Raw genomic sequence first — 144,179 nt, forward strand, 5'->3', positions numbered from 1 at the left:
CTGGTCCTGGTTGCTCTCATCCATCGGTTACCTAAACACTGCTGCAGTCCTGCTGTCTAAGTCCGTTGCCACTCGTGGAAGCGCTCACGGGGTCCCAGGTCGTAGAGGAGCTCCAGGTGCTAATAAAAGGTGATTAGGGAGAAGCAATTATTTTAAATTTTTGGATGTTTACTTCCTGCAAATCTGTGGCACAGCCATGGGCACGATTTTCGCGCCCAGTTTCGCGAATCTCTTTATGGGGCATTGGGAAAAGGAGTATATTTTTAAAGACCACCCGTTCCAGCAAAACATAGTTTTTTATAAACGTTACATAGACAATATTTTAATTGTGTGGGATGGCGACAAAATGAGTTTTAATGAATTTTTTACTTATTTATCTGACAACTCGATGAATCTTCGTTTTACCGCCAATGAAAACACTGAAAAGATTGAATTTCTGGATCTGATACTGACACATGAGGGCAATGAAGTGATCTCCAAGAATTACATCAAGAAAGTTGATATGAATAGTTACGTACACTATAAAAGTAATCACAGTCAACAATGGAAGAACAATATCCCATTTTCTCAGTTTACCAGAATTGCCCGGAACTGCAAGAACCCTGATGATCGTGACCAACGATTACAGGTGTACACTGAACGATTCAGGGAAAAAGGCTATCCTAATCACCTTTTGGGAGAAGCAAATTATAAAGCTAAGAATCTGGAGAGACAACAACTTTTGAGGTACAAAACCAAAGAAAAGGGTGAGGATACAGTTAGATTCATCACCACTTATAGCAGACATGATAACCTCATCAAAATAACTCTGAAAAAGCATTGGAACATCCTCCTAATGGATCCCGTTCTTAAGGACTATCTCCCAAAATCACAAAATCTTAAAGACCTGGTGGCACCGAGCATGCTGAGAAAGCCAGACATAATGTCGGGGATGCCCAAATGCGTCGGATGCTACAAGTGTGGTCGCTGCAATGTGTGTCGGTATCTGCACCCCAACAGGAAGACTTTCAAGAATACTGACGGGTCCAGAGATTACAAGATCAAGGGATTCATCAACTGCAACACGGTCTCAGTAATTTACATGCTGGAATGCTCATGTGGAATGAAAAATATAGGAAAAACCAAGAGACCTCTTAAGATCCGCATCCAGGAACATGTGAGGAATATTAAAAATAAAGTACTAACACACGCGGTATCAAAGCATTTCCACATGTGCCATAACTCGGACCCTGAGGAACTAACATTTAAAGGCATCGAACTGGTCTCACTGGGTGAGAGAGGTGGAGACCTTGGTAACCTCCTATCCAAGAGGGAAATGTACTGGATTTTTGAATTGAACACCCTGCATCCTGATGGCTTCAACGAGGGCTATGAAATAGCCCCGTTTTTATGACGTAAGCACATTGCACTTTCTTCCATTTCACCAGGGTGACCTGCTTTATCTTGTCCGCCGTCTCATCTTGCAGACCCCTATATTACACCATTATTACAGCCATACCACACTGGAAATGCCCAATTCCGCCCGATCTTGGAAGCCAAGTAGTGTTGGGCCCTGCCAGTACATGGATGGGGAACCATCATGGAAGACTGGGTGCTGTATGCTGGGAAATGGGATGTGAGAGTGTCACATTACTCTGGGAATTCTGGTGGTTTGGAGGCGATGCAAATGAGCTTTAAATATATGCAATCCTTCCTACAGCCTTAATGATGTCCACTATCCATAAATCTTATAAATTTTCACATACCCCTATTGCTGTTCATTCTCACCCCTGTTTTTTTCCCCTTCCTCCCCCCTTTCTTTAAGGGGTATATGCAGTGGCGTAAGTTTGACCCAGTTGCCCGGAGGCAAGGAAAATATTGGTGCCCCTATATATATATATGTATATATAGAAACTGATGCCGTTCTTATAGCGAGGGGTATACTCCATCCACTCCTACTATAAAAAAGAACAGGCGGCACTCCAAGGTCTTGGTGAAGGAAAATAGTGTATTGAAAAATCAATGATATAAGTGGCACATGACGCCAAAGTTTCAGCGCCGCGCAGGGCGCTTTTGTCAAGGCTGTGTGCAAAGACTGCAAACTGTTTTGCATTGATTTTTCAATACACTATTTTCCTTCACCAAGACCTTGGAGTGCCGCCTGTTCTTTTTTATAGTAGGAGTGGATGGAGTATACCCCTCGCTATAAGAACGGCATCAGTTTCTATTGGACTTTAGGATGGCACCAAGGCAGCTGTCAATTTAAGCGAGTACCGACCTCACCAGTTTTGTATATGTATATATATATATATGTATGTATACACACACATTTGCTCCAGCATAGCAAGCCTGAAGATTCTAACTATATGAAGCTACTACAAAACCGTTGCAACTAGGCAGATCTATGTAGGGGTCCAGCCCACCCTACATAGATCTGCTCAGTCACTCCCAATGCTGATTATTTCTCTGACAATTAATTTGCAAGTGTCATATCTAGGATTAGAACCCACAACCTATTACACTCGAAGCAGGTGCCTTACTGATAGAGCTATGTGCTCTTACACAGGAAGTGTGAGAATTCTAACTATATGAAGTTACTTGTAATTGTCAGAGAAATAACTTTATATAGTTAGAATTCTCATGCTTCCTTTATAGGAGCAAATAGCTTCATCAGTAAGGTGTCTGCTTCCAGTGTATCTATAATAAAAAGGGCGTGATTTGTAAGGTGTAGTGACTAGTTTGGAAATCGGCTACGGAAGAGATACCGGTTGCTCTCATTTAACTTAATTGATTAATGTTGCTGAACACATGGAACAGGAGGAGAGGTGCCCCCCTTCAAAGCAGGAGCCCGGCGGCAGCTGACTCCGTTGCCTCCCAGAGTTCTGCCTCTGGGTATATGTCTTTGCGCATATGTATGCATAAAAAGATTTTTCTATATTTTATATATTTTTATATCTATATGCACTTATTTTGTTCTGCACGTGACAATTATGGGTCTAATGTAAAGGATATATGAAGACACCTTTTTTTTCTGGGGGTTTGATCCTAAATATAAATAATTACTAATACTGCAAGCAGTTTTTAATTGCTACTTCTAATTACAAGTGTATGACCCTGTTCTTATCTCTTTTTTCTGTATGCGATTTCTACTGAGGAATATCATATCAAAGATGGCCACCGGGACCATATATAATAAATGTCTGCCAGCAGTGGCGGATCTTGCCACGGGCAAGCAGGACTTTTGCCTGGAGCGCCGCCTTCCGGAGGGCGCCGGCGCCATCCGGAGGGTGCCGCACCATAGCAAGATCCGGCACTGTGCAGAGTGCCCCCCAGCAGTGCCCCCGCGCTGTGAGAAGGGAACCAGACGCTACGCGTCTAGTTTCCCTTCGTGGCGCTGGTCCCCCCCGCTGTGAAGAGAATCAGACGCTAAGCGTTTAGTTTCCCTTCATGGAGAGGACCTTTGCTGTGCGGTGCGTGATGACGTCATCGCGCACCGCACAGCATTGTAGCACAGAACCGGCCCTGTCTGCCAGTAACATCCTCCAGGAACATGGCTGCTGGTTCCGTAAGCCATCCAGTATTAGTGAGAAGTGGGCACTGGCAATAACAAAGACTGCACCCAGAATTGTCCTTTGATCTACCAGTACGAACGGTCCGGCGCTGGAAGTGGTGCGCATGCGCAATGGACAAAATCGAAGGACTTTAAACCGAGCATGCGCAGTATGAAGTATCGGATGCCATTTGCGGGCGCATGCGCTGTGGGTCCAGGGCGCCCGTACCCGGCGCATGCGCGATAACAGGGACCCGATGCCGGAAGTGGGGCGGACGTGATGTCACTCACTCTCCGGACAGGAAGTCCGGTAACATTTACTTTTGGGAAGCTTTTTAAAGCTTCCTAGCATATAAAATTGAGTAATCAAAATAGCGGTTTTGCACAGTATATTTTAAGTGTTAGAGGGAACCCTCTGAAACTTTATTTTAAGACATATATCATTGTATTGATTTCTGGTTCTGTTAATTGACAGGAGGTGATGTAGTAATCACTTCCTTATTAGTATGTGTATATATACCTGAGCTGTCCCACCAATCCACTACCCCTTGAGGAAGTCCAGTTAGGACGAAACGCGTTGGAGATACCTACCTTCTCTAAGTTAAGATATCTATTTTTTTACCTACGTTGGTCATATAGTAATTTTTATCATTTTATAATTAGGTCCTCCTATGTTATACTATATACATTTTAATAGTATTATATATAAACTTGAGCAATTTTTTTTTTTTATCGCTGATGACACTTTTGAATTTTGAAGAAAAAATTTTTTATGTGTTGTTTTGTGTTATACTTTTTACTGGTGCAAATTTTATTTGATTAAAAAATCTATTTTTTTTAATAAGAGCCTCCTTTTTTAAAATAGATTGACACCATTGGTCGCTTTAAATCATCTTATCTACTGCATTTTTTAGAGAGACAACAAAATAGTGTCAAGTAGTGAAATCCAGTAGTCTACTGGATTTCACTCCTTTACACTATTTTGCTGTCTCTGAGTGGCTTTAATTTCGTAAATGTTTGTATACAGTACCTACAGTAACTAGTTGGCTGGTTGGAACGATATCCCCCTGATGTATGGCTACCATTACTCTCATACTGCTTTTATGGCATCTCTCAGTGCCGTAACTAGGCATTTTAGCGCTGTGTGCAAGAAACGACAGTGGCGCGCCCCCCCCATGTAAGTGCGCGCCGTAGGTGCGTGAAAAATTTAGAGGGGCGTGGCTTCATGGGGAAGGGGCGTGGCCACAAAATAATAGCAATTCATACTACGGTGCACAGTAGTCTACATTATTCAAATTACGCTGCACAGTAGTGCCACTACACCAGGTAGAGCCCCTTTTATACATTACAGCAGACAGCGTCCCCCTTTTGACACATTACAGCAGACAGTCCCCCTTTTTACACATTACAGCAGACAGCGTCCCCGTTTATACACATTACGGCAGACGGTGTCCCCCTTTATACACATTGCGGCAGCCAGGCCCCCTTTTTACACATTACGGGAGCCAGTCCCCCTTTTTACACATTGCGGCAGCCAGGCCCCCTTTTTACACATTACGGCAGACAGTCCCCCTTTTTACACATTGCAGCAGCCAGTCCCCCTTTTTACACATTGCGGCAGACAGTCCCCCTTTTTACACAATGCGGCAGCCAGTCCCCCTTTTTACACATTGCGGCAGCCAGTCCCCCTTTTTACACAATGCGGCAGCCAGGACCCCTTTTTACACAATGCGGCAGCCAGGACCCCTTTTTACACAATGCGGCAGCCAGGACCCCTTTTTACACATTGCGGCAGCCAGTCCCCCTTTTTTCACAATGCGGCAGCCAGGACCCCTTTTTACACAATGCGGCAGCCAGGACCCCTTTTTACACATTATGGCAGACGGTGTCCCCCTAAAAGAGAGAGAGAGAGAGAGAGAGAGAGAGAGAGATACTTACCTGACAGGCTCCTCGTGCTGGCATCTCCCTCTCGGTGCAGGCAGTGAGATGAGAAGGAAGAGGAGGGAGGGGGAGCAGGGAGTCGCAGCAGCGCTATTTGATTGGTAGTAAGCGCCGCTGCAGCATCCCCCTCTTCTTCTGTATTGGCTGCCTGGCGCTGCTGTGGATGCTGGGATGAAGGAACCGCATCCCAGCATCCATAGCAGCGCCGGGCAGCCAATACAGAAGGAGAGGGGGATGCTGCAGCGGCGCTTACTACCAATCAAATAGCGCTGCTGCGGCTCCCTGCTCCCCCTCCCTCCTCCTCCTTCTCTCCGCTGCTCGGCGCTTCTGTCTTCCCCTCCACAGCGCGGCGGCGGCGCACACAGCAGAGGCGGCATGTAATGAGTCAATTTGACTCATTACATGCCGCTGGCCGTTGCGCCCTCAGGGCAACTGCGCTGTGTGCCAAGCCCCCTTGGCACACACGTAGTTACGGCCCTGGCATCTCTTATCTACTGCACATAAACTACAGCTGCAGTTATTTAGTTTCCTATAACCTGTGTTATCCTTCTCACTTCTGCCACATTTTCCTATTTTATTCTTTTTACCTTTATTTATCTTACCTCTAACCAGGCAAAGGTGAATATCGGAGGCATGGATAAGAAAATCTGCCATTTCCCACCAAGGATGGTAAGGATCAATTTAATATTTACTCATCGTAAACGGAATATCCATAAGGAGGGGAGGGTGTAGTAGAGAGGAATCTGGAGGGGGATAATATACTCTTGAACATTTTACCAATGCATCTGCAGACTTAAGGCCTATACACATTAGACAATGTCGCTCTGTGAGCAACATCGTCTAATGTTTCCCCCTCCCGGGCCGGCCGGCCGGCAGCCGACTATACACACTGAGCGATATGACCGCTCATATCACTCAGTGACGTCACGCCCCCGCCAGCCCTGCATGAAGGTCGTGGACGACAGTCCATATCCTTCATGCATGCCCTACCAACAGCGACGATCGTTGCCGACCCGCGGGGCCGCGCATCGGTCGTCGCTGGCGGCATACACACGTGACGATAAAATGAGCGACGTCGCTCAAGGAGGGGGAAAATGAGCGACGTCGTTCATTTTATCGTTAAGTGTGTACGGACCTTTACTCTGTGGCAGGACAGTACCTACATAGTAATATATACTTTCAGCAGATGTAGAAGCTGCAAATTGCTGCTCTATGGAAAGTTGTGAGAGACTGAAATCCATGCTGTGCCATTAGTAGGACACATTACAGAAAGTAAACATGGCAATGACCAAATGAGCTTACCATCTAGTAGGTGTGGGGAACACTGTATACATAAGGGAGCGCAATAACAATTCTAGCTTTTGGTGGGGAAAATGTGCGCAGCTACAGTAAGGCAGAAGCATTGCCAAGCCAACCACAAATAACAAAGTAGAACTCTGTGCAGCTGCTGGGGGTGCGGCATGGTTGGGATGAGGAGATACAGTGGAGCCATCGGGTTGTGAAACTGAAGGGTCATAAAGACCATAAACAAGAGGATTTATCTACCTAGATATCTGTCCTAGTTCTGCTTTTTGCTCAAATACCAAATTGTAAAATGTAATTACATGTAACCCCAATACTGTACATTATCCAGGGAGCTGTAGATGGCAGGTAGCTGCATCTCTAGCTGTTTGCACCAATTCCATACCTCCTAACTGTTCCGATTTTCACAGGACAGTTTGGGGGGACTGTCCCGCAGTTCCACCTGCGGGTTGCAGTGTCCCGCGGTGGGGGGCCTTTTACTGAAGCCACACCCCTTTTTCAAGTGGGCTCAGCTTCACCACGCAGAGGAGTCCCACTCCTTGTGAACTAAAAGTTGAGCGGTATGCAATTCAGTTACCCATCTCATCATGGGCACATGTATATATGAGGGGGTGACATTTTTAGATAACAGGGTGCTAACATATGAGAGGCACACAATGGGGTATATTTACTAACATTCGTAATTCTCCCGATTTGGTGGGAGAATAATCACGAATGACATCGAAAGTGTAAAACTGCAACTTTTTGAATTTATTACGACCAATTTACTAAGCTGTCGTATTCTGCATTTTCTTTTGTTCCGATGTCGATGTCATTCGTGTTTTTTTTTAGTTTTTTACGGCAGTGATTAGCAAAACACTGCCGACTTTTTCTAAATGAATCTCGGCCGGATCTGTGTGATCCGTGCTGGGGTTCATTTTTTTTTTTTTTTTTTTTAAATAAGCACTGTAAAACTGTAAAAAAAATGGCGTGGGGTCCCCCCTCCTAAGCATAACCAGCCTCGGGCTCTTTGAGCCGATCCTGGTTGCAGAAATATGGGGGGAAAAATGACAGGGGTTCCCCCATATTTAAGCAACCAGCATCGGGCCTGGTCCTGGTTCCAAAAATACGGGGGACAAAAAGCGTAGGGGTCCCCCGTATTTTTAAAACCAGCACCGGGCTCCACTAGCTGGACAGATAATGCCACAGCCGGGGGTCACTTTTATATAGTGCCCTGCTGCCGTGGCATCAAATATCCAACTAGTCACCCCTGGCCGGGGTACCCTGGGGGAGTGGGGACCCCTTCAATCAAGGGGTCCCCCCCCCCAGCCACCCAAGGGCCAGGGGTGAAGCCCGAGGCTGTCCCCCCCATCCAATGGGCTGCGGATGGGGGGCTGATAGCCTTTTTGTAAAAGTGTAAGATATTGTTTTTAGTAGCAGTACTGCAAGGCCCAGCAAGCCTCCCCCGCATGCTGGTACTTGGAGAACCACAAGTACCAGCATGCGGCGGAAAAACGGGCCCACTGGTACCTGTAGTACTACTACTAAAAAAATACCCAAAAAAAGACAATACACACACACCTTGAAAGTAAAGTTTTATTACATCCATCCACACAAACATACATACATACTTACCTTATGTTTACACGCAGGTCGGTCCTCTTGTCCAGTAGAATCCATGGGGTACCTGTTGAATAAATTATACTCACCAGATCCAGGGTACCAGGCTCCTCGGATAATCCTTTTGTAATCCACGTACTTGATTAAAAAAATAAAACGGAGACCCGAGCCACGTACTGAAAGGGGCCCCATGTTTTCACATGGGTCCCCTTTCCCCGAATGCCAGAAACCCACTCTGACTTCTGTCTAAGTGGGTTTCTTCAGCCAATCAGGGAGCGCCACGTTGTGGCACCCTCCTGATCGGCTGTGTGCTCCTGTACTGACTGACAGGCGGCACACGGCAGTGTTACAATGTAGCGCCTATGCGCTGCATTGTAACCAATGGTGGGAACTTTCAGGTCAGCGGTGAGGTCACTTTCGGTCAACCGCTGACCTGAAAGTTCCCACCATTGGTTACAATGGAGCGCATAGGCGCTACATTGTAACACTGCCGTGTGCCGCCTGTCAGACAGTACAGGAGCACACAGCCGATCAGGAGGGTGCTACAACGTGGCGCTCCCTGATTGGCTGAAGAAACCCACTTAGACATCAGTCAGAGTGGGTTTCTGGCATTCGGGGAAAGGGGTCCCATGTGAAAACATGGGTCCCCTTTCAGTTCGTGGTCGGGTATCCGTTTTTTTATTTTTTCAAGTACGTGGATTACAAAAGGAGTTACCGAGGAGCCGAAAACACTGGATTATGTGAGTAGGATTTTTTCTACAGGTACACCATGGATTCTACTGGAGAAGAGGACCGACCTGCGTGGGAACATAAGGTAAGTATGTGTATATGGAGGTGTGGATGGATGTATTAAAGTTATACATTCAAGGTGTGTGTGTGTGTTGTCTTTATTGGGGTATTTTTTTAGTAGTAGTACTACAGGTACCAGCGGGCCCGTTTTTCCGCCGCATGCTGGTACTTGTGGTTCTTTAAGTACCAGCTTGTGGGGGAGGCTTGCTGGGCCTTGTAGTACTGCTACTAAAAAAAATATCAATCACTTTTACCAAAGGCTATCAGCCCCCCATCCGCAGCCCATTGGATGGGGGGGACAGCCTCGGGCTTCACCCCTGGCCCTTGGGTGGCTGGGGGGGGGACCCCTTGATTGAAGGGGTCCCCACTCCCCCAGGGTACCCCGGCCAGGGGTGACTAGTTGGATATTTGATGCCACGGCCGCAGGGCACTATATAAAAGTGACCCCCGGCTGTGGCATTATCTGTCCAGTTAGTGGAGCCCGGTGCTGGTTTTAAAAATACGGGGGACCCCTACGCTTTTTGTCCCCCGTATTTTTGGAACCAGGACCAGGCGCAGAGCCCGATGCTGGTTGCTTAAATATGGGGGAACCCCTGTCATTTTCTTTCCCATATTTCTGCAACCAGGATCGGCTCAAAGAGCCCGAGGCTGGTTATGCTTAGGAGGGGGGACCCCACGCATTTTTTTTTCAAAAAATTAACACTTTCCCACCCCTTCCCACTGATATACATGCACGGATCTCATGGATCCGTGCATGCCTATCCAATCACGGCTCAAAAAAGCAGGTCTGTTTTTTTTTAGCACTTTTTTACGAGTTGTATTTTTTCACGGCAGTGTTTTGTTTTTTTTGGCTTTGCACTTCTTAGTAAATGACCGAGATTCATACTTAAACAGCCGCGTTTTGACCGATGGTGTATTCATTCGTATTTTTTTTGTTGGACTTCAAAAAAAATACGAATGCCCTCATCACTGCCGAGATTTGAGTTTAGTAAATGACCGAGATGACACTTTGAAGAAAAAACGGCATCTCGGTCAAAATCGGGACCTTAGTAAATATACCCCAATGTGTATATTACAGACAAAGGCCCCTATTTACTAGCTGTCTCTACTGATATGCGATCACATTTCCCCGCTCAGTCCTGCAGTGTGCACGTGCAGGACCTGTACTGCGTGTGCGCAGAACGGGGAAATGCGATCGCATCTCATTATGTGAATGTCTCTGATTGACAGAGGCATTCGCAGGGCGAAATGGTACGGCTATGCGGCGTTGTGGGGGCATAAGACTCAGTGTTGGGCAGGTGGGTTGACAGAAATGGACATGTTATATATGCCTCCCCTGCAGTGCACATGGTTTTGCCCAATTGCTAAAAAATCCTGCTGCGATCAACTTGGAATTACCCCCTATGTTTCTATCAATAGATTAGTTGGTTATCTCAAGTGATTGGAAGGCTATTTACAAGCATGTAATCCTTTTCTCATTGTCATCATCTCAGGTTCACATTAGGAAATAGTGAAAATGTACTTTGTTTATCTAAACAAAGTATTTTTTAATTTTAGATATTTAAAAAATTTTTTTATTATTTTGAATATTTTTTATTTTGAACAGAAAAAGGGTCTTCCAGTCCTGCTGCATTTGTGTGAACTGGGAATACTGGGTCACGCATGCACAGATGTAATACGTCTGGCCAGTGAAACAGTACAACTATTCTTTAGGCTAGCTTACTGCCTCATTATGACTAGCCCTCTTTAACTAGACCACTATCTCTCCTTCCCTTCCTCCTTGCCCCTTATGCCAAAGATCCCAATCTATCGCCACCCTTTCCCTCCCTCTCTAACTACCCTCACACTCAACACTCCTCCAATTCTTCTAACTTTATTTACATCTCTCTTCTACTGATCTTACCCTTCTCATGTGTCCTCTAATAGGGTGGTCTTCTGTATGCCGGCGGTCGGGCTCCCGGCGCTCAGTATACCGGCGCCGGGAGCCCGACAGCCGGCATACCGACACTTATTTTCCCTCGTGGGGGTCCACGACCCCCATAGAGGGAGAATAAAATAGTGTGGCGCGCGTAGCGCGCCACCGTGCCCGTAGCGTGGCGAGCGCAGCGAGCCCGCAAGGGGCTCATTTGCACTCGCCACGCTGTCGGTAAGCCGGCGGTCGGGCTCCCGGCGCCGGGATGCTGGTCGCCGGGAGCCCGACCGCCGGCCAGCCGTAGTGAACCCCTCTAATATGCCAAATCAGTTTGCAACAAGCAAACATGATGTATTCAACTCTAACTACCTTTACCTCCTCGCTGTTATGGAAACCTGCTTATCTCCTACTGACACCACATCTCCTACTGCCTTGATTCCATGGTGGCCTCTCCCCCCACAACCCTAAATCCAATGTCATCATGACAGAGGTGTTGGGACCCTCCTATTCACCAGCTACACCTTTTGTATCATCTTTCTTATTCACCTCCTTTGAGGTTTATGTCTCATTCACCTCCTTTGAGGTCCATTTGATCCATTTCTGCCATCATATACACCTTCATCTTCTTCCTGGTTTGGTCTCCCAATTTTTTCATAACTTCTCTGTTTAGCTCCCATACCTTCTCTCCTCTGGTCTCCCCCCCAACCCCCTCCCCCCCCCCCCCCCCGATCCTCGGGGACTTTAATATCCTATTCAACAATCCCTCCAACACTGCTACCTCCAAACGTCTCCTTCTTCCTTCTTGTTTGGCATTTCCCAATGAACCTACTCCCACTCTCACATCAATAATCACTCTCTTGACCTTGTCTTTTTCATCTCTGTACTGTTTCTGACTTCAATACTCTCCCTCTCTCTCACCACCACCTACTTACTATCTTTCTTCTCCACTTTGCCTCCAAGTTCCTCAGCCAAGTAGTATACAACCACCTCACCATCTTCCTCTCTTCGTATAGCCTCCTAGACCCCCTCCAATTTGACTCTTCTTTCTACTAAATTTTCCCTCACCAAGATCACTGAAGATCTTTTCATGACCCAGTCCAGAGACCAATTTTCTATTCCTATACTCCTCACAGCAGCATATGGCACTATTGCCACCCCTTTCACCTCCACACCCTTCACGCTATTGAGCTCTAAGAATCTACATTTTTGTTCCCTACTTGTCCAACCACTCCTTCTCAGTATTTACAATATTAAATATAATAATATTTAGCTCCGTAATACACAGACTTTAGACCAGTTATAGCCAATCTATATTCCTCCAAAGTCCTGCACAATACATATAAGCCTGTATCTCTGGCACTGCTGGAGCTAATCACATTCTGCTGTCACTCACCCCACACCATGTAAAGCTGAAGTCTTAGGGGAATTGCACTCCATGGGCATCAGATGGGCATGCATCAATGTCTAATTCTGTCTGTTGACACATATACTGTAAGAAGTGTTTCCTCTGCTTTAATAACTATTAGCATTGTTTGTGTTATTCTGTATTTTAGGTCTAGTGCAGTAAATGGTGTGATGTAGTAGATACCTATATTACAATACTTTGCCACCTTTATGTATGTTAATGTTCTACCCTTGTTTTCTTTTAATACCTCAGCTCGGGAGTATCAGCATTTGTCCTCTACATGGAGAAGGTTCTAGGCTTGGCAGTAGTTGGAACATCTAGCACTCATCACAGTATGGAGAAGCTCCTACTGTCAAAATAGGATTTTAATACCTACCAGTAAATATTTTTCTCTTAGTCCGTAGAGGAAGCTGGGGATGCTTCAAGAACCATGGGGTATAGACGGGATCCGCAGGAGACATGGGCACACTATAAGACTTTGAATGGGTGTGAACTGGCTCCTCCCTCTATGCCCCTCCTCCAGACTCCAGTTATAGGAACTGTGCCCAGGGAGACGGACATTTCGAGGAAAAGGATTTATTTAATTATTTTAAACTAAGGTGAGATACATACCAGCTCACACCTCCAACACGCCGTACAACATGGCATTCAACAAACAGCGCATGCAACGGCATGACCAACAACAGTCACAGATTGACTGAAATCAACGCAACATGAGCGTAACTTATAACCAAACTGCAGATACAGCCCGGGCGCCCAGCATCCCCTACGGACTAAGAGAAAAGGATTTACCGGTAGGTATTAAAATCCTATTTTCTCATACGTCCTAGAGGATGCTGGGGATGCTTCAAGAACCATGGGGTTTATACCAAAGCTCTAGAACGGGCGGGAGAGTGCGGATGACTCTGAAGCACCGATTGACCAAACAAGAGGTCCTCCTCAGCCAAGGTATCAAACTTGTAAAACCTCGCAAAGGTGTTTGATCCCGACCAAGTAGCAGCTCGGAAAGTTGTAACGCCGAGACTCCCCGGGCAGCCGCCCAGGATGAGCCCACCTTCCTGGTAGAATGGGCTTTTACCGATTTCGGTAACGGTAATCCTGCCGTAGAATGAAAAGACTGTACAAAAACTTTTTTTGAGAGACTCTATGGCGCTCCTGTTCAAAAGCTCTGCCGCCTCCCCAGGGGCGGATCCAGAACAAAATGACAGGGGGGGCACCACGATAGGGAAAGGCAGGCGGGCGGGCATGGGGGGAGGGGGGAGGGGTTTGGTCTTTGGATGTGTAGCTGCAGGATTTACAATGTACGGTGACTTCCGCAAGGCACCCTCTGCTACATAAACCCCAAAGCAACACCCTATATTTTTTGCATGAAGCATACAGAAATTATCAGACAAGGCCATCCCCCCGTCTTATAGGCCCTACACACTGGGCGATATCAAAGATATGAACAATCTCGTTCATTAATGAACGAGATACCATTCATATCTTTGAGTGTGGAGGCACCAGTGATGAATGATGTGCGGCTCCGCGCTCGTTCATCGCTGGTGCCCCGTTGGCTGTGTATGCAGGCCAATATGGACGATCTCGTCCATATTTGCTTGCACTTCTATGGAGCCGTGTGACGGGGGAAGTGAAGAAACTTCACTCCCCCCGTCACTGCCCCCCCGCCGTTGGGTCGCCCATCGGCCGTATCTGCTGTCGGGCAGCTCGGCGGCGGATCGATAAATGTGTAGGGCCCTTTATTGTAGAGGGGCCGACACCACGCCTAGGGTGAGCGCAATCATATGTCCCAACCTGTTGTGGAACTACAAATCACAGCCAGAAGTTTGCATTGTCCATGCTGGGATAAGTAGTTCCACAGACTGGGATAACCCTCAAACAAAATTGTGACTGTCTCTCACCTTAAACTCGCGGCTGTGCTGGGGAGTATACTCCAGGGTCCATAGGGAATGCAGGATCGTGGCCCAGTGCTCTGTCACCACCTTGCGGTCCTGGCCGTGATGTTAGTGAAGCAGGTGTTGCCGTGGCCGGACCTGCCGAGCACCCTGGGGCTAGGAGGGGGGAGCTGCAGAGAGACCGACTGGCTGTGGGCCGGGGAGCACTTGGGTGAAGGCAGCCCGAACAGCTTCTTCCCCGCTGCTTCTCGTCGGGGCAGCGATGGAGACACCAGCTACGCTAAGCTCCACCTTCTGCTCCGGAGGCACCGCACAGAGATACAGCTGGGCGGTGAAAGGTATTAACCTGGGCAGGCGGCTTTATTGGGCTGGCGGCTTTATTGGGCAGGTGGGCGGTGAGCGCCAGCGGCGGGTGGTAGTGAGCGGCTGCCAGCAGGCATCAGAGTGACGCTGATTTCAGCAGCGCCCTCACAGGTCCGGCGCTCAATGCGGCTGCGTAGTCGGCGTATGCGTCGGGCCGGGCCTGGTAACGCGCTGCTAGTGTAGCCCTGCTGAGCCTCCTGCCGGCATGTACACCATAGCGTTCCTTGCAGCTAGTGATCCTAAATGACAGGGGGGGCACGTGCCTGGGTCCCCCCCCCCCCCCTGGATCCGCCACTGCGCCTCCCTCTTTTAACCCGGATCTATCCCAAAAAGATCCAATATAAAGTAGAAGAAAAGTGGTGGATATGGAAAAGAGGGTTGGAGCTGAGAGTATGTATGAAATAAATACTTATCTAAACCAAAGGGTTCATTGTTCTTGTGAATTTTCTTCCTTCCCCCTTAGTTTTCTTATAAGCATTCTTCCAATATGTTTTATCGGTGCATGGAACAAGAATAGAATGACTAAAGTTACACACAGGTCTCGTGTTGTTCCCCAAAAAATATACAGGTTGGAGATAGATTTCTTCCTGTGTGGTTTTCTTAAGTGTTCGTATTCACTATGTACCTGGCTTACATAGTAAATGCTTTAATTACACACATCTAGATTTCTTTACAAGATGTCCAGCATCTCATAGTGACGTAAGTTTTCTTAAAACAGGTGCATACCTTAACTTACACAGTAAAGGGTGAATGGTAAATATATCAAGGTATCTTTGGCAAAAAAAGCTCTCCTTATTTCAACCAAGGAAACAAATAGTAAGAAAATATACACCAGATGCTCCTTATAGTGCGTACCTAACTTACACTAAATTAGTGCAGCATCCTCACATAAAGGTATCTTTGGCATAAAAGCGAAAAAAAATCCTTATTTCAACCACAAAATCAATGATCAGAGGATATACATCAGATACTCCTCTCTGTGCGTACCTAACTTACACTAAAATTAGTGCAGCATCCTCGTATAAAGGTATCTTTTTTGAGTATAATGGTTCGTACCGATACTCACAGACGTTCTCATGTACTGCAATCGCATCAAGGTATCTTTATCTTCTCTTTTCCATATCCACCACTTTTCTTCTGCCGTAGAATGAGCCTGCTGAATCGTATTACAAATCCAGTGCGCAATAGTCTGCTTAGAAGCAGGAGCCCCAATCTTGTTGGGAGCCCACAGGACAAACAGAGCCTCTGTTTTCCTTATCTGAGCCGTTCTGGCGACATAGATCTTCAAAGCTCTGACCACATCGAGAGACTTTGAATCCGCCAAGGCATCAGTAGCCACTGGCACCACAATAGGCTGGTTCACATGAAATGATGAAACCACTTTCGGTAGAAATTGCTGACGAGTTCTCAACTCCGCTCTATCAGCATGGAAAATTAAATAGGGGCCTTTGTGAGACAAAGTCCCCAACTCAGACACTCGCCTTGCGTACGCCAAGGCCAACAACATGACTACTTTCCAAGTAAGGAATTTTAACTCAACCTTGCGCAAAGGTTCAAACCAATGCGATTGCAGGAACTGCAACACCACATTAAGATCCCACGGTGCCACAGGAGGCACAAATGGAGGTTGGATGTGTAGCACGCCTTTGACGAAGGTCAGAACTTCTGGAAGGGAGGCCAATTCTTTCTGAATAAAGATCGACAAGGCTGAAATCTGTACTTTAATAGAGCCTAACTTTAGGCCCGCATCCACACCTGCTTGTAGAAAATGGAGCAAACACCCCAGCTGAAATTCTTCCGTAGGAGCCTTCTTGGATTCACACCAAGACACACATTTTCTCCAAATACGGTGGTAATGCTTTGCCGTTACTTCTTTTCTAGCCTGAAGAAGTGTGGGGATGACTTCACTGGGAATACCCTTTCGGGCTAGGATTTGGCGTTCAACCGCCACGCCGTCAAACGCAGCCGCTGTAAGTCCTGATACACACACGGCCCCTGTTGCAACAGGTCCTCCCGAAGAGGAAGAGGCCAGGGATCTTCTATGAGCAACTCCTGAAGATCTGGATACCAGGCCCTTCTTGGCCAATCCGGAACAATGAGTATCGCCTGAACCCTTGTTCTTCTTATAATTTTTATCACCTTTGGAATGAGTGGAAGTGGAGAGAACACATATACCAACGGAAACACCCACGGTGTCACTAGAGCGTCCACCGCTATCGCTTGAGGGTCCCTTGACCTGGAACAATATCTCTGAAGTTTCTTGTTGAGGCGGGACGCCATCATGTCTACTTGAGGAACTCCCCAATGACTTGTCACTTCTGCATAGACCTCTCGATGAAGACCCCACTCTCCTGGATGGAGATCGTGTCTGCTGAGGAAGTCTGCTTCCCATTTGTCCACTCCTGGAATAAAGACTGCTGTCTTTCCGCCCAGTGAAGAATCTTCGTGGCCTCGGCCATCGCCGCTCTGCTCCTTGTTCCGCCCTGGCGATTTATGTACGCCACTGCTGTCACGTTGTCTGACTGAATCAAGACAGGCAGACCTCGAAGAAGATGTTCTGCTTGCAGGATGCCGTTGAAAATGGCCCTTAATTCCAGAATGTTTATTTGTAGACAAGCTTCCTGGCTTGACCACTTTCCCTGAAAGTTTCTTCCCTGTGTGACTGCTCCCCAGCCTCGGAGGCTTGCATCTGTGGTCACCAGGATCCAATCCTGAATCCCGAACCAGCGTCCCTCCAGAAGGTGAGAACTGTGCAGCCAGCACAGAAGGGAGATTCTGGTCCTGTGAGATAGAATTATTTCCGGTGCATGTCCAGGTGAGACCCGGACCACTGGTCCAACAGGTCCCACTGAAACACCCTGGCATGGAACCTGCCATACGGAATGGCCTCGTAGGCCGCCACCATCTTCCCCAGCAACCGAGTGCATTGAAGAACTGACACCCTTGCTGGTTTCAGAATCTGTTTTACCATGTTCTGTATTTCCAGAGCTTTTTCCACTGGAAGAAAAACTCTCTGCAATTCTGTATCCAGAATCATACCCAGGAACGACAGCTGTGTCGTCGGATCCAACTGTGATTTTGGCAAATTTAGGAGCCAACCATGTTGTTACAGAATCGCCAGTGAAAGGGCAACATTTTTCAGCAATTGCTCCTTCGATCTCGCCTTTATGAGGAGATCGTCCAAGTACGGGATAATTGTGATTCCCTGCTTGCGCAGGAGAACCATCATTTCCGTCATAACCTTGGTGAAATTCCTCGGAGCCGTGGACAGACCAAACGGCAACGTCTGAAATTGGTAATGACAATCCTGAACAGCAAATCTCAGGTAAGCCTGATGTGGAGGATATATGGGGACATGTAAGTAGGCATCCTTTATGTCGACTGACACCATAAAATCCCGCTCCTCCAGACTGGAGATCACTGCTCGGAGAGATTCCATCTTGAATTTGAGATTTTTTAGAAATAATTTGAGGGATTTTAGGTTCAGAATCGGTTTGACTGAGCCATCCGGCTTCGGGACCACGAACAGGCTCGAATAAAAGCCTTCACCCTGTTGTGACGGGGGCACTGTGACAATTACTTGATTTTGACACAACTTTAGTCTCGCAGCGCTTACTATCTCCCTTTCTAGAAGAGAAGCTGGCAAGGCCAATTTGAAAAATCGGTGAGGGGCATGTCTTGAAACTTCAACCTGTATCCTTGGGTTACTGTTTCTACTATCCAAGGATCCAGGTCCGAGTGCACCCAGACCTGACTGAAGAGTTGGAGACGTGCCCCCACCGGTGCAGACTCCCGCAGAGGAGCCCCAGCGTCATGCGGTGGATTTGGTAGAAGCCGGAGAGGACTTCTGCTCTTGGGAACTTGCCACAGCCTGTGACCTTTTTCCCCTTCCTCTTCCCCTCGCAGCAAGGAAGGAGGACCCTCGTCCTATTTTGAATTTATTGGGCCGATTGACCCAGAGTCAAAAGCACGCTATCCCTGTCTAGGGTATCTACCTCAGATGACAAGTTATCTGCCCACTTTTCAATAGCGCTACTCACCCATGCCGAAGCCACGGCAGGCCTGAGTAGCGACCCTGTAGTGACATAAATGGATTTTACTGTATTTTCCTGCTTACGATCCGCAGGATCCTTTAGGGCTGCCGTGTCAGGAGACGGAAGCGCCACCTTTTTGGATAGACGCGATAAAGCTTTGTCTACCGTGGAGGTTGACTCCCACCTTTCCCTGTCTCCAAATGGAAACGGATATGTCACTGGAATTCTTTTGGGAACCTGTATCTTCTTGTCAGGATTTTCCCAATCCTTTTCAAAAAGCGCGTTCAGTTCATGAGAGGGAGGAAACGTTACCGCAGGTTTCTTTCCTTTAAACATACAGACCCTAGTATCAGGAACAGCAGGGCCCTCTGTTATATGCAACACTTCTATTATCGCCACAATCATGTACTGAATACTCTTAGCCAGTTTTGGATTTAATCTGGCATCACTATAGTCGACACTGGAATCAGAGTCCGTGTCGGTATCTGTATCAGCTATCTGGGTAAATGCACGTTTCTGTGACCCCGAAGGGGTCTGGGCTTGTGACAAAGCATCCTCCATGGATTTCCTCCATGTCTGGTTTTTAGACTCAGATTTATCAAATCTCTTAGTCAACCGAGTCGCATTTGCATTTAAAACACTCAACATATTTACCCAATCATCTGTCGGCGGTGCCGACACGGTCAATCTCACAGTATTTTCTGTCCCCACTCCAGCCTCCTCTTGGGAAGAGCACTCAGCCTCAGACATGTCGACACACACGTACCGACATCCACAACCACACTGGGGCTATAGGAGACAGACCCACAACAAGGCCTGTAAGAGAGACACAGAGGGAGTTCTGCCAGCTCACAACCCAGCGCCTACCCCGGTACTGAAGCGAGTAAAAAGACTGCCCAGACCTGTTAGCGCTTTTTATATATATAAATTTGCACCAAATCACTTGTGCCCCCTCACCGTTTTGCACCCTGTTACTTGTACAGCAGTGTGGAGGTCAGGGCCAGCGTCTCTGCAGCTTCTGTGAAGAGAAAATGGCGCTGGTCAGAGCTGTGTGGGCTAAGCCCCGCCCACTACATGGCGCGCTTCAGTCCCGCTTAAATTTATATTTATACTGGCGGGGGACCATTAACTAGTGCCTAGGCACTGTTTTTTACTTATGCCAGGGCTGTTTGAGGTTTTCATGCTGCCCAGGGCGCCCCCCCTGCGCCCTGCACCCTGCAGTGCCGTTATGTGTGGGAGCATGGCGCGCAGCGTGGCCGCTGCGCGGTACCTCAAACGTCGTCTTCTGCCGTCACTGAAGTCTTCAGATCTTCTCATACTCACCCGGCTTCTGTCTTCTGGCTCTGTGAGGGGGGTGACGGCGCGGCTCCGGGAACAAGCAGCTAGGCGCACCAAGTGATCGAACCCTCTGTTGCTAATGGTGTCCAGTAGCCTAAGAAGCAGAGCCCTTGAACTCAGAAGAAGTAGGTCTGCTTCTCTCCCCTCACTCCCACGATGCAGGGAGCCTGTTGCCAGCAGGTCTCCCTGAAAATAATAAACCTAACAAAAGTATTTTTCTGAGAAACTCTGGAGAGCTCCTCAGTGTGCATCCAGTCTCACTGGGCACAGAATCTAACTGGAGTCTGGAGGAGGGGCATAGAGGGAGGAGCCAGTTCACACCCATTCAAAGTCTTATAGTGTGCCCATGTCTCCTGTGGATCCCGTCTATACCTCATGGTTCTTGAAGCATCCCCAGCATCTTCTAGGACGTATGAGAAATAAACTTTATTTATACACAATAAAATGTCTAAGGGGGTCATTCCGAGTTGTTCGCTCGTTGCCGATTTTCGCTATGCTGCGATTTGTTGCAAATTGCGCATGTGCTTAGTAATTTAACACAAAACTTAGCAGTTTTGCTGTGGCTTCTGCAGCGCTTTTCAGTCGCACTGCTGTTCGGTAAATGATTGACAGGAAAGGGGTGTTTCTGGGCGGCAACTCAGCGTTTTCCCGGCGTTTGCAAAAAAACGCAGGCGTGTCAGGGAAAAACGCGGGAGTGTCTGGAGAAACGGGGGAGTGGCTGGCCAAACGCAGGGCATGTTTGTGACGTCAAACCAGGAACTAAACGGACTGAGCTGATCGCTAAGATACACTCCCAGAGGGCGGCGGCCTAGCGTGTGCAATGCTGCTAAAAGCAGCTAGCGAGCGAACAACTCAGAATGAGGGCCCAAGTTCAGATTTCATTGTAACGTATACATGAAAAAAGATTGCATTGGGATGTTGGGTGGCGGTGGCACAAGAAAGTAACTGCTGTAGACTTTGGAGGTGATGTATCAAACAGTTAAAATAGTGGAGAAGTTACCCACAAATGCTAAATGTTCGTCACTGGCAACTCTGCCACTTGCTCATTTCTCCACTCTTTTCACTGCTAGATACATCACCCCCTTTATCACCCCCTTAGAAGGGGATGCTGCTACATTCTGCATGGCTATGGCACCTTTCAGCATAACCCATTTTACTCTTTTTAACTGAATAGATAATTGTGTAAATCATTGTAAGAACCTCATAGGTGAGTGAGATGGATTATATAGGGTGGTATGCATAAGGACTGCACTTGTTGGCACTTTGGTCAGGATTACTATCTCAATAGTCCCCAAGAGCTACTTCTTATTATCAGTTACAGCATCTGTTCACATATGAAATATGCAATATTTTCACCTTTTTTTCCCACTATTACACACCAAAGGCTTACATATCCAATAAGTGGGTTATGTGAACATGGCAACTCAAGACCTGTTTTGTCCAGTGCATTATTTTATAAAGAAACTGTAGAAACCCATGTAATATTTGCCTGTTATCTTTATCACTGCATTTGTAGTTCTGTTAATTACTGCTTGGAATAGTATTTTGTCCATAATAATTACATTAAAAAAAATTATACGTTTTATCACACCTGTGCATTCACAGAGATTGTATAACGTTGCTCACTATGTGAGAAGGTATGTCTTCTGTCTGTCCCACCCATGACACAAGTTTGAAAATCAGTAATGCCATACCTATCGATGCAAATAATAAGAATTTACTCACCGGTAATTCTATTTCTCGTAGTCCGTAGTGGATGCTGGGAACTCCGTAAGGACCATGGGGAATAGCGGGCTCCGAAGGAGGCTGGGCACTCTAGAAAGATCTTAGACTACCTGGTGTGCACTGGCTCCTCCCACTATGACCCTCCTCCAAGCCTCAGTTAGGTACTGTGCCCGGACGAGCGTACACAATAAGGAAGGATTTTGAATCCCGGGTAAGACTCATACCAGCCACACCAATCACACCGTACAACTCGTGATATGAAACACAGTTAACAGTATGAAACAATAGAGCCTCTCAACAGATGGCTCAACAATAACCCGATTTAGTTAACCATAACTATGTACAAGTATTGCAGATAAACCGCACTTGGGATGGGCGCCCAGCATCCACTACGGACTACGAGAAATAGAATTACCGGTGAGTAAATTCTTATTTTCTCTAACGTCCTAGTGGATGCTGGGAACTCCGTAAGGACCATGGGGATTATACCAAAGCTCCCAAACGGGCGGGAGAGTGCGGATGACTCTGCAGCACTGAATGAGAGAACTCCAGGTCCTCCTCAGCCAGGATATCAAATTTGTAGAATTTTTGCAAACGTGTTTGCCCCTGACCAAGTAGCTGCTCAGCAAAATTGTAAAGCCGAGACCTCTCGGGCAGCCGCCCAAGATGAGCCCACCTTCCTTGTGGAATGGGCATTGACAGATTTTTGGCTGTGGCAGGCCTGCCACAGTATGTGCAAGCTGAATTGTACTACAAATCCAACGAGCAATAGTCTGCTTAGAAGCAGGAGCACCCAGCTTGTTAGGTGCATATAGGATAAACAGCGAGTCAGATTTTCTGACTCTAGCCGTTCTGGAAACATATATTTTCAGTGCCCTGACAACGTCTAGCAACTTGGAGTCCTCCAAGTCCCTAGTAGCCTAGGCACCACAATAGGCTGGTTCAGGTGAAACGCTGACACCACCTTTGGGAGAAACTGGGGACGAGTCCTCAATTCTGCCCTATCCATATGGAAAATCTCAAATAAGGGCTTTTACAAGACAAAGCCGCCAACTTTGATACTCGCCTGGCAGAAGCCAAGGCCAATAACATAACCACCTTCCACGTGAGATATTTCAGATCCACGGTTTTTAGTGGTTCAAACCAATGTGATTTTAAGAAACTCAACACCACGTTGAGATCCCAAGGTGCCACAGGAGGCACAAACGGGGGCTGACTCTGCAGCACTCCTTTTATAAATGTCTGAACTTCAGGTACTGAAGCTAGTTCTTTTTGAAAGAAAATCGACAGAGCCGAGATCTGTACCTTAATGGAACCCAATTTAAGGCCCATAGTCACTCCTGCTTGCAGGAAATGCAGAAATCGACCTAGTTGAAATTCCTCTGTTGGGGCCCTTTCGGCCTCACACCATGCAACATATTTTCGCCATATGCGGTGATAATGAGTTGCTGTAACCTCTTTCCTGGCTTTAGTAAGCGTAGGAATGACTTCCTCCGGAATGCCCTTTTCCTTCAGGATCCGGCGTTCAACCGCCATGCCGACAAACGCAGCCGCGGTAAGTCTTGGAACAGACAGGGCCCCTGCTGCCGCAGGTCCTGTCTGAGTGGCAGAGGCCATGGGTCCTCTGATATAAATTCTTGAAGTTCTGGGTACCAAGCTCTTCTTGGCCATCCACGAGTATCGTTATTACTCCTCGCCTTCTTATTATTCTCAGTACCTTTGGTATGAGAGGCAGAGGGGAGAACACATAAACCGACTGGTACACCCACGGTGTTACCAGAGCGTCCATAGCTATCGCCTGAGGGTCCCTTGACCCGATGCAATATCTTTTATAGCTTTTTGTTGAGGCGGGACGCCATCATGTCCCCCTGTGGCCTTTCCCAATGGTGTACAATCCTATTGGAAGACTTCTGGAGGAAGTCCCCATTCTCCCGGGTGGAAGTCGTGTCTGTTGAGAAGATCTGCTTCCCAGTTGTCCACTCCGGGAATGAACACTGCTGACAGTGCTAACACATGATTTTCCGCCTATCGGAGAATCCTTGTGGCTTCTGCCATCGCCATCCTGCTTCTTGTGCCGCCCTGTTGGTTTACATGGGCGACTGCCGTGATGTTGTCTGATTGGATCAGTACCGGCTGGTTTTGAAGCAGAGGCCTTGCCGGCCTCAGGGCATTGTAAATGGCCCTCAGGTCCAGAATATTTATGTGTAGGGAAATAACCTGACTTGACCAAAGTCCCTGGAAATTTCTTCCCTGTGTGACTGCCTCCCAGCCTCAAAGGCTGGAATCCATGGTCACTAGGACCTAGTCCTGTATGCCGAACCTGCGGCCCTCTTGAAGATGGGCACTCTGCAGCCACCACCGTAGAGATACCCTGGTCCTTGGAGACAGGGTTATCAGCCTATGCATCGGAAGATGCGATCCGGACCACTTGTCCAACAGGTCCCTCTGAAAAGTTCTTGTATGGAACCTGCCTAATGGGATTGCTTCGTAGGAAGCTACCATTTTTCCCAGGACTCGCGTGCAATGATGCACCGCTACCTATTTTGGCTTCAGGAGGTCTCTGACTAGAGATGACAACTCCTTGGCTTTCTTCTCCGGGAGAAACACTATTTCTGGTTTATGTCCAGAACCATCCCCAGGAACAGTAGACGTGTCATAGGAACCAGCTGTGACTTTGGACTGTTTAGAATCCAACCATGCTGTTGTAGCACTTTCCAAAATAGTGCTACCCCGACTACCAACTGCTCCTTGGACCTCGCCCTTATAACGAGATTGTCCAAGTACGGGATAATTACAACTCCCTTTTTTTTGAAGGAGTATCAACATTTCGGCCATTACCTTGATAAAACACCCTCGGTGCCATGTACAGTCCAAACGGCAGTGTCTGGACTTGGTAATGGTAATCCTGTACCACAAATCTGAGGTACTCCTGGCGAGGATGGTAAATGGGGACATGCAGGTAAGCATCCTTGATGTCCCAGGATACCATGTAATCCCCCTCGTCCAGGCTTGGAATAACCGCCCTGAGCGATTCCATCTTGAACTCGATTTTTGTGTTCAAGGATTTTAAATATAAAATGGGTCACACCGAACCATGCGGTTTCGGTACCCCAACCCGTGTGGAATAGTAACCCCGTCCTTGTTGAAGTAGGGGCACCTTGAGTATTACCTGCTGGGAATACCGCTTATTAATTGCCTCTAGCACAGCCTCCCTGCCTGAGGGAGTTGTCAGCAAGGCATATTTTAGGAAACGGCTGGGGGGAGACATCTCGAATTCCAGCTTGTACCCCTGAAATACTACTTGAAAGAAACAGGGATCCACCTGTGAGCGAGCCCACTAATTGCTGAAATTTTTGAGACGGCCCCCCACCGTACCTGGTTACACCTGTGGAGCACCCGCGTCATGGTGTGGCCTCACAGGAGGCGGGGGAAGAATCTTGATTCTGGGAACAGGCTGACTGGTGCAGCTTTTTTCCCTCTACCCTTGTCTCTGTACAGAAAGGAAGCGCCATTTGACCAGCTTGCTTTTCTGAAGCCGAAAGGACTGTACCTTTGTCTGTGAGGAAACCTGAGGTAAAATTATTTCTTCCCAGCAGTTGCTGTGGATACGAGGTCCCAGAGACCATCCCCAAATAATTCCTCACCCTTATAAGGCTCTCTATGCGCTTTTTAAGTCAGCATCACCTGTCCAGTGACAGGTCTCTAATACCCTCCTGACAGAATGGACATTACATTTATTTTGGATGCCAGCCGGCAAAATATCCCTCTGTGCATCCCCCATATATAAGACGACGTCTTTAATATGTTTTTATGTTTTCCAACTAGTATCCCTGTTTGACAGGGTCACCGACCACGCTGCAGCAGCACTATCTGCAGGTCTCAGTCTAGTACCTGAGTGTGTAAATACAGACTTCAGGATAGCCTCCTGTTTTTTATCAACAGGTACCTATTAAAGTGGCCGTATTCTAAGACGGCAGTGCCACCTTTTTTGACAAACGTGTGGGCGCCTTATCCACCCTAGGGGATATCTCCCAGCGTAACTTATCCACCTGGCGGGAAAGGGTACGCCATCAGTAACTTTTTATAAATTACCAGTTTCTTAACGGGGGAACCCACGCTTTCACACACTTCATTTATTCATCTGATGGGGGAACAAAACACTGCCTGTTTTTTCTCCCCAAACCTAAAACCCATTTTTAGTGGTGCTTGGGTTAAAGTCAGAAATGTATAACACATTTTTTATTGCCAGGATCACGTCACGGATGTTCCTAGTGGATTGTGTATATGTCTCCACCTTGTCGACACTGGAGTCAGACTCCGTGTCGACATCTGTGTCTGCCATCTGAGAGAGCGGGCGTTTTTGAGCCCCTGATGGCCTTTGAGACGCCTGGGCAAGCGCGGGCTGCGAAGCCGGCTGTCCCACAGCTGTTATGTCATCCACCCTTTTATGTAAGGAGTTGACACTGTCGGTTACTACCTTTCACCTATCCATCCACTCTGGTGTCGGCCCCACAGGGGGCGACATCACATATATCGGCCTCTGTTCTGTCACCATATAAGCCTCCTCATTCAACATGTCGACACAGCCGTACCGACACACCGCAGACACACAGGGAATGCTCTAAACGAGGACAGGACCCACAAAAGCCCTTTGGGGGGACAGAGTAAGAGTATGCCAGCACACACCAGAGCGCTATATATATACAGGGACTAACTGAGTTATGTCCCTAATAGCTTTTATATAATATACTGTATACAGTGCCAATTTTAATGCCCCCCCTCTCTTTTCCCTCTTACTGTACTGTAGAATTGCAGGGAAGAGCCAGGGAGCTTCCCTCCAGCCGAGCTGTGAGGGAAAAATGGCGCCAGTGTGCTGAGGAGATAGGCTCTGCCCCTTTTTCGCGGCCTATTCTCCCGTTTTTTATGGAATTCTGGCAGGGGTATTTACCTCATATATAGCCCCTGGGGCCATATATTGAGGTATTTTAGCCAGCCAAGGTGTTTTTATTGCTGCCTCAGGGCGCCCCCCCCCAGCGCCCTGCACCCTCAGTGACCGGAGTGTGAAGTGTGTGAGAGGAGCAATGGCGCACAGCTGCAGTGCTGTGCGCTACCTTGGTGAAGACAGAGTCTTCATGCCGCCGATTTTCCGGACCATCTTCTTGCTTCTGGCTCTGTAAGGGGGACGGCGGCGCGGCTCCGGGACCGAACATCAAGGCTGGGCCTGCGGTCGATCCCTCTGGAGCTAATGGTGTCCAGTAGCCTAAGAAGCCCAATCCGGCTGCAAGCAGGCGAGTTCGCTTCTTCTCCCCTTAGTCCCTCGCTGCAGTGAGCCTGTTGCCAGTGACAATGCTAAATTCCCTTGTCGTATAAACAACCCTTTATGAAGCTAAGAACACTGTACGCTGTTTACTTAAGAAGTACCGTAATGGTACGCTAGTTGCGTAACGATCGCTCAGCCGTAGGCGAGACGCTCAAGCGTCACGTTCGCTCACGGCCCAGCGATCACAGGACACGTTATTGGCTATGACTAGAGTAATGATTCGCTATGGCGTAGCGGACGCTCGAGACCACGAGGAGATCACCAGCGGCGCAGACGCTCACAACGCTATACCTTTATGTCTAAACCTTATACCAAAGAAATACACAGAATACCTTAATGTGAATACAGGGTGTAAGTGCAACCTTGTGTAACCTGACTAACTACAAAGCTGCTTGAGCGTCACCGACGCTCAAGTGAACACTTAACACTATAGAAAATACACAGATACTGGTTTAGGTTCCAAAGCCTATTAACTGTATTATATCTAGTATACTTGTAAAAAGGGGATAACAGTACAAATGATACACTACAATATAACAGAGACTTCCTAACCACAGAACTAAACAATACTATCTAATACAATACAATACTAGTCTAGGGGAGATACGAGAGAGAGAGAGAAGGGAAAGAGAGAGAGAGAGAGATGGAGAGAGATGAGAGAAATTGGCTCACAGAAAGACAATGATAACGGAGAGAAACTTACGCACAAGGGTAAACGATCGCATGCGCCTGGACATCCAGCACCCGATTTTCAGCAATGAGAACCGTTGAAGAGTGAGAGCTGGATGTGGTCGGCCTGCCTATTTATGCCCCACACACAATGCAATCCTACAGTCCCTATAATCCCATTGTCCATTGGACGTCGGAATTCGGCCCTGCATCATAACAAAAGGTCATAGGTTGATTCATACAGGTGGGCTGTGACGATTTCAAACAGCTCAGGTGGGTGGGGAACTAGGTTTCCCGCCGCATACCTGAGTATGAGTAAATAGTAGAAATGGACATAAACTTCTTATGTCCATAACTATTCGCACGAGCGATTAATACGCTCCAAACCAACACCGGAATATTGCTAATTAAATACTCTTCCGATGGGTACCAAACACTGCTGTATGATTCCTGTTAGACCCTTCGTACGATACAAAGAGGGATTCCTTAGCTCAGGGACCTTCTATATTAACCAAACTTTCAGAAACTATCAAAGGGACCATGATCTATAAACTACATTAATTGTGAAAATATGTAACGAATGAGTCGCACGCTACGACTACATAAACTCTACCGTAAATACGCATACCGCGCCTGCGAGTGCACGCTATTGCGGGTATGCGCCTTCACGGGAGAGCGTACGCATGCGCAGCACGGACCAGTGTGCGGTGCAAATATGGCAACGTGCATAGAGACATTTTTCTGACTTTGACAGTCCACCCTTTGGCAGTCAATAATAACTGCCACAAAACATTTAAGGAGAAAAATGCAAGTCAGGGGTTAATTGATTTCCATGGTTGGGTAAGGGAGGAGAGAGGAGAAGGTGTGAAGAGGGTATGACCTAGTGAGATAGCAGAAGCATGTGTGTATGAATCCATGTTTGGGGGGTCATGTATCATCGTGCCGTACGTGTTGTACATCAAGCTTCGAGGTATTGCGAAGTATACATTTGAATTCCTTCTTATCCTGTGGTACAGGTCTGTGGATGGGCTGTCAAACTTTACCGAGCTCTTTTCGGATTTTGAACAAAATGGGGAGCACATTTTAGTTGATGATACATGAAAGGGGGAGGTATGTGGTTGCTGATATCTGTGCCTGTATTCCCTATCGTCTATGTGTGTCATTACCTGAGGGTTGTAGAGATGAAGATAAAGAACACTTATGGAAAATGCAATGATATTCTATGTCAGGGAAATGTACATCTGTCGTCGAAGTTATGTTCGGTATCTGTTGAGAGTCGTCTTCTTTGCGCTGTATTGCTCCTTGGGCATGAGCAAATAGCTTTGTCTGAGCCATCAGATTTACAAAAAAAATGTTGGGCTAGCGTGAGTTTAAAAGTACTAGGGAAACTGGGGATCCATGGCAAAGTTCATCAAGTGTCCATATTTAAAGTTGTCAAATCTTCTTCTTTGGTCAATCCGTTGTCTGTATACATCTCGTCTCGTCAGCTTCCTCGTCCAAGGGGGTCTTTGTATCTTGGAGAAAAAGCAGAAAAACAGGTGAAAGAAACGGACCGTATAATCGCATTTTCATCACATCCTGGTTTCTATCATTGGGTCATAAATCAAATCCAGGTTAATTACAGTTTCCTCGCTCCTCAAGCTCATCACTCTTGTACTTTGTTTGCACCTCATTAAAGCCTGCCCGCATCTAAATATCAATCCAATCGATATAACGACACCCAAGATACATAGTAGAAACTTTCCAACATCCATTATGACTCCTTGAGCCCAGTCCCCCAAACCGGAGAACCAATTTCGCGGGTTCAACCATGACACCCAACCAGTCAGCTCATTACCTACAGCAGCAAGGGTGAGATTGTGTTTTCGACGAAATTCCCACTTCAATTGGAGAATATCATCCATCTTTTGGTCTATGACCTCTACCGGATCCTCGGTGCTATTTGTGATATACTTGCAACACTTTATGCCGTACTGTGTTGCTAATGTAACACAATATCCGCCTGTTACTGCTGTAAGATAATTAAGAACCATCCTATGCTGAACTAGTTCTGTTTTATAAGCTTGAAGTTCTCTTCCAGTGTATCTAAACGTGTCATCATACATTTCAGTGATATTATCTAACAAATTGGCGAGTGCGGAAATGTATCTATAATTCATCACACCTCGAGCGGTACGAGTGAAATCTAACGCTACCAGAACCTGAATCCCGGTGGATTCATGGATAAGATCAGAGGCCGGATGCTCTAACCTTTCTGACAGTTGTCTTTTAACTCGGTGCTCGTAATGAGTGTGAGTATAAGGAGCTTGGGCACCACGGTGTATGTCCTTCATTTTGTCATGTGTAACAGTCATCACTTCAGGCAATACTTTTCCAATATAACACAATCCTTCAGAGTTTGGGGCAAGCCACTTGTACGCCTTTCTCCCGCATATGAAATATGCGTAATCGGGGAGAACATAAGGGACGGAGAAGGACATGACCATGTTACAAACCTTCCAGGTGAAATCTCCTGACCCTAATTCTTCCATCTGCTTAATGCACGTATCAGTTTGTACGATATGTGCACAGTATCCTGGTGATACCTCTCCAACTCCAGTAATCCTATTTCCTAAGGTATATCGATACCGAAAAGATTTTCCTCTACTGGCTATATGGCGTACCAGCTCTGTATCTGTAGGCATTCTATCTGCTCTGTGTGAAAAGGTCATGGTAAGGTTGCTCCATGACACTTCCCAATTTCCCGGTTTTCTGGGATTGGAGATATTGAAACATAAGAGGGACCTATCCACATGGTATTGGTGGAGCTTCAAACTAGGAGGGCTGGAGATATTAAACCTCCGGTCCACCGGTCTCCCACCACTTAGCTCAAGTACCTCCCCTAACGTTAAAGGAAATGGTACTAGCCCTGATTTGCTATGACCCTGAGGTACTTGAGAGCATACCCAACAATCTGTTTGGTTTAACACGTTACCCACTAAGGAGTGATAGTCACTCAATGGATGCCGGTCTATATGGATATTAAAACTAGATTGGCATTTCTTTATGCATCCATCTTCAACCAGATTATCACAGAGCCTACAGATACAATTTTTCTTTTTGAACTAACAATCCTTCAAAGAAAATGTTTACAGATAACATGGTTGTTAGATCGTGCCCGGTACTCGCCTTTGCTTGGTGATTGGGTTGCTATTGGAAATTTACACCTCCGTCTCAGTCATCAGGACCTTTCTGGATCCTTTCTCGACCTCACTGGTACTCTCACCGAAACAGACTGCTCTGGTCAACATCATGGTTAACGGGAAAATCCATATCACAGTCTCTTGGGGCAAGTCCATCTTACAGGAGGAGAAAAGAAGAAATTTGTAAAGGGGGTATAAGAAAACAGTTTGAGGGGGAGAGAACTTGTTACGATAATAAGTTCTCTCGTCTTGTTGTTCTTCTTGTTCTGCTGTCCTCTCAAAGGTGCTGTCTCTCAGTCTTCCAAACGAACATTCTGGTGATGCAATATTCCTTCCTAACCGGCGATCTTTCTGTAAGGAGCAAAAAAATCTGGCATTACCATTGGTCCAACTGAGGGGTGACATACCATCTTTAAACCATGGAAACATGAGTGAGAAGAGAGAGAAAGCACAAAAAGAAAAAAAAATAGAGAACAATTCATGTACATATATACATTACCTAACTCGACAATAACCATCAATAAGAAAAGAGAAACAAAACATTTTTAAACATTGTCAACATTGAGAAAACCTTGTTAGCATTAGAAAAACATTGTCAGACTTATTAGGCTGTCATATCTATGTGTCTACTGGTCTCCTTGAGCAGTCCCTCCCCACCAGCACCTGCATTACTCCACTGTCTGTATCTGGCCAGAAATACATTGTGGCGGAGGTCATGCTGGGGTTTGGTAGACTTCTGCAAGGACCAAGTGGATATGTAATGTGTGAATTCTTACCAATACTAGTCAGAGATGGGGATAGAGAGAGAGAGAAAAAAAAACATTTTTCACAAATACATTTACAACTTTTCACCTGGTCATTCCTGTGTCTTCAGTGAATGACCTCCCACTTCATTAACCGTTACCTCAGGCTTACCATCAGTCCTAATGATCACCTTTCCTGACTATGTGATCCCTGATTATAATGGTGTGTATTGTAATTTTGCTCATTTCTTGGTCTAGGGGGTCTAACTTTATGTAGGCTGTTACAGTTGCTAGCATAATGCCCTTCTCTCCTACAATGATAACAAATCCTGGGCTTCCTCCACGTGTCAATGACCTGAGGTTTTGGTTGATTTGATGCCTCCTCAAACGCTCGGATGCTCATCATCATCAATCGTTTCCCCTGTACTTCCCTGATTTCTTGGATTTTATGATTATGGTGTTGTCTTTCTCTTGATCTACAATCTCTTGCAATGTGTCCCTTTTTATGACAATTGTAACAGATTTCCATATCTGGATTTCTCGCAGGGGTGTGTGGCTTTTGTTGGGGTGGTCTTGTGGTTTGGGCCTGTATATTTGCTGCCATTAACTTATCTCTTAGTGACTCTCTGTACCTGGTGATATTCTGATCATGATTAATGACGGCCTCTCTTAGTGCGGCCACCGAGATCTCTCTCCAGTTTGGGTTGGTGGTCTGTACCTTTGTTTTTAATTCATCCTTTAAACCATTCATTAATACCTTAACCGCTATTCCTTTATGTTGTGCATTTGTCTTGATGTCTGCGATCCCAGTGTTTCTAGCCATTATTTGCAGTGCTCGATTGAAATAATTAGAAACATTTTCCTTTTCGTTTTGCCTTATGGAGAAAATTTCATTCCACTTGACAGCAGCTGGGAAATATATTCCTAACTGTCGGTTAATCTGCCTAATACATTCCTGATTGTGTTCTTCCATACAAGGTACCTCCGTGTTTAATTTACAATCAGCAATGAACTTTTCAGGGTCAACACTGGAGGGCAAACATGCCCTCAGCACTGTCCGCCATTCTTTGTTGGTGGGTTCTGTGGCGTTTCCTAGTTCTTTAATAAACCTTTGACATTTGGCTAGATTTTTCCTAGGATCAGGAAATTCAGACATAATTGATCTCAATTCGGTCCGGGACAAGAGACAGCGCATTGCACTGTCCTTGACGGGAATGATTCCCTGATCGTCAGTCTTCCCATTGGGGACTGAGATCACCCTGGCCAGATCGAGCTCAGTTACATCATCTTGTGTTGGTCTTACAATATGGGGTACATCTGTTTGTGCGTGATATGAAACATTGTACGTACCTGTGGACACGACCTCACCTGACCCTCCGTTAGGGGGTTCGATTATTGCCTTTACCAATTTGGTCGCGTCCACCTGGATGGCTTTTGTGATGGTTGCTGGAAGAGGTGCTGACATCGTTCTGGGCTCACTTTCTTGTTTGTATTCCTGAGGGAGGTTTGACATGGGGTGCAACTTGCACAGGTTAATAGTTGTACATTCAACAGTATTACAATAATCATTGTTACAGTTATTACACTTATTCTTATAATCTATACTACAGTTGCTAAGAGCGTTTTTATTGTTCAACCTTGTGCTTTTCTCCGCAACCATAATCCTCCCTGATGCCATGTCTCTCTTCTCAAGATAAGATTCAGAAAAGTCAATTGAATCTCTTTGTAATTCACCTTCCTGTTGCCATAACTGCAAATAATCATAATGTTTACTTCGTCTCTTTGTTGGTTCAATGAGACATATCCTCCTCCTTAAATTTTGTAACACGTCTGGACTGAAGCTACCTATTCTTGGGAATTTGTCCCTGTCTTGTACAGTCATTCTCTCCCATTCATCACATAAAGATTCTGTGTGACTTCCGTATTTTTTACCCATGATGTACCTTGCCGACCCAACGGGTCGGTTCTCTGAATCAACCCGAACCGAGGTTGATCGCCCCCTACCTGAACAACTGGCCCCCATAATTCTGCAGGTGTTGCCTATTCCTCCTTGGATCTTTATCTCAAGGTTTTCAGCGAACCCTTACAAACAAACCAAGATGTCCTGGGCAGGCCGGCGGTGGCGGTTTGCCAAGTACCCCACTTACTTCTCGCCCACGTTGGCCAGTACTGCAATCACTGTAACCAGAGCTGCTGTACCCAACCCAGGGCCCCTGTGAACCTTTATTTACTGGGGCGCGTTCCCCAGCAAGTATCGGTTGTTGGATAGTTCCTGAGTGACCAGCGAACTTCCCTTCCAAAAATAAAAAATTACACAAATCACGTCAGAATGTACAGGTAGCGTTTGTGACCACTTTACTCTAATGGTATTAGGTCAGATTACTAACTACTGCACACAATTACGTGCGGTCCAATCGTTCAGTACATAAGCACTACTTGTCATGTACTGAAAGATCAATGGAATCGATGTTTCCGGCCGCGATTCCTTCAGCAAGAGCTTATGGCCTATATGGGTTCTGCACCAACACCCCAGGCGTTGTGCCACTGGACTTTTATAGCGGACCTCTTTGTCTATTTTACCTGTTACCTTATGACCTCCTGGTCTGTTACCGTCTGTTAATGACCTCCTGGTCTGTTACCTTATGACCTCCTGGTCTGTTACCTTATGGTCCGCTATACTCTAATGCTCAAATATTATTTAACCAGGGATGCCTCCCTAGCCACCGTATATGTCACTTACACGTGTGTCCCTTGACGAGTACCCGACTTTCCTTTTGGTTCCACCTTAAAGTTATATAAACTTTTGTATACAAAACCACACTCACTCAACACATGTACACTTTTGTTTCTATATTCTATTTCTGCGCAGAAATTGTCTTCAGTCCAACAGTGTTACCAATTAGGAGCAGGATCTGTTAAACTAAATTTCAGATTTTTCAAAAATAGATTTGCGTTATTTACCGCGTCGCGTTATTTACCGCTGTGCGTTAATTCAACTTTTCGTGACTTGAGCTACGTTGCGTAACCAGACGCTACGTTGCGTAATGTACGCTGCGTGCGTCTGCCGTTTGGATTGCGTACGCAAGTCTTTTGTTAGGGACACGTGTACGCAAAACAAAGATCCACCGTAACACAATTTCTACCTTTATCACTGTAGATGATCCCTGATCATCTACCGCACACCACACTGACTGTCTTATCTCCCAGACAAGCCGTGTGTTGGTCTATACTTTAACTATTACCTCTACTATGGAATAACAGCAAATCTCTTTTTGCACTTTCTATCAACTATAAAACTTGGCAAACAGGAATAGTGATATACGAAATTTGAAAAAGAAATGCAGATAAATGTATGCGTGCGTGTATACGCAAGACAGAAGAAAAATAAAACAGTTTTAAAAGACACAAGCGTTTTGTTCTTACTTCCGGTTCCCGGATTCCTTCAGCACTCTTTATCTAAGCGAAGCAGACGCTTATCCAATCAGCACTGCAAGGAATATGATCCCGCCCTTTGCTGATGGATAATGTCTGCTGATCTACCTAGTGCAGATATGAGAAGGATAGGACGAGTCCCCAATTGACAATGCTAAATTCCCTTGTCGTATAAACAACCCTTTATGAAGCTAAGAACACTGTACGCTGTTTACTTAAGAAGTACCGTAATGGTACGCTAGTTGCGTAACGATCGCTCAGCCGTAGGCGAGACGCTCAAGCGTCACGTTCGCTCACGGCCCAGCGATCACAGGACACGTTATTGGCTATGACTAGAGTAATGATTCGCTATGGCGTAGCGGACGCTCGAGACCACGAGGAGATCACCAGCGGCGCAGACGCTCACAACGCTATACCTTTATGTCTAAACCTTATACCAAAGAAATACACAGAATACCTTAATGTGAATACAGGGTGTAAGTGCAACCTTGTGTAACCTGACTAACTACAAAGCTGCTTGAGCGTCACCGACGCTCAAGTGAACACTTAACACTATAGAAAATACACAGATACTGGTTTAGGTTCCAAAGCCTATTAACTGTATTATATCTAGTATACTTGTAAAAAGGGGATAACAGTACAAATGATACACTACAATATAACAGAGACTTCCTAACCACAGAACTAAACAATACTATCTAATACAATACAATACTAGTCTAGGGGAGATACGAGAGAGAGAGAGAAGGGAAAGAGAGAGAGAGAGAGACGGAGAGAGATGAGAGAAATTGGCTCACAGAAAGACAATGATAACGGAGAGAAACTTACGCACAAGGGTAAACGATCGCATGCGCCTGGACATCCAGCACCCGATTTTCAGCAATGAGAACCGTTGAAGAGTGAGAGCTGGATGTGGTCGGCCTGCCTATTTATGCCCCACACACAATGCAATCCTACAGTCCCTATAATCCCATTGTCCATTGGACGTCGGAATTCGGCCCTGCATCATAACAAAAGGTCATAGGTTGATTCATACAGGTGGGCTGTGACGATTTCAAACAGCTCAGGTGGGTGGGGAACTAGGTTTCCCGCCGCATACCTGAGTATGAGTAAATAGTAGAAATGGACATAAACTTCTTATGTCCATAACTATTCGCACGAGCGATTAATACGCTCCAAACCAACACCGGAATATTGCTAATTAAATACTCTTCCGATGGGTACCAAACACTGCTGTATGATTCCTGTTAGACCCTTCGTACGATACAAAGAGGGATTCCTTAGCTCAGGGACCTTCTATATTAACCAAACTTTCAGAAACTATCAAAGGGACCATGATCTATAAACTACATTAATTGTGAAAATATGTAACGAATGAGTCGCACGCTACGACTACATAAACTCTACCGTAAATACGCATACCGCGCCTGCGAGTGCACGCTATTGCGGGTATGCGCCTTCACGGGAGAGCGTACGCATGCGCAGCACGGACCAGTGTGCGGTGCAAATATGGCAACGTGCATAGAGACATTTTTCTGACTTTGACACCAGCAGGTCTCACTGAAAATAACAAATTCTAAGACTATAACTTTCTTAGAGCTCAGGAGAGCCCCTAGTGTGCATCCAACCTCGGCCGGGCACGAAATCTAACTGAGGCTTGGAGGAGGGTCATGGTGGGAGGAGCCAGTGCACACCAGGTAGTCATAAATCTTTCTAGAGTGCCCAGCCTCCTTCGGAGCCCGCTATTCCCCATGGTCCTTACGGAGTTCCCAGCATCCACTAGGACGTTAGAGAAAAAGAGTTACCATACACATCTTATAATACCATGCACACTGTATGTATGCTACCATAATAAATGAAATATACTTCATAATATGAGCGAGAGAGCCTCTTTTGATAAGAAATCCTTAGTGCAAATGTCCCACCCGTGACAACAGAATGACCCTCATATAGAAGTGATCATTTACATTTACTGTTTGTTTACCCTGCAAAGCCATGTGTAATTAATTCCAAATGTGAACATTGCCTGCTGCCAGATGTTCCTATAGTGACATTCTAATGGTCTCTTTTCTCCTGTCCTCTCATCCTCTCAGACAACACTGATTGGAGGAGACAGAAAAAATGCTGCTAAAAGCATAGGTAGCATGCCACAGGGATCAATGCCTCAGTATGTGTTTCCCTTTGGAATGCAACACAAGAATACCGTTGTATGGATGGCCCTACCAGCTGCTCTGTGTAATATATGGAGTCAAAGTAGAAATTGTTTTTTGTTCTATGTGAATCGTTTGCAAGCACTTGCTTGTGTATCATTCCCTATCACTCCTACTGGGAGCTTACTCCTTTTATCTGACATTGATTCCGAGAAGTTCAGAGAAAATACTGTGCCTTATATAGGAGTGTGACTGATGGATGGATCCAGACACGGACACCTATGTGGCCATCAGGAGGTGTATCACTTGCGGATGCTGGACCCATAGTGCAAAATATCTATGCATTGGCAGCTGCTTCTAATTGGCATACCCCCCTCCCCCCCCCCAACTGTACATTTTTGGCCGGTACAGTACAATACAGTACAGTTTTTTTATGGTCTGTACCGGCCAAAAAGGGCTTTGTACCGATTTATGACTCCCAAATTTCCATTGAAAGTATAGGAAAGGGGGCGTGACCACCCCCCTTTACCTGTGGCCATGCCCCCTTTCCTAATTTGTACCGTTTTTTAAGTGTAAAATGCTGGAGGGTATGAATTTGCTGATTGCTTCTAGATCAGACTCACTATGCAAACTATTAGTATAGCTGCTGTACAGTATTATATGAAGTTGTAGCCATCTATTCACATTACTTAATAGTTATTTGTATTTGTACTGCAGCAATATTCCTATCTGATATTTTAGAGTGGAAGCAACTGATGTTTGTATTTTATTTACTGTGCATTTGTTTCTGTATTTGTTTGTATTTTATATGGTAAATATGATTTTCATTTCTATGACTAAAGGAGACCATATGTCAGTGATGTATTGCTGCAGTTCCCCACAGCCTAGCATCAGGGGATTGGGGGAATCCAACATGTTGCTATACAGCGATTTGCCTAGCTCAACCAAAAAATGATTGGGATCAGCTAAACAGGAGCTGATGTCATGAAGAAATATTCTGATTCCCCCAAAACTGATCAGCCATCATCGATGTCCGCTGATCTGCATTTTTGATCGTTGGATTAGCGAATCGGTCACCTGATTTTAGGCCCGCATAACACTGTCCAGCTACCTCATTATACTATTATATTGGGTCCAAGTTGGCTACTGTGACTTTAGCATTTACTGCTTACAGTGTCAAGCAACATCTGGCCTAAAGCCAGCGGATCTACTACCTGTCATAAAGCTGGCTTATATGGTACAGTACTACTGTTGCAGAGCAGAATGCATCTGAAGTCCTGCTCCATGAAATAGTTTTTTTACAGTAACGCATACAGCCTGCACACCATAATAATAACACTACCGCACTGTAACCTTCTCTGATTCTTGGCACAGGGACGTTTTGCACAAAACTGGGAGTATGTTTTTTTTCCACAGAAACATTATTGGATTCCCAACTGATGGTGACAAGAGACTGGTATTTGTCATGGCATGTACAGCTACAGCATGCTCAAGTAATGCACGCCTGGCATGTAGCTCACTTCCCCAGTGACCTGTGTAATGCCCACACACAGGTTGAGATGTGTTTGGCAGCCACACTGCAGTATCAGTCCTGTTTACATGGCAGGATCCTGGAATCCTCAGTATTCCTGCATCTTTCAACTCTCAGATGCTTGCAAGTTCTGTAAACAAGATGCCTTGCCCGGCACCATGTTTTTTTTATCTACTTAGCCACCTGTCTTTCTCCACCCTGGCATATAGGGCTCTTGACCCTTTAACCCTAACAGCAGGAATGCGTACGTTTATGCTATGACAACATTTTAATAAGTGCTGGTACAAGTAATTGGCTTCCTTTGCATTTATATCTATTAGACATAGAACATGGGTTTTGGAAGCTTGTTTCTTGAATCATTTTGGTCATTTCTTTGTTTAATGTTTTCCAATATAGAGCAAATCCTTGTGGTTTACTAGCAATATGCATAATACCTGCTTGACAAGGTGCGAAACAGCTAGGGGTTAAAAACTGCCACCTGACAGAACGATTTGAGGCATATTTATGAAAAACAGAACACTGTGAAAGCCATAGAAACCCCATTGTTGTAACTGATATTGTTCCAGTAGTGAGGAGCAGATGAAAGCACTTTCTGGTTGTTACCATTTATCACAGGGGCATGGACTGCTAGATCTTTCTGGAAGAAATGTGAGAACATGTATACAGAGACAAAGAGTGCCTGGAGGATGACACTGGGTATTTAGCACCCACTAGCAAGGAGTGTGTTCCTCTCTGTACTTACTCTTTTGGTACTGCCCTGGAATGAAATTTGCTGGTCTGACTGCCTGCACTTAGATTGTAACATGGCTGGTCACGTTTGCAGCTGCTTCTATTTCTAATCTGTTGCCTGGTGAAAGGGACTGTGGGGATCATCTGATACTTATTCTTCTCTGGATCTTCTAGCTCTTCTCGTAAATCCGGGGGCTCCAGCCTTGTCAGAGGGAGGGGGCTTGCTTTAAGAGTGGGGGATAGCAAGTGGTGGAAATTCCCTTTAACTATTTACAGGGAGAAGAGTACCATGTGTTCATACTTGTCACTGACCCCTCCCTTTTTACCTGGTCTTTTATTTTTGTGTTGGCCCCCCTCCCCAAGACACAGGCTAAATTTGGTAAAATGCCTGCCCTTCCAATCAGGGTTTAGCTGGCAAAGGATTGGGAGAGGGGGGCTGTAATAGTTAGTGGCATCCAATCAGGGACCAAGAGGGAGCAGGTGTGTGAATGGGCACAGTACAAATTAGAGTGAACTCTTTAAAGAGATAGCTTTGGGTGTCTGTACTGAGGAACTAACAGATACCGCCTGACTGACCATTCTCTCTGCAGGCATTGGGGTGACCTACCAACATGGTAAGTGAACCAAGACCTATGGATTATACATTATGTGAAATGAGTGCTGGAAAAATAGGGGGGCAACTTACATTTCCTGTTGTCAAACAGGACACTGGTACCCACTGTAACATGTGAGTACACTTTCCCTACTATGAATGTCCATCATTGCTGAAATAATTCTCGTCACTGTATTGTCCCCAAAAATGACAGATGGAAACCACTAAGAGCTATGTAACCTATTACCCTGTGTTATAAGGAACTGAAAACAACATTCCACATTTTGCTGTAATTCATTATATTTAGAAATGGGGGAAATTGGTTTCCTGTATTATGTATATTAACAGAGGGTGATTGCTCATCTAATGTGGACCCTACCTTCATGAACCAGGAACTGAAACCCAGGTGGAAATTATTACCTGACTGACATTAGGGGTGACTTTGCAGTGTTACTGAATAAAGCGCAAGTTCAGACTGTGATCTGTTCTTTGTCATGGGATTTTCTGACCTACTCACGCTATTAAAAAAATGTGGAACCTGTCAGCCTATTTGTCATGCCGTGATAGTGGTAGGATTCTATCTATTCTGCTATACTGCAGCTGCAGATTATAGGACAGCATCGCAGCTTTGATTTTCTATATATTATACAATGATTTTAGCTAATTAGGATTATACTTTATATAACAGAAACATGTTCCCCTATGCAATACAAGTTCCCCCAGGTCGGCATTTTAGAAAAGGAGTGTATCATTGGGACGGTTTTGATGATACTGACTGTGAGGGCCACATAGTGAGTAAGGGAACAGTAGACGTGATTGATGGCCTGTGTAGAGTTTATTGGGAGTGAGTCTGTCATTATATTAATATCCAGGAATGAGGGAGGTGTTAGTATTTTATTGCTCAGTGTCTGAGAGCAGAACTGTATGACATAGTGTGTGTGGACTGAGCTAGTTACTGTCAGGAGGACCATGTTACAGCAGATGGCTAGTGATACAGATGACTATATTAATAATGTATGCATGTGCATGTATTTACAGCAGTAACATCAGGCTCGTGGGATGACTCAGATACAGTATATAGGCAGTTTATTTTTGGTATCAGAAACTTTATTGAGCAATAAGTGACACTTGTGGTTAACTGGTTGTCGGATACCAGGCTACTATATGCCTGAATTCAGCTTATTGGTGTGATGGGAATGAATGCTATATTGTGATAGAAATGCATTAGGACATGTTCTTAACACTCCTGTGCATTTGGTATGGTTGTTTCATTAGGTGCTTTGGGGTACATTTATAAGCAGTGATAAGAGCGGAGAAGTGAGCCAGTGGAGAAGTGCCCATGGCAACCAATCAGCACTGAAGTAACATCTACAATTTGCATACTATAAAATGACACAGAGCTGCTGATTGGTTGATGGGGAAATTTCTCCACTGGCTCACTTCTCCGCTATTATCACTGTGAGGGTGTATGAATTGTTGGGGGTTAAAGCAAAGCAGCATCTGTGTTTGTATAACTGAGTAGAGCACTGTGGGAACACAGAGGTAGACAGTCTGAGAGAGAGATAACCTACTAACCAATCAGCTTCTGTCATGTTTCAAACACAGCCTGTAACATGGCAGTTGGGAGCTGACTGGCTGGTACTTTATCTCTCCCCATTTTATCGCTCCCCAAGGCTCCCACATATGTATGTGTATATATAATATCGGTTAGACGATGTATGCCGAAAATAACTATTCAGGATTTGGGAACATTTAGTACAGTAGGGGAGTTCTGCTGCTATATGAAATGTTACAGTTTGTGGATATATATAAGTCAGCAGTATTGGAACTACAAGTCTCAGGATGCCTTGTTAGACTCTGACCATGTGATTTCACAAGAGCTGGGGAGACATACGTGTTCAATCCTACTCTAACCCGAGCATAGTGGATAAGGAACACAACCAATAATCAGCTAATAATAAAATGGTATATAATAGACAAAACTACTTTCTGATGGTGCTTAGGTATACACTATGTGGGTACCATGTTAATGTTCTCCAATAAAGTAATGGTAAAATATGAACAAAAATACAGGTTCTAAATGATTGAAGTTTTCTATTTATTTAGCATCAGTTGTATGAAGAATGGTATTGTACACAGGTGAAGGATAATTGATTTGTGTGTGGGTGATGGTTCACTGAGATGCTGAGAAATACACGTGAATGCGTTGTGAGAAGCTGATGGTTCCGTGTTAAGGTTCTGGGAGGTATCATATTCCATTCAGCTATGTTCACGCTTTCAAGGAGCACAGCTGCACTTTACAGTCATCCACCACTTACCTGGACCTTTGCCATCACAGTGACACATCGCTTCCAAGCACAAAGACGAATGCAGAGCCAAATACAGCCATCAACACTCTTAAAACTGAGGCACTTAAGAAAGATCTATATTCACCACAGCAAGAGATCCCATTAACCACTAGCACGACAGAAGTGCATAATGGATCAGTAATCCGTCTAGAATATATAAAGCAAAAGTAAGGATTTGTTATACAAACCACGTAATATTTTTACACCAGTCCTATGTGCATCGATGCAGTTAAAGTGCTAGGCTCTAACTATCTCTAGATTATACCATTCTATTGTGGAGATATATTTTTTCCCATACAGAATCTAATAGTTCCCTTTTTGCAGATGTAAATTCTATAAAATACGTAGATTAATCATTTACTAGTAGGTTCTAACTAATTTATTACCACATATATTAAAATATTTTATAAAGTATCTCAAATGCAGACATAGAACTTCTAGAATTATCAGGAGCATCCTTTTCCAACAAATGACTATGGGCGGTATTCAAATGATATATCACGCCCGATCTCCTTTCTAATGTGATCCCAGTTATCGGGCATATCGCGCCCATGGTAATCAGGTTTAGCTGTGTAAAGGATTGGGCACCCTCGCTACCCTGGGGGTAGCCAGCTGAAATTATTATACCACGCCCATCAGCAGAAACCGAAGGGGTGTGAAAGGGGGTGAAAAGAATTGAATACCGCCCATGTAATCTATATATTAATTCTATAAGGTGTTTTTACTGTGAGACCTATTTTGAGACAACGGCTGAATATAAAAATATGGTTGAGGTATATAAAAAAAAAATCTTACCATGTAGATGTGCCAGTCGATAAAAAAATGGGATTAGGACAACGGTTCGGGCGTTGCGGAGTGGTAAAGTTTCCATGTAAAGTCTATGGGAGAAGCATCCGCTAGCAAGTTTACATTTGCTGCTTGATATGAGTTTGTTCTTTAAAAACAAAAGAGTAACCGTCAATTTTAACGGTATAGTACATATAATGTAAACAGCAGACACATATAATACATATAACATATAAAGCAGACAAACACTAACTGGGTCTATCTAGCTTGCTCAATAATGGTTAATAATGTAATAGTCTTAGAACAGACCTGAGATTATTCTAGACATGTTTACATTTATTTACTGCTGATTTTCCCTCTATGCATACTGGAAATTTGTTCTAGGCATTTACTAATTTTTCATTCAAATAAAGGGGGAGATGTATCAAACCTTGGCAAGAGATAAAGTATCAACCAATCAGCTTCTGTCATTTTTCAAACACAAAGGGAGATGTACTTAATGTGCCGCTACAGGCCTACAGCTCCTCCCGCTTTGCCTCTTATCGCGGCAAACTCTCCCCGCCGCCGTTCCCTGCAAGACCCAAAGCCAAGTGCTGATTCGCTGTGTCTTACCTCGCGGCCGGCCCCACTGCACATGTGAGAGTTCTTGCAAACAACACAAGATCTCCCATGTGAAGCTCGACCACCATCAGCTGCCGCAGGTTTGTCGCTATGCGAAAAAAAATCAAGCCACAAAAGTGTGCTTATTAATAACAGGTGAGGAACTTTCAGATTGTTAAAGGTTTGCAGATAACGTAGAAACAAGTGATTTTTCTATATGTTATCTGCTTTCATGCATACCGAGGTTTGCTGGATATAGTGCATTTGTCACGTACCACCTCATCTTACATCTTCCCCACAGCCTGTTAAATGGCAGTTAAGGTGGGTACACACTAGTAGATATATCTGCAGATCAATTGATCTGCAGATATATCTATGGACGGATCGGGCAGTGTGTTCAGCATACACACTGCCCGATCCGTCGGGGACTGACGTCATGAACTCACGCCCGCCCAGTTCAGCTGTTAATCACCGCCGGCTGCCGCAGCATGTGTACACACACAGCAACGCGCCAATATATCGGTAGATATATTGGCCGTCGGCTGTGCTGCGCGGCCGACGCGATACGTCTGTGAACGACGGAGTTCACAGACGTATCGGCCGTACACTGGCCGACGCTCCCGCGATATATCGGCCGTTCAAGAGAACGGCCAATATATCGACCAGTGTGTACGGGCCTTAAGAAGCAGATTGGTTGGTACTTTGGGGCAGATGTACGAAGCTTTGGAGAGACATAAAATGGCGAGAGAACAACTACCAACCAATTAGCTCTTAACTGTAATTTTTCAAACTCAGCCTGTAACATGGCAGTTAGGAGGGGTATCGGTCGTTGGATAGACACAACTTAGGTCGTCAGTCATTAGGTTGACCATGGAAGGTCGACATGCATTAGGTCGACAGGGACAATATGTCGACATGGTCATTAGGTCGACATGTACTAGGTTGACAGGTCAAAATGTCGACATGTTTTTGTTTTGTTTTTACTTTTTTTGGTGTCGTTTTCTTCGTAAAGTGACGGGGAACCACAATTAGTGCACCGTGTCCCCTCGCATGGCTTGTTTCGCTCGCCATGCTTCGGGCACAGGTTACTGTTACAATCGTAGTCCACGTGGATCGTTAAGTATGAAAAAATCAAAAAAATTGACAAAAAATGGAAAAACTCATGTCGACCTTTTGACCTGCCGACCTAGTACATGTCGACATATTGACCATGTCGACCTTCAGTGGTTGACCTAATGACTGTCGACCTAACGACCGTATCCCGTTAGGAGCTTTAGGGCTTTATCACTCTCTAAGGCTTAGTACATCTGCCCTTATTATATTTCCACTTTATCTCTCCAAAGTTTGATACATCTTCCCTAATATGTTATAGCATTACTTCTCAACTTCCTTCCATCATTTTCAGAATGTCTCGTTGTTCAAGAGCTTCACATATTTGACATAATGTTATACTTTTATTGAAACCCTTATATCCCTGTAATCACTGTTATCTATAAATAAATCCTCTTAATGGTCCTTTAAAGATGCGACTTGTTTACAAGGTATAGTAATATCAGGGGCTCGCTGCTTACAGACTCTGTATCATGGCCTTTCCAGCCACTGATGCTGCTCGGGAACTTCACCCTTAGTTACTATGAAAGTAGCCAGGCTGAATTATTTATTGTTAATAAACTCCCTTCTCAGAAATTAATTCAGCTCATTTAACTGCATAAGGAAAATAAGTGAAGTGTGTGGAAGCAGATAGTTGTGTACAGGCTGTAAGGGCCATGTTGGGAGTCTGAACCTCGGGATAATTTCAGCTCTTTCATTAGGTACAAATGCCAAACTTTCTGCTTTAGTAGACCACAGCAACAAACTAAAGGGTAGTTTGTGACTAAGGGGGAAATGTATCAAGTCTTGGAAAAAGATAAGCACAAACCAATCAGCTTCTGTCATTTTACAGGCTGTGCTAGAAAAATTACATCAGCTGACTGATTGGTAGGTACTTTCTCTCTCTCCAAGGCTTGATAGATCTCCTTGTAAATATTGTTCCATGAAGAGGGAATCCAATTATCCATGGTGTCTAATGGGCCCTACACATTGGCCGATCCGCCGCCGAGCTGCCCGACGGCGGACATGGCCGATGGGCGACCTGGCGGCGGGGGGGCAGTGACTGGGGAGGTGAAGTTTCTTCACTCCCCCCGTCACACGGCTCCGTAGCAGTGCAGGCAAATATGGACGAGATCGTCCATATTGGCCTGCATGCACAGCCGACGGGGCACCAGCGATGAATGAGCGCGGGGCCGCGCATCGTTCATCGCTGGTGCCTCCACACTCAAAGATATGAACGGTATCTCGTTTATTAATGAACGAGATCGTTTATATCTTTGAGTGATGTCGGCCAGTGTGTAGGGCCTATAACATGTGGGAAAAAGCATGGCGTTTCACGCCTGGAGCTACTCAATTAAACAACCTTTTTCCCTGTGTGGTAAACCCTTGGTTAAATGTGGAATCAAATGGATTTCCAGAAGCATTCAATTCCAGAGGGTGCCTATTATCACCACTCGCAGCTCCTGAAGCTGCAAGGAAAACTGCACCTCTATGGTTTAACGCGCAGGGTAAACTCCACTAATTGAATTGGTCAGCGTGGGCATTCCCCACTGGGTTGCATTCTCGTTTGCAGCAGGAAATGGTTAAGAATACCTGTATTCTAAAAAGATAGGCCGGCAAAGTAGTACATGTTATACGTATTAAAAAGAGATAAACCTAGATCAGTGAAGAAAAACAGTCACCATAAACCACATAAAGGCAAGGTGCACAAACGTGCAGATATTTCCATAAAATGTCCCTTATACTCCTTTCACATCATTAACCCTTTCATTTGCACTGAAGCAATTAACTAAATGCAGAAATGAATACCAGGGCACAGAGTGTACATCACGCGGACAGCAAATGTTCCACAGGGCTCCAAGTACATTCTGACAATAATTTGATATCCTCTCTATGAAAATGTGGGCTCTGCTTTGTACTTTGATCTGGAGATGTTTGTGCAGGGTGGGAGGGGAAGAGCGGATTGGGGAGATTTGGGGGGGGGGGGGGGGGGTGTCATGCATCCTATGTCTGTCGCCTCTATTCCTAGTGAAGGACAGCTGCTTTTTACACAAGGCTGGGAGGAACAGGTGTCTGCTACTGCTACTATTTATAGCAGGGAATAAGGGGCTGAGGCTCTTCTTGAGGGTCTTACACTATTAACCTCTGCATTGTCTTGGGGAGTCCATAGCAAGGACTTTAAATAGGATAGGAGCTGCCTCCCTGGCCCTACGTGTCTGTTTCCACATGTCCAATTTCCTAATGCTTCTAGGGTGCTTAACGTTTATTACTGAAAAGAAGATGGAAGCCAGACAGACACCACAATGGCTGATGATACAGTGGCTGAGCCCTTGAACTGACTGGTATTTATTTACTCAATTGTGCAGAAAATCATTGCCTAGAATCAGGGGAATAGCTGGGTAAGAGAAGGCCAAAAGCTTAACATGGAACCAGACTGCACAGAATAGGCGCCTGCATCTGAGTATGACATCAGCCTGTGTAGCGTACAAACCCTCTGTGCATGACCTGCAGGGCCGGATTAGTGTTTGTGAGGGCCCCTACTAATGAAATTATCTGTATCATATACTGGAGATGTTATTAGGACGTATAATGGGGGTAATTCCAAGTTGATCGCACTAGGAACTTTGTTAGCAGTTGGGCAAAACCATGTGCACTGCAGGGGGGGCAGATATAACATGTGCAGAGAGAGTTAGATTTGGGTGTGGTGAGTTCAATCTGCAATCTAAATTGCAGTGTAAAAATAAAGCAGCCAGTATTTACCCTGCACAGAAACAAAATAACCCACCCAAATCTAACTCTCTCTGCACATGTTATATCTGCCTCCCCTGCAGTGCACATGGTTTTGCCCAACTGCTAAAAAATTTCCTGCTGCGATCAACTTGGAATTACCCCCATTGTGCACATAATCCCAGCATCACAAATGTGTTAAACACACTGTAGTGCCCCTAGATCACAGAAATCCCAGGTCATATATGCCACAAGATAGTTGCCTTTTTCATATGTTTATATTTGTGGATTTTTTTTAAATTTTTTTTTAAAGAACTGATTTTTATTGAGGTTTTTCATAACAGAAGAAATATACGTTTGACAACATGACACCAGTAATGAGACATTGCGACCCTCAGAACATAGGGAACGTACCGTAAGATGAATTAGAGTTGGTATACATAAGTCAAATAACAATGTACAACGAGAAAAATACAGTCAAACGCGGGGGGGGGGGGGGGGGATAGGATGGAGAAAAGGAGGGGAGGGGGGGGGTGAGAAGAGGGAGGTTAGAGCGCTGTCAACCCAATAAAGGATGAATCATCACATAAATATAAATGTGGGGTCATGAACATAAAACCATATATCATTAAACATAGTCATTGAGCAAAGTACTGCAGTTGAGGTAAAATAATAGCATTTTTATAATGGAGAGACAGGCTAGGCATGGGGAAAATATGTATAGAGAATAAAGAAGATGGTATCCAGGAGGGAGATAAGGAGAAAAAGGGAGAGAGAAAAAAAAAAGAGCAGGAAACCACGTTATTTGGACAATTTCCATTGAGGATTTTCAAAGGCTTCAATTATCGTGGATTGAGTGGCCTGGTCTAGGGTAGCCATATAGGGACCCCATTTTTTGTAAAACCCCGCGAAGCCAGAGGCTCCCGTAAGGAGAGTGGACCTCAGATCAAAATACAAGTATTGTAACATCGTTTTTAGAACTTCAGCTAAGGAGGGGGTCGATCTGACGACCCAATGTTTCAGAATTGCTTTTTTGGAGATGGTAAACAGCATGGTCAGCATGGGGAAAAGTAGGTTAATCCCTCTCATTGAGCTCCAAACGGAAAAATTAATGCAAAGACAGGCCAGCGGGTCAGGTCTTAGAGACGTATGAAAATGGGTATTTATGAACACAAACAATTTGTTCCAGAAGCGTTGAATCCTGGTACAACTCCAGAAGCAGTGGTAGAAAGAGGCTCTAGCCCCTTTACATTTAGGGCACTTATTAGGGATCCCAGGATCTGTGGAAATCTGTTCATAGGGGGGCAAGTATGCTCTGTGGATGGATTTAATGTGTACCGCCTGTAAATATGCAGAGTTTAGGATTGACATGGTGCGATGGTGATGGTCTAAGAGAAGGTCATGAGAGGTCACACTCAGAATGTCTGCTTGCCAAGAGGCAACCAGTCTGGGGATGAATGGCTTGGAGGGGATATTCACGATGAGGGAGTAAATTTGTTTTAATTTGTAGGGATGGGATTCCCAGCGCTTTAGAACTTTGGCTAGAGGGGAGGAGGGGGTCGGGAGAAAAGAGTCAAGGCGCAATAATAGTAGATAATGTCTCACTTGGAGATACATAAAGAAGTGGGAGGACGGAATGGAGTACCTGTCTCTTAGTGTTGCAAATTGAGCAATATGGCCGCCCGGGTCAAATACTTGGGAAGCAGCGCACAGCCCCCTCTCCCGCCATCGAGCAAAGAGAGCATTGTGAAGGGAAGGAGAAAAAAATGGGTTACCCCAAAGAGATACATAAGAGGAAGCAGTATGGTCAGATTTAAGCTTTTTGTGTAGTTTCACCCAGCTAAAGTAAGTATCCCGAAATAAGGGGTGTTCCAGGATTGAAGAGGGTATATCAGCTTTTTTGGCGTGGAGAAGGGCACAAGGGTAGTAGGGTCGAAAAGCGTCAGTGTCGAGAGCTAAATAAGTATAGGTGCTTTTACCTAAGAGCCAGTCAGCAGCATATCGGAGAAAGATTGTGAGGGAATAGGAAAGAAAGTCCGGAACTCCAAACCCACCCATTGACTTGTCCATTACAAGCTTAGCAAAGGCCACCTTTGGTTTTTTCCCATGCCATATAAATCGAGTCATAGCCTTGCGTAGTGCGACGCCATCCGCATCTCTGAGGCTGATTGGAAGAGATTGCATGATATAAAAAATTTTGGGGAAAATCACAGATTTGATAACTGCAATCCTTCCTAGCAAGGAGAGCGGTAGGGTAGCCCAACCATCCAATTTAGAAAGCACAGCCTTAATGGCCGAGGAGAAATTTAGCTCATAGATTCGTGAAATATCTCGTGGGATGTTTACCCCTAGGTATTTAAAGTGTGACTGAGTGATCGTGAAGGGTGATGACTGTGTAAGTGAGGACAGTGAGGAAGGGGGAATGTGTATAGGAAGCAGTTCTGATTTTGTGACATTGATCTTATAACCAGCCGTCTCACCAAAGTCCGAAATCAAACGCAGGATTTCCGGGACTGACGTGTGAGGATTCAAGACAAATAATAGCATGTCATCTGCGAATAGGGCGACTTTAAGCTCAATGTTACCGATATTAATGCCAGTGAAGGAAGAGGAAAGTCTGAGGGCTAAAGCTAGAGGTTCTAGGGCGATCGCAAAAAGGAGGGGGGAGAGTGGGCAGCCCTGTCTAGTGCCTTTTTCTATGTAAAAGGGGTCGGAAAGAAAACCATTGCAAGAAATTTGAGTGGCCGGGGACAAATATAGTGCGCAGATAGCCTGAATGAACGCATCAGGAAAGTTAAAACGTTTCAAGGTTGTGTATAGGTGTGGCCATTCGACTAGGTCGAAGGCCTTTTCCGCGTCCAAGGAAATGATGGCATATTCCGAAGAGGGCAAGCTACCATGGCAGGAGTGTAAAGCCGCTATCACCTTCCTTACATTGACCGCCGAGTGTCTACCTGCTATAAAGCCCGTCTGGTCAGGGTGGATGATGTGTGGAAGTATGAGTTTCAGGCGATCGGCCAATATCTTGGCGAACAACTTATAATCCAAGTTTAACTAAGATATTGGTCGGTAGGAGCCTGGGAGGGATAAATCTCTGCCCGGTTTAGGGAGCAGTTTGAGGAGTGCCGAGTTGTAGTGGAGCGGTGGGGTCTTGGCTAGCATTAAGGAGTTGAAAATGTCTACCAGGATGAAGTCAAATTTGTGAGAGAGGAGTCTATAAAACTCTCCATTATAGCCATCAGGGCCTGGGGCCTTGTTGGGTTTCAATTGTTTGATCGCTAAGCGGACTTCAGCGAGAGTGATCGGAGATAAAAGTTGAGAAGCCATATTATCAGAGAGAGCAGGGTAAGGCAGAGCTTCCCAGGAGAGAGGAGTGGTGGGAGATTGCGGTGGATGAGGGCAAGATGTCGGGGAATGCGTAGCTGGCGAGGATGGGTGCAAGCTGCTTGGGAGAGTGGATGAGTATAATTGGGAAAAGTAAGACTGCATGATGTGAGCAATCTGCTTGTTTGTGGAAGTCAGTGTGCCGTGTTGTGTGCGAAGGGGGTGAACCACTGCAGGTGAAAATGTGCCTCGAAGCAAGTTGGAGAGTAACCGGCCAGACTTGTTCCCGAATTTATGAAATTTGTAGTGGACAGAAAAAAGGTATCTATCCCCCATTTCGGAAATGTGTTCGTCAAAGTGGGTTTTAGTGAGCAGATATGCTTGCTTAGTGGCCGGTGAAGGTGCCTGTTTGTACGCCTGGAAGGCCTTAGTGAGAGCGTCCTGGAGCCCCAGGTACTGCTTGGAGAATTTCTTGTTGGAAGCTGCAGTGAAAGACATAATCGCTCCTCTGAGAACGGCTTTTGCCGACATCCAGAACAGAAAAGGATCCGTCTGGAGATGTTCAGAGTTGGTAGAGCAATAATCATCCCAAGTAGCTTCCAAGAAGGATTTGAAAGTAGAAGAGCGACAAAACCTGGAGGGGAATTTCCATAACCTAGTCGAGTCTCTGTCGTCAGGAAAATGGATATCCATAGATATCAAAGCATGGTCTGACAGGGAGATGGGGGTAATAGAACAGTCCGTTACCTGGGGAAAAAGAGCATGCGAGATGAAGAAATAATCAATGCGGGAGAGAGAGCCGTGCGCCGCCGAGAGACAGGTGTATTCTCGCTCCGTTGGATACACAGGGCTCGCCACAGGTCAATAACCTGTAGAGTAGAAGTGAGGAGGGGGATGCCTACTTTAGGAAGAGGTGGGGGGGTCCCTCGCGTATTCGATCTATCAAGTAGGGAGGAAGAGATCAGGTTAAAATCTCCGCCAATAATCAAATTGTCTCCCATGAAGGGGGTCAGAAGGGTAATCAAGCGCTGGAAGTATGACTTAGAATAGGGAGGGGGAATATATATATTAGCCAGTGTGAGCCTCTTGCCCAGCATATCCACTGAGACCACCACATATCCACTCGTATCGTCAGTAGTGACGCTGTGAATTTCATAGGCTAATGAGCGTTTTACCAGGATAGCTACTCCACGTGCCTTGGAGCTGTAGGAGGAAGATGCCAATACAGACCAGCCCGTCATTCCCAGTTTCGCAGACTCAGAAGGAGTCAAATGCGTTTCCTGGAGGAATGCCACATCCACGCCAGATTTTTGTAAGAAAATCAGAATTTTCCTGCGTTTCACCGGAGAGTTAATCCCTCCAACGTTCCAGGTTGCGTAGCGTAGACTAGGCATCCCCCGAGGAAACAGGGAAAAAAAGAAACATTGGTTTAAAACATAAAAGTACAACAAGGGGAACTTTCAGTACAAGGATGTCAAAGGACATCAGCAAAACTGACCCATTTAGACAGTACAGGACAGCGCTCAAAGGAGTAGGAGGAGGACACCACATAGGAAGGGAGGGAGGGAGTATACGGGAGGGGGAAAAGGGAGTACAGATGAAAAGTGGCAAACAAACGCTAGCATTTGAAGCCAAACTTCCGAGCAAATGTACACATAATAACTGAACAAAAAGGATATACATCCAGCAAGGAGGGGCGTATCCGTCCCCGATCCTCAAAATGCAGCAAAGTATAACTGTATAACTGGACCCCGGAGGACCCTGCAGCGCATTGCGCAAAAGGATCATAAAATAACATGTAGTATACAGAGAATGAGCCATACAATATGAAAAGGAAGAGGAAAAAAGGCAGTGTTATAAATGTAGAAAACACTATTCAAATAGGAAAACATGCAAATAGGAAAACATGCATGGCAGGAATAACGTAATAAGGCAATTTAGAACATGGAGCACAGTCCCTCATTCTGTGGAATCAGAGATGTCTGCATCCTTGGCCTGGGACAGCTCCTGGAGGTAAGCCAAAGCGTCAGGTGGGGTGGAGAAGTCCTTAAATGAAGTCCCATCATAAATGCGAAGCCTGGCTGGGTACAGAAGGCCAAATTTGCGCCCTTCAGCGACTAATCGAGAACAAACAGGGGAAAAGGATTTCCTGGCCCGTGATAACTCAGCGGAGTAGTCTTGAAATATATGGAGCTTATGTCCTTCCCACGACAAAGATTTAGCTTTACGAGAGGCCGACCATATCTCCATCTTGTGTAGATAATTTAAGCAGCGGAACAGGGTAACGCGGGGTCTCGGCCTGTTAGGGGTCGGTATGGACCCTTTCTATAACCATGTCCTGGCAAACCGCCTCTATGCCTAAGAGCGAGGGTAGAGTGTTGCGGACAAAATGGGCCAATGCGGGCCCCTTTATAGACTCAGGGAGGCCGACCAGCCTAATATTATTTCGACGCGATCTATTCTCAATGTCGTCGATCTTATTCCACAGCTGATAGGAATCATTAGTGAGGCGCTTCACAGTATGCTGTATATCTCCTATATCATGGGAGGCTACACTGAGCTGTTGTTCTGCTGTAGAAACCCTATGTGTCAAATGTTGCAGCTGACTGGTGATATCAGCCACTGCTTTAGATAGTAGGGGAGTCATAGTGGCTGTAAGGGCCGCCACCACCTCAGCATAAGTCACAGGGGCATCGCAGCCCACACTCACGTGTCCCCCAGATGCGAGTCCCTCGGCCGCGGCTTTCTTGTGCAGGGGGGGGAGCGCTCTCCACGGCAGAGTCTGCCTGCATGGTCCCCGCAGCCCGCCGCTTCTCCTGATGTGGAGGCTGTTGCTGCTGCTGGTCCGGCTGGGGCTGCGGCGCCAGCGGCGCTAGAAAGCGGTCCATGTGAGCGGCGGGAGGAGTAGTGGCACTGCGGGCTGGCTCCCGGGGTCAAACGAGGCTTTAAAAGCCTAGTAAATGGTGTCTGTAGAGGAGTGGGGGACGGAGCTCAGAACGGAGCTCAGGTCTCCATGAAGCCGGAACCGGAAGTCTTTGTGGATTTTTTAATGAATGCAATTTGTGCCTGAGATTTGGGGTCCAACTGCAAACAACTGCATCAGACCCTATGGGGGAATTCAAATGTTATCCATCTAAAGTGATGGGAGATTGCCGGGGGCGATATACAATTGAGGTCCCCTACCGCGTTGATCGCGCACATTAGTGTCGGGATTAGCCACATAAAGCGGTTAAATGGGCACGATCAGTAAAAGTGCTGTTTGGGTGTCCAAACGGATCAGTTTTCAAACATTTCAGCTCGCCACCCCCGGCAGGTGCGAGCTGAATTGTAGACGCCGGCAGCCAATCGTGCCCGAACGGAGCTACATTAGAATAGCTCAGTTTCTAGTGGCTGCCAGTGGAAATAAGATTTGAATTCCGCCCTATGAGTTGCAATCCACTGACTGAATACACAAAGGCATCCTTAGCTGACTATATTTTCTTAGACAGTCAGGTGTACATTGTTGTGGCCACAATCAGAGCAAACTCATTGTCTAGCACAGCAAGATAACTTGACCCATTTTGGTGTGGTATGACTAGTCAACATTCAGAAGGTCGACATAGGGCACATCGCCTAGTGTGTACCCACCCTTAGGCTAAAACGTTGACCTGCTCAGAAAGTCGGTATTTAACCAGAATGTTGACATATGATTTTTTGCTTATTTTAGCCCAACCTTAACTCTAAAATTGAAAATAAAAAATAAATTTAAAAAATTGTATTCAATAAAGTTGTAAAGGTTGTGTCTGTACATAGAATTTATTTTTTTGAGAACTGTACTCCTTGGGACTGTGTATTAACTATGGAGACAATTTTCCCCCCCGGAATTTTGGTTTGTCTGTCTGCCTGTTCGTTCCGGCATCACACAAAAACTACGTGATGAATATGGATTGCGTTTTCACTATTGTATAACTTATTGACCTAGAAATAAACTGAGGTACAGATGAAGCCATGCTCGTCTTACTGCTATGCGGCATGCTATATCACAGCATGCTGCATGGTGTGCCAGGCTGCGATCGCTCAATTAATTCCTTTAGGGTACACTGCAGTATACATGTCCATCCAGTTACAGTCTACATGTCCATCCAGTAGATGGCGAACCAAGACAAATACTACATATCATTGAGTCACTGGTCATGTTACTTGCAACCTTTCAGTATTACAGTAGGTTAAGCAGCAACGAATTTGGGATCTACAAGATAATATTTGTTTGACTAAAGTGAACTGAGATTGGACTGTGGGATTTGATTGCCCCTTGAATTGTATTTTGAATTTTACTTAAAAAAAAAAATAGAAATCTGTGGACTATTGCTTATCGGTGTACTGTCGCAGGGACAAATGCTTAGGGCTGCAGGCGTAGATCTCAGGACCAGCTGCTTCTCCCATGGACAGCTTTACATGCTTGCTCACGAGTTAATAGCCACAAGCATCTTTTTGTGTTAATTCTTGAAGGAAAAACTGCAAATATTGTTTACAAAGAAACCTACAATATAAAATATACATCACAATATTAGATGCCACTGCTGTCTTTTTATAAAATTTGTTCCGCTGTGCAGGTTTTAGTGATATCCAGGCTTCAGCACAGATGGTTGAGTCAATATAACTGAGGTACTAATTAAGCCACCTGTGCTCAAGCCATGGATATCATAGTAAAACCTGGACTGATAGTGTGCCTTGAGGATCGAGGTTGGGAATGCCTACCTTAGAACCACAAATTGAGAAGCAACAATGCACTAAATTGTAAATCCATCGGCTAATGGACAGTACTACTTCAGAACTGGTTGAGTCCTATGCAACATGTTAAATATGATGCAAATTTATTGCGACTGGGGGAGGGCCACTCCCAGGGCGGATTTAAAATGTTATCGCAGGTCCCCGCACCTGCGTGTGCTTGCCAGCAGCTATTAAAATATTGCTGCCAATGGTCTCGAGACCTTCATTTCAGCTCGCTACCGCTGAAATAGCAAAAGTGATTTTTTTTTGAGTCGCGCCCTTTCGTTTAGTTTAGGTTTTCCCACTTTACGCGGCTGAACACAACTGAAATGGCTACGATCATTGTGATAGCAGGGGACAATTGAATATCACCCCGCGATCTCCTGTCACTTTATATGGGAGATCGGGTGCGATTAAACAATTGAATTCCCCCCAGAGTGTCATTTGCATCTCCTCTCCAGGCTTCTTCAGAAGAAGAAAAAGCTAAAGTAGGCAAGTATGGGTTGGTATCCTTGTTAGTGACAGCTATCTAAATTAGTGAGAGATATCTAAATTATCTGTGCCAGTTTCTTACAGCCCTCCCACTCCTGTAACCAGGGCTATTTTAAGCCAATTTGTCTCTCACTTAAAAAAATGTGCCCACCTTCCCCCCTCCTCCCCGGCATAAAAAAATATTTGGAAGCGACAAAGGCATTCACGATGAGGGGGCGAGGTCTTGCTAAAATGGGTATGACATCACTAAAATGGGCCTGGCCTTGCAGGGAAAGACTACTTTACACCCCAGTTTCTGACCCTACAACAGACCTCGGCCACCACTGAAAAAAATCAAACATTCCATCATATTAAGCCATACACCACAATGCCCGTGATACATTATGCCCTACAGTAAAGCTTCAAATTACTTTTAAATTACCTGCTCATTACCAGGTGTTTAATGTGCTGGGTGTCATGCTCGTTGCCAGGGGTTTCATGCGCTGGGTGTCATGCTCGTTGCCATGGGTTTCATGCTCTAGGATCCAAGCTCAGGGTAATTCTTGTTGCCAGTGGTGTATACCTACCTAACACCAGCACCTCCCATAGTACTCCGCTCAGGGGGGTGGAGTTTTGCTAAATGACGCTGTTTCGTAACATCACGATGCAACCACGTCATTTCACGAAACTCCACTCCCCAAAGTGTAGTACTATGGGAGGGAGGAGAGGAAGCAGAATAGAAGCCATAATGTGCTGCGACGGGTGCATCTTGCAATCGCACAGCTCGCCTGCCGCAAGAAACGTCGCTGCCTGTAACTTATTCTAAAGGGCAGATTTACGAACTGAGTGTGGAATAATAGCTCAACAATGTATTGATCGGCAGTCAGTAGGTCGGCTCTATATGGTTGACATGCATTAAGCCGACAGGTACAAAAGGTCATCAGTGCTTAAGGTTGACAGGTTCAAAGGTTGACATGAAAATGGTCGACACACAAATGGTCGATATATGATACTAGCCATCATCAGTAAAAACTTCTACACTCGCCACAGGTTACCAGGGCCACCATCAGGGAGGCACTGGGGGCACAGTTGTCCTGAGCCTGGCCTCTCTGACAGAGAGGGGATGGTCCAGGCTGCTCATACCATCATCTGCCCGCCTCCTTGCCCCCCATCGCTGTTCGTCCCTGTCAGTCCCTGACCGCCTGCAACAATGTATTGAAAATGTCCTTGACAAATGGCCGCCGCCTCAGAGGAGACGGTTCTTAAAGATACTAGAGGAGGCCTCCTCCAGTATCTTTCAGAACTATCCCCTCTGAGGCGGCAGCCATTTTGGGAGGGTTGTTTTCAATCAATTAAAGCAGGCAGGGAAGAAAAGCGCCCCCCCGGTGTGATGGTAAACCCTTAGCTGTAGCAGGAGCAGCAGCGGCCTGGGGGGGGGGGGTATCCCCTGACGATGCAAACCCCTGACAACGAGCAGGAACTGGGCATAATATGTGTGTGCATAATATGGTGACAAGGGCATTACTGTGTGGGTAGGGTTAGGAGGCCAATCCCGGGCTTTTTTTTCAATCCCGGGTATCGGGATTGGAAAAAGGTCAATCCCGGTATTGGGTTGAAGACCTCGCGGGTGGCGAGATCCGGGCGGCACAGGCGGCTGGCGTCAGACTCACCATCATGGGTGGTAGGGCAGCTGGCATCCGACAGCGCAGCGTGACCTCTGACATCATGTCACGCTGCGCAATACGAACTCGCAGGGGCAGGGGGAACCGGGAGGAGGGAGCCGGGCAGCGTCTGAGCCTCCTGAGGAGGTCTGGCATTAAAAACAATAGGGCAGGTAAATCCCGCAATCCACGGGATTGAATCCAGGCCGTTTTTTGGCCTAAATCCCGGGATCCTGCTGATCCTGATCGCGGGATAGGTCTTCCTATGTGTGGAGCATAATATGGTGACAGGGGCATAACTGTGGGGGCATAATATGGTGTTAGGAGAATTACTGTGGGAACCTAATATGGTGCAAGGTGCATACTTGGTGTTGCTCCATGTGTGCATAGGAACTATATATATATATATATATATATATATATATTTATTTATTAACAGCTCCTTATATAGCACAGCAAATTCCGTTGCACTTTACAATTGGACACAATGATAAAACAAAACTGGGTAATAGCAAACAGTCATAGAGGTAGGAAGGCCCTGCTCACAAGCTTACAATCTATAGGGAAATAGGCATTGATAGGCAAGGATAGTATATATATATATATATATATATATATATATATATATGAGAGCAGTGAAGAACAGAGCCTGTGTATATCTAATAGAACAACCGGGGTCAAGAATAGTTTCTTTACACAACACACCTCATCAGTGAATGAGTGGCAGCTCTTATACAGTATGTGAATAAAGATAGAAAAATGGAGTAAATAAAAGCGCCTAATAGTGTTGGTGAATAAAACCTGTGCAGTCAGGTGTAGTTATTAAAAAAATATCTGATGGAGGTCACTATAGGTGGTTTCCTGTATGTATGTATTTAAGTGATTATCCCCTTGATGAAGTCCACATAATAGGACGAAACGCGTTGGGACAGGGACCTGCTACTTACCCTCTGGACTCCCCATATGTGGACAGATAAGCTGTTTTTATTATTCAATCCTGTACGTGTGCTACCTGCATTTATGGACAGATGAATTGCCTATTTTTATAAGTCTCTTGTACGTTTGCTACCTATATGTGTGGCAGGACTGTGCCTATTAAATTGTTGCTGTTTTTTAATATGCTTTCTTAATATTTATTGTAATGAGCCACATTCCTAATTTTTAAGCCGTTGTGAAAACATTGTTTTATGTAGCTTTTATCTTCTCTAGTCTATACATGCTTTTAAGAGTCATCAGTTTTGCTTACCTGATATTTTGGAATGAGCCATATTCCTAACTTTTGAGCCGCTGTAAAAATTATTGTTTTTTAAAAACAGTACACACTATGTTGCTTTTATCTTCTCTTTACATGCTCGGTCTCTAAGTGTCATCAGCCTGAAAGTATTTGAAGCTAAGTTGCTATTTATTTTTTTAATAACTACACCTGACTGCACAGGTTTTATTCACCAACACTATTAGGCGCTTTTATTTACTGCATTTTTATATATATATATATATATATATATATATATAAAAGTTTTATTACATTTTTTATATAGATTTTTTATTGTTATTTGTGTTTTTTTTGGGTGAATGTGTGTGTGTGTGTATGGGGGGGGGGGGGCACAATTCCTGATGGCTATTATTCGCAAAAGATGTTCACTCCATCCTTTTAAACCTGCTGACCTTTTGTACCTGTCAAATTTAAGTACTGGCAGCCTTTGTACCAGTCGATCTTTTGTACGTTGACCTAATGCATGTTGACCATATGATGTTGACCTATTCACTGTCAACCTATACACTGTCGATCTGTCATCCAGATATCTTACAAACCTGACCACCCAAACACACAGCACGATGCATCGATATATCTGTAGATATATAGACCATCGGCTGTGTTGCAGGGCCGACGCGATATGACTGTGAATGACAGCGTTCACAAACATAACGCTCGTACGCACTGACCGACGGACCATCGTTCGATTGAGCCGCCGATATATATATCGGCCAGTGTGTACCCAGCATTAGAATAGCTTTGGTGAATCTGCTCATATTTCCTTCTCATATCACTAGCCAGCCACATCACTATGCTGCCCCCTTGTGGTTTGTGGAGCAACAGCTATTTTATTTTTTTGGTAGTTATAGATTATACTTTATATACATTTTTCTAAATACTTTTTTGTTTCACAAATATATTGAAAACAAATTATTACCCTTAACTTCAGGATAGTGTCAAATGCAGCATAGTGAAGTCTTCCTAGCTGGAAAAGCATAATGTTGAAGCACTGCCATGGAACACTTTGTAATGTATTCTAAAAGGAAAAATTTACTAGTTTTTATATTAGCTCTATTACATTGTGACCATATAAAGTGTCTATAAAATACATAATTTCACATCTGAGCCCCTTAGTCAGAGCCTCAATTTAGAGTATGCCCTAAATTATTCATCTATAATACAATATTCTGGGCAGAGGCGTAACTAGGGTTTTTGGAGCCCAGGACAAGATGTAAAATCCCCCCCCCCCCCCCTGAAAAAATGGGCGTGGCCACACACCAGAAGGGTTGTGGCCACTGAAAATGGCCCACAGTGCCAGTTACATTGCCCCACAGTGCCAGATACAATGCCCCACAGTGCCGGATACATGCCCCACAGTGCCAGTTACATTGCCCCACAGTGCCAGATACATTGCCCCACAGTGCCAATTACATTGCCCCACAGTGCCAGTTACATTGCCCCACAGTGCCAGATACAATGCCCCACAGTGCCGGATACATGCCCCACAGTGCCAGTTACATTGCCCCACTGTGCCAGATACATGCCTCACAGTGCCAGTTACATTGCCCCACTGTGCCAGATACATGCCCCACAGTGCCAGTTACATTGCCCCACTGTGCCAGATACATGCCCCACAGTGCCAGTTACATTGCCCCACTGTGCCGGATACAATGCCCCACAGTGCTGGATACATGCCCCACAGTGCTGGATACATGCCCCACAGTGCCAGATACATGCCCCACAGTGCCAGTTACATTGCCCCACTGTGCCAGATACATGCCCCACAGTGCCAGTTACATTGCCCCACTGTGCCAGATACATGCCCCACAGTGCCGGATACATGCCCCACAGTGCCAGTTACATTGCCCCACTGTGCCAGATACATGCCCCACAGTGCCAGTTACATGCCCCACAGTGCCAGTTACATGCCCCACAGTGCCAGATACATGCCCCACAGTGCCAGATACATGCCCCACAGTGCCAGGCCCCACTCAGTGCCAGTTACATGCCCCATTTGGTGCCAGATACATGCCCGACTGTGCCTGTGCCCGTGCCCCCCCCCGTGCCTGTGCCCGTGCCCCCCCCCACCGTTCACTCACCAGCCGCTTATGTGAGGGGAGGAGAGCGCAGCGCAGTGCCTCTCCTTCCCCTCACCGCCTCTCCTTCCCCTCACCGCTCCGTCCAGGTCTCCCGTCCCGTCTCCGGCGGCTGTGTCTGGTGCCGGTTCGCTAGCCAATCAGAGCTCGCGGACCGGCAGCCAATCAGGAGCCAGTCTGCAAGCTCTGATTGGCTAATGCCGGAGACCGGACACAGCAGCACTGCTGGCAGCGCTGCTAGTGCTGTCAGCGGCGGTGAGGGGAGGGAGAGACGCTGCGCTCTCCTCCCCTCACATTTAGGGTTGACGGGGGCGAGTGGGGCATGATGCCCTGGCCGCCGGCGGCGCCCCCCTCTCCTGGGCCTGCCAAGGCGCCCAGGGCACGTGCCCCACTCACCCTACCCTAGATACGCCTCTGATTCTGGGTGAATTGTGAGTTTTAAGAAGTGCACAATCTTAAAGAGGTTGAAAACGCCAACATGTCTCTCAAGTCATCAAGATGTGGCATGCTTACGCAGTTTTCTTGCGTTCATATGTGCAGCACTTTTACGCTGCTCATTTGTTAGTAATTTCCTAGTGTGCAATACTGCCTCCCACTACAGAGACTGTACCATGAATAATGTATTTATCATTGTTGGTGACACCCACCTATGCAGTCAGTTACCTGGAGTGTAACTTCTCAGGACCAAATGTGGTGTCTTAATAATGAAAGCAGTGTACCTCCACCTTTATGCAGTGGCGTAAGTTTGTCCCAGTCGCCCGGAGGCATGAGAAATGTTGGTGCCCCCCTACATATACACACACATACCATATGTAACTATCCGGCACTCAGGGTGAACAGTAGTAGCGTGCTCAGGTACCTTTCCCAATAGTAATATAGATACACATAAAAAGTGGACGCACTCCAAGTCAGTCATTACAATAAAAACAGATACCAGCATACCTTTATAGTACACCTACAGTGCTCCCTCACCCGCGAGCAGGTCTAGATGAAGATGCTGTGGCGCAGCGGTGTGCCGATATATATAAAAAACACACAAACACCTCAATCACTTAAAAGCACACACACGCCTCTTTCACTTAAACATACACACACGCCGCTTTCACTTTAACACACAAACGCCTTTCACTTGAACACACAAATGCCTCTTTCACTTAAAAACACACACATGCCTCTCACACATGCCTCTTTCACTCACACACACATGCCTCCTTCACTTAAAAACACACACACGCCGTTTTCACTTAAACACACACATGCCTCTCACTTACACACACACACACGCCTCTCACTTACACACACACATGCCTCACACACACACACATGCCTCTCTCAGACACACACACACACACACACACACATTCAGAAATGGACACCCCTCCATATATTTTTAAGGTAGCGTGTACCCAGACCAGGTGTGTGCTCTGTACGTAGGTGGTCATTCCGAGTTGATCGCAGCCAGCAACTTTTAGCTGCTGCTGCGATCAATAGTCCACGCCTATGGGGGAGTGTATTTTAGCTTAGCAGGGCTGCGATCGCTTGTGCAGCCCTGCTAAGCTAAAAAAATTTCAAGCAGAAATAGACCAGCCCTGGACATACTAAGCCTGTGCGATGGATCCAGTGATGATGGGCCCGGTCACGCCTCCTTCCTGTCAATCTACTTAGCGGTCACCTCTGCGACCGCTTCCGTCGGTAGGTGCGACGTAACCCGGCGACCTCTGTCCATTCCGCACCCGTTCGCATTGCAGCGAGAAACCGCTGCGTGCTAACGGGTCGGAATGACCCCCATAGTCCTGTAGAAATGCTCAAATGCCTCCTTTAATCCTTGCCTCTCACACACGTGCCTCTTACTTACACACACATGCCTCACACACATGCCTCTCACTTACACACACATGCCTCACACACACACATGCCTCTCACTTACACACACGCATGCCTCTCACACACATACCTCTCACTTATACACACACGCCTCTCACACACACACACATACGCCTCTCACTTACACACACATACACACTTGCCTCTCACTTACACACGCCTCTCACTTACACACACACACACACACACACATGCCTCTCACTTACACACACACACACACACACACACACACACGCACACACATGCCTCTCACTTACACATGCCTCTCACACACATGCCTCTCACACACACACACACACACACACACACATGCCTCTCACACATGCCTCTCACTTACACACACATATGCCTCTCACACGTGCCTCTCACACACACACATGCCTCTTTTACTTGAACACACAACTTTCCTTAAAAACACACACACACACACCTCACTTAAAACATGCACACACAAAACACAGTGCTTCCAACATTTAGCAAAGCCCCCCCAGCACCCCCAACTACACCTTCCCCACCCAGTAGCGGCTCTTGCCACGGGCAAGCAGTACTTTTGCCTGGGGCGCCGCTGTCCCAGGAGCGCTGCTACTAGCTAGGATGGCGGCGGCGGGTTTGAAAGGGTCCTCTCCGCGAAGGAAATCTAGACGCGCAGTGAGGTAGCGTCTAGTTTCCCTTCGCGGAGAGGACCTTTCTGTGCGGCGCTATGGGAGAGACGTTATGACGTCTCTCCCATAGATTAGAGGAGCGGCGCCGGAGACAGTGCAGTGGTCGGGAACAGGAACGGGGCTGGTAAGTATTTTTTATACAACTAATGGGGGCACAACTATTGGGGCCACAACTAATGGGGGCGCAGCTGCAGGGGGCACAACTAATGGGGGCACAGCTGCAGGGGCCACAACTAATGGGGGCACAACTAATGGGGGCACAGCTGCAGGGGTCACAACTACTGGGGCCACAACTAATGGAATGCCAATGGAAACTTTCGCCCTGGGCGCCACAAGATCTAGAACCGGCCCTGTCCCCACCACAGTGCAGCTTGAGGCCAGTGCCTACCTTTGGCTATCATCAGCCTGATGGAGGAACAGAGAGCTTCACTCGGCAGGCTTGCTTAACTGGAAGGGCCCAGGAGGAGCTGCGCTCTGGAGCTCCCCCTAGCTGCAGCCAGAACCAGCTCTCTGTATATACAGGAGGCAGCTTCCGTGTCACGGACACAGCTCCTCTGTCTGTAAGAATCATTAAAAAAAAAAGTAGCAGCGAGTTATCGTCAGCGGAAGACAGTGGAGGAGAATTGCCCCCTTGAGGTCAGGAGCCCGGCGGCAGCCGACTCCATTCCCTCCCACAGTTCTGCCCCTGCTTTTATGGCATGTCTCAGATGAAACCACATTCAGATGAAGTCACAAACTGACGGGATCCGGTCTGAAGATCGACAGTGTCTAGGTCGACAATGTTTAGGTCAACCACTATAGGTCGACAGTCACTAGGTCGACATGGATGGAAGGTCGACAGGGTTTCTAGGTCGACATGTGCTAGGTCGACAGGTCTAAAGGTCGACATGAGTTTTTCAAAAAATTTTTATTTTTTTGAATTTTTTCATACTTAACGATCCACGTGGACTACGATTGGAACGGTAAAGTGTGCCGAGCGAAGCGAAGGCACCATGCCTGAAGCATGGCGAGCGAAGCGAGCCATGCGAGGGGACGCGGTGCACTAATTTGGGATCCCGGTCACTCTACGAAGAAAACGACACCAAAAATAAATAAATCCTCATGTCAACCTTTAGACCTGTCGACATAGCACATGTTGACCTAGAAACCCTGTCGACCTTCCATCCATGTCGACCTAGTGACTGTCGACCTATAGTGGTCGACCTAAACATTGTCGACCTAGACACTGTCGATTTGATGAACCACACCCCAAACTGACACTTATTTCTGTCTCTCTTTTTGAATCCACACTTTGCCCTTCTCCCAAATTCTGTATAATTTAATAAACCCGTGCAACATTTTCAGGTGTGGTGGATGGAGTGGGGCTACGCAGCGTTACCTGTATGAGGTCACACACAGCCTCAAAGAAATGCCATAGGAGGTCCAGGCCAGAGCAGCAACTGAGCCGAGTACTAGTGCTCTGCGCTGACGTGGGGGGAAAATAAATATGTGCATATACACCTTATTACTGGATATCCCAGGATTAGAGGCGCCAATCCCAGGATTCAAATCCCGGCATTTTTTTTGTCAAAATACTGGGATCCTACCAATCCCAATCCTGGGACTGGCCTCCCTAGTTTTGATTATGAAGACCTGATTGAAGAATTTGCAGTTTTCAAAGAAAGAAGGAGGCAACTGTAAGCATTCCTACTTAGTAACTATGCATACATGATTAATAATAAAACAAAATGTGCTAGTTCCTGACTGCGACCTTGAGGGTTACAAAGTACACAGTATATTTCTGACCAGACGGCAAGTCAGAAGCTGCATATTCAATGTGCATTGATTTTCATAAGATCCATGGCGCGCACACCTCATATGTGTCTCCTTATATCTAAGTGCTTTTTCCTTCACTGATGAAGGGCTCATTCATTTGGGTGCTTGCTTTGTACCCAGTGTACAGTCAGGCTGTACAGCGGAAATCTTGAAAGTCAGGCAGTCTTGCGTAATGAGCCTTATTAATTTTGTTCATACAGACTTGCCACAAACCTGTGGGAAAGACTAATTATAGTGCCCCCCACTCCTGTACTGGTAGATAGTAATCATCTTCTACCTTTATGACCACCATATAATACAAACATCATTAGTGACCACCATATAATACAGACAGCATTAGTGACCGCCATATAACACAGACAGCATTAGGACCGTCATATAATACAGACAGCATAAGTCTCACAATATACTATACACAGCGTTAATGACTGACAAACTATGTCACCCCACATACCCTAATTTACCTTTTGGATATCTATTCCTCTCCTGTATGAAAGGACGGATTGGTCCACCATGACAGATTCCGATGGGCCGGTCCCAAATCCTCCTCAGCTAGGCCAATTCACACTTAGGCTGGGCTGGCTCACACTCCTTCCAGTACTTGCGGTTCATTGGAACGCAATCCAGAAATTATACTAGTGAGCACTTCCAGGTGCCGCTAGCCATGAAAAGCGGTGAAGCTGTTCTACCAACGGGGGACCTGGGGAAAGTTACCCAGCCCAGCAGCATCCTCTCCCTGGCCCCGGCCAAAGGTCTCTTCAATGAGCCCTGCACGGGAGCAGCAGCATAGCAATGGTCGGAGCCGCCACCCTAGCTCCCACACTCTCACTGAACTGGCCAGAGCGGCGACTGAGCACTGAAGGGGATACGGCAGAGAGGTTATTTTCAATTAAATTATTTGCATTATCATGATGGTGTAAGGGTTAGGGCGTCCCCGGTCACAGTGTATGGTTTGGGGACTGGACAGGAGCAGGATGTACCTAGTTCTCAGGATGCCAGCTGATCAGGCAGCACTCACAGCCAGCCCTGGGACAATCTCTAATGCAAAGTCCTTCAGCCCTATAGCTACCCAATGTCTGTCCATGATGATGGGCCTATTTATGTAATGCAGTGGCTACGTATGTAGGGGGTCATTCTGACCTGATCGCTCGCTGCAGTTTGTCGCAGTGCAGCGATCGGGTCGGAACTGCGCATGCACCGGCGCCACGTCGCTGACTAGCGATCGCCTCTGAGACAGAGGCGGTCGCTGGGCGGGAGAGGGCTGAACGGCGGCGTTAAGCCTCTGTTTAGAAGGCGCGGTCCGGCCAACGCAGGCGTGGCCGGACCGTTGGGGGGGCGGGCCGTAGCGGCTGTGTGACATCTCACGCAGCCGCTGCGGCCAGCGGCAGCGACAAGCAGCTCCCGGTCAGCCGCAGGAGCTGCGCTGGCTGGGAGTTACTCCTGAAATACAAAAGCATCGCCGCTGTGCAATGCTTTTGTATTTGTGCGGGGGGAGGGGGGGGGCACAGACATGCGGGGCGGGATAGCCCTGTGCTGGGCATACCCCCGCATGTCAGGGAAGATAATCGTAGCTGTGCTAAATTTAGCACAGCTACGATCAACTCGGAATGACCCCTGTAATGCGGTGGCTACGTATGTAATGTGGTGGCTACTTATGTAATGTGGTGGCTATGTATGCATTGTGGTGCTAATTGTGTAATGAGGTGACATACAGTACGTGCTATGTGGTGCTATTCGTATAATGCGGTGCTATACCTGTAATGTGGTGCTATTCGTGTAATGTGGTGCTATTCGTGTAATGTGGTGCTATTCATGTAAATAATGTGGTGCTATTCGTGTAATGTGGTGCTATTCATGTAAATAATATGGTGGCTATGTATGTAATCAGGGGTGGATTGGCCACTGGGACAGATTCTGCTGCACTGGTTCCCTGTGTCTGTGTTTCGCTACTTGTGTGTGCTCCCTCCCTGTACTGTGCTGTATGTAGTGTGTGCTCCCTCCCTGTACTGTGCTGTATGTAGTGTGTGCTCCCTCCCTGTACTGTACTGTATGTAGTGTGTGCTCCCTCCCTGTACTGTGCTGTATGTAGTGTGTGCTCCCTCCCTGTACTGTGCTGTATGTAGTGTGTGCTCCCTCCCTGTACTGTATGTAGTGTGTGCTCCCTCCCTGTACTGTGCTGTATGTAGTGTGTGCTCCCTCCCTGTACTATGCTGTATGTAGTGTGTGCTCTCTCCCTGTACTGTGCTGTATGTAGTGTGTGCTCCCTCCCTGTACTGTGCTGTATGTAGTGTGTGCTCCCTCCCTGTACTGTGCTGTATGTAGTGTGTGCTCCCTCCCTGTACTGTGCTGTATGTAGTGTGTGCTCCCTCCCTGTACTGTGCTGTATGTAGTGTGTGCTCCCCCTCCCTGTACTGTGCTGTATGTAGTGTGTGCTCCCTCCCTGTACTGTGCTGTATGTACTGTGTGCTCCCTCCCTGTACTGTGCTGTATGTAGTGTGTGCTCCCTCCCTGTACTGTGCTGTATGTAGTGTGTGCTCCCTCCCTGTACTGTGCTGTATGTAGTGTGTGCTCCCTCCCTGTACTGTGCTGTATGTAGTGTGTGCTCCCTCCCTGTACTGTGCTGTATGTAGTGTGTGCTCCCTCCCTGTACTGTGCTGAATGTAGTGTGTACTCCCTCCCTGTACTGTGCTGTATGTAGTGTGTGCTCCCTCCCTGTACTGTGCTGTATGTAGTGTGTGCTCCCTCCCTGTACTGTGCTGTATGTAGTGTGTGCTCCCTCCCTGTACTGTGCTGTATGTAGTGTGTGCTACCTCCCTGTACTGTGCTGTATGTAGTGTGTGCTCCCCCTCCCTGTACTGTGCTGTATGTAGTGTGTGCTCCCTCCCTGTACTGTGCTGTATGTGGTGTGTGCTCCCCCTCCCTGTACTGTGCTGTATGTAGTGTGTGCTCCCTCCCTGTACTGTGCTGTATGTAGTGTGTGCTCCCTCCCTGTACTGTGCTGTATGTAGTGTGTGCTCCCTCCCTGTACTGTGCTGTATGTAGTGTGTGCTCCCTCCCTGTACTGTGCTGTATGTAGTGTGTGCTCCCTCCCTGTACTGTGCTGTATGTAGTGTGTGCTCCCTCCCTGTACTGTGCTGTATGTAGTGTGTGCTCCCTCCCTGTACTGTGCTGTATGTAGTGTGTGCTCCCTCCCTGTACTGTGCTGTATGTAGTGTGTGCTACCTCCCTGTACTGTGCTGTATGTAGTGTGTGCTCCCCCTCCCTGTACTGTGCTGTATGTAGTGTGTGCTCCCTCCCTGTACTGTGCTGTATGTAGTGTGTGCTCCCCCTCCCTGTACTGTGCTGTATGTAGTGTGTGCTCCCTCCCTGTACTGTGCTGTATGTAGTGTGTGCTCCCTCCCTGTACTGTGCTGTATGTAGTGTGTGCTCCCCCTCCTTGTACTGTGCTGTATGTGGTGTGTGCTCCCTCCCTGTACTGTGCTGTATGTAGTGTGGGGTCTGGGACTGAGGGTCGACAGCACAAAGGTCGACACACCTTAGGTTGACGCCAATTGGTCGACACACCTTAGGTCGACATGGACAAAAGGTCGACAGGAACAAGGTCGACATGGAAAAAGGTCGACATGAGTTTTTTATGTTTTTTTGGTGTCGTTTTCTTCGTAGAGTGACCGGGAACCCCAATTAGTGCACCGCGTTCGCTCGCCATGCTTCGGGCATGGTGCCTTTGCTCCGCTACTGCTTCGCTCGGCACACTTTACCGTTCCAATCGTAGTCCACGTGGATCGTTAAGTATGAAAAGGTTCAAAAAAATAAAAAAATCGTGAAAAACTCATGTCGACCTTTTTCCATGTCGACCTTGTCCCTGTCGACCTTTTGTCCATGTCGACATGTTGTCCATGTCGACATAAGGTGTGTCGACCAATTGGCGTCGACCTAAGGTGTGTCGACCTTTGTGCTGTTGACCTGGAGTCCGGATACCGTAGCGTGCTCCCTCCCTGTACTGTGCTGTATGTAGTGTGTGTGCTCCCTCCCTGTACTGTGCTGTATGTAGTGTGTGCTCCCTCCCTGTACTGTGCTGTATGTAGTGTGTGCTCCCCCTCCCTGTACTGTTCTGTATGTAGTGTGTGCTCCCTCCCTGTACTGTATGTAGTGTGTGCTCCCTCCCTGTACTGTGCTGTATGTAATGTGTGCTCCCTCCCTGTATGTGCTGTATGTAGTGTGTGCTTCCTCCCTGTACTGTGCTGTATGTAGTGTGTGCTTCCTCCCTGTACTGTGCTGTATGTAGTGTGTGTGCTCCCTCCCTGTACTGTGCTGTATGTAGTGTGTGTGCTCCCTCCCTGTACTGTGCTGTATGTAGTATGTGCTCCCTCCCTGTACTGTGCTGTATGTAGTGTGTGCTCCCTCCATGTACTGTGCTGTATGTAGTGTGTGCTCCCTCCCTGTACTGTGCTGTATGTAGTGTGTTCTCCCTCCCTGTACTGTGCTGTATGTAGTGTGTGCTCCCTCCCTGTACTGTGCTGTATGTAGTGTGTTCTCCCTCCCTGTACTGTGCTGTATGTAGTGTGTGCTCCCTCCCTGTACTGTGCTGTATGTAGTGTGTTCTCCCTCCCTGTACTGTGCTGTATGTGGTGTGTGCTCCCCCTCCCTGTACTGTGCTGTATGTGGTGTGTGCTCCCTCCCTGTACTGTGCTGTATGTAGTGTGTGTGCTCCCTCCCTGTACTGTGCTGTATGTAGTGTGTGTGCTCCCTCCCTGTACTGTGCTGTATGTAGTGTGTGCTCCCTCCCTGTACTGTGCTGTATGTAGTGTGTGTGCTCCCTCCCTGTACTGTGCTGTATGTAGTGTGTGCTCCCTCCCTGTACTGTGCTGTATGTAGTGTGTGCTCCCCCTCCCTGTACTGTGCTGTATGTAGTGTGTGCTCCCTCCCTGTACTGTGCTGTATGTAGTGTGTGTGCTCCCTCCCTGTACTGTGCTGTATGTAGTGTGTGCTCCCTCCCTGTACTGTGCTGCATGTAGTGTGTGCTCCCCCTCCCTGTACTGTGCTGTATGTAGTGTGTGCTCCCCCTCCCTGTACTGTGCTGTATGTAGTGTGTGCTCCCTCCCTGTACTGTGCTGTATGTAGTGTGTGCTCCCCCTCCCTGTACTGTGCTGTATGTGGTGTGTGCTCCCCCTCCCTGTACTGTGCTGTATTTAGTGTGTGCTCCCTCCCTGTACTGTGCTGTATGTAGTGTGTGTGTGCTCCCTCCCTGTACTGTGCTGTATGTAGTGTGTGTGCTCCCTCCCTGTACTGTGCTGTATGTAGTGTGTGCTCCCTCCATGTACTGTGCTGTATGTAGTGTGTGTTCTCCCTCCCTGTACTTAGAAACATATAAGGTTAAAAAAAAGGTTTGTAGAATGAAAAATCAGTAAAATCAGAAGTAGATTAAAGGCATGACTGCAGTGTCAGTAGACACTGAAAGTGGGCATATCAGTCCTTGTATATCCAGACATACAGATGTACATCAGGGAAGGGCATTGTAGCAGCATATGCATTAAGTCCACATTTGCCGACTTCTGGGCTGCTCTCTCCGGGAGAGAGCAGCCGGTCGGCTCAGCAGGGGGGGCGGGCAGTGAGGTGACGTGGCAGGGGGGCGGACCAGAGGCGGAACGGGGATGGGCCAGAGGCAGGACGGGGGCGTGGCTTCTGGATAGCGTCATTTAAGCCCTGCCCCGCGGTGTAATGCCGCTATTATCGGCATTATACAGCAGGGGGCGTGGTTATGATGACGCGATTCAACAAGAATCGCGTCATCGCCTGCCCGGACCGCCCACTTTACTCGCTCTGTGGGCGGCGGGCAGGGGGTGACCCCCGGAAATCGGGAGACTTGCCTGCTCTTCCGGGGGGCCGGGAGGGTCACCCGTTTTTCGGGAGCCTCCCGGCCATTCCGGGAGGGTAGGCAAGTATGATTAAGTCACAGGTAAACATTAGCATAACATAAAGCAAAGGAGGCCCCAACTGTATCTATCTCAGAATCAGGACACTCTGAGGAGTGTCCCTGCCCTTTTGACAGACCCCTCCCCCTCAACAGACCCCGCCACCATTAGGGCTGCTTCCATAAATTTTCCGGGCTGGTGTTCGATCCCAATCCGCCCCTGCCTGTATCAGCCACTGCCCAGGAAGCATATGCAGGTCCCGCTGAAGCTGCTGCTTTCAGGGAGAAGCCATGCACAAACGGGCAGGGGAGACATGGGTAATGCAGCATATTGCTGCAAAGAACAGCCCATGAGAGGAGGTAACTGTGTGCTGACAATGCCCCCTTTCTGGCATCACAGCTGAGGCAGCTGCAACTCCAGACCCCTGGTGGCACACCTCTCCCTCTGTCACCCAGGGGTTATGGCCTCGCTCCATCCTAACTGTGCCCCTGACACCATGTCACAGATAGAATCTGTACAAAACTTAGGGGCAGATTCAATTAACCATGGTATTTACTACAATGTTGAAGCTCCAGGTTTAACAACCAGAGCTATTCAGTTTTCTACAAATTCCCCAAATGATTAACCCACAGCTAAAGACCGGTAACCCATAGAGTCAGAGTCCCCGTGCGTTAAACCCAAGGGGGAGCATTTAATTCAGATTTTTCCTTGCAGCTCCTCAATCCTGAGGCTTCGAGGAAAATTCAGTGTTAAGGGCCCCATACACTACAACGATAATGCCCGATTTCATCCGATTTCGACCTTTCGGCCCGATAAATCAGATGAAAAGTGGCAAATCTGATGTGTTTTACATCCGATCCAATGCGCGGCCCTGTGAGCATCGGATCGGAGCCCCTAGATCGTTAGTGCTGCACTCATGATATCTCGGATCCCACAGGCATGGCTGGGATCGCATATGGGCCCTCATTCCGAGTCGTTCGCTCGGTATTTTTCATCGCATCGCAGTGAAATTCCGCTTAGTGCGCATGCGCAATATTCGCACTGCGACTGCGCCAAGTATCTTTGCTATGAAGAAAGTATTTTTACTCACGGCTTTCTCATCGCTCCGGCGAACGTAATGTGATTGACAGGAAATGGGTGTCACTGGGCGGAAACACGGCGTTTTATGGGCGTGTGGATGAAAACGCTACCGTTTCCGGAAAAAGCGCAGGAGTGGCCGGAGAAACGGGGGAGTGGTTGGGCGAACGCTGGGTGTGTTTGTGACGTCAAACCAGGAACGACAAGCACTGAACTGATCGCACAGGCAGAGTAAGTCTGGAGCTACTCTAAAACTGCTAAGTAGTTTGTGCTCGCAATATTGCGAATACATCGGTCGCAATTTTAAGATGCTAAGATACACTCCCAGTAGGCGGCGGCTTAGCGTGTGTAACTCTGCTAAATTCGCCTTGTGACCGATCAACTCGGAATGAGGGCCATGATACATAGTATACAAAAGGACCGCATACGATGTATCTTATGCGACCCTGCTGCCCGGGAGGCTGCCAGCCGGTTCAAGGGAAATCTTATGCGACATGAGGGGCTGACATGTCGCTGTAGTGTAAGGGGCCCTTTAAGTGCACCCTCTAGGGCTTAATACAAGGGTTAAGGGCACTAACTTTTATGGTTAATCCCCAGAAAATTTATGTTTTTGGAGAATAGCTATATTTAGATATCCCTGCAATTTATGAGGGTACCACAGTGGATATCAGCTATATGTACAGCAGTCCCTCTATTTTCACTTGCAAAAGCAGACCCCATAGCTTTCTAGGGGAATTGCAAAAATTGCCTATTTCTCTAGCATCCATAAGGGATATTGGGGACAGATTAGTACGATGGGGTATAGACGGGTCCAAAGGAGCCAGTGCACTTTAAATTTCTTCAACTGGGTGTGCTGGCTCCTCCCCTCTATGCCTCCTACTACAGGTCAGTTAAGAAAAAAGTGCCCTCAGGAGAGGATGCGTACATTGCAAGCTCCAGAGTTTTTTGCTTTTTTCAATTTCTTTTAAACTTTTATTTTTTTTGGTATGCTGTTTGGGCAACAGCATAGCTGCGCCGTGGGAGTTAGGGGGGGATGGTCACAAGCCTCTTGAGGTGCAGAGCTGCTTCCCCGCTGCAGGACCACCGTCCTGAGGGGCTGTTTGTTCAGTGGGGTGTGGCGGCTTGGCTGTCGCAGCCGCAGCATGCCGCACACCCCTGGGGGGGTGTCCCGGTTCACTGTGTGTCAGAAGCGCTGGTGAGGCATACGGGTCCCTCTTGGGGGAAACCCGCTGTAGCCCCTGCGTGAGACTGGCTAAATATTCTTGTACCAAGCATTTATGTGAGGCTACAAACACATAGGGAGACATGGCCAGTATAAATATTACACAGTATCTCCGGCGCCATTACGGGGGGCGGAGCTACATCAGAGCGGGCTCAGCAGCATTTTGGTGCCTTCCTTTACATAAGCAGCAGCCTCATACAGCTCCTCCATAACAGTCACACGCTGGATCACTGGTACCGGGTGTAGAGGCGGAGAGCTGCTATATTGTGCACAAATATCATTCCTTTGAGGGAATTTTCATAAGACAGTCTCACTGTTGGTTATGTATATGTAAAACGCTGACAGCCTCACTGGGGCTGTGCAGCGTTGGGTGCGCTGGTGTCCTCTCTCCTCTTACATGCAATAGGGCAGACTTGTATTGTATTTCAGGCTGTGTTGTATGTGTATCCTATCTCATCAGGCTCAATATCATGTGAGCAGTGTAGTCAGTGATCACAAAATGCTGATAACAATGTTGGGGAGAGTCAAGAGCCCTCCTGGCTGGGGGCTATGATGTCTGATATGTCATCTCAACTCACTGCAAATGCCAATAAAACTCAGGAACTGCAACAAGCAGTGGCAAATCTAGCTGCTAAACCCCCCCCCCTTGTCTACTGCAGGTGCACAAAAACATGCTTTACCTGCACTACTGTCAGATACTGATGATAATATACAGGATGATGGGGATGATGTCCCATAATTGGGGACGCCACACCTACACAGGGTATTGAACCCCTCATATTGGCTATTCGGGATGTATTAAAGCTCCCCCTGGAGGATGCTAATAATCAGCAGTCATTTTTCCACCCACAAGACAAAATGACAGTCACATTTCCTGACTCCAAGGAATTGGATGATTTATTTAAAATAGCCTGGAAAAATCCAGATAAAAAATATCAGGTGCCCAAGCAGTTTTTGCATACCTTCCCCTTTGCCCCTGAAGACAGGAAATTCTGGGAAGAATCTCCAGCAGTAAATGTCTCGGTCTCTCGCCTTTCTAAAAAGGCGGTACTTCCTGCTCCGGGCTCCTATACAGTAAAGGACCCGGCAGATAAGAAAATTGAGACCACTCTGAAATTTATCTACACTGCTACAGGTGTAGCTCAAAGACTGGCTATTGCAGGTTGCTGGATGACACATGCAATTCATTCCTGGGCTACTCAAATTCAGGAAGGTCTCTCGGGTGATATGACCTTAGTTACTACTGTAACTTTCCAAAAACACATTCAGGACACGGCAAGAGTCCTCTGTGACTCCCTTCAAGAGGCTCCAGAGGTAAACCTAAGAAACCAGCCATTGCCGGATCTCAGGACCAGAACACCAGTTCTGCGTCCGCAAAGACTTCAGCATGACGGTGCCCACCCACCCCGAGGGGATCTCGGTTACGTCACTACAGCCACATCTGGGACAGTTCCAGCCAAGATGCTTGGGTAAGGGACCTTATCTCTCAGGGTTACAAGCTGGAGTTCGACAGTGCTTCTCCCCAACGATTTTCAAATTAGGCTTACCAGCTTTGGAAAATATGCGTTTTACGCTACTACTGGTCATAAATAAGTTGGTCCAGTCCTAGGTCATTGTTCCAGTACCCCTACAACAACGAGGACAGGGTTACTACAGTCTGTTTGTAGTACCAAAACCAGATGGGTCTGTGAGACCCATTCTGAATCTGAAGTCCTTGAATCCTTACCTAAAGGTTTTCAAATTCAAGATGGAATCTTTGAGAGCAGTGATCGCGGGCCTGGATCAATAGGAATTCCTAGTATCCCTGGATATCAAGGACGCTTACCTTGATATCCCAATTTGGCCTCCTCATCAGGCCTATCTGCAGTTCACTCTACTGAACGATCACTACCAGTTTCAGGCGTTACCCTTCGGCCTGTCTACAGCTCCGAGGGTGTTCACGAAGGTGATGGAGAAAATGGCAATGTTTCAGCTCAGGATCCAGGGGGTTAACGTAATTCCATACCTGGACGATCTCCTGATAACAGCGAGTTCCAGGGAGCTTCTATTGCTCCATATAGATCACACTATCCAACTTCTGTCTCACCACGGGTGGATCCTCAGTCTGCAGAAGTCCCACCTGGAACCATCTCAGCGGCTCCTGTTTCTGGGGATGCTCCTTAATATGATAGCACAGAAAGTGTTCCTCCAAGAGGAAAAAGTGAGAACACTCCAAGAAATGGTTCTCATGGTGCTCCGACCTGCTCGAGTATCCATTCATCTTTGCATAAAATTGTTGGGAAAGATGGTGGCCTTGTACGAGGCGATACAGTTCGGAAGGTTTCATGCCAGACCGTTCCAATTGGATATCCTGAACAAGTGGTCCGGCTGCCATCTTCAGATGCATCGGATGATTCGGCTGTCACCCCAGGCCAGGATTTCACTCCTGTGGTGGCTACAGTCTTCCAACTTGCAGGAAGGTTGACGCTTTGGGATTCAGGATTGGATCCTCCTCACGATGGATGTGAGTCTGAGAGGATGGGGAGCTGTCACCCAGGGGGTGCAGCTCCAGGGCAGGTGGTCTGCCCAAGAGGGCCTCCTTCCAATCAACAACCTGGAACTTTGGGCCATCTATAATGCTCTGATTCAGGCCTCCCCTCTACTCAGGAAACGGGTGATCCAGGTCCAGTCGGAGAACACCACGGCTGTGGCGTACATCAATCGACAAGGGGGGACAAAAAGCAGAGCCTGCATGCAAGTGTCAAGAATATCCTTCTGGGCAGAAAGAAATGCAAGAGCACTGTCTGCAATCTTCATTCCGGGGGTGGACAACTGGGAAGCGGACTTTCTCAGTCGCCACGATTTCCACCCAGGGGAGTGGGGACTACACCCTCAGGTGTTTCAACAGATCATCGACAGGTGGGACTGTCCACGGATCGACATGATGGCCTCTCCCCTCAACAAGAAGCTTCATTGCTATTGCTCGCGAACAAGAGACCCTCAGGTGAGCGCAGTGGATGCGCTGACAATGCCTTGGCCTTACCAGCTGTCTACCTATTTCCTCCGTTTCCGTTGATCCCCAGGGTACTCAAGAGGATCAGACATCAAGGAGTGCAGGCAATCTTGATTGCCCCGACTTGGCCCCAAAGAACATGGTACACGGCCCTTCGGGACATGTCTGTAGAGGACCTTTGGCCTCTGCCACTAGGAAGAGATCTTCTTCAGCAAGGACCGTTCGTCTACCCGGACTTACAGCGGCTTCTTTTGACGGCATAGAAGTCGAGCAGAACATCCTAGCTCGCAAAGGGCTTTCCAAAAAGGTCATTGCCACTATGGTGCAAAACACTATCATCACATCTGACGGAAATATATGTCGCTTGGTGCGAGGAACGCACATATCCATCTGTGGAATTCCACTTGGAGAGATTCCTTCGTTTTCTACAGACGGGAGTGGATAAAGGTTTACCTCTTGGATCCATTTAGGTCCATATTTCAGCTCTTTCCGTCTTCTTCCAGAAGAAGTTGGCTCTCCTGCCAGAAGTTCAGACCTTCTTGCAAGGGGTGCGTCACATACAACCTCTGTTTGTGCCGCCTACAGCACCTTGGGATTTGGATGTGGTGTTGCGCTTTCTTCAGTCCTCCTGGTTTGAACCTCTGATGACGGTAGAAGACAAGTGCCTCACGTGGAAGATGGTGATGTTACTGGCCCTGGCTTCTGCTAGACGTGTCTCAGAATTAGGGGCCTTATCGTGTAAAAGTCCCTACTTGGTCTTTTACGAGAACAGAGCAGAGCTCAGGACTAGACAGCAGTTCCTGACGAATGTAGTCTCCGTATTTCACTTGAATCAACCTATTGTGATTCCGTCCAGTTCTGGCACTTCTGCCCCTCCGGAGGCATTGGATACAGTGTGAACCTTGAATATCTATGTCAAGAGGACAGCTCGGATCAGAAAGACGGATTCCTTGTTCGTGCTGTATGATTCCCAGAAGAAGGGTTAGCCTGCTTCAAAACAGTCTATTGCTCGTTGGATTCGTCTTACTATCCAACAGGCCTATGTGTCGACAGCCTTACCTGTTCCACAGTCTCTGAAGGCCCACTCTACAAGATCGGTGGGATCTTCCTGGGCGGCTGCCTGTGAAGTCTCAGCCCTCCAACTGTGCCAAGCTGCTACCTGGTCGGGGAAGAACACCTTTGTGAAGCTGTACAAATTTGATACCCTGGCCAAAGACGATACCCCATTCTGGAAGCTTTGGGACATCCCCATCATACTAATCTGTCCCCAATATCCCTTATGGATGCTAGAGAAAATAGAATTTTGAATACCTACCAGTAAATCCTTTTCTCGTAGCCCATAAGGGAAATTGGGCGCCCGCCTCTGTGCGGTGACTTTCTGCAGGTTCTCTATTAGTTGTTACCTGTTCAGCTGTTGCTGTTAATCGGTTATGTTTTGGTGTGCTGGTGTGTAAATGTCACCACACTTATTGTTATGTTCCTTCTCTCAAGTATGTCATTCTCCTTCGGGCACTGTTTTACCTATAACTAACCTGTAGGAGGAGGCATAGAGGGGAGGAGTCAGCACAAACCATTTGAAGAAATTGAAAGAACACTGGCTCCTTTGGACCCGTCTATACCCCATCGTATTAATTTGTCCCCAATATCCCTTATGGACTACGAGAAAAGGATTTACCGGTAGGTATTTAAAATCCTATTTTTTTCAATGACTGAAAAGCTTATCACTTTAAGAGATGGCACCCAGTAACTAATAACATCTTAAGAATGTGTAAAGCCAGGGATGAACTAGAATACAGGGGTACAGAAGAAATCCCTGATGAGCCTCACACCCCGAGGGCCCTCCCCATCCTCTAGGGGAGAGGTTCTATACTGTGCACTTAAATTATACATTGTTACTCTAGTAGATGGTAATTCACTAACCTACAGTTAGGTCATTACAGTTATAAGAACTTAGATAGTTGATTGAGTTGAGTTAGACACTGGCCAGTCAGTAATGGAGTCTCCTATCACATGAAGAGTGTGTTAATGAGGTATATATAGAGAGAATCATCATTATATGTTTAATTGTACTGCATTCCCAGGACTATTATGATTACATCATCATGCATGCATCAGTATTTATTATATATATTTATAAAAGGGCCCAGTACATGTACTCTCTATTGGTTGGCCAGGCCTCTTTGGTAGATGGCCTCACCCTTTAAGCATGGACCCCCTACCACTGCATTCTCTCGGTGGACCCTTCGTGCAGCCAATCTGACACTGTGGAAAGTATTGTAGCTTACAGGCTAGTACAGTGGTTCCCAAACGTTTGGGAATCACAGCGCCCTAAAGTATCAGAATTGTTTTAATGGCACCCCTGCCATAAGTTTCTTATTGAGAAATTTAGAAAAATAAATAGTAAATTGTGTACATATGTCATCCTTAGGTTCAATTATGTAGTGAGTGACAGGATTTGCTTCATTTGTCCACATAGTTTATGATTGGCAGCCACCAGCACTGGTTTTGCCTATTACACTGACCATAAATAATTTGAATTGGTCCTGGTCCACCAACCCAAGGCACCCCTGCAAGTGTCCTGATGCACCTCAGGGTGCCTAGGCACACAGTTAGAGAACTACTGGGCTAGTAAATCTAATTTTTTTATTTTATTTTTGTAGAAGGATTGGAAGCAATGTTTGTACATGGCTGTGTATAGGCAGTAGCAGGAAAGTGACAATGTGCGCTTACTCTTCGTTGGGATTTGTGCTAATTGCATGAAACCCTTAATAAATTGCACAGAAAAATGATTACTTATTGCCACGATTTGTTCCTACAGTATAAGAAGTTATAATTATTATAGCCAAAATTATACAATTACAGGAAAATTACAGATCATGATTATTCTTCCCCTAAATTACTTACTACAGGTTGAGTATCCCTTATTCAAAATCACACATTTTTGGTTGCCCTACTGAGATAATGACACATATACAGGGCCGGCAACAGAAATCTTAGGGCCCCATACAGTGATATCTCTGGGGGCCCCTCAGATTATATATATATTATTTATTTTAATTATTTTCTGCATTGTAGATTAATACTGAAGGCATCAAAACTACGAAAGAACACATATGGAATTATGTTGTAAACAAAAAAGTGTTAAACAAATCAAAATATGTTTTCTATTTTAGATTCCTCAAAGTAACCCCCTTTTGCTTTGATGACAGCTTTGCACACTCTTGGCATTCCCTCAATCAGCTTCATGAGGTAGTTTCCTGGAATGGTTTTCCAACAGTCTTGAAGGAATTCCCAAAGATGATGAGCACTTGTTGGCTGCTTTTCCTTCACTCTGCGGTACAACTCATCCGAAACCATCTCAATTGGGTTTAGGTCAGGTGATTGTGGAGGCCAGGTCATCTGACGCAGCGCTCCATCACTTTCCTTCTTGGTCAAGTAGCCCTTACATAACCTGGAGGTGTGCTTGGGGTCATTGTCTTGTTGAAAATCAAATGATGGTCCCAGTAAGCGCAAACCAGATGGGATGGCATGCTGGTTAAGTGTGCCTTGAATTTTTAATAAATCACCAACAGTGTCACCAGCAAAGCACCCCCACACCATCACACCTCCTCCTCCATGCTTCACAGTGGGAACCACACATGCAGAAACCATCTGCTCACCTTCTCTGCGTCTCACAAAGACACGGCGGTTGAAACCAAAAATCTCAAATTTGGACTCATCAGACCAAAGTACAGATTTCCACTGGTCTAATGTCCATTCCTTGTGTTTCTTGGTGCAAACAATTCTCTTCTTGTTGTTCATCCTCAGTAGCGGCTTCTTCGCAGCAATTCGACCATGAAGGCCTGATTCACGCAGTCTCCTCTGAACAATTGATGTTGAGTTTTGTCTGCTACTTGAACTCTGTGAAGAATTTATGTGGGCTCAAATCTGAGGTGCTGTTAAGTAGCGGTTTCTGAGGCTGGTAACTCTAATGAACTTATCGTCTGCAGCAGAGGTTACTCTTGGTCTTCCTTTCCATGGGCGGTCCTCATGAGAACCAGTTTCATCATAGCGTTTGATGGTTTTTGCAACTGCACTTGAGGATACATTCAAAGTTCTTGAAATTTTCCGTATCAACTGACCTTCATGTCTTAAAGTAATGATGGACTGTCATTTCTCTTTGCTGAGTTGAGTGGCTTGTGCCATAATATGGATTACAACAGTAGTCAAATAGGGGTATCCACTGTGTACTAACCCTACCTTTGCACAACACAACTGATGGTCTAAAACACATTAAGAAGGCAAGTAATTCCACAGATTGACTCTTGACAAGGCACATCTGTTAATTCAAAACCATTCTAGGAGACTGCCTCATGAAGCAGATTGAGAGAATGCCAATAGTGTGCAAAGCTGTTGTCAAAGCAAAAGGGGGCTACTTTGAGGAATCTAAAATAGAAAACATATTTTGATTTGTTTAACACTTTTTTGTTTACAACATAAATCCATATGTTTTCTTTCATAGTTTTGATGATTCTACAATGTAGAAAATAATTAAAATAAATAAAACCATTGAATGAGAAGGTGTGTCCAAACTATAAGTGTGTGTGTGTGTGTGTGTGTGTGTGTGTGTATTTATGAAAGTACAACAGAATTTGCTCTATTTTATACAAATATATAAATATGTACCGTATTTGCCGGCGTATAAGACGACTTTTTCCCCCTGAAAAACATGCCTCCAAGCGGGGGTCGTCTTATACGCCGGGGGTCGTCTTATACGCCTGGCATACATATAGCCAGGGGCGTCACTGCCCCTGGTGAGACCCGGTGCGGGAAGTCGCGAAACAGGGGCGTGGCCTAGCATAAGGGGGAGTGGCCTCGCGGGCGGACCCCCGTTTTCAGCAATCCAGGGGGTTAAGAAGATGTTGGCTGCCCCCCCCCACTCCCCCCCCCCCCCCCCCCCCGTTAAGTGCCTCTATCTCACCTGTGTCCGGTGAGTGTACGGTGAGTGTACGGCGCTGCCGGCGGGTGAAGCTGTGCTGTGGCAAGTCTCTCTCGAATGCAGTTCCGGCTCCTACACAGGGACAGGAGCCAGGTGCTGCACGTATTGTTACAGTGCAGCACCCGGCTCATGTCACTGAGCAGGAGCCGACATTTTGGTGTCACCCCTCGGCGGGTGACACCCGCCCCCACGTTGTGACGCCACTGCATATAGCTGCCCCAAGGGTTACACTTTTATACATTTCATACACTCTCCTCGGCCCCCCCCTTCTTATGCATACCTTGATACTCCAAATCTCTTATAAGAGACATGTCAGTGCTGCCGCTGTCCTCCCTGCCTAACCGCCTGTCACATTCAGCAGTGACAGGCGGTTAGGCAGGGAGGACAGCGGCAGCACTGACATGTCTCTTATAAGAGATTTGGAGTATCAAGGTATGCATAAGAAGGGGGGGGGGGGTCCCCCCAGTCGGCTTAGGCAGGGGGGACAGCGGCAGCACTGACATGTGTTTATACTCTTGATGTGCCTTTCATACTCCTATGTTTGTGAGTATCATTTTTATCTCTGTTTTACGGATCTATTAAAAGGTTATACACGAGGAGGTGGCGCCCGCTGTTTTTCTTCTAGTCTTCTACAGTGTGTTGCCAGAGTTCCTCTGGGTTGTGGGCTGCCTGCCTGTGTTCCTGAGAAATCAAATCAAATCTGATGTTCTTTTACGTTTTATTTGGTGTGTGGAAGGTGTGCGGAAGACGGGGTAGTCTTATATGGCGAGTACATAACAAACTCTATATTTTGAGTGGAAATGTTGGAGGGTCGTCTTATACGCCCAGTCGTCTTATACGCCGGCAAATACGGTATATCTCTCCTTCCCCCCCCCCCCACACACCACAGTCTGCGTCTCCCTCTCTCCTTCCTCCCACACAGGGCCAGTGCTATAGTGTTTGGCGCCCTCCTGCAAAATAATAAAATTGCGCCCTCCCCCTGTTAACTTAGAAAGGGACAGCGTCCATCACAAAAGAGGGGTGTGGTCCCACAAGGAAGGAGTGTGGACACACAATAGCACCTCACAATAGTTGCTCCAATTCAAATTACGCCACACTGTAGCATAATCTTGTTCACATTATACTGCACGTAGTCCCCATGATTCATATGACACGACATAGGGGAGTATTCAAGTAGGTCGGTTTTTTCGCCTAGGTGAAAAAACAGGACTTGTTGCCATTTTTAAGGTGAATTTGGATTCACCCTATTCAATAGCAGGGCCGTTTTTTTGCCTAGGCGAAAAATTCAGCAGGAGCAAAAAAAATGTGGATTGGCGAATCCACATGTTTTCTCACCTGCGCCGGTGAAAAGGTGAAAAGGCATTGGCGAAAATGCCTTAAAAATGGGCAAAAACGGCCCAAAACTGAATAGGCAGGGGGCAAATTCAACAGGTCCGAGATTACGATGATGGGGAGATAGAGGGAAGGTGAAGGCAGGGGCGCTAACAGGGGAGTTAGAGGGAGAGTGAGACCATGGGCGCAGACGGGGAGTTAAAGGGAGGTTGAAGGCAGGAGCACTGAGGGGGGAGTTAAAGGAAGGGTGAGGGCACCCTGAGGAGGGAGGTACAAGGACGGTAAGGGTAGGGGCACTGAGGGGGGAGTTACAGTGAGGGTGAGGGCAGGGACGCTAAGGGGGGAGTTAGAGGAGGGTGAGGGCACCTTGGGGGGGATGCTACAGGGACGGTAAGGGTAGGGGCACTGAGGGGGGAGTTACAGGGAGGGTGAGGGCTGGGACGCTGGGGAAGAGTTAGAGGGAGGGTGATGACAAAGCTGTGACAAAGCTGCGGAAAGCTGTGACAAAGTGCGCATGCGCAGACGGCCAGGGGGAGCGCAGCGCAGCACAGATCGAGTGCAATGGCGATAGGAGAACTCTACAGTGGCAACAGCGGTGATGAGGAGGGTGATGAGGATAAAGCAGATGGGGAGCTAAGGGGCAGCGGGGCGGTGACTATTCAAATCGCAGTGAAAACGGCAATTAACGCGGCAGCGGAAGTTAGTACATCCCACCCACAGAGAGGTGAGGACAAGAGAGAGAGAGGTGAGGACGAGAGAGAAAGAGAGGGAGGGAGGTGAGGAAGAGAGTCAGCCACTCACCCTGGCAGATCTCCTTTCCCTGTTGATAGTGAGCTCTTTCAGGCTGCTGATGCTGCAGCTGGCCCTGCTGCTAGGGGCCGGGATCCGGGACTGCCTGCGAGACGTGTCTCATCAGAGCCAGGGACTCAGGCAGGCTGCTACAGATGGGTGGGCGGACAGCCATGTGTTGAGCCACACGCCGTCGCCCAACGCCGTGGTGCTGCTCCTCCTCCTCCTTCTCTCCCCTGCGGCTGTCCCTGCACTTATTGCAGTAGGCGCTGGCCATGGCTGGGTGCGGGGAGCAGAGCGGAGGACACAAATACTTCCAGGAGCAGCGTGCACCAGACAAGGAGGAGATCAGGCCAAAGCTGCTGATCACTGAGGACTGCGCGGCACTGTTTACATGCACTGGCCATTGGTGATAGATTGCTTTGGCCTAGGAAGAGGTGGGGGGAAAAGGGGGAAGCGGAGCAAAGGGGACAGACACCGGGACACGGGAGAGGCATGCAGCAAACAGCCATGCCGCTACAAGATGTGACCAGGAGGCGCACCACGCAGGCAGCAGATACCACGGGTGAGACTCTGCGCAGCTGCGGTGGGAGACGGTGCCATACGCAGATGCTGGCCGGCCCTGATCGCTCCTCCCCGCTGCCCTTTGCCCGCCCCTGTTCCGACGCCCCTGGCCGTTAGTAAAGAGGCAAGGAGGGGGGAGCTGGTCTTCATGCTGCCGGCGCCGCCGCTGCCTGTCAGAGTGACAGGCACTGGCAGCAACATCATCAGTAAGGTCGCAGAGCGGGGAGAGCGCCTCTCTGACTCTGTGCCTCCCTGCTTTGCAGGACCTTGCTGAGCGGGTAGCGCCAGGCCTGCTCCCACACACCCTACAGTCTGTTTCTCCCTAATGGCTACATGCTGCATTCTCAGCTCCTCCAGCCCTTCCCAAAGCCCTGTACCCCCTCACCAATCCACTCTTACCCTGGGGAGAGACTCCCCAGACCTGAACACCACACATCAGACCCTACCAGAAGAGGCCAGTGCAGGGCACGTGAATGCTGGCCAGCAGAGCTGCTGCCATGTCCCGTAAGTGCCGGCAACAGAGCAGAACCCGGAAGAGAGGACGCACACTCGTTCCGCACAGTCACTGTGTGTGAGAGGCTCCTGTCACTCTGAGGCTGCGCCCACACCGCCTACAGCTTGCTGCCACATCCCTGCTGGGTACTTATCAGCATATATTTGGGGCCCCTCTGATCCTTGGGGCCCGGTACAGTTGTCCCCTTTGTACCCCCCTGTCGCCAGCCCTGTACACACGGTGCAATATTAACTTGTGATTTTGACTATATAGCCAAAATTGCAAGGAAAATCAGTGCAAATCGCAAAGTGTTAGCCACCTTGCGATACTGATGCGCGGGCCCGCGGGGTCGGTATTGCAAGGTTAGATAGACTGTGCAGGCAAGTAAATTTTGACTATCTAGTACAAAGTATAGTCAAAATTGGCACTTAGTCAAAATCACACATAGTCAATATCGCAAGGACACATAGTCAATATCGCATAGCCAAAATCGAGGATAGCCAAAATCTCACTGTGTGTATGCACCTTTACCCCCCTTCTTACTGCCTACACCTAACCCACCCTTCCCACAGCCTCTCCCCCGCAGCCCACGGACGGCCTGTAGTGTCTCACAGGCTCACACAAAGCAGCCCAGGCAGTCGCAGAGAGGAGTAGAGTGCACAAGCGGAGGGAGGAGAGGGAGTCTGACTCTCCTGCGAGAGAGATGTAAGGACTGAGGGATGAGGGGGGAGAGATATAAGGACTGAGGGACAGAGAAGGGGGGAGAGAAATAAGAACTGAGGGATAGGAGAAGGATGGGGCCCTGCCACTGAGTCCTACTGCTGCCTGCCAGTCCCACCACCAATTCAATAACGGGAATTCCAAGTTTGAGCGTTTTTCAATCTCAAATCTTGGGAGTGAAAAAAACGCCCGGGATTGGTCTCCCTAGTGGTGTTATTGAAGATAAAACGGCTATAACCGTACTCACTGTTATACACACTGGTAAATAGGGCAAATCTTGAGCAAAGCGAGGTGTCATACAGCTCATCACCCGGTGAATGTATGTTGGTACCAGGAAGTGGTGCAGGATGCTGGAACAGCGTTTATATTGCAGGTAAAAGCAGGTCTCACTGGAGCTAAGAGGAAGACTACTATGGCACTCTCACACAGTATCAAAATGGCTTTGCACATGCTCAGTAGTAGGCTTGTAGCCATCTTGCTACAGGAAATGAAGCTTCCTAGAGGAGTAGCAACATGGAGTCTGCGCAATGGTGCACTTCACTTTCAACAATAACAGCTTCCCCTGGGACCTCCAAGTTTTTCCAAGCGGGAAGTCCCACAAAGTCAGCAGCTATGGCACATTCCTCACAGAACACACACACAAGGTTCCTACATGAAAGGGAAAAAAAATATGTATAGAGATCAATGCATTGTGGCCAGACACGCTAAGTCTTGTAGTTCAATAACAATTTTAGGGCAGAATTCAATTGTTTTTCCACCATCAGCCAGTAGATGGCGCAGAAACGGAGCTATTTAATTGTAGCTCCTTTCGGACATGATGGCTGCCAGCATCTGCATTTCAGCTTGTACTCCCCGGGTGTGGCAAGCTGAAATGTGCAAAAAATGACCCATCTGGGCACCCAAATGGCACGTTTCACGACCGGGCCCAGCACTTTGGTTGGGTTTAGCTGCTTTATGCGGCTAAACCCGTGGTCGGACATGATTAGGTCGATAAAAAGATCAACTGAATATCGCCTCGCATTCTGCTGTCACTTCAGACAGGAGATTGGGCACGGTATAACAAATTAGTTTTGCTCTTAGCTCTTTGTTAATAACATGCAAGGGGGGGGGGGGGGGTAGAGATGCTTAGGACACTGCATTTCTATGTGTCTAATTATCACTTGGAAGACTTCCCCTCCTGGCCTGAAATTACGGATTTATTTTTGTGAGCATTCGTATGATCAAAACTCCCTCAATGTGCAATTCTAATAACAGTCTGAGTTATCCACCTATAATGTTACCCATATTTATTTATGCACTCAATGAGCCGGGCCCAATCACTTTGTTTCTCCGGGTGACAAGGGATTCTGAGAGCAGAAATGCTGCGACAGCTGAAGAGTCATATATAGGCTGCAGGGACGTGCAGTCAGGGGAGGCAGGGCACTAATGGGTAAAATAATACAAAGAAGATACTTATGACACATAAAAGTATCTTCTTTATTATTTTACTCATGATTAAAGTGTGTAAAATTAGTTTGGGAGGCACCGATCGTGGTGCCTCCCGTAGTGATTGATAAAAGATATGGGAGCGGGGGGCGGGCGCGGGCGGGGCCTAGCAATGGGCAGGAAAAGCCCATTGAAATTGCATGGGAAAGCGGCACCATTAGAGGTGCCGCTTTCCTACAGGGACGTGCTTTCAACCTATGAAAGCACGTCCCCTGTCAGTGAGGCCACAGTGATTGGCCAGCGGATCCGTCACTGGATCCGCTGTCAATCACTGTGTGGGCGTCGGTGGCGGCGGAGGTGCGGGATGCGGCGGGCCGGGCGGCGGAGGTGCTGGCGGTGGAGATGCGGGCGGCAGTAGCGGCGGCGGGACGCGGCAGTACGGACAGTTCAGCAGAGTTTGGCAGCGGAAGCGGTACCCATTTCAAAAATGGCGCCTCAGCGTCATTTTTGAAATTCAAGATGGCCGCCGCAAGCCAATCATGGCTCGCCGCGTCATCACCCCGCCCCCTCCGCTGACTTATATAAGTCAGCGCGAGGCAGCGGCTGTCAGTCCGACGGCGGAGGAGGAGCTGAGAAGAGCTCCTGAAGACCGAAGACGCCGGAAGTCCTGGATGGGCGGCGGCTATGCAAAAGAGCTTAGCAGCTGCCGCCAACCAGGTGAAGATGCTGGAAGTCCTGGGAAGGCGGCGGCCATGCAAAAGAGCTTAAAGGCCGCCGCCTCCCAGGTGAAGACGCCGGAGGAAGACGCCAGAAGCCCTGGGGAGGTGGCGTGTAGTACGTGTAGTGTTTTTTTTAATTATATTTTCTTTACAGGTGGACTACAGGTGCCAGCGGGCCCTTTATGTTCAGGCATGCTGGCACTTGTGGTTCTCCAAGTGCCAGCATGCTGGGGAAGGCTTGCTGGGACCTGTAGGCCACCTGTAAAGAACAATATTACTATTCTTTACAGGTGTACTACAGGTGCCAGTGGGCCATTTATGTCCGGGCATGCTGGCACTTGTGGTTCTCCAAGTGCCAGCATGCTGGGGCAGGCTTGCTGGGACCTGTAGGCCACCTGTAAAGAACAGTATTAGCATACAATGAACCCCGCACCCACCGCCACCAGGGGTGCGGGGCATAGCACTGGGCTATCAGCCCAGTGCTGGTTATTGCTCGGGAGGGGGGACCCCATTTTAGTTTTTTGGGGGCCCCACTTTCCGAGGAATACCAGCCCTGGGCTGACTGGTTTGGGGGGTGTTTAATGGCATGGCAGGGGGACCCCACACTGAGTGTCTCCCCTGCTATGGCATTACCCCCCCTAGCTGGTTCTGCCTGGTGCTGGTTTTAGCGGTGTGGGGGGACTGCATTTTTTCCCCCGGGGGTGGGGTGGGGGGGGGTTTAGCTGCAGTGCCTCCCCAGCCCCTGACCTCACCGCACGTCACTGATAGGCTGGGCTATTAATCAAACTAGTTTATTTTCCTTTGCACTAAGTAAATGTTTAATTTAACCTACATATTCTTTTGATGCTAATTTGTATACATAAAGACATACAGTATCCAGTAAATAAACCCACTGAGCATTAATATTACTCATAGATGCAAAGGGATCAGTATGATATATCTACAATCAAAATCCCGACAACAATAAAAGAACGGTCGAAATCCCGACAAGGTCAAAATACCAACAAGGTCAAAATACCGACATTTAAAATGTTGACAGGTCAAAGAGTCGACAAGAGTTTTTCATATATATTTTTTTTGGTGTGTATGTTGACATGGACACCATAAAAGTGTACCGCGTCCCCACGCATGGTTCGATGCGCTCGCCATGCTTCGGGCACACCATACCTCCCAACATGACCCTCTCCAGGAGGGACACAATGCTCTGCTTCTGGACTTTTCTCTTAATTTATGATTGCCATCACCTGTTTTGAACAGGTTGATGGATAAGGAGGTGTTTCATCACAGGTGCCGACAATCATAAATTAAGAGGGAAGTCCAGGAGCAGAACATACCGTCCCTCCTGGAGAGGGTCATGTTGGGAAGTATGGCACACTATTTTATTCCACCTCCAGATCCTCTGGGATGTTAAAGTATGAACCAGTTGGTTTCAATTAAAAAATCATGAAAAACTCATATTGACTTTTTGACCTGTCGACTTTTTAAATGTCGGTATTATGACCATGTCGGGATTTTAACCCAATTCAATTGACCGCAAACCGGGTGCAGATATGCACTAAAGTAATGATAACTTATATGATATTTGCTTTTGATAATTGCTGACTAGCGGCAATAGCTGTAATGCAGATTTACAGCATTTTAATAGTATTAGTAAAAAACCATCGGTGTCTACAATACATTACTGTTCATGTCTTGCCTTTGTCTCGTCATGTAAGTCGCTGTTTTCTTATTTGCTTATTTGTTTAAGTACTTGGTTAGGTACTGCGGAACCTTTGTGGCACCATATAAATAAAGGATAATAATAATAATAATAGTAATAATAATGTCATTTTACATACCCTTTTATACACACAATTTTGCTTTATCCTATTTGGCCATGTGCAGCTATATATTATATATGCTTTTACTCTGGCGCCCTCTGCAGGTTGAATGATACCAATGTCCCTTTGCAAAGTCACAGTGATTAAAATCGCAAAACTACAAGTACCAGCCTGCCCTCAGAGAAACCTTTTAGTCCTGTCCAGTGCAGTCTTAATCTTCCTAATTAGAGAGTTTATTGGCACCATCAAAAAGTTGAATATACAGGACATTCCAGTTGTTCAACTTGTGCTTTAAACAATCATATTTGTGACCAATTTGGCAACACGTCGGAGCGATTCAATTTTTTATGCGCGTCTAATCTCCTGTCTTAAGTGACAGGATATTAGGGGGAGGGGCTCTTCAATTTTTTTTTTAGAATCGCACCCAGAAGCCTCGGGTTTAGCCAAGTAAACCAGCTAAACTCGACTAAAGTTATGGTTGCGATGTGAGTGGGCACCCAAACGGGTCACTAGTCTCACATTTCTGCTCGCCAGCAAAGGGGGTGCTGCTAAAAGAAGAAGTGTCTGTGCCTGCAGCATGTGCGCCCATACAGCAGCACAATTGGATTGCTACCTGTGGACGCCCTCTAGTAGCAGGCACCCATTAATTGAATTTTCCCTGTGGAGATAGATATTGCACAGGGGTCCCAGGGTCAGGTGATATTAGTGGATTACAGGGCATTGCATACCTCCAAACATGACCCTCTCCAGGAGGGACAGAATGCTCTGCTTCTGGACTTTTCTCTTAATTTGTAATTGCCGGCACCTGTGTTGAACAGGTTAATGGATAAGAAAGGTGTTTCAGCACAGGTGATGACAATGATCAATTAAGAAGGAAGTCCAGGAGCGGAGCATTCTGTCCCTCCTGGAAGGGGGTCATGTTGGGAGGTATGCATTGCATACAGTGCTTTCTGTGGTAACCGTCTATGCAGGAATCAGGAAGATTTTTGGTGAAGCTCATTCAAATGTAATGCAATCAGATCAGAATTTTAATTAGAAAATCAAACTGACTCACAAACAAAGCCACATGTGGAAAGTCTGACTTTTCCTGTTTAAAGGATTGTTAACCTCCAATGGATTTTCCTAACAACCATTATATTTGACTAAATGGCTTTCCATTACTGTATGTTGGCTATTTTTGGCTTTCTCGCTATTCCACAGACTAAGTTTGATGCACTATGAATGTGCCCTCATCTCCTCACTAAGTCTTGTTGCCTTTAAAAAATATTCAGCATGTATGTAAATAAATGCAAATTAGTAGTGCTTTTAAGCATATAAATGTGCTTGTTCCATGATTGCATATTTGGAAAATTATATGAAGTGCTTTGGATGTTTACTGCTAAATTAAGAATGTATTATACACTTTGCTAGCTACTACAGCTTTTTGAACATTTTGCTAATCAAAATTATTGTACTGTATTTTCCTTTTTGTAATTAAGAATTCTACACCTGTGTCATTCCACCTGCTAGCTATAAAGTCTTGATTAACTATATTTTCTATAATGCCCTGTCATCGTAATTACACAGAGCAGCTGTCAAAGTGTCACATTTTTGTTTGCCATAAAAAGTAACATAAAACTACTCATTAATCAGAGGATGCAGAGGAACACGTGCACAATGTGTGAAAACCTAATAAAAATATATGCATTTTAAAATAATACACATTGACCCCATAGAAACTGAATTTAGTGAACCTCAGTCTTGGCAGATGTGTCTGTCTATTAAGTGGGAGATGGTGTAAAGTTATATAGATAGCTATGTAATGTAATACCTCAATATAACTCTAGCCTCTTTCCCATTAATTAGACTTAGGTAATAACAGCAATATAAAAGACACAAATGTAGGGGTCAAAGCAACGCATTCTGGGCCCTAAGAGCCTTGTCTGTATTGAAATCTAAATGTGTTTTTACTAAAAGTTGCTCTGTCTGCAGAGTGTATATTTAGTAGTTTGGCAGCTTCTGTCCAGCTCCTTCTCCGCCAGTCTTAGGGGGTTCATATGCGAGTAGGTAACTCAATCCCCCTCTGAGCTCCACTCCCTATAAGGAGCCTTGAAGAGTCTGCTAATTATACCAGCTCTTATCTTCTGGCCACCTACAGCAACCACTTGGGGTTCAGTCATCCGTGGACATAGTGCTGTGACGAAGTCCTGTGTCCTTAGGCACCATGTCGCAGGTCAGTCTGCAGTCTAGTGTCTACACCAGTATTTCGCCATCTTTATTTGCTCCATTCAGTCTAAGATGCTTCTATCATTCCATCTTTTGTCAAAGGAAGCTCTGTTGATAAATATATTTTTTGTCATTTGAACCTTCATATTTTTTTTTTTTGCTGCCTACATTTTGCAGCAAGGTGTTGCCATGGTTTGTGGGTTTGAGTGGGATTTCTGTCTCTCTTCACCACCACAGACCCTGCAGAAGAACGTGTTGTCTGAGCTGCCATCTGATATGGATACACAATATAGCTGGATGGTTTTATTGCTTTGTAGAGTTGGATTTATAGAAGGAAGGACCAGGTGTGCCTAGTTTTTGCAGAATGCTGCACAAGTAGGCCTTGCTCCCTCATTTTATTTGCACCCCTAGAGAGTGGAGTAGAGTTTTACAGGTTAGCTTATTCCTCAAGCACAGTTACACTTGATGGATGAATAATGGGTAGGAAAACAACTTTCCGATTACCATCACTGACTTCATGCATATCTTTGGTTTGCAGCCTACAGACCAGCAGCAAGATGCGCGGTCTTTCCTCAGTGAGGAAATGATCAGCGGTAAGTCCATCTATACTTTGCTTTTTTGGTGTCTAGATGTGTGTGTTTGCAAATGTATAGTTATTTCTGTATGGGTCAGATGTACTAAGCCTTGGAGACTGTTAAAGTGGGGAGAGATAAACTATCAACCAATCAGCTCCTGTCATTTTTCATACATAGCCTGTAACGGGGCAGTTAGGAGCTGATTGGCTGATACTTTCTCTATCTCCAGTTTATCACTCTCCAAGGCTAAGTACAATTTTCCTCATGTACTTACATATGTATAGGTCTGCCATTCTGTAATATGCGTATATTGGTGTATGTGTCATTTAATGTAGATATTTTGAGGTATTGCATATAGGCCTTATGAAAACTGATTTAAAGCCATGTTTTATGGCATGCTACAAAATGGAGGAACACAAGATTAAAGTCATAGGTACCTTACATATATAGAGTGGAAATAGAGTAACACAGACTTAAGACATTTATAGAAATTGTTGCACTGGGGAAGATTCTGTAATTTACAGCAAACATGAGACATTTTATTTTCTAAGCTAGTCTGTTAAGGGGCTAAATATAATGGGAAGAGAAAGATTATATGCTTGTATTCGTATTCACAATGCATTTAAAGAACACATCATATAGGCAAGGAAATAGATTATGTGTCAAAGAATAACAGAGAGAAAATCTCACAATTTATAGAAGACTGAAGAATGAGAGAGAAATGCCCGGGGTTGAGGCTAAAAAAGACAGGTCGCTGAGATGGGGAAAGGCATTCAGTACTTCAAAGGCATGGATAAGATTGTAAGAGCCGTACAGTCAGAGAATGAATTATAGATACATTACAGCAAGCATGGGAAAGCAATGCAAAGGCAGCCTCCATGGGAGAGATAATTTGGGGGTAAGAATGTATCAGGGACTGAGAGAAGGACTGAGACCTGTGTGGGTCAGTGACAAGTGAATTATGGCAAGAAAAGATATGTTGTATAATATAACATTTGGTGTGACAGCTAGAAGAGAGAGCTCTTCATATTCTCTTTCTGTTAACAGAATTCAAGGCCGCCTTCGACATGTTTGACACTGATGGCGGCGGTGACATCAGCACCAAGGAGTTGGGGACTGTCATGAGAATGCTTGGGCAGACCCCAACAAAGGAAGAGTTGGATGCCATCATTGAGGAAGTAGATGAGGATGGTAAGCATGGGCAGAAATGTCAGCACCAAAGATGTGTCACTGCATTATATATATGTATATATATATATATATATACACATACATACATATAATGTCATCATGTTGATGGCGTGTAAAACAGTTAGCATGACCACTCCCACCAGCTTTGGAAGATATTACTTTATTACTTTCAGAGATTTCCGGCCAAACACACATATACAGCCTCCAAACACTTCTGTTATTTCCAGTACTTATTCACCACAGAGTCAGTCCTGAAACCAATCAATGACAACATCACAACATTATGCATAACCAAAAATGTATGAGTATAGGAAATTGGAAAAAACACACACAGGGTTGCACAGGCCACATACAGAAACACTCTGTAGAGGAGGAAAGGTGTGGACATCCCAAAAGTTCAATAGTAAAAATTAACAGAAAAGAGGTAATGCTAAGGATAATCTATATAATAAAGTGAAGTGTTGATAAGAGAAATAGATGAGGGGGAAGAGAGAGACAGAGTAAAATGGGGTGAGAGAGAAGAAAAAGAGTGGGGGGAGTGCTGAAGAGAGACAGGAGTAGAGAGACAGTATATATATATATATATATATATATATATATATACATACAGAAAGCGAGAGAGGGGCTCTAGTTTACATTTTTGCAGAAACCATTTAACCAACTATAATATTTTTCAATAATGGGAGGACACCCATGCAAAAACAGAGAGTTCATACAGACTCCACACAGTTAAGTTCCTTGGAATCATACCCATGACCCCAGTCTTGTGAGGCAACAGAGCTATCCATAGCAATATCTTGGTGCGGCTGCCTCATTTAAATTATGAGACACGTACCTATCCCATAGAATCTGCCACAGAATATTTAAACATGGTTATCCCTCTGATAGCTAGGATGTGCCACCTAAGTCCTGTGGTACACCAGGGCAATGAGGGTAAAGTTTGTTGGATAAATAGATGATGGAGCACTTCTGGCATCTTGCAGGCAGTGGTACCATCGACTTTGAGGAGTTCTTGGTCATGATGGTGCGCCAGATGAAAGAGGATGCGCAAGGAAAGAGTGAAGAGGAGTTAGCTGAATGTTTCCGCATCTTTGACAAGTTAGTATCCTCTCATTCATGGGCGTGAACTATGCAAAAAAACTATAGATAGCTTTATATATTCCCCTTCTTCTCTATCAGGAATGCTGATGGTTATATAGATAGTGAGGAGCTGGCCGAGATCCTGCGTTCCTCAGGAGAAAGCATTACAGATGAGGAGATTGAAGAGCTAATGAAAGACGGAGACAAGAACAATGATGGAAAGATTGACTTTGATGGTAAGGAACTATGGCTCTGTGCCACAGGCAATGAAAGCTGATCTTCTGCCATATTTAGTGACATACTGTATCTCCATCCTGTCACCTTTGACTTATGTCACACTTGTGCTTGTCTCTCTGCAGAGTTCCTCAAGATGATGGAAGGTGTGCAATAAGCTGTGGGACATTCCTTTGGAGTATTTACACTAGCCTGTACATTACACTGCTTATTACACTGTGTGCTGGATGGAGTAACTCCCCCTGCTCTGTCTTGCACCTCCCAGAATCCTCGTTTCTGCAATGCTCAACAAGCACCAACTCCATTTTGTTGCCTGCGGACAATCTTTTCTGCCTTTCCATATTCACACCCAGATACTCTGCTCTCTACATCTTTCTTTATTTCTTAAAATTTCAGATGTTATTTATAAAACTGAAAATGTCATTAAAAGTCTTAGTCAACATTTCAAACTCCTGGGCTGCTTTGAACACCATCAAGAATGAAAGTATATTGTGGAATACCGAATTACTGTCTTTCTGGCAATAACAAGCATTACATTCTCGCACAACCACTACATGTTTTTGTGTTTATTTGTAGTGTTTTTTTTATTTTATTTTTATTCAGTAATATATTGATATGAATAATTTCTAAAAGTCTCAAATGATGTGTCTTTCTGGAATGGTTTAGTTGGTAACATTTTGAGATTAATGGTGCAGTTGGTATCCCGAAGTACATTATATTGCATTACAGTACATTAATAATCACTAACAACAGACCTATACACACCCTTGCACACAAGCACAAACACCTATGAAACCATATATTTTGAATGTCTTAAATGTATTTGTTTGAATATTATTTATACATCACGTATCTACAGTACAATATTAGACGCACAACGGTTTCCTATTTTAATAGTATATATATATATATATATATATATATACACACATATACATAGCATCCTCTTGTGAACTGCATGCTGGGAAATACATGCCACGGATTTAGTATGTGTGCAGAGAAGGGCTTTCAGACTTTTTCTGCTTTCAGCGTTTTTTTAAAGTAGTATCCTTTAAATCATTCTTTAGCATAAGCTCATTATTTAATAAGACCAGTCTGTCAGTTTCATGAAGAACACTGATTATCCATTTCTCCGACAAGATTCCAATATCAAACTGTAATATTTGTTTCTATGTGTTATAAAACAACTATTATAGGTAAATGTATGGGCAGACATTTGTTGTTGTTTTTTTTGTATATACTGTATAGTTCTATTGTTTTTAAATGTATGAGCAAAACTACAGTTAAAATAGCTTGGTGACTGTATACATCAGTGAAGGTAGATCATGTTAAGTAATAAGCTGCATTGTCTGGGAAAATATGTATTTAAAAAATATCCACATTTAGGCTTGACATAACTAGAAGCATAATAAAAACACCATATTCAGTAACAAGTAAAGAAATAGCCACGGCCTATTTTTGTTTGTTTTGTTAAAAAAAAGACAGTTTGAAAAGTTTATCCACAAAGAAATCAAACCTACTTGCATAACTTTCCTAAAGACGGTATGTTGTCTTCTTATCTAATACAACATTTTGCCAGAGAAACAATACAAACATGGGAGGTAATTCTGAGTTGATCGCAGCAGGATCTTTGTTAGCAGTTGTGCAAAACCATGTGCACTGCAGGGGAGGCAGATATAACATGTGCAGAGAGAGTTAGATTTGGGTGTGGTGTGTTCAAACTGCAATCTAAATTGCAGTGTAAAATAAAGCAGCCAGTATTTACTCTGCACAGAAACAAAATAACCCACCCAAATCTAACTGTCTCTGCACATGTTATATCTGCCTCCCCTGCAGTGCACATGGTTTTGCCCAACTGCTAACAAAAATCCTGCTGCGATCAACTCAGAATTACCCCCATTGAGTGTAAAATAAATACAAAATAATCCAGATACAAACAGGTATAGTTTTTCTTCTAAATGAAATTCATGGATCATCACAGCTTTTACAGTAAATGTATTCTGTGTAGTAACACAAGAGCTATTAGCACCAGCTAACAGATGCACATTGTTGAGACTAATTATCTCTGTGCGGTTAGATTATATTCACAGAAATACCCTATGAAAGTGATTTGTTGTATCTTACATGACCTGTTATAACATCTTGCAGCAATTTTCTACCATGCCCATGAAGACTTATCAGAGTTATGGAACAAATTAGGACAGATGTATTAAGCCTGGAGAAGTGATAAAGCAGTGATAAATGGAAGGTGATAACGCACCAGCCAATCAGCTCCTAACTGTCATATTTCAAACCCATAATGATTGGCTGGTACGTTATCATTTTACACGTATCACTGCTTTATCACTTCTCCAGGCTTAATACCTGTACATCTGCCCCAAAGTGAGCGAGACTAGGAGTGACTCTAAATATGCTTTATATTAACTACCTTCCATTCTGATAAACCCCTGAGACATCTACATATCTACGTTTTTTTAACAAGCTCTTTATTTAGAAAAGAAAAGTTGTATTTTAGGCACACTTGCCTACCTGACCCTCTCCATGAGGGAGAAAATGCTCTGTTCCTGGACTTTCCTGGTAATGTATGATTGCCATCACCTGTGGTTAGCTAGTTAACTGATAAGAAAGGTGTTTCACCACAGGTGATGGCAATCATACATTACCAGGAAAGTCCAGGAACAGAGCATTTTCTCCCTCATGGAGAGGGTCAGGTAGGCAAGTATGATTTTAGGTTTCTAGGTCATTTTATTGCCAAGATATGTTGCCATTTCCTGCCCTAGAAAGAGTTTAAAAAAATCAGAATCAACTTTATTGACAAAGTATACAAAAGTAGACAAGGAATTAATTTCCGATGATTCACATCTCCCAGGAGAAACACATAAAAAAGAGCACATAAAAACACAACACACACATCCACATTAACAAAATAAAAATTATTAACACCAATTACAACATACTACTCAATAAAAATCTGCAAATACAATTTCTCTGACGTCCTAGTGGATGCTGGGAACTCCATAAGGACCATGGGGAATAGCGGCTCCGCAGGAGACTGGGCACAAAAGTAAAAGCTTTATGACTAGCTGGTGTACACTGGCTCCTCCCCCTATGACCCTCCTCCAAGCCTCAGTTAGATTTTTGTGCCCGGCCGAGAAGGGTGCATGCTAGGTAGCTCTCCTGAGCTGCTTAGAGTAAAAGTGATTGTAAACCGTTGGGAAAAACCAAAGGTGGACATGATGGCGTCTCGTCTCAACAAGAAACTATACAGATATTGCGCCAGGTCAAGGGACCCTCAGGCGATAGCGGTGGACGCTCTGGTAACACCGTGGGTGTACCAGTCAGTGTATGTGTTCCCTCCTCTGCCTCTCATACCCAAAGTATTGAGAATCATAAGAAGGAGAGGAGTAAGAACTATACTCGTGGCTCCGGATTGGCCACGGAGGACTTGGTACCCGGAACTTCAAGAGATGCTCACGGAGGACCCGTGGCCTCTACCTCTAAGAAAGGACCTGCTCCAGCAGGGACCTTGTCTGTTCCAAGACTTACCGCGGCTGCGTTTGACGGCATGGAGGTTGAACGCCGGATCCTGAAGGAAAAAGGCATTCCAGATGAAGTCATCCCTACCCTGATCAAGGCCAGGAAGGATGTAACCGCGAAACATTATCACCGCATTTGGCGAAAATATGTTGCGTGGTGTGAGGCCAAGAAGGCCCCTACAGAGGAATTTCAACTGGGTCGTTTCCTGCATTTCCTGCAAACAGGACTATCTATGGGCCTAAAATTAGGGTCCATTAAGGTTCAAATTTCGGCCCTGTCAATATTCTTCCAAAAAGAACTGGCTTCAGTGCCTGAAGTTCAGACGTTTGTCAAAGGGGTACTGCATATACAGCCTCCTTTTGTGCCTCCAGTGGCACCTTGGGATCTCAATGTAGTGTTGAGTCTCCTAAAGTCACATTGGTTTGAACCACTCAACACTGTGGAATTAAAATATCTCACATGGAAAGTGGTCATGCTGTTAGCCCTGGCTTCAGCCAGGCGTGTCTCAGAATTGGCGGCTTTATCATATAAAAGCCCTTACCTAATTTTTCATTCAGACAGGGCAGAACTGAGGACTCGCCCTCAATTTCTCCCTAAGGTGGTTTCAGCGTTTCACATGAACCAGCCTATTGTGGTGCCTGCGGCTACTAGGGACTTGGAGGACTCCAAGTTGCTGGACGTAGTCAGGGCCCTGAAAATATATGTTTCCAGGACGGCTGGAGTCAGAAAATCTGACTCGCTGTTTATCCTGTATGCACCCAACAAGCTGGGTGCTCCTGCTTCTAAGCAGACGATTGCTCGTTGGATTTGTAGTACGATTCAGCTTGCACATTCTGTGGCAGGCCTGCCACAGCCAAAATCTGTAAAAGCCCATTCCACAAGGAAGGTGGGCTCATCTTGGGCGGCTGCCCGAGGGGTCTCGGCTTTACAACTTTGCCGAGCAGCTACTTGGTCAGGGGCAAACACGCTTGCTAAATTTTACAAATTCGATACCCTGGCTGAGGAGGACCTGGAGTTCTCTCATTCGATGCTGCAGAGTCATCCGCACTCTCCCGCCCGTTTGGGAGCTTTGGTATAATCCCCATGGTCCTTACGGAGTTCCCAGCATCCACTAGGACGTCAGAGAAAATAAGAATTTACTTACCGATAATTCTATTTCTCATAGTCCGTAGTGGATGCTGGGCGCCCATCCCAAGTGCGGATTGTCTGCAATACTTGTATATAGTTATTGTTACAAAAATCGGGTTGTTTATTGTTGTGAGCCATCTTTTCAGAGGCTCCTACGTTTATCATACTGTTAACTGGGTTCAGATCACAAGTTGTACGGTGTGATTGGTGTGGCTGGTATGAGTCTTACCCGGGATTCAAGATCCTTCCTTATTATGTACGCTCGTCCAGGCACAGTATCCTAACTGAGGCTTGGAGGAGGGTCATAGGGGGAGGAGCCAGTGCACACCAGCTAGTCATAAAGCTTTTACTTTTGTGCCCAGTCTCCTGCGGAGCCGCTATTCCCCATGGTCCTTACGGAGTTCCCAGCATCCACTACGGACTATGAGAAATAGAATTATCGGTAAGTAAATTCTTATTATAATCCCACATTCCAAAAATGCTTCAAACAATAATTGGGTAAATGCAAACCTTTCCTAATTAAGTTTGTGTCACTTAGGTGTCCAATAATAAATTGTGGCACTATTTTAGGTACACATCTGAGTGATTTCACTCACTTTATAACTCCCAGTGATGAAACAAGTTCTTGAGAACAGACCAGTGATTTATTATTTCAGTATGAATGATTATATGTTCTAAAGCTCTTCCCAAAGTTGTTGGGTTTTTTTAATGAACAATGAGCAGAAAGCCAGCCAGGTGATGGGCAATGCATACACCAGGCATTCCCAACCACGGTCCTCAAGGCACACTAACAGTGCAGGTTTTAGTGATATCCAGGCTTCAGCACAGGTGACTTAATTAGTAGCTCAGTTATTTTGATTTAACCATCTGTGCTGCAGCCTGGATATCACTAAAACCTGCACTGTTGGTGTGCCTTGAGGACCGTGGTTGGGAATGCCTGGCATACACACTACAAAATGTGCAGCAGATCAGATCCAACCATCCTATCCTGACTCCTTTTGGCATGATAATCAGCCCTGGGTACTGCATACATACTCTGCAAACATCAGACAGAGCAGCTGAACATCGGCTGATTGGCCCGATTATTGCATAGTGTACCTAGCTTTAGTCCAGGGGTACCTGCATTCTCTTTACAAGTACATAGACTAGAGCACAGGTTCTCAAACTGTGTCCTCAGGAACCCAAACGGTTAATGTTTTCCAGATCTCCCCAGCCTCACAGAACCACAAATGAAATAATTAGCTTCACCTGTGGATCTTTTACAATGTTTCATTGCATGATGAATACACCTGCTAGCTGACCTGGAAATGTGAGCTGTTTGGGGTCCAGAAGACCAAGTTTGAGGACCACTGGACTAGAGGGATTTTTTCATAGAGTCATAATTTATATTAACACCCAAACAATCCATACATGTAGATAGTTCCACTTTGCACTATTAAGACATTACATATCTGAATACTGTAAATCTCTCTCTCTCTCTCAATATATATATATATATATATATATATATATATATATATATATATATATATATACAAGACAGACTTGAGGGCGCTAATAGTGGTAAGATAATTAAAGTCTTACCCAAAATTGCTTAAAAATACTTTAAAACGTATTTAAAACATTTAATCACAGAGTCAATAAAAACCATTCATTTCATAATATTTACAGAGATAAATGGCTTATTCAGCTGTACAGATCACAAACAGACACTCAGTCTGAGTACATTTTCTTATTGTCAGAAATTCAGTATGCACCAATTTGATTGATCAAACGAAGAACCCAACACGTTTCGTCCCATAGGACTTCCTCAGTGGTACTAGATCTGAATAATAGAAAAACAATAACTAAAACAGTTTGTAATAAACAATACATGATCTCTTAAAGCCATACATACCAATTGGTTTACAACATGAATAAGGTAGACTTTGGGAAAGTGAATACATCATTTATTATAATGATTCAGATGAATCAACCTGTGAATAAATTTACTATAATACTAAAGTGCCAAAACGTGGAAGAATATAGAAAAAGCGATGGTGAGAGGAGGTAATACATACCAGTAAGCGTCTGAGACAGATATCTCTGGACGGTGACTTTTATTAGATTAAAGGTCCTTTAATCTAATAAAAGTCACCGTCCAGAGATAAGGAGTGACGATCCCGTGAAGCCATGCCCCCTTTTTGCGGCCATGCCCCCTTTTTGCCGCCAGCGCACCCCCTGCGTGCTGGAATATTAAAGGTGCGCATCGGGTGTCACCACAACCGGTGACGCCTCTGCTCACCCCCTTAATATATTCATTCTAGATTTCCTCTGAAGTAGCAAACTTTCTTCAGAGACACATAAATAGTATATTGGAGTCCACCTGTGTGCAGGTAAGTGCATATAGTAGTCAGTGCATTTCCAGGCAAAAACTGCAAGATTAAGGCAAAAGAACATTCAAAGTGGGTTTGGGACACGGTCATTTAGACGTATCAAACAGGAAAGGGCACAAGAATATTTCCAATGCGTTGAATAAACCCCCGAATAATAGTTCATCATAAAAAATGTAAAAATATGGAACAACTGCCAATCTGCCTAAAATAGGCCGTCATACAAAACTAAGTGTCCAGACGAGAATAATTGTATCAAGGGAGGCAAATGACAACTTAAGGAGTTACATTCTTCAATGACTGAGATGGGAGAAACTGTGTATGGGACAACATACTTCATAAATCTGGAGTTTGATGACAAGAAGGAAACTCACATTGATGCTCGGCTACAGTTTGTACAAAGACATGTGAAAGACTGGACAATGGCCCTCATTCCGAGTTGATCGCTAGCTGCTTTCGTTCGCAGCGCAGCAATTAGGTAAAAAAGTGGCATGCGTATGGTGCGCACGCGCGTCATACTTTCACAAAAGCCGATGTAGTTTTACACAAGGTCTAGCAATGCTTTTCAGTTGCACTGCTGGCCGCAGAGTGATTGACAGAAAGTGGGTGTTTCTGGGTGGTAACTTACCGTTTTCGGGGAGTGTGTGTAAAAACGCAGGCGTGTCAGATACAAACGCAGGCATGGCTGGCCGAACAAAGGGCGTGTTTGTGACGTCAAAACAGGAACTAAACATTCTGAAGTGATCGCTAGCTAGGAGTAAGTCTCGAGCTACTCTGAAACTGCACAATCTTTTTTTTGTAGCAGAACTGCAATCCTTTCGTTCGCACTTATGCTAAGCTAAGATACACTCCCAGAGGGCGGCGGTTTAGCGTTTGCACTGCTGCTAAAAGCAGCTAGCGAGCGAACAACTCGGAATGAGGGTCATTATGGAGGAAGATTATATGGTCTGATGCTACGCTTGGAGCAAACCTAACACTGCACATCACAATAAAAACACCATTCTTACACAGTTACACATAGAGGTGGAAGCATCATATTACGGGGATGCTTCTCGGTGGCAGGGACTGAGAAGCTCATAAACAGAGGGGAATATGGATGAGGCAAAGTACAGTGAAAACCTGAAAAAAACACCTGCTGCAGTCTACGAGCTTAGCCTTCTTCTATCTATCTATCTATCTATCTATCTATCTATCTATCTATCTATCTATCTATCTATCTATCTATCTATCTATCTATCTATCAGAGCAAGTTACACTAGGCACTAATTTATGTATTCATTAAAAATAGGATTTTAGTACCTACCGGTAAATCCTTTTCTCCTAGTCCGTAGAGGATGCTGGGGATTCCAAAAGGACCATGGGGTATAGACGGGATCCGCAGGAGCTTGGGCACACTGAAAAGACTTTAACTGGGTGTGAACTGGCTCCTCCCTCTATGCCCCTCTTCCAGACCTCAGTTATAGGAACTGTGCCCAGGAGAGACGGACATTTCGATGAAAGTATTTTTGTTTAAACTAAGGGCTACAAACATACCAGCCCACACCACAAACATACCGTACAACCGGAGTAACAGTAAATCAGATAACAGTATGAATTAACAACAGCAACAAGCTGAAACCAATAAATACACAACCTGTGTATAAACTAATTTAACCAGCAAGAATGCACTGCAAGTAACAGTCCGCACTGGGATGGGCGCCCAGCATCCTCTACGGACTAGGAGAAAAGGATTTACCGGTAGGTACTAAAATCCTATTTTCTCTTACGTCCTAGAGGATGCTGGGGACTCCAAAAGGACCATGGGGTCTATACCAAAGCTACAACATGGGCGGGAGAGTGCAGACGACTCTGCAGCACCGATTGAGCAAACATGAGGTCTCATAAGCCAGGGTATCAAACTTGTAAAACTTAGCAAAGGTGTTTGAACACGACCACATTGCTGCTCGGCAAAGCTAAAGTGCCGAGACCCCTCGGGCAGCCGCCCAAGACGAGCCCACTTTTCTGGTAGAATGGGCCTTTACTGACTTCGGCAATGGTAGCCCAGCCGAAGAATGAGCTTGCTGAATCGTACTACAAATCCAGCGTGCAATAGTCTGTTTCAAAGCAGGATGACTAATCTTGTTGGAAGCATACAGGACAAACAGCACCTCTGTCTTCCTGGCAACAGCCGTTCTGGCGACGTAGATTTTTAAAGCTCTCACAACATCCAGAGACTTTGGAACTGCCACAGCATCCGTAGCCACGGGTACTACAATAAGTTGGTTAATGTGAAACGAAGAAACCACCTTCGGCAGAAACTGTTGAAGAGTCCTTAATTCCGCTCTATCCGAATGGAAAATCAAGTACGGACTCTTGTGAGATAAGGCCGCCAACTCCGACACTCGCCTGGCAGACGCCAGAGCCAACAGCATGACTACTTTCCAAGTGAGAAACTTTAACTCAACCTTACGCAAAGGTTCAAACCAGGAAGACATAAGAAACTGCAAGACCACCTCAAGAACCCATGGTGCCACAGGGGGCACAAACGGAGGATGGATATGCATCACTCCTTTCACAAAAGTCTGAACCTCTGGGAGGACAGCCAATTCCTTTTGAAAGAAAATAGATAAAGCCGAAATCTGCACTTTGATGGAGCCTAATTTCAAGCCTGCATCGACGCCTGCCTGCAAAAAATGGAGAAACCGACCCAAGTGAAATTCTTCTGCAGGAGCCGTTTTAGTCTCACACCACGAAACATACTTTCTCCAAATACGGTGATAATGTTTTGCCGTAACCTCCTTCCTAGCCTTAAGGAGAGTGGGAATGACCTCCCTGGGAATACCTTTTCGAGCTAAGATTTGGCGCTCAACTTCCATGCCGTCAAACGCAGCCGCGGTAAGTCTGGAAACACGCATGGTACCTGCAATAACAGGACCTCTCTTAGAGGAAGCGGCCAAGGATCTTCCACAAGTAATTCCTGAAGATCCGGATACCAGGCCCTTCTTGGCCAATCTGGAACGACGAGAATCACGTGACTTTTGTTTAAAGGGTGGCAGCGCCAACGGTGTATTCAACTTCATTTGTTGTCCATTAGCCATTTGGGTGATTGGGAGTCACCAGAATACACCTAGGCTGCTTTTGTCTCCACCAAGCGCTATTTTCTGTTTCACTCTTATATCGCCTGAACTCTTGCCCGTCGAATGATTCCCAGTACCTTTGGAATGAGAGGAAGTGGAGGGAACACATACCCCGACTGGAACACCCACGGAGTCACCAGGGCGTCCACTGCACTGGCTTGGGGGTCCCTTGACCTGGAACAATACCTCGGAAGCTTCTTGTTGAGGTGAGACGCCATCATGTCGATCAGCGGAATTCCCCAACGCTTCGTCATTTCTGCAAATACCTCTTGGTGAAGAGCTCACTCTCCCGGATGAAGATCGTGTCTGCTGAGGAAATCTGCTTCCCAGTTGTCCACTCCCGGAAGGAAGACTGCTGACAGGGCGCTCACGTGTTGTTCCGCCCAGCGAAGGATTCTTGTGGCCTCCGCCATTGCCGCCCTGCTCCTTGTTCCGCCTTGACAGTTTATATGCACCACCGCTGTGATGTTGTCCGACTGTACCAGGACAGGTCGACCCTGAAGAAGGCTCCTTGCTTGTAGCAGGCCGCTGTAAATGGCTCTTAACTCGAGAACATTTATGTGGAGACAAGCTTCCTGGAGCGACCATTTCCCCTGGAAATTTCTTCCTTGGGTGACTGCGCCCCAGCCTCGGAGACTTGCATCTGTTGTCAGTAGTAGCCAGTCCTGGATACCGAACCGGCGCCCTCCTAGGAGGTGAGAACTCTGTAGCCACCACAGGAGAGAAATCCTGGCCCTGGGAGATAGGCTTATCTTCCGGTGCATGTGCAGGTGAGACCCGGACCATTTGTTCAGCAGGTCCCACTGAAACACCCGGGCATGAAACCTGCCAAATGGAATGGCTTCGTACGCCGCAACCATTTTCCGCAGAACCCGAGTACAGTGATGAATCGACACACTTGTCGGCCTCAGAAGTTCCCTGACCATCGTCTGCAGTTCCAGAGCTTTTTCTTCCGGAAGAAACACTCTCCGTAACTCCGTGTCCAGAATCATGCCCAGAAAACGCAGCCGAGTGGTCGGAATCAACTGAGATTTTGGCAAATTTAGCACCCAACCGTGTTGTCGCAGAACCGACAGTGACAAAAATTCACATTTCTCAGCAACCGTTCCTTGGACCGCACCTTTATCAGGAGATCGTCCAAGTACGAGATAATTATACCCCTTGCTTGCGAAGGAGAACCATCATTTCTGCCATGACCTTGGTGAAAACCCTCGGGGCCGTGGAAAGCCCAAACGGTAACGTCTGAAATTGGTAATGAGAATCCTGTATCGCAAACCTGAGGAAGGCTTGATGCGGAGGATATATCGGGACGTGTAAGTAGGCATCCTTTATGTCGACTGACGCCATAAAATCCCCCCCTTCTAGGCTGGAAATCACAGCTCGAAGAGATTCCATCTTGAACTTGAAAACTTTCAAGTATGGATTGAGGGATTTTAGGTTCAGAATCGGTCTGACCGAACCGTCCGGTTTCGGTACAACAAAGAGGCTCGAGTAGAACCCCTCTCCGCGTTGGGACGGGGGAACGGGAACAATGACCCTCTGTTGACACAACTTTTGTATTGCTGCCATCACCACCTCCCTGTCTGTAAGAGACACTGGTAAGGCCGAAATGAAAAACCGGTGAGGGGGCACCTCCTGAAACTCCAGCTTGTATCCCTGAGATACTATCTCTAGGACCCAAGGATCCAGGCCTGATTGAACCCAGACCTGACTGGAGATCTGCAGACGGCCCCCCACCGGTCCGGACTCCCCCAGGGAAGCCCCAGCGTCATGCGATGGACTTGGTAGAGGCCATGTAAATTCTCTTGGGAATCTGCCACCTCTTGTCCGGCGACTCCCAAGCCTTTTCACAAAGAGTATTCATTTCATGAGAGGGGGGAAACTTCACCTCAGGTTTTTTTCCCTTTGAACAAACAAATCCTTGTTTCCTGCACCGCAGGTTCGTCAGAAATGTGTAAAACATCTTTTATAGCCACAATCATGTACTGAATACTCTTAACTAATCGTGGATGTAAAGCAGCCTCAGAGAAATCGACCTCGGAATCAGAATCCGTGTCGGTATCAGTATCTACCACTTGGGTAAATGGCCGCTTTTGCGACCCCGATGGGGTCTGCACCTGAGACAAAGCATCCTCCATGGATTTCCTCCACACCTGTGTCTGAGACTCCGATCTATCTAACCTTTTTGATAAAGAAGCCACATTTGTATTAAGTGTACTTAACAATGCGAGTAAATCAGGTGTCGGCTGCGCCGACAGAGCCAATTCCAGACCCGCATCTGCTCCCCCAGCAACCTGCTCCGGGGAATAACATTTAGCCTCAGACATGCCGACGCGGAGTATCGACACACCGACACACACACACAATGCCTCAGCTAGGGAACAGGCCCACAAGGAAGCCTGGAGAAAGGAACACGGAGGGAGTATTCCAGCTCACACCCCAGCGCACGTATATCCCACCAAAGAATATATGTAGACAGCGCTGCCCTAAGGACAGTAATTATGCACCACAAAACTGCGGGCCCCCCTCCCCCCCTCCCCCTCTCCCCCCGATTAGCTCCCCTTTACTTCTAGTGGAGCTTGGAGGTCCCAGGCCAGCGTCTCATGCAGCGGCGTGTATGAGGGAAAATGGCGCTGGTGAGCCGTGCGGCTAAGCTCCGCCCCTTCCCGGCGCGCTTCAGCCCGCTAAAATCTGAAAATTGAAAATGCCGGCGGGGGTATGAAAAACGGTGCAGAGGCACCGAAAAGCCTTCTGCCAGCTTCCCAGACCTCAGTAACTGCTGCCCAGTGTGCCCCCCCCCCCCCCAGCGCCCTGCACCCTGTGAGTGCCATTGGTGAAGTGTGTGGGAGCATGGAGCGCAGCGCTACCGCTGCGCTGTACCTCGTTACTGAAGTCTTCTGCCGTCACTGAAGTCTTCTGCCTTCTGCATACTCACCCGGCTTCTTTCTTCTGGCTCCTGTGAGGGGGGTGACGGCGCGGCTCCGGGAACAAGCAGCTAGGCGCACCAAGTGATCGAACCCTCTGGAGCTAATGGTGTCCAGTAGTCTAAGAAGCAGAGCCCTTGAACTAAGTAGAGGTAGGTCTGACTTCTCTCCCCTCACTCCCTCCCTGCAGGGAGCCTGTAGCCAGCAGGTCTCCCTGAAAATAAAAAACCTAACAAAAGTCTTTTCTAGAGAAACTCAGGAGAGCTCCCCTAGTGTGCATCCAGTCACTCCTGGGCACAAAGTCTATCTAAGGTATGGAGGAGGGGCATAGAGGGAGGAGCCAGTTCACACCCACTTAAAGTCTTTTCAGTGTGCCCAAGCTCCTGCGGTTCCCGTCTATACCCCATGGTCCTTTTGGAGTCCCCAGCATCCTCTAGGACGTAAGAGAAATACATTTATACATTGAATTGACTCCAGTTAAAATGCTCTCTAGCATACCTCCCAACATGACCCTCTCCAGGAAGGACAGATTGCTCTGCTCCTGGACTTCCCCCTTAACGTATGATTGCCATCACCTGTAGTGAAACACCTCTCTTATCCATTAACCTGTTCAAATCAGGTTGCAGCAATCATACATTAAGAGAAAAATCCGGAAGCAGAGCATTTTGTCCCTCCTGGAGATGGTCATGTTGGGAGGTATGCTCTAGGCCACAGGTTCTCAAACTCGGTCCTCAGGACCCCACACGGTGCATGTTTTGCAGGTCTCCTCACAGAATCACAAGTGACAATTAACTCCACCTGTGGACCTTATAAAATGTGTCAGTGAGTAATTAATACACCTGTGCACCCACTGGGTTACCTGCAAAACATGCACTGTGTGGGGTCCTGAGGACCGAGTTTGAGAACCACTGCTCTAGGCAGAACACGGGGACTAATCAGAGTTGTACGCTATGCTGATGTTTTTGCAGTCACACTGTACACTGCACTGCGCATGCACATAAGATACCTTTGCGATTTCCATTGCAATGAGGATTCAGTTACAAAGTGACTGACAGGAAGTGACCATTTTGGGTGGTTACATAGTGTTAGTGGGGAGTGGTTATACAAACGCAGGCGTGTCAGCTGCAAGCTCCTGCATACAGAAACATGGCGCCTGCATGACTTCTGCCACGTCTAGTCTGCATAGCCATAGACCTACTCAAGCAGTCGATGTTTACTGTTCTTGCGTATAGGCTGCGTATGTAAATTGCGAAAGAGTTGCGTTTGCGTCTGTGGGCGTCTGTTTTCATTTTTTGACAGCTGCTTTGCTAACATTAGCAGTTGCGTAGTGTAGAAAATCGCAATTGCATTAACGTACAACTCTGTATTAGGCCGATAGTGCAATAAATACACGTTATTTGGTGTTTGGGCGTTTATATGAATTAACAGACAATATAGAACTCTTCTTTATAACAATGGGATTTAGTGGGAGTCCTTCCAAAAAAAGTGTGGAAAAAAAATAGGATTTTAATACCTACCGATAAATCCTTTTCTCTTAGTCCGTAGAGGATGCTGGGGATGCTTCAAGAACCATGGGGTATAGACGGGATCTGCAGGAGACATGGGCACTTTAAGACTTTGAATGGGTCTGAACTGGCTCCTCCCTCTATGCCCCTCCTCCAGACCCAGTTTAAGTAACTGTGCCCAGGGAGACGGACATTTTGAGGAAAGAATTTATTGTTAAACCACGGTGAGCATCTTGCCAGCTCACACCTCCAGTATGCCGCAGAACATGGTATTCAATAGAACACCAGCCAACGGCATTAAGAATATGCAGCAATATGCTGACATAAAACATAACACAACCTGTGTGTAAACACAACCAATAACAGCATAACGCATGCCACGGCATGAATAACATCAGCAACAGGCTGACTTAAACGCAACACACCATGTGTGTAACCATAACCATACCCAATAACTGCAGATACAGTACGCACACAGGGACGGTAGCCCAGCATCCTCTACAGACTAAGAGAAAAGGATTTACTGGTAGGTATTAAAATCCTATTTTCTCATACGTCCTAGAGGATGCTGGGGACGCTTCAAGAACCATGGGGTTTATACCAAAGCTCTAGAACGGGCGGGAGAGTGCGGATGACTCTGCAGCACCGATTGACCAAACAAGAGGTCCTCATCAGCCAGGGTATCAAACTCGTAAAACTTTGCAAAAGAGTTTGAACCCGACCATGTAACTGCTCGGCAAAGCTGTAATGCCGAGACCCCTCGGGCAGCCGCCCAGGATGCGATGCGCCCACCTTTCTGGTAGAATGGGCCTTCACCGATTTCGGTAACGGCAATCCAGCCGTAGAACGAGCCTGCTGAATCGCATCACAGATCCAGGGTGCAATAGTCTGCTCAGAAGCAGGAGCCCCAATCTTGTTGGGATCATATAGGACAAACAGAGCCTCCATTTTCCTAATCTGAGCCATTCCGGCTACATAAATTTTCAAAGCTCTGACCACATCTAGAGACTTTGATTCTTCTAAGGCGTCAGTAGCCACTGGCACCACAATAGGTTGGTTCATGTGAAACGATGACACCACTTTTGGCAAAACTTGCTGACGAGTACTCAACTCCGCTCTATCTTCATGGAAGATCAAATAAGGGCTCTTGTGAGACAAAGCCGCCAATTCAGACACCCGCCTTGCAGAGGCCAAGGCCAACAGCATGATCATTTTTCAAGTAAGGAATTTCAACTCTACCTCCTATAAAGGTTCAAACCAATGAGATTGAAGGAACTGCAACACCACGTTAAGATCCTATGGTGCCACTGGGGGCACAAAAGGAGGTTGGATGTGCAATACGCCTTTCACGACGGTCTGAACTTCTAGAAGTGAGGCCAATTGTTTTTGGAAGAAAACTGATAAAGCCGAATTTGAACTTTTAATTGAGCCCAGCTTTAGGCCCGCATCCACATCGGCTTGTAGAAAACGGAGAAAACGTCCTAACTGAAATTCTTCCATAGGAGCCTTCTTGGATTTACACCAAGACACGTATTTTCTACAAATACGGTGGTAATGTTTAGACGTTACTCCTTTTCTAGCCTGAAGAAGCGTGGGAACGACCTCACTGGGAATACCCTTTCGGGCTAGGATCTGGCATTCAACCGCCATGCCGTCAAACGTAGCCGCGGTAAGTCTTGGTATACGCACGGCCCCTATTGTAACAGGCCTGAAGATCTGGATACTAAGCCCTCTTGGCCAATCTGGAACAATGAGGATCGCTTGAACCTTTGTTCTTCTTATGATCTTTATCACCTTTCGAATGAGTGGAAGTGGAGGGAACACATAGACCGACTGAAACACCCACGGTGTCACTAGGGCATCCACCGCTATTGCTTGAGGGTCCCTCGACCTGGAACAATATCTCTGCAGTTTCTTGTTGAGGCGAGACGCCATCTTGTCTATTTCAGGAATCCCTCAACGACTTGTCACTTCTGTGAAAACCTCTGCATGAAGACACCACTCTCCTGGATGAAGAACGTGTCTGCTGCGGAAGCCTGCTTCCCCGTCGTCCACTCCTGGAACGAACACCGCTGACAGAGCGCGCATATGATTTCATCGCCCAGCGGAAAATCTTTCTGGCGTCTGCCATTGCTGCTTCGGTTTTTGTTTGTAGAAAACCGTTATAAACGGCCCTTACCTCTAGACCGCTAATGTGGTGACAAGTATCCTAACTTGACCCTCTTCCTTGGAAATTTTCCTCCTGTGTGACAGCTCCCCTGCCTCTAAGGCATGCATCCGTGGTCCCTAGGATCCAGTCCTGGAACCCGAACCTGCGCTTTTGAGAACTGCGCCGCTACCACAAGAGTGAAACTCTAGTCTTGAAAAACAGGATTATCCCAGGTGGAAACCGGACCACTTGTCCAACTGGTCCCGCTAAAAACACTCTGGCATTTAACCTGCTCACTGAAATGGCCTCGTAGGCCGCAACCATCTTTTTCATCAACGGAATGTAATGATGGATTGACCCTGTTGCAGAACTGACCCGACTCAGAGCTTTTTCCACTGGAAGAAACAAACTCTCAACAGTTCTGTATCTAACAGTATTTTCAATGCCGACAACCGCATCGTTGGGATCAACAGTGATTCTGGCAAGTTCAGGAGCCAACCACTTTGTTGAAGAATTGTCAGGGAGAATGCAACGTTTTTCACCACTTGGTTTCTTGACCTCGCTGTAATCAGGAGAGCATCCCAGTACAGAATAATAATGACTTTTTACTATCGAAGGAAAAACATCATACCGCCATCACTCCAGTGAAGTGGTAACGACAATCCTGAATAGCAAACCCAGGTAAGCCTAATGCGGAAGAAACCGTAATTAGACCCCCTTTCTCCTTTTTCAGATTGGAGATCCCTGCGCTGAGAGATTCCAGCTTGTAGTTCAACTTTTTAAGCAGAAATTTTTGAGACTTTAGAGATAGGATTGTTCTGACCGAGCCGTCCGGCCTCGGGAGCACGAAAAAATAAGATTTTAAACCTACCGGTAAATCTATTTCTCCTAGTCCGTAGAGGATGCTGGGGACTCCATAAGGACCATGGGAGTATAGACGGGCTCCGCAGGAGATAGGGTACCTAAAAAGAACTTTGACGATGGGTGTGCACTGGTTCCTCCCTCTATGCCCCTCCTCCAGACCTCAGTTAGAGTACTGTGCCCAGAGGAGATGGACAATACAAGGCAGGATTTAGCAATCCAAGGGCAAGATTCACACCAGCCCACACCAATCATACCATGTAACCTGGAACCTACATAACCAGTTAACATTAACAGTATGAACAAAAAACAACAGTAACGGTCCAAGACCGATGTCAACTGTAACATAACCCTTATGTAAGCAACAACTATATACAAGTCTTGCAGAGTTTCCGCACTGGGACGGGCGCCCAGCATCCTCTACGGACTAGGAGAAATAGATTTACCGGTAGGTTTAAAATCTTATTTTCTCTTACGTCCTAGAGGATGCTGGGGACTCCGTAAGGACCATGGGGTTTATACCAAAGCATCCAATCGGGCGGGAGAGTGCGGATGACTCTGCAGCACCGACTGAGCAAACGCTAGGTCCTCATCAGCCAGGGTATCAAACTTGTAGAATTTAGCAAAAGTGTTTGATCCCGACCACGTCGCCGCTCGGCATAGTTGTAAAGCCGAGACACCTCGGGCAGCCGCCCAAGAAGAGCCCACCTTCCTAGTGGAATGGGCCTTAACCGAGTTTGTTACCGGCAATCCAGCCGTAGAGTGAGCCTGCTGAATCGTATTACAGATCCAGCGAGCAATAGTCTGCTTTGAAGCAGTCGCGCCAATCTTATTGGCCGCATACAGGACAAACGGAGCCTCTGTTTTCCTAATTTTAGCCGTCCTGGCTACATAAATTTTTAAGGCCCTGACTACGTCCAGGGATCTGGAATCCTACAGGTCACCAGTAGCCACAGGCACCACAATAGGTTGATTCATATGGAACGACGAAACCACTTTAGGCAAAAATTGCGGACGTGTTCTCAATTCAGCTTGATCCACATGAAAAATCAAGTAGGGGCTCATGTGTGATAGAGCCGCCAATTCTGACACTCGCCTTGCTGATGCTAAGGCCAACAACATGACCACCTTCCAGGTAAGAAATTTCAACTTAACCTTGTTAAGCGGTTCAAACCAGTGTGATTTTAGGAACTGCAACACCACGTTCAGGTCCCATGGTGCCACTGGAGGCACAAAAGGGGGCTGTATGTGCAGCACTCCCTTTACAAACGTCTGGACTTCTGGAAGAGAAGCCAATTCCTTCTGAAAGAAAATCGAGAGGGACGAAATCTGTACCTTAACCGAGCCTAATTTCAGGCCCATATCCACTCCTGTCTGTAGGAAGTGGAGAAGACGACCCAAATGAAAATCTTCCGTAGGTGCATTCTTGGTCTCACACCACGACACATACTTTTGCCAGATACGGTGATAATGTTTTATCGTTACCTCCTTCCTAGCCTTTATTAAAGTAGGGATGACCTCTTCCGGAATCCCCTTTTTTTCTAGGATTCGGCGTTCAACCGCCATGCCGTCAAACGTAACCGCGGTAAGTCTTGAACTACACAGGGCCCCTGCTGCAACAGGTCTTCCCTCAGAGGAAGAGGCCAGGGGTCTCCTGTGAGCATCTCTTGTAGATCCGAGTATCAAGCCCTTTGAGGCCAGTCTGGGACAACGAGTATCGTCTGTACTCTTCTTCGTCTTATGATCCTCAACACTTTCGTGGTGAGAGGAAGAGGAGGGAACACGTAGACCGAGTCGAACACCCACAGTGTTACCAGTGCGTCTACTGCTACTGCCTCCGAAGTTTTTTGTTGAGGCGTGACGCCATCATGTCTATTTGAGGAGTTCCCCAAAGGCGTGTTACGTCTGCAAAGACTTCTTGATGAAGTCCCCACTCTCCTGGATGGAGATCGTGTCTGCTGAGGAAGTCTGCTTCCCAGTTGTCCACTCCCGGAATGAAGACAGCTGACAGAGCGCTTACATGATTTTCCGCCCAGCGAAGGATCCTTGTGGCTTCCGCCATCGTGACTCTGCTTCTTGTCCCGCCTTGGCGGTTCACATGAGCCACTGCTGTGACATTGTCTGATTGAATCAGAACCGGAAGGTTTCGAAGAAAACTCTCCGCTTGTCGAAGGCCGTTGTAAATGGCCCTGAGTTCCAACACATTGATGTGTAGACAGGACTCCTGGTCTGACCAAAGACCCTGAAAAGTCCTTTCCTGTGCGACCGCTCCCCATCCTCGGCGGCTCGCGTCCGTGGTAACCAGGATCCAGTCCTGAATCCCGAACCTGTGCCCCTCCAGCAGGTGAGCACTTTGCAACCACCACAGGAGGGACACTCTGGTTCCTGGGGACAGAGTTATTTTCCGATGTAAATGCAGATGGGACCCGGACACTTGTCCAGAAGGTCCCATTAAAAAGTCCTTCCATTTTCCCCAGAACTCGAGTGCATTGGTGAACTGACACCCTTTTCGGTTTTAGCAGGTCTCTGACCATGTTCTGGATGTCTTGGGCTTTCTCTATTGGGAGGAAGACCTACATTTGTTCCGTATCCAGTATCATACCTAGGAACGGTAGTCGAGTTGTCGGAATCAACTGTGACTTCGGTAGATTTAGAATCCAACCGTGTTGCTGGAGCACTCTCAGAGAGAGCGCCACACTGCTCAGCAATTTCTCTCTTGATCTCGCTTTTATCAGGAGATCGTCCAATTATGGGATAATTGTGACCCCATGCTTGCGCAGGACCACCATCATTTCCGCCATTATCTTGGTGAAAATCCTCGGGGCCGTGGAAAGTCCAAACGGCAACGTCTGAAATTGGTAATGACAATCCTGTACAGCGAATCTCAGGTATTCCTGATGGGGGGCATATATGGGGACATGAAGGTATGCATCCTTTATGTCCAGAGACACCATAAACTCCCCCTCCTCCATGTTGGCTATTATCGCCCTGAGTGATTCCATTTTGAATTTGAATCTTTTTATGTACAGGTTTAGGGATTTCAGATTCAAAATCGGTCTGACCGAACCGTCCGGTTTCGGGACCACAAATAGGGTTGAGTAGTAACCTCTTCCCTGCTGGTGCAGGGGAACCTTGATTATCACTTGCTGTATACACAGTGTTTGAATTGCAGCTAACACTACATCCCTGTCCGATGTGGAAGCTGGTAGGGCCGATTTGAAAAATCGGCGCGGGGGCACCTCCTCGAATTCCAATTTGTAACCCTGGGAAACTATTTCCAACACCCAGGAATTCAGGTCCGAACTGACCCAGGCCTGACTGAAAAGTCGAAGACGTGCCCCCACCGGTGCAGACTCCCTCAGGGGAGCCCCAGCGTCATGCTGTGGGTTTTGGAGCAGCCGGGGAGGACTTTTCTTCCTGGGCACCTGCCGAAGCAGGTGCTCTCTTGCCTCTGCCCTTACCTCTGGCGAGGAAAGAGGATCCCCGACCTCTTTTGGACTTGTGCGACCGAAAGGACTGCATCTGATAGGGTGTTAGTTTCTTTTGCTGTTGGGGAATATACGGTAAAAAATTTGATTTACCTGCTGTGGCTGTGGAAACCAGGTCCGTCAGCCCATCTCCAAACAATACATCCCCCTTATAGGGTAGTACTTCCATATGTTTCTTGGAATCCGCATCACCTGTCCATTGGCGAGTCCATAAGGATCTTCTCGCTGAGATAGACATGGCATTGGCCCTAGAAGCTAGCAATCCAATGTCCCTTTGAGCATCCCTCATAAATAAGACTGCGTCTTTAATATGGGCTAGAGTTAGGAATATAGTATCCCTATCCATATTATCAAATTGATCTGTCAGCTCATCTGTCCAAGCTGCAATTGCGCTACACACCCATGCCGACGCAATCGTCGGTCTTAGCACAGCACCCGTATGAGAATAAATACCCTTTAAGGTAGTTTCTTGCCTGCGATCTGCTGGGTCTTTAAGGGCCGCTGTGTCAGGAGACGGTAGCGCCACTTTCTTGGATAAGTGCGTCAGGGCCTTGTCCACAGTGGGGGGTAATTCCCAAATCTCCCTGTCCTGCTTAGGGAAAGGGTATGCCATAAAAATTCTTTTGGGGATCTGCGGTCTCTTATCCGGAGTCTCCCAAGCTTTTCCAAAGAACTCATTTAATTCGTGAGATGTGGGAAAATGTATAATCTGTTTCTTTTCCTTAAACATGTGTACCCTTGTGTCGGGGACTGAGGGTTCATCCACAATATGCAACACATCCCTTATTGCCACAATCATACACTGAATAGTTTTAGTCACCTTAGGCTGCAATTTTACTTCGTCATAGTCGACACTGGAATCAGAATCCGTGTCGGTAGTAGTGTCTTGTGTTAAGGGACGCTTTTGAGACCCCGACGGGCCCTGTGAGTCGGTCCAATCTGAGGATTGACTGCCTGATGTCCCCCCTAAACCAGCCTTATCAAGCCTTTTATGTAAAGATGCCACACTTGCATGCAACGTATGCCACATGTCCATCCAATCTGGAGTCGGCACAACCGACGGGGGGACACCACTCATTTGCTCCACCTCCTCCTTGGAGAAGCCTTCTGCCTCAGACATGTCGACACACACGTACCGACACCCCACACACACAGGGAGTTACCTATAAGGGGACAAAACCCCAACCAGGCCCTTAGGAGAGACAGAGAGATAGAGTATGCCAGCACACACCCAGCGCTTAAAAACACTGGAATATATGACCAGATAGCGCTATTATATGTTTATAATTGTAATCTCCACTCACTGCGTCGCCAAAGTGCCCCCCTCCTCCTTTTTCCAACCTGTGAAGCTCAGCAGGGGAGAGAACAGGGAGCCAGCGTTTTCTCATGCAGCCTCTGTGGAGAAAATGGCGCTGGTTAGTGCTGAGGATCAAGCCCCGCCCACCCGACGGCGGGCTTCGGTCCCTTCATCATATACTAATAAAATGGCGGGGGTCTGCGGATTTACTGTCCCACAGCCTAATCCCTCGTATTTATGGCCAAATCGAGGTTTATTGCTGCCCAGGGTGCCCCCCACTGCGCCCTGCACCCTTCAGTGCCTGCTTTGTGTGTGTGACTGGGAGCAATGGCGCGCAGCTTACCGCTGCGCGCTTACCTCATGAAGATCTGATGTCTTCTGCCGCCTAAAGTCTTTTCCTCAATACTCACCCGGCTTCTATCTTCGGCATCTGTGAGGAGGACGGCGGCGCGGCTCCGGGACGAACCCCAGGTGAGACCTGTGTTCCGACTCCCTCTGGAGCTAATGGTGTCCAGTAGCCTAGAAGCAGTGCCCAACTTTACAAGCCAGCTCTGCTTCTCTCTCCTCGGTCCCACGATGCAGGGAGCCTGTTGCCAACAGGACTCCCTGAAAATAAAAAACCTAACAAAGTTCTTTTTCCACAGAAAACTCTGGAGAGCTCTCTGCAGTGCACCCATTCTCCTCTGGGCACAAGATCTAACTGAGGTCTGGAGGAGGGGCATAGAGGGAGGAGCCAGTGCACACCCATAGTCAAAGTTCTTTTTAGGTGCCCTATCTCCTGCGGAGCCCGTCTATACCCCCATGGTCCTTACGGAGTCCCCAGCATCCTCTGGGACGTAAGGGAAATCTTGAATAACAGCTTTCTTTTCTTTTTTCTTTTGCGACTTGGACAGCAGGACAATGACCTGATTCTGACACAACTCTTGTATGGCGTCGCATACTACCTCCCTGTCCAGAGGAGAATCGGTAAGGTCTATTTGATAAAATCGGTGCGGGGAAACGTCTGGAAACTGCAGTATGTCCCCCTTAGGACTCTATTCTTAAACTCACTGGTCCATGTCCGTTCCCGTACTGACTGAAGAGTATTATACGTGGTCCCACCGTTGTGGGCTCCCGCAAGATAGACCCAGCGTCATGCGGTGGATGTGGCAGAAAGAAACAGAGGATGATTTCTGCGTCTGCGATCTTGAAAAGACTGCTGACCTCTTACCTTTTCACCTTCCTCTACCTGCAAAGAAAGGGAAATCCGTATCTATTCGGTCGAAATGACTGCATCCTACAATAATGCGTCACCAACCGTTGTGAGGGAACATAGGGCAAGAAGGTAGACTTACCAGTGGTATCTGCCGACATCAACTTAACAAGGCCATCCCCAAACCAGGTTTCACCTTCATAGGGAAGAGACTCCAGTTCTTCTCGGAGTTAGCCTCAGCATTCCATTAGTGAATCCACAACGCCCTCCTAGTCGAGACCGCCATGGAATTGGCCCGCGAACCCAAGAGTCCTATATCCCTTGTGGTCGCACAGCAGTCTGCTGCAATATTATAGATATGACCCAACTTAAGGAGTACCCTGCATACAACTACTCCCCCATGCGCACGTAATCCAAGTATAATCAATGTACACGCGGACAAATAATTAGAGTATCACATTCCTGCAGAACAGGGGGTGACTCTCACTTTATTCTATCCACGGCGGGAAAAGAATAAACACACGGGATCCTCTTGAGGATTTGAAAACATCTTGTCACGGCCGCTCAGCACATGAGAAGGAATAACTTTACCTCAGCATTCATTATAAAAGTTTTTATATATATATATACACATATATATACCTTTAAATACACCTATACACACAAATATCTATATATATATCTATATATATATATATCTATATATATATATATATATATATATATATATAAAACTCATATATAAATATCCCTTTTGATTTTCAGGAACAGCAGGGTCCCTAGTGACGTTAATACATTCTTAATGTGTATGAAACATGTACTGAATGCCGATTTTGTGGATCTAGTCAGGAAACATTATGGTCGACATAAGAAACATTTATGCGATCCCGAGGGGTCTGAGGGAAATCTATTCTATGAATATGACACCCTCCATAAATATTACTACGTCTGTGTTCGTGCCACAGACCTATGCAACCTTACTATACATACATACATATACATATAGGTATAGCCCTTTCTGATATGCATCACATTATCATGCCAATTTTTACCCAGTCAGATATTGTTGGTGCCGACAGGGTCACCACCACACGTCTGTGTTTCCCATATAGTTTTCTCTTGGGAAGAACATACATCTACTGACATGTTGACACTTATTCACATGTACCAAGAACCATTAGGAGTCGGCGGTGCCGACAGTCATTCCCACAGCCGTTTGCGGCAGAGCATCAGCTTCAGATATGCCGACACACGTGTATGAAACACATTACACTGGCTATAAGGGATAGACTCCAGTACATTCTGTCAGGGAAACACAGAAGGAGTTTACCAGCTCATTTCCACAGCGCTCATTATATAATGTGCTTTTTCACTTTTAACTTATAATGCACCAAACAACTGTGCACCCCCCTCGTTTTTCACTGTGATCTGTACAGCAGTGTTTTAGAAGGACCAGCGTCTCTGTGTGGAGAAAATGGCGCTAAAATGAGCTGTGAGGGGTAAGCCCCGCCCCATTAATGGCGCACTTCAGCCCCGCTATTTCTTACATATATTTATACTGACGGGGGTTAAATCTGGTGCCTAGGCACTTATATATTGTTTTACCAGACTCTGATGAGGATTTATATGCTGCCCAGGGCGCCCCCCCCCCCCCCCCCCGCGCCCTGCTCCTTACAGTGCCTGTGTGTGTGGAAGCTTGGCGCACAGCGCGGCCACTGTGCGGTACCTCAAAGCCGTCACTGAAGTCTTCTGATCTTCTTCTACTCACCCGTTTTCTGACTTCTGGCTCTGCAAGGGGGGTGACGGCGGGCTCTGGGAACGAGCATCTAGGCGTACCTAGCGATCAGACCCTCTGGAGCTAATGGTGTCCAGTAGCCAAAGAAGCAGAGCCTTTAAACTCACAGAAGTAGGTCTGACTTCTCTCCCCTAAGTCCCACGATGCAGGGAGCCTGTTGCCAGCAGGTCTCCCTGAAAATAATAAACCTAACATAAAGTCTTTTCAGAGAAACTCAGTAGAGCTCCCCTGTGTGTGACCAGTCTCACTGGGCACAGAATCTAAACTGGAGTCTGGTGGAGGGGCATAGAGGGAGGAGCCAGTTCATACCCATTCAAAGTCTTAAAGTGCCCATGTCCCCTGCGGATCCCGTCTATACCCCATGGTTCTTGAAGCGTCCCCAGCATCCTCTAGGACGTATGAGAAACTTCCTTTATATAGATATACTAGGTGATTCATCGCACCCTACGGGCGCTCTTCACAAAAGGCGTGCAATGGTTAAGGGGTCGTAGCCCCTTGCAACGGCGTGAACAGCGCACGCAGGGCCTGATGAATCACCTAGTAGGTGCTGTGGTTGGGGGAGTGGCGGGTGCGGGGGAGACGGGGATGGGGTCTGGGGGGTGAGCAGATGGGGGAGGGGTGGTTGCGGGGGTGCAGCGGGTGGGGGAGGGGCGGGGGAGGTGGGAGAGGGGCGGGTGCGTGGGTGCCTCGGGTGGGGATCCAGAGCCACCACGCGGGTAGGGGAGGAGGGGAGGAGCGGTTGCGGGGGTGCCGGGGCGGGGGGGTGCGGATGGGGCCGGCGGTACTGCAAGTGGGGGAGAGGCGGGTAATGCTTCTCCTGGAAGCAGCTAAGCTGCTATCCTCACTTTGGCAGTGGCTCTCCCGGAGACTCGCACAGCAGCCAAGCAGCCAGTCACAGCGCCGGTGTCCCAACGCGACGCATTACAGGGAAGAAGATGCACTCAATAAACTACAGCTCCCAGCAGCCCTAAGGTCCGGAATGCTTCGCTTCGGCACTAAGGTCTGCAGTTTATTTAGTGCGTCTACTTCCCTGTAATGCGGCATGTTGGGACAGCGGCGCTAATAATAGTAACTGGCTGGCAGAACTGACTGACTCGCTGAATGAATGTAAAAGGTGAGAGTGCTGTGCAGTGTCAGTGACACTGCACACCCACTGCACTGCACAGCACTGTCACCTTTTACATCGATTCAGCGTCCAGACATTACCCTCCGCAATATCACCCACTCTATCCGTTACATTAGGCATCTTGGGGCTTCCAGGTCGGCAGGGCAGGTGCTGTGTTGTGGAGTCAGAACCTCTGGGGATCTGGGTGCGGCGGCACTTCTGTGACATCACACGCAGAAGAGGCTCCGGGGCTAAGAGAGTATGCGGCGCAGGGAGGGCTATGAAAGCCTTCCACTGTGCCACTTTCATACACATCTATGCCGGTGGCCGCAGCAGCTTTTGTTCCACCTGCGCCGCGGCTAGGGAGTGGGGATTGTCGATGCCGGAGGGGGCAGGCGGACTGGAAGCACTGCAGGACATAGGACGCTGCAGTAAAATTATTTTTTTCCCCCTATCTACAGCGCAGAGACTTGCTGCAGATGCAGTGGCATACCCTCCAGCTGTACCTTTTTGGCAGGTACAGTACCTTTTTTTTATAGTCTGTACCGATTTTTGGCTCTCCAAACTTCCATTGAAAGTATAGGAAAAGGGGTGTGGCCACACCTTTTAACCCGTGGCCACGCCCCTTTTTTCTGAATATGTAGCTATTTTTATGTGTAAATTGTTGGAGGGTATGTTGCTGCAGATGCAGTGGGCCTATTTTGGGGTGTGGACCTGGAGCTGCAGCTCCATAAGCCCCATAGTTAATCCATACTTGCCTACCTGACCCTCTCCATGAGGGAGAAAATGATCTGTTCCTGGACTTTCCTGGTAATGTATGATTGCCATCACCTGTGGTGAGCTAGTTAATTGATAAGAAAGGTGTTTCACCACAGGTGATGGCAATCATACATTACCAGGAAAGTCCAGGAACAGAGCATTTTCTCCCTCATGGAGAGGGTCAGGTAGGCAAGTATGAGTTAATCCTGCTCTGGGAACACACAGCAGCCAAAGGGCAGAGCCTCCCATTAGATGTAACCCGTGTGGGAGGGCGTTTCTCGCCCAATCAGCTGTGGACTGGGTGTGATAGACCTGCTGCTAACCCAATGAGAGCTCCTAGCCACGCCCAGCTTTATACACACAGGCACAGAGTCACAGATCTGGGCTATTATATAGGATATGAACTAAGCGTTCATCTGAGTATGTTATTACAACCACCATGTTACATACAAGAGTGTCTCATCCTACAATACAATACTACGTAACGGTGGACCTTTTAGCTATATTTCTAAATTGACTAGTTACAGCTAAAGATGAAGATAAACTAATATTTATGACATGGACTTAATGAGACCAAATAAGGAGCTACAGTGTAAATGTCATTGTGATGAATATTTTGTATGTTTGATGTCATTGTGATTTACATGGCATATATCAGATGTCAATGTGATTAACATTCCAATTTATTTACACTCTGGTTGTAATACTGCCCCGTTACAGTATCTCCTTTAACACTGTAAGCAATCACTGCCGAATATAGCTCCAGCCCGGATGCTGGAATCCTGCAGAGACTAAATGGCGATAGAGGTATCTGTCAAAATGAGCCCTTATTGTATTTCCTTACCGTATTAACATACTTATGTAGGTTGGAGTATTCCATCACGCTCTGTCTCTCTGTGATATCCCCTCTTCTGTTGATCCGGAAAAAAAGTTAAAACTCCTTTGAAGCTAATGCTAATCTTTCTTTAAAATTCCCTTGGGACAGAATCCAACATTAGCAGCATCTAGAAATAAGCTGCATTATATAAAAGTTGTGATGACAGCCTCATCCTCCTACATTAGAATCTGTGCACCCTGGTTATATACATTTTTTATGTCATGGTAGTAGTGCAATGTTATATATAATTTCTCTAACGTCCTAGTGGATGCTGGGGACTCCGTAAGGACCATGGGCAATAGACGGGCTCCGCAGGAGACATGGCACTTTAAGAAAGAATTTGGATACTGGTGTGCTCTGGCTCCTCCCTCTATGTCCCTCCTCCAGACCTCAGTTTGAATCTGTGCCCGGACGAGCTGGGTGCTACTTAGTGAGCTCTCCTGAGCTTGCTAAAAAGAAAGTATATTGTTAGTTTTTTTTTATTTTCAGAGAGATCTGCTGGCAACAGACTCTCTGCTACGTGGGACTGAGGGGAGAGAAGCAGCCCTACTCACTGAAGATAGGTCCTGCTTCTTAGGCTACTGGACACCATTAGCTCCAGAGGGATCGTACACAGCATCGCACCCTTGGTCGTCCGATCCCGAAGCCGCGCCGCCGTCCCCCTCGCAGAGCCGGAAGACAGAAGCCGGTGACAGAAGCAAGAAGACTTCGAAATCGGCGGCAGAAGACTCCAGTCTTCATATGAGGAAGCGCACAGCACTGCAGCTGTGCGCCATTGCTCCCACACTAAACCCACATACTCCGGTCACTGTAGGGTGCAGGGCGCAGGGGGGGGGGGGCGCCCTGGGAAGCAATTAGAGATCTCTTGGCAAAAGTGGGCATATATACAGTTGGGCACTGTATATATGCATGGGCCCCCGCCATATTTTTACACAGAAACGCGGGACAGAAGCCCGCCGCTGAGGGGGCGGGGCTTCTTCCTCAGCACTCACCAGCGCCATTTTCTCTCCACAGCTCCGCTGAGAGGAAGCTCCCCAGGCTCTCCCCTGCAGAGTCACGGTAGAAGAGGGTAAAAAGAGAGGGGGGGCACATAAATTTGGCGCAAAAATAGTATTTACTTACAGCAGCTACTGGGTTAACACTAAGTTACTGTGTGACTCCTGGGACATATAGCGCTGGGGTGTGTGCTTGCATACTCTCTCTCTGTCTCTCCAAAAGGCCTCGTGGGGGAACTGTCTTCAAATAGAGCATCCCCTGTGTGTGTGGTGTGTCGGTACGCTTGTGTCGGCATGTTTGACGAGGATGGCTATGTGGAAACAGAGCGGGTACAAATGAATGTGGGGTCGCCGTCGACGGCGCCGACACCCGATTGGATGGATATGTGGAAGGTTTTAAATGATAATGTTACTTCCTTGCATACAAGGTTGGATAAAGCTGAAGCCTTGGGACAGCCGGGGTCTCAGCCCATGCCTGATCCTATTTCGCAGAGGCCGTCAGGGTCTCAGAAGCGCCCACTATCCCAAATTGTTGACACAGGTGTCGACACAGATTCTGACTCCAGTGTCGATGGCGATGATGCAAAGTTACAGCCTAAAATGGCTAAAGCCATCCGTTACATGATTATAGCAATGAAAGATGTGTTGCACATCACAGAGGAAACCCCAGTCCCTGACAAGAGGGTTTATGTGTATCGGGAAAAAAGGAAAGAGGTGACCTTTCCCCCTTCACATGAGTTAAATGAGTTATGTGAAAAGGCTTGGGAATCTCCAGATAGAAAACTGCAGATTTCCAAACGGATGCTTATGGCGTATCCTTTCACACCAACGGACAGGTTACCCCGAGGGTAGACAAAGCTTTAACACGCTTATCCAAGAGGGTAGCCCTACCGTCACAGGATACGGCCACCCTAAAAGATGCTGCGGATAGAAAGCAGGAGGGTATCCTGAAGTCCATTTATACACATTCAGGTACCCTACTAAGGCCGGCGATTGCGTCGGCCTGGATGTGTAGTGCTGTAGCAGCTTGGACAGATACCTTATCTGAGGAACTTGATACCTTGGGATACTATAGTACTGACCCTGGGGCCTATAAAAGACGCTGTTCTATATATGAGAGATGCTCAAAGAGACATTAGCCTACTGGGCTCTAGAATAAATGCAATGTCGATTTCTGCCAGAAGGGTCCTGTGGACTCGGCAATGGACAGGCGATGCCGACTCAAAAAGGCACATGGAGGTTTTACCTTACAAGGGTGAGGAATTGTTTGGGGACGGTCTCTCGGACCTGGTCTCCACAGCTACGGCTGGAAAGTCAAATTTTTTGCCATATGTTCCCTCACAACCTAAGAAAGCACCGTATTACCAAATGCAGTCCTTTCGATCACAAAAAGGCAAGAAAGTCCAAGGTGCGTCCTTTCTTGCCAGAGGCAGGGGTAGAGGAAAGAAGCTGCACAATACAGCTAGTTCCCAGGAACAGAAGTCCTCCCCGGCTTCCACTAAATCCACCGCATGACGCTGGGGCTCCACAGGCGGAGCTAGGCCCGGTGGGGGCGCGTCTCCGAAATTTCAGCCACAAGTGGGTTCACTTTCAGGTGGATCCCTGGGCTATAGAGATTGTGTCTCAGGGATACAAGCTGGAATTCGAAGAGATGCCCCCTCACCGTTACCTCAAATCGGCCCTGCCAGCTTCCCCCTTAGAGAGGGAAATAGTGTTAGCTGCAATTCACAAATTGTATCTTCAGCAGGTGGTGGTAAAGGTTCCCCTCCTTCAACAGGGAAGGGGTTACTTTTCGACCATGTTTGTGGTACCGAAACCGGACGGTTCGGTCAGACCCATATTGAATTTAAAATCCCTGAACATATACCTGAGAAGGTTCAAGTTCAAGATGGAATCGCTCAGAGCGGTCATCGCAAGCCTGGAAGGGGGGGATTTTATGGTGTCTCTGGACATAAGGGATGCTTACCTTCATGTCCCCATTTATCCACCTCATCAGGCGTACCTCAGATTTGTGATACAGGATTGTCATTACCAGTTCCAGACGTTGCCGTTTGGTCTCTCCACGGCACCGAGAATATTTACCAAGGTAATGGCGGAAATGATGGTGCTCCTGCGAAAACAAGGGGTCACAATTATCCCATACTTGGACGATCTCCTCATAAAGGCGAGGTCCAGAGAGCAGTTGCTGATCAGCATAGCACGCTCTCGGGAAGTGTTACAACAGCACGGCTGGATTCTAAATATTCCAAAGTCGCAGTTGATTCCTACGACTCGTCTGCCCTTCCTGGGCATGATTCTGGACACAGACCAGAAGAGGGTTTATCTCCCGATGGAGAAGGCTCAGGAGCTCATGACACTGGTCAGAGACCTATTAAAACCAAAACAGGTGTCGGTGCATCACTGCACGCGAGTACTGGGAAAGATGGTGGCATCATACGAGGCCATTCCCTTCGGCAGGTTCCATGCGAGGACCTTTCAATGGGATCTGTTGGACAAGTGGTCCGGATCACATCTACAGATGCATCGGCTGATCACCCTATCCCCCAGGGCCAGGGTGTCTCTCCTGTGGTGGCTGCAGAGTGCTCACCTTCTCGAGGGCCGCAGATTCGGCATTCAGGACTGGGTCCTGGTGACCACGGACGCAAGCCTCCGAGGGTGGGGAGCAGTCACACAGGGAAGAAATTTCCAAGGTCTGTGGTCAAGTCAGGAGACTTGTCTTCACATCAACATCCTGGAACTAAGGGCAATATACAACGCCCTACGTCAAGCGGAGACCCTGCTTCGCGACCGACCGGTGCTGATTCAGTCAGACAACATCACCGCAGTGGCTCATGTAAACCGCCAAGGCGGCACAAGGAGCAGGGTGGCGATGGCGGAAGCCACCAGAATTCTTCGCTGGGCGGAGAATCACGTAAGTGCACTGTCAGCAGTGTTCATTCCGGGAGTGGACAACTGGGAAGCAGACTTCCTCAGCAGGCACGACCTCCACCCGGGAGAGTGGGGACTTCATCAAGAAGTCTTCATGCAGATTGCAAGTCGGTGGGAACTGCCACAGGTGGACATGATGGCATCCCGCCTCAACAAAAAGCTGCAGAGATATTGCGCCAGGTCAAGAGACCCTCAGGCGATAGCTGTGGACGCACTGGTGACACCGTGGGTGTTCCCGTCGGTCTATGTATTTCCTCCTCTTCCTCTCATACCCAAGGTGCTGAGAATCATAAGAAGAAGAGGAGTGAGAACAATACTCATTGTTCCGGATTGGCCAAGAAGGACTTGGTATCCAGATCTGCAAGAAATGCTCACAGGGGACCCGTGGCCTCTGCCTCTAAGACAGGACTTGTTGCAACAGGGGCCCTGTCTGTTCCAAGACTTACCGCGGCTGCGTTTGACGGCATGCGGTTGAACGCCGGATCCTAGTAGAAAAAGGCATTCCGGATGAGGTTATTCCTACGCTGATAAAGGCTAGGAAGGACGTGACGGCTAAACATTATCACCGTATATGGTGAAAATTCCAGCTAGGCCGTTTCCTTCACTTCCTACAGTCGGGAGTGACTTTGGGCCTAAAATTGGGTTCCATTAAGGTCCAGATTTCGGCCCTATCCATTTTCTTTCAAAAAGAACTGGCTTCTCTTCCTGAAGTTCAGACGTTTGTAAAGGGAGTGCTGCATATTCAGCCCCCTTTTGTGCCTCCAGTGGCACCTTGGGATCTTTACGTGGTGTTGAGTTTCCTGAAGTCACACTGGTTTGAGCCACTTAAAACCGTGGAGTTAAAATTTCTCACGTGGAAGGTGGTCATGCTATTAGCCTTGGCTTCGGCTAGGCGTGTGTCAGAATTAGCGGCTTTGTCACATAAAAGCCCCTATCTGGTTTTCCATATGGACAGGGCGGAATTGCGGACCGTCCGCAATTTCTGCCAAAAGTGGTGTCATCTTTTCATATGAACCAACCTATTGTGGTGCCTGTGGCTACTCGTGACTTGGAGGATTCCGAGTTACTAGATGTGGTCAGGGCTTTGAAGGTTTATGTGGCCTGAACGGCTAGAGTCAGGAAAACTGAGTCACTGTTTATCCTGTATGCACCCAACAAGCTGGGTGCTCCTGCTTCAAAGCAAACTATTGCTCGCTGGATCTGTAACACGATTCAGCAGGCTCATTCTGCGGCGGGATTGCCGCTGCCAAAATCAGTAAAAGCCCATTCCACAAGAAAGGTGGGCTCTTCTTGGGCGGCTGCCCGAGGGGTCTCGGCATTACAGCTTTGCCGAGCAGCTACTTGGTCGGGTTCAAACACTTTTGCAAAGTTCTACAAGTTTGATACCCTGGCTGAGGAGGACCTTGTGTTTGCTCATTCGGTGCTGCAGAATCATCCGCACTCTCCCGCCCGTTTGGGAGCTTTGGTATAATCCCCATGGTCCTTACGGAGTCCCCAGCATCCACTAGGACGTTAGAGAAAATAAGATTTTACTTACCGGTAAATCTATTTCTCGTAGTCCGTAGTGGATGCTGGGCGCCCGTCCCAAGTGCGGACTTTTTTCTGCAATGCTTGTATATAGTTATTGCTTACATAAGGGTTATGTTATAGTTGCATCAGGGTTAATCTGATGCTCTATTGTTGTTCATACTGTTAACTGGGTAAGTTTATCACAAGTTATACAGTGTGATTGGTGTGGCTGGTATGAGTCTTGCCCTGGATTCCAAAATCCTTTCCTTGTACTGTCAGCTCTTCCGGGCACAGTTTCTTTAACTGAGGTCTGGAGGAGGAACATAGAGGGAGGAGCCAGAGCACACCAGTATCCAAATTCTTTCTTAAAGTGCCCTGTCTCCTGCGGAGCCCGTCTATTCCCCATGGTCCTTACGGAGTCCCCAGCATCCACTACGGACTACGAGAAATAGATTTACCGGTAAGTAAAATCTTATTATTCATTTGCTCATGCATTGAGACCTTTAATGTATAGACAGTGATAAACTAGGGATTACCAGAGGAAAAGGGTAATTTTAGATAGATAGAAAGATAGATAGATAGATAGATAGATAGATAGATAGATAGATAGATAGATAGATAGATAGATAGATAGATAGATAGATAGATAGATGCAAGGGTAGTTCATTAAGTAAGGTAACAAGACCTCTCACGTGTGTAATGATCTGTTTCATTCTAATTTCCCGCAAGGCCAGGGCGTCTCATATCAGTCATAGGGGTTGATCCTATTACTTGCGAAGGGTGTGATGTGCCATTGTCACTGCGTTTAAACACCAGCAATGGCACCCAATCTCACACCCTTCGCAGGCTGGTTTTGGGGTGAATTCGCACCAAAGTTCTCAGAGCCCTATGGGGCAGCGAGCACTTTTGTTCGAATTTGGGCCACCGTAAAGTGCGGCCACTGCCATGATGATTTGCACCCGCGATATCATTGCGGCTAATAGGATCAACCACATACTGTCTTAATGTCAGTTGGAAGATGGTGGGGCTGTCGGAAACAGGGTCAAACATTGAGATGCGTAGTGTGATCAGATTTCTGCAACTACAGGACACATCAGCAGCTGAGATTCATCGCCAACTTGTTGAGGTGTACGTTGATAATGTACTTTGTCTCTCGTGCACTTGACTCGACATCATGAGGAGATCGTGCAGTTCCTGAAGTGTATTGTTACAGGCGATGAAACGTAGGTGTATCATGTGACACCAGAGAGAAAGCAAGCAAGTATTAACAGCGCTTCACTTTTTCCACATATTGTTATGTTACAGCCTTATTCCAAAATGGAATAAATTAATTTTTCCCCTCAAAATTCTACACAAAATACCCCATAATTACAACGTGAAAAAAGTTTTTTTGTGATTTTTGCAAATTTATTAAAAATAAAAACTAAGAAATCACATGTACATAAGTATTCACAGCCTTTGCTCAATACTTTGGCAGCAATTAGAGTCTCAAGTCTTTTTGAATATGATGCCACAAGCTTGGCACACCTATCTTTGGGTAGTTTCGCCCATTCCTCTTTGAAACACCTACCAAGCTCCATCAGATTGGATGGGAAGCGTCGGTGCACAGCCATTTTCAGATCTCTCCAGAGATGTTCAATCAGATTCAAGTCTGGGCTCTGGCTGGGCCACTCAAGGACATTCACAGAGTTGTCCTGCAGCCACTTCTTTGATATCTTTGTTGTGTGCTTAGGGTTGTTGTCCTGCTGAAAGATGAACCATCGCCCAAGTCTGAGGTCAAAAGCGCTCTGGAGCAGGTTTTCATCCAGGATATCTCTGTACATTGCTGCATTAATCTTTCCCTCTATCCTGACTAGTCTCCAGTTCCTGTCACTGAAAAACATCCCCACAGCATGATGCTGCCACCGCCATGCTTCACTGTAGGGATGGTATTGGCCTGGTGATGAGCGGTGCCTGGTCTCCCCGAAACATGACGCCTGGCATTCACGCCAAAGAGTTAAATCTTTGTTTCAACAAACCAGAGAATTTTGTTTCTCATGGTCTGAGAGTCCTTTAGGTGCATTTTGGCAAACTCCAGGCAGGCTGCCATGTGCTTTTTACTAAGGAGTGGCTTCTGTCTGGCCACTCTACCATACAGGCCTGATTGGTGGATTGCTTCAGAGATGGTTGTCCTTCTGGAAGGTTCTCCTATCTCCACAGAGGAATGCTGTAGCTCTGACAGAGTGGCCATTGGGTTCTTGGTCACCTTCCTGACTAGGACCCTTCTCCCCCAATTGCTAATTTTAGATGGCTGACCAGCTCTAGGAAGAGTCCTGGTGGTTCCGAACTTCTTCCATTTACGAATGATGGAGGCCACTGTGCTCATTGGGACCTTCAAAGCAGCAGATATCTTTCTGTACCCTTCCCCAGATTTGCGGCGCAGTTCGGTGCATACGCATTCACAGTTCGGATCTGATCGCCCGCTGTGCGAAAATGCACAGCAGCGATCAGATCTGAATGACCCCCAAAATGTTTAAAAAGTGAAGCGCTGTGAATACTTTCCGGATGCACTGTAAATACACATCGTCCTCACCTTCAAAAAAACAACGCCATCAGCAAAGAAGGGCATGGCGATTGTGTTTTGAGATCACAATTGCATAGTTGTTGATTTCCTCACCAGAGAGATACTGTGAATGCTGACCACTATTGTGACACATTGAGCTGGTTGGGGAGGGCAATTCATTAAAAATGACCTGGGTTGATGCTCACAGGCATCATATTGATGCACTACAGTATAATGCCAGGCCACACTCAGCCAACTGCACACAAGAGTTGTTACGGCGCTACCATTGGGAGGTACTGGACCATGACCTAGCACCGAGTGATTTCCATCTCCTTGGACCACTGAAGATATACCTGGGTCAGCAGTGGCAAACGCAGGATTTCTGGATGGGGGGTTTCCAAATGCAACTGCAAATATCCCACTCTGCGGAACATGGAATACAGTATAGAATAGATGATCTATAGTATAGGCTGTATCTAATGGGCCCTACACACTTTGCGATCCGCCACCGAGCTGCCCGCGTTGGATACGGCCGACGGGTGACCCGGCGGGGGTGGGGGTGGGGGGGGGACGGCAGTGACGGGGGGAGTGAAGTTTCTTCACTCCCCCGTCACCCAGCTCCATAGCAGTGCAAGCATATATGTACGAGATTGTCCATATTGGCCTGCATGCACAAGTGACGGGGCACCAGCGATGAACGAGCGTGGGGCCGTGCATCGTTCATCGCTGGTGCCTCCACACTGAAAGATATGAACGGTATCTCGTTCATTAATAAACGAGATCGTTCATATCTTATAGTATTATCGCCCAGTGTGTAGGGCCCAAAACATATTTAAATAATATACAGTAAATAAGATAAGTGGTCAGGAAAAGGTTAAACATACTATAATAAATAAATGCACAAACATTATAGAACCAGTACTGAACTTTCTAAGCACACATTCTCCCACCTCATGGTAAGGCTCCTGTCTCTTCTTTCTGGTAGCTACTCTTTGGTCCAGTGCACTCAATGAGGGCTCAGAACCACACAGACAGCAAAATTGATAGAAAAAGCTGCTACCACTGGGCATGTGCAGCAGTTCTGCATGATGCGGCGCCAGTTCTAGTAATCGTATTATATACCATTGGTATTGTTGTCATAATTTGCCACTTGCCAAGAGGAGGGGTGTTTCTGGGCAACCGGAAACCCCCCCCCCTGCGTTTGCCCATGTGGGTCAGGGTGCACTGGCGTTTCTATAATGGGTGCAGTGTGTGCGGTGCACACGGACCCCTGAGTCCAGAGGCGGCCCCCACCGCGCTAATTTTTAAAATATTCACCCCTCCGAAGTCCAGCGCCGGCATCCGCAGCGCTGTCAGAACACCGTGAAAATGGCTCAGCGGCCATTTTCACGGAGTTCTGCGCATGTGCGGTAGAGAAATCTCAGGGAAAATAGCCACTGCATCAGGGATTTTGTTTCACCTGCCTCCGGCAGGCGAAACAGAATCCCCGGAAACAGACCGTTTTCGCCTGAAAACGGGGCTGTTTCACACGAAAACACACAGGTTTCACTGAACCTGTGTGTTTTCGGGAGAGGGTTTTTTTTTTTTTTACAGGCGATCCATCTGGATAGCCTGTAAAAGAAAATTGGTGAAACTTCGGAAAAAAGTCAGAAAACTACGTTTTACCGGGGATAATTGGATATCCCCCTTAATGTGTATTGGGGACACTATGATGTGACTTACTGTTTATTGGTGTACTATAATGCGACACAATATAGTTCAGGGGCACTACAATGTAGCATAATATGGATGGAGGGCAGTCCCTAGCCATTTACCTCACCGCATGTCACTGGACTGTACTTTGATAGATTTGATATTCTGCTTTGCCTTTGGAAATGAAATAAATAAAAATTCAATGATGGATGTCTTAACTCCCACCCACGGCCATCCAATCTTATAACAAGTGGTGCATACATCATACATTATAAGCCGAGAGGGGATAAGAATTGAGCTGAGGGAGAGTGGAGGTAGGCTGTAGCTATACCCTTCATGCTTTTAGCCACATTCCACAGTACAAAAAAAATACTTCTTGTGTAGACCACACACTCACAAGTCCCCCCCCCCCCCCCCCACACACACACACAGTGCTGGCCACACCGCCTACGGCAGCACACAATAGGCCCTTTATAGATTTCAGCTCCAGGCCCATGTGGACCTTAATCTGGCACTGGCTGCGCCTGTCTGTCCCCGCCTCTGCACTGTGCTCAAAGCAGAAGCCGGGCAGCACCTCCTGACGCTGTGCTGAGCTTTCTGAACAGAACAGGAAGTCACATGGTGAGGCACATTTGACTACACACACTGGAGGAGCCAGCAGGCGTGGAGCAGCCTACGTCACTACCATCCGGCCACACCACAAGCACACAGAACAGCTTCAGCAGGCAAGTTCTGGATAAAAGGGGAGGGGGGATATGTATGCTATAGGGGGGAAGGGACATATTAATGTATGTTATGGGGGGGATATAAACAATGTATGCTATGGGGGAAGGGACATATTAATGTATGCTATGGCGGAAGAGGCATATTAATGTATGCTATGAGGGGAAGGGGCATATTAATATGTGCTACGGGGGGAAGGGGCATATTAATGTGTGCAACGGAGGGAAGGGGCATATTAGTGTATGCTACGGGGGAAAGGGGCATATTGAAGTATGCTACGGGGGGAAGAGCCGTATTAGTGTATGCTACGGGGGAAAGGGGCATATTAATGTATGCTACGGGGGGGAAGGGGAATATTAATGCAAGGGGCATATTAATGTATTAATGTGTGCTATGGGGGAAAAGGGCATATTAATGTATGCTACGGGAGGAGGGGCATATTAATGTATACTATGGGGTAAAAAGGGCATATTAATGTGTGCTATGGGGGAAGGGGTATATTAACAATGTGTGTTGTGAGGGGGCATTGGGATATTGACAATGTGTTCAACGCGGTTCAACGCCCAGCTCAGGCAACTTTGTCGGGCCAAAGAGGAAGCCTATAGCAGCGGTGACAGAGCACTATACAACCGAACTAGGAACTCTCTGACTAAAGGAATCAGGCTAGCAAAAAAATGGTTCTCGGACAAGCTGACAAATGATCTCTCCACCAATGACCCCGTATCTGTATGGAAAAGAATGCAATCCATAATCAACTACAAGAAAACATTGAAGTCCATCACCATGCACCAATACCTAGCAGATGAGCTGAACCACTTTTATTGCAGGTTCGCAAAAGAAGTCCCCTGCGACCCAAACAATCACCTCTATGATGCCCCGAACACCGACGGCCAACTCCAGGCACTGCAAGTCACCCAAGAAGAGGTGAAGGCACTGTTCAAAAGGGCCAAACCCAGGAAGGCTCCGGGTCCTGATGGAGTGTCACCATCTGCCCCGAGAGCATGTGCGGGTCAGCTCGCCCCCATATTCACCAAGATGTTCAACAAATCGCTGGAGCTACAGAAAGTCCCTTCCTGCCTCAGAAGGTCCACTATTGTCCCGGTCCCCAAGAAACCCTCTATCATGTACCTGAACAGCTACAGGCCGATAGCACTGACGTTTGTGGTCATGAAAACGTTTGAGCGTCTGGTTTTGAATCACCTGAAAACTGTGACTGGTCCCCAACTGGACCCCCTACAATTCGCCTATCGATCGATTCAGTGTGTCGAGGATGTGGTCAACCTGGGCCTGCACTACATTCTACAGCACCTAGACATTCCCGGTACCTACGTGAGGGTCCTGTTTGTCGATTTCAGCTTGGACTTCAATACAATCGTCCCCAGCATCCTCTACCCCAAAATACTTCGGCTAGGGGTCCCTGAAGCTACCTGTTCCTGGATAGTAGACTTCCTGATAGGACACAGGTGGTGAAAGCGGGGGAATTCACCTCTCAAGCATGGTCCATTTGTACAGGGGGCCCTTAGGGCTGTGTCCTTTCACCCCTGCTCTTCTCCCTGTACACAAACGAATGCACCTCAGAGGCGCAATCAGTAAAGATCATCAAATTCGCCGACGACACCACCATAATCGGCCTCATCAAGGACAGGGACGAATCAACCTATAGACGGGAAATAGATCGGTCGGCCCAGTGGTACAGCCACAACAACCTTGAGCTCGACCCCCTCAAAACTGTCGAGATGATAGTGGACTTCAGAAAGAAGTCAGCTACTGCACCTCCGCTAATGATAGCTGACAGTGTGGTGTAGCTAGTGGACTCCTTCAAATTCCTGTGGACTACAATATCCTGGGACCTTAAATGGGGTCCAACCCTGACGTCACTGTCAGGAAAGCGCAGCAGAGGTTGTTCTTCCTCAGGCAATTAAGGAAGTTCTACATCCCATAGAAGCTTCTGCTCTTCTTCTACTCCACGATTGTGGAGTCGATACTGTGCTCCTCAATACTGGTATGGTACGGCTCTGACAGCGCGAGGGACAGATGCAGGCTCTAAAAGGTCGTCAGAACCACAGAGAAGATCATCGGGGCCAACCTTCCTTCAGTCCAGGACCTGTACCTGTCCAGAGCTGAAAAGCGGTCAACGAAGATAGTAAAGGACCAGCTACACCCTGGCCACAGCATGTTTAACTTGCTCCTTTCAGGCAGGCGTTACAGGGCCATCCCTGCCGGGTCCACCAGAAGCCTCAAAAGTTTCTTACCCCAAGCGGTCCGACTGCTGAACCCCTGAACATTGACTGAATAGACGTACATGTAACTCACTTGTGTCCCTACGGCATACCTATCTGTATAACTTTACTCCCCCCCCCCCTGCTTATCTGTTACCTACAGTACTTGGCTGCTGTATAGCAAATAAAATACAAATTCCTAGTATATGCAAGTATACTTGGCCAATAAAGCGGATTCTGATATTGACAATGCGTGCTGGGGAGCTGAAGTGGCCTATCAACAATTTGTGACGCACACTGTTTTCTGCTTTAAAAACCCAGCAGTATGAGGGGAAAAAAATAAGGAAATTCTCACCTCCTGCTCTCCACTATCATCTGTTCCTCGGCTGTTGCATCCTCCAACAGCTGGACCAGCTCCTGCATGAAGAAAGAATCTGTCCAGAGAAGGCAATAGCCCTTTTACACCACCTGAAAAGGAGCACGCAAAAGCCCGGGACTGCAGGCGGTGTAAAAGGGTCCTTCTCCTAAACCACTTTCCCGGGAATCCAACATGGCACATACGCAGGTTTGGACACGGTTAAGACCGGCGGGCGGTCAGGAGGCTGGGGGTCACGGCGTGCGCTGTCTATGCAGACAGCATACGCCGTGCTGGTTGCCATGCAGCAGCTGGCGACATGGCACATGCTGTCTATGCAGACAGCAGCGCCATGTCTGGAGCCTGGAAGCGCCGGAGGCTGGGGGCAGCACAGCAGCTTCCAGATTGCTGTGCTTGTCCCCCGGTGAGATGCTCCGGAGTCCCGCTCTGCAGTGTTTCCCGGCGCTTGGAGATGACATCATCTCTAAGTGCCGGCCCACAAGACACTGCACCCGGGTGCAGTGTAAACAGTGCCGATCCGGGAATGTCATGGATTGGCACTGCAGTGTAAATGGGGGGAGTACCGGGTCTGACCCGACTTGGAACTGTGTTCCAAATCCTGGGTTAGACCCGGGATTTTGGTGTAAAAGGGGAATTAGTGTAGTGTAGTATGTGCGTAGAAGGAAATGTAGGGAAGCAGCGATAGTGTAGCGTGTGCAGGGAGGGGAGGAGAGGTTAGTGGCGGTATTGTGCCCGGCTGGTCCCTGGAAGATCTTTCTGTGTCACTGCGTCACTCTGCCGTTACCCTTGACCCGTCACCTCTCTCCTGTCACCTACTGACTCTCCTGTAACTCACTGACTCTAACCCTCTCCCCGTCACCTCTTTCCTGTCACACTCTCCCTGTCACCCACTGACTCTTACCCTTTCCCAGTCACCTCTCTCTCCTATCACTCTCTGCCCATCTCCCCCTGCCATTACCCTCTCCTCTGTCACCTCTCTCCTGTCACCTACTGACTCTCCTGTAACTCACTGACTCTAACCCTCTCCCCGTCACCTCTTTCCTGTCACACTCTCCCTGTCACCCACTGACTCTCACCCTTTCCCAGTCACCTCTCTCTCCTGTCACTCTCTGCCCATCTCCCCCTGCCATTACCCTCTCCTCTGTCACCCTCTCCCAGTCACCTACTGACTCTTTCATAACCCACTCCCCATCACCCTCTCTCTCCTGTCACACTCTCACTGTCACACACTGGCTCTCACCCACTCCCCATCACCTTATTTTCACCCCCTGCTTGTCACCCTCTACCTCTCGCTGTCACCCACTGGGCTGCGACTAGTCACGAGCACGATGTGACCACTCGCTGGTAGGGTGAGAGTGGCCACATCTGTATTTGTAGTAGGGCGCAAGATTTATTGATTGCAGGAGGGCGCCAAACACCCTAGCACCTTCCCTGAACACACCCCACCCAAATGTAACTCTCTCTGCACATGCTACATCTGCCCCACCTGCAGTGCACATGGTTTTGCCCATTAGAGAAATGTTGCTGCTGCGATCAGATCTGAATTAGGCCCAATGTCTTGGAGCTACAGCATCATGTGATCATAAACTGTTCCTTCCTTGCACTCTCCATGTCACCGGTGCACTGCTCCCTCATCTCTATGTCCCCTTTATTGACCGTGAATCAGGATCAGTTGGGTATAGCATCACTGAGTATTGAATCGATTTTCAACTCACCAATGAATGCACCTGAGAGCTTCAGTGTGTGCCCTACCCTTGCTCCTGTGTGTGGCACTGCAGAATGTAGACACACAGTATGAAGGGGTAAATGTATGAAGCAGTGAGAAGAGTGGAGAAGTGAGTCAGTGGAGAAGTTGCCCATGGCAACCAATCAGCTGCTCGGTATAATTTTATGTATGCAAATTATAAATGTTACTACAATGCTGATTGGTTACCACGGGCAACTTCTCCACTGCCTCACTTCTCCACTTTTATCACTGCTTCATTCATTTATCCAAAGGTCCTCTACCATAGTGTCCAACCAGCTGTAGTGCTGTCAGCAAGGAGCTGTATTCCCTAGGGGCATTGGCTTTGCACAACAAACCGAGCAACTCATCCCAAGCTAAAAACCAGCCTTGTGCTGATAGCACTATGAGTGGTGGATATGGGGTAATAAATGGTTAAATCAGACCAATCACAGTGTGATAACAGCCACTCAAGATGCAGACCTTCATTTCAATGAAAACTTCAGTCTCTATGCCTGTCATTTGCAGTAGGATACTGCAGAGACATTTGCTCTTTATAGTGTTTTTCAGGTGCCACATGTAATGATAAGAACCACAGGCATTTTTGTTAAACACTTGCAGCAAGTAACTAACTTGGGGGTCTATTTACTAAGCCTTGGATGGAGATAAAGTGGATGGAGATAAAGTACTAGCCAATCAGCTCCTGTCATCTCACAGGCTGGGTTTGAAAAATGGCAGTTAGGACCTGATTGGCTGGTACTTTATCTCCATCCACTTTATCTCCATCCAAGGCTTAGTAAATAGACCCCTTGATGGCTATTACAATTGGCAACTTTTAGGTTTAACAGTAGAAAAATCAAAACATTTACTTAATTTTGAAGGTTTTCTAATGACTTTGAGGCCATTCTCACTATTGGGTGTGGATCATTAGGTCGAACCCAAAAGGTTGACATGGACAAGGTTGTCATGGAGAAAGGGTCGACATGGTGAAAATGTTGACATGGAACAGGTTAACGCCGAAAACGGTCAACATGAGTTTTTTTTATGTTTAAGGTATCATTCCCCATTCACCCTAAAAATAGTCCCATTTTTCTGCCTAGACAAAAAACGGACCTAATTGAATACCTCCCATAGTGTTTCAGGGTCAAAATTTACTAATAGTTGATTTTAAGACCAATTAAAAAAATGTTGTTTGGGGGGCGTGGCTTAGCTGTTACAGAGAGAGGTCGCGTTTTGAGGGGCTCTGCAATATAGTGCCTCTCCTGTCAAATGCCCAGCGCTCCTCTGTGCCCCGTAGCCTCTATCTAGCCCCTGTCAGCTGTTGGGAGCTCTGGAGGCTCCCGCGGCCTACTCACTGCCCGGCAGCCGGGGACTAAATTTTGCATCCTACCCGGGGCCAGACTTCCAGGGCGGGGAGATTACCTCCGTGGCACCGCCGGACAGCCTCTGTCTACTACATCTGCCTCAGGAGGCATCTCTGGTGTCCCCCAGAGTCCGTGGGCCCTGAAAATCACCGCTTCTTACCTCACAGCAGCTGTGAGTGTGCCTTATAGAAGTAGCTAAAAGGCAGACAGACAAAGCAGGTGGCCATCTTGGATTCCTAGGCAGCTTGCAGCATATAGCTCTGTGTGACCCAGAGACCTGGACCTAGGCTGGACCAGGTGCTCTCTTCCTATAGCTGCTCTTCACCATTTATTACCAACCCTCTCTGGGGTGCATATACCACTATTGTATCGTGCTGCCAAATACACCCTGCAGCTCCATCTCTGATACGTGAGTACCTAGCTGGGGGGCCTTTAGGAGGGCTTGTCTCATGTCTGACCTCATTTCTGCTCCTATATCTGCTCTTTCTCTATACAACCCTTCATGGGACACCTACATGTAATTATGTTTGGATAAGGGTTTGATGTGACATTTCCTCTCTACGTCTCCACTCAGGGTTATTATGCATCCATAGCAGCCCTATATTGGAACCGGTATACTAGCTTGTCCGCAGAGACTGTGGTTCGTTCGCTGTTTATCTCTTTCATCTACTTCTACACATTGCGTCATCTCGGAATGCCTCCCAAAAAAATTAAAGGCACACTCCCACCACCTGTGTCCTTTTCTAATCAAAAAGGTGTACGCATCTCCCCATAGTCTACTGGGGGACATACGGCAACAAGTAGACCTGATCACAATGTGGAAGGTGCAGGTCACTCTATAGCAGTCCCTGGAGTGGACCCTAACTCCACTGATCCTCTTACCATTAAGACATTGTGTCAGGTCCTTGAGGCCTTTAAATCTGAGCTCACCCAGGACTTCTCCGCTGCTATCCGTGAAGTCAAAGTGGAGCTTACTGCCATAGGAGACAGAACAAACAATCTTGAGCGTAAAATGGAGGAACTGGTGGCTTCCCATAATGAGTTTATCTCCGCATATAATCAGCAGCAGGTTGAACTGGAGGCGTTTAGGGATAAATTGGCAGATATAGAGGACAGATCCAGAGAAATAATATTAAAATTTGTGGGATCCCAGATTTGGTGGCCAAATCGGAACTCCTGGACTATGTCATGTCTCTGTTCCGTAAACTGCTACCACAGTTAGCTCACAGAGATTTACTCATTGACTGGATTCTCAGTCTCCCTAGGCCCCGGTCAGTTTCTGCTTCGTATTCACGAGATACACTACTCCGAGTCCATTTCTATACGACCAAGGAACAGATCTTGCAGGCTGCAAGATCTGCATCAGATTCGGACATTCTCGGAGGCCTCCAAATATTTCTGGATTTCTCTGCATTGACCATCTCTAAACGTCGATTCTTATCCCCTGTCACAGCTGCTCTGCGCTCTCAGGATATTAGATACAGGTGGGGCTTCCCAGTGAAATTGATCATTTCTTATGAGAACTTCTCGTATCTAGTGTCTAGTTTGGATGCGGGTGTCAAGCTACTAGCCGATTGGGACATCTCCGTTAAAGCACCTCCTACAGCGAAGAAGCTCCCATCACCTTCAAATGAGTGGTCAGCCTCTTGATTAACTGCCTCTCTGTCCACTTACTGTGGTCTTAGAACATTGCTATTACTCATTTGTGGTCTTCGACTTTTCACACCTACGCCTCTGTTACGTGAGTTTGTCTGTTGTTTCCATGTATGCCTTTGGTTCCTATGATTATTATGTATGTTTTATGTATCTATATACATCTGTTTGTTTTATTTTTGAATCTATTTTATGTCATATCCTCTTCTTTTAATTTATTTCTATCTCTATATTGAGGGGTTGCAGGTGCATTAGTGTTCTCATATAATAAAGCATTTTATGACCACATGTGCTCTTACTTATTGCTAGTTAATGGGATATGACCCAATATCTTCTTATTCATGTGCTTTACATACCCCGAGTGGTGTTATTACCGCCACATCCCCATATTTTTCCTACTGCATTTTTGCCCCCTGCAGTAGTAATGCGGACCCGATACACTGGGCCCTTTTGTTTTTTTCTCCTGTTTACCACCCTGTTTTTTCTAGTTTGTTTTCCCCCTTTTCACCCTTGGGATGTTAAATGCTGTCAAATCTTTTATGACCTGGAGTGACAGTCAGTTTCCAAAATGTTTTATTCTGTCTACTTTAAATGGTATGGGTTTACTCACTAAATGTTAAGGGGTTGAATTCCCCAAATAAGCGTTGGTTGGCCCTTTCTACTTTTTATAAACATAGAGCTGACATAGTGGCCTTGCAAGAAACCCATTTGTCATCCATAAGTCCCCCCGTTTTGAAAGCTCAACGGTACCCAGTTGTTTTTTTTGCAAATGGCCCCTTCAAAAGAAATGGAGTAGCCATCCTTTTCCAAAACTCTGTTTCCTTTGAACTGTATTCCAAAACAGCCAACAAAAATGGTCGCTATCTTATCTTAACCGGAAAACTGGAAGATAAGCCGGTCACATTAGTCTCCCTCTACGCTCCTAATTCCAACCAAGTTCAGTTTCTACGAAAACTCTGTTCAGTTATATCAAGAGTTCTTCAGGGTGATTTGGTTATTGTGGGTGATTTTAATTTAGTGTTGCATCCGAAATTTGATAGGTCTTCCCAGCCTGCCCGCCAGACAGCTAAATTACAGAGTGGCCCCTCCACAGCCTTTCGTGATCTACTCGCAGAGTATGATTTATACGATCTATGGAGAGTTCAGAATTCTTCTGGACAAGATTATACTTACTCCTCACCTGTCCATGATTCCTACTCTCGCATAGATATTATATTGTGTGATAAATGGACTCTACAACATTCAGACCTAGTTGATATTTTACCTATTTCTTGGTCAGATCACGCTCCACTTCTCTGGTCTTGGAATATTTCTCGCCAATTCCTCCCCCCTAGGTCATGGAGCCTATCCCCACATCTACTATCGGATCCTATTTCTAAAAAGGCGATCATTGACAGTGTCTCCATTTATAAGGAAACTAACTCTCCCTCAGATACCTCTATCACCAACTTTTGGTGTGCCCTTAAAGCAGTGGTGCGGGAAACTGCGATCCAAGTAGGCACTAGACTCAAACGACAAGCTATACAACAACAACAAGACTTAGAGTCTAAATTTAAAGACGTTGAGCACCAAAATAAGCTCCACCCCTCTAGATCCCATCGTAGGGAATTGGATGCTATTAGAAGTCAGCTCCAGAAACTCCTTATGAGACCCAATTTGCTTTGAATAGGTTAAAGCAGAAATTTTATTTGACTGGTGACAGACCAGGTAGAATGTTGGCCTGCAAACTCCGTGCTCTCCTGGCTAGGAATAGGATCAAACACTTGCTCTCCCCCTTAGGTACTAAATCCATATGGTATAGCAAACCAGTCTGCCAAATACTATACTAGTTTATATAACCTGTTGTCTGACCCTCTCACTTTTCAACCCACCGTTGATTCTGTACAATCATTTCTAGCGTATATTAATCTTCCCTCTCTCACGGCAGAACAATTAGACTTATTGAACGCCCCATGGACCTCTCAGGAGACAGAGAAGGTGCTGCAATCACTCCCACATAGTAAGGCCCCTGGCCCGGATTGCTTGATTAATGAGTTTTATGTTTCCATCTATCTCCCACATTAACGTCACTATACAACGAGGTTACCTCTCTTGGCGCCTTTCCAAAGGAAATGTTAGAGGCTCGTATAATAACCATTCCTAAACCAGGTAAAAGCCCAGCACATTGTCAGAATTATAGGACATGGCAATGTAAAAATTTTTGCTAAACTTATAGCTACCTGTTTAAATGATTATTTACCGTCCCTGATCCATCTTGAGCAGGTTGGGTTTGTTCCTGGAAGACAGGCCTCTGACAATACCTGCAGAGTGTTTGATTTTAATGATACTATTAATTCTGATACTGGCCTTCTTCTGCTCTCCCTAGATGCAAAGAAGGCGTTTGATAGACTGAATTGGCTTTACATGCGTTTGGTATTGGAAAAATTGGGTTTTAATGGTCAAATTTTTTCCTTGGTGTTGGCTCTATACAGCTCCCCCTTAGCACGAGTATTTAGCAATGGCTTCCTGTCTGATATGTTTCCGATTGTGAATGGAACACGACAAGGTTGCCCTCTATCACCCCTGATATTTACTTTATGTATAGTACCTCTTGCCGAAAAAATTAGAAAGACTGGAGCTTTCCCGGGGGTGCCGATTGGTAATAGTCCACACAAATTATGTCTATTTGCGGATGATGTCCTCTTATTTGTCACGGATCCGTTATCCTCTCGCCCCTGTTTAAATGATATTTTACGAAGTTATAGTGAAGCTTCATACTACAAACTGAATACGACAAAAACAGATGCTCTCCCTAATGTCCCAGCCCCGATAATTGCTACCCTTCAATCACAATAGCCATATAACTGGCGTTCTGCTTCCCTTCAGTACCTAGGGATCCATATCCCCCATCTACTTCCTCTGTCTTTGATGTTAACGTACCCCCTTTGCTTGATAACTTTCAAGATTTGACTAAGTCCTGGTTATCCTATGATATTTCCTGGTTGGGTAGCCTTGCGGCTTTTAAGATGACTCTTCTGCCCAAACTCATGTATTTATATCGTACTATCCCCTTTTTATTCCCCAAATTTTTTTTTGATAAGTGTCACTCTATTTTATTGCGTTATGTGTGGAAGACGCGTCCTCCTAGATTAGTTTGAACCAGAATGATTTTACCTCATAGGAATGGGGGCCTGGCTATGCCTGACTTGGTTCTGTATCACGAGGCATGTGTGTTGGCCCAACTTAAATATTGGTCTGACCTGACTTCTGAGGTGAGCTAGGTATCCATTCAAAGAACAAGGAGTTTAGCCTTTCCATTAGATGACCTTCTTAAAATACAACCAAGCTTACAACCATCTTCTCTAGCCCTTCTCCCATCCATGAGAACATCTCTGC

At 46.7% G+C, this 144,179-nt stretch overlaps 1 protein-coding gene and 1 pseudogene across 2 annotated transcripts; both read left to right on the forward strand.

The window, feature by feature from the left end:
* Positions 1 to 1,484: 1,484 nt before the first annotated feature.
* LOC134898503 (5S ribosomal RNA) lies at positions 1,485 to 1,603 on the forward strand (annotated as a pseudogene).
* Positions 1,604 to 40,135: 38,532 nt separating this feature from the next.
* TNNC2 (troponin C2, fast skeletal type) lies at positions 40,136 to 95,525 on the forward strand. Of its 2 annotated transcripts, none has more exons than XM_063960488.1 (6): positions 40,136 to 40,202; positions 92,434 to 92,488; positions 93,518 to 93,661; positions 94,645 to 94,759; positions 94,841 to 94,977; positions 95,101 to 95,525. In XM_063960488.1, the coding sequence occupies exons 1-6, from the start codon at positions 40,200 to 40,202 to the stop codon at positions 95,130 to 95,132; spliced, it is 486 nt and encodes a 161-aa protein (XP_063816558.1). In that variant the 5' UTR covers positions 40,136 to 40,199; the 3' UTR covers positions 95,133 to 95,525. The 2 variants fall into 2 exon arrangements, with proteins under 2 accessions (XP_063816558.1, XP_063816556.1); XM_063960486.1 differs by lacking the exon at positions 40,136 to 40,202 and adding an exon at positions 91,792 to 91,902.
* The last annotated feature ends 48,654 nt before the right edge of the window (positions 95,526 to 144,179 follow it).

The sequence above is a fragment of the Pseudophryne corroboree genome, chromosome 3, assembly GCF_028390025.1.
Source record: "Pseudophryne corroboree isolate aPseCor3 chromosome 3, aPseCor3.hap2, whole genome shotgun sequence".
NCBI lineage: Eukaryota > Metazoa > Chordata > Amphibia > Anura > Myobatrachidae > Pseudophryne > Pseudophryne corroboree.

Bases quoted from the DNA above. Each gene is read 5' to 3' on its own strand.
- TNNC2 (XM_063960486.1), top strand. The intron at 93,662-94,644 runs GTAAGCATGGGC...GGCATCTTGCAG, and splicing joins TGAGGAAGTAGATGAGGATG to GCAGTGGTACCATCGACTTT. The intron at 94,760-94,840 runs GTTAGTATCCTC...CTTCTCTATCAG, and splicing joins TGTTTCCGCATCTTTGACAA to GAATGCTGATGGTTATATAG.